The sequence below is a fragment of the Emys orbicularis genome, chromosome 23 (assembly GCF_028017835.1).
Source record: "Emys orbicularis isolate rEmyOrb1 chromosome 23, rEmyOrb1.hap1, whole genome shotgun sequence".
NCBI classification, from domain to species: domain Eukaryota; kingdom Metazoa; phylum Chordata; order Testudines; family Emydidae; genus Emys; species Emys orbicularis.
The window spans coordinates 18805970-18910399 of record NC_088705.1 but is presented as its reverse complement, the minus strand read 5'-3'; the positions used below and the strand labels follow the sequence as shown (position 1 = coordinate 18910399).

Below are 104430 nucleotides of genomic sequence, written 5' to 3'. Positions count from 1 at the left end.
ACAGGTTTGTTCAATGGCTTTCGCCTCCCCTGCTATAAAAATTGTTCCAGCACTCCGGGTGCTTGGGCCTTTCTGTGCTGACACTGCTGCTCTGCTTGGAGGGGTTTTGGTCTGTGAGCCCTGAGATGAGGAACTGGGTGCATTGGCTTAGCAGTGGTCCTGGCAACTCGGCCTGTCCAAACCAGACTGTCTCCACACTGTGTCTCCTTGGCTTGCGCTGCGCCTTGCTGTCTAGCCAAGGCCAAGCTCCGAGTGCCCTGGAATAGAGGCCAACCTGCCCCCTGCCAGGGCCAGCTGCAAACACTCTGGAGTAAAGACTGGGGCCCTTGCAAAGGGAGGGATTGGTAGCAGGGGAGGGATGTGTGTCTGGGGTTGCACATACACCAGCCCTCCATCTGCCTCTGGGCCCCCTAGCTCCACTCACCAGCCCCCCAACCTTCCCCTGGAAGGATACCCAAGACTCTCCTCCCAGCCAGGGCCCCGCCGGGTCTGCGCTGTGCATGGCCTGGCAGGGGGAGTGCGGGGTAGGGCTTAGAGCAGGGGGCTGCAAGTCAGCACGTCCAGCTTGTGCCCCTCACTCTGCCCCAGCATCCCTGTGGGAGCTTGAGTGAGTCACATCCCCGGGCTTGCCTGAGCCCAGCAAGCACTGGCCAGAGAGGCAGGCACTGCGGTGTGGGGCCCCCTTTTCCTGCCCAGAGGGACAGCTGGGCCCCTCTGCTTGGGAGCAGCAGAGGCAGTCACAGGGCCGGTGCAAGGAAGTTTCGCGCCCTAGGTGAAACTTCCACCTTGCGGCCCCCCCCCCCCCCGCCCTGCGACAGCTCCCCGCCCCCCCTCCACCCTGAGGCGCCCCCCCTGCAGCAGCTCCCCCCCTGCCCTGAGGCGCCTCCCCCTGCGGCAGCCCCCCCCCCCAGGGAGCTGTGCGGCAGCTCCCCACCCCAGCTCACTTCTGCTCCGCCTCCTCTCCGAGCACACCGCCCCCGCTCTAATTCTCCCCTCCCAGGCTTGCGGTGCCAAACAGCTGATTGGCGCTGCAAGCCTGGGAGGCGGGAGAAGTGGAGTGGTGACCGCGCGCTCGGGGAGGGGGCGTAGGAACGCTGTAAAAAAAATTGGGGGCACTGCTTTTTGGTGCCCCCAAATCTTGGTGCCCTAGGCAACCGCCTAGTTTGCCTTAATGGTAGCACCGGCCCTGGGCAATCATGTGAGGTCCCCTCACCCCAGAAGGGCTGATGAGGCTGTAGGGGCCCAGAATCTACCCCAGGAACTGGGGTGCCTCTGAGGGAGGGGGACAGGCCCCCGGCACCATTCCTCTCCAGCCGCACTCAGAGCATAACATCCCACACCTCCTTGCTGGATGTGCTGGCAACAGGGCTGCGCGGGAGCCTGGAACAGCAGGTAGCAGCGTCCCTCCCACGGGGAGGTCCTTAGAGCCTAGCCTGGGCGAGTGCTCAGACATGTAGGGCCTTCACTGTGCTGTAAATGGTAATGACCTCCAGTCGGGTTCATGGTGAGATGCTGTATCATGTCACAGTGCTTCCTCACTGAGTTCCTCATGCTCACCTGCTGCCTGGGCTACAGACAGGAGCAGTACAGAGAAGGGAAGGAAAAGCTGTCTGGACTGCCTGGACTCCCCTCTGCAGCATTCACTGCTCTGGGGATCCCTATAAGCCCAGCTCAGACACTTTTGTCCTAATTTTGCAGAACATCCAAGCCCCCTAACTCACTGCTGAGCCTGCTCCACGGACCGCGCAGCAGCCTCACCATGCTCCGTGCTCAGCATGACAAGGCACTGTGTGACCAGAGCTGTCTGTGGCAGGAGGTTTCACCACAGCTCTCAGCCTGCTCACGTCAATTTCCTTCTCTGCTGTGGTTGTAGCCTCCAGGTGATAGTGGAAGGCTTCAAAGACAACCATAGCCAGCCCAGAGCCTAGGAAATGCATCTCTGCCGCTCCCTGCTCAGCCACCCGCTGGGGAGCCTGCCCTGTCCCCTGGCCACGTCTGTGGCAACTGGGGTGTGGCAGGGACAGCAGAATGGTTGGGAAAAGGTCCCTGGCTGGGCGTCTCACCTGTGGTGAGGAGGAAGCCAGAGCAAAGGATGCAGGAAATTAGCCTCCATTCCTGTCACTATTTATATGCTGGGAGTGGCCAGGGTCCCTCTGCGCTGAGCACTGCATAAACATATCCATAGCTTAGCCCCAGCTCCCCTCCTCTCCTGTGATCCTCACAGCGCCCTCCGTCCTGGACGGCACTCTCTTTTAATCTCCACCCACAACTCCAGCGTTGGGCTCCCATGCTCCAACCGTCCCTCACTGCACTCCGGCCAGCACCATTGCCCTGAGGCTCCTGCAGGCAAAGCTCACGCTGGGCGGCTCCTGTGCACTTCTCAGGGCAGAGCTGAGAGCTGCGGATGTAGCACTAGGCCTTGTCTACACTATCAAGTTTTGTCGCCAAAACTGTCATTTGTCCACCCAAACAGTGAGTGCGTACACACTGCGAGGTGACTTTTGTTGGGAAAAATGCCCAGTTTTGGCAACAAAATACATCCACCCTCACAAGAGATTTACATCTTTTTCCTCTACATTTTTGTCGACAAAGTGCAAGTGTAGACACCACACTTGATTTCATCGCTTGAATTGGCCTCTAGGAGGTGTCCCACAATGCCTATCCTGACCACTCTGGTCAGCAGTTTGAACTCCACTGCCCTGCAGCCAGGGAAACAACCATCCGCCCCTCCCCCTTAGAAGCCACGGAAATTTTTGAAATTCCATTTCCTGTTTGCTCGGCGTGGAGAGCTCTCATTGCATCTTCCCAGGTGACCATGGCGGGTTATCGCAGCAAACGCTCTCCCGCTTGGACCGCTGCCGAGCTGCTGGATCTGCTCAGTATCTGGGGAGAGGAGGCAGTGCAGTCACAGCTGTGCTCCAGCTGTAGGAATTGGGATACCTCCGGGCAGATTTCTCGAGGCTTGTGCGAAAAGGGCTGTGATCAAGACACGCTGCAGTGCGGAGCGAAGACAAAGGAGCTGAGGAAGGCGTACCATAAGACCAGGGAGGCAAACTGTCGCTCAAGTGCTTCACCTACGACCTGCCGATTCTATAAGGAACTGGATGCTATCCTCGGTGGCTACCCCACCTCCATCGCCAAGATCCCCGTGGATACTTCGGAGGGCACAGAGGCAGCGGAAAGAGGACATAACCCGGAGGATGAAGTTATTGATGAAGAGGTGGAGTTAGATGAGGATGTGCAGCTCCCAGCGGGGTTGCTCGGTGGGGCAGGCGGCCAGGAACTGTTTTCCACTCCAGTAGTGTCTAGCCAGTCTCAGCAATTGCTCTTCATTGAACAAGCAGCAGGAGATGAGACCATCTGGTAAGTGGCTGTGGCTTGTGTAGTGCGGAGGTGGGTTCAGGGCATAGAAATGTGGGAGGCTGGTTGTGTTTCTGTGAGGTGGACGTTTCCCTGTGTAGCTAATCGGTACGGTGGAACAGGGTGTTGATGCACACCGAGATCTCACGGGAATCCTCCAAGAGATCTCCAGGAAAGTTTCCGGGAGGTACTCGACAATCTTCTGCCGAAGGTTCCATGGCAGAACAGCTTTGTTCCTTCCCCCATTGTAGGAAACTTTCCTGCGCCATTTGGCAATCACTTGTGCAGGGACCAAAGTGGCACATAGGCGAGCAGAATAGGGAGCAGGGTGGAAGCCACAAACATGGAGTAGATGTGCCCTCATTTCCCTGCTTACCCTTAGCAGTGAGATGTCTGCTAGCATTACCCCCGCCTGTGGAAAAATGTGGGAGTATTTTAGAATTTGTTCCCTAGAATGCAGCACCATGACAAAGAGTGTGTGCTTTTTTCCCCATGTGGAGCGCCCCCTCCCCCCTGCCAACACTCACCATGCTTTGGGTGTTTGCAGAGATGTGTGCCTGGCTAGGGTCAGTGAGAAAGTGATGGCAATGTTACAAAAGGTTCATTTAACTGAAATGTTTCAGTGCTGTGCGTGAACTTAATCCTGCTTCTGTGCATTGTCCCCTATGCTTCACCAGATGTGGCCTTGAGGAACACCCCACGCACCCCGGCCGAGCGTCTCCGCCAGATAAGGAAGCGCCCAAGACACAGCAAAGAAGACCTGTTCCGGGAGGTCCTGCAGTGCTCCAATGCAGAAAAAAGGGAATGCAAGGAGTGCCGGGAAGCCGAATGGCAGGACAGAAAAGAGAATCACGCATTTGTTAAGGACACAACTGAGCAGATGCTTAAAGTAATGGAGGAGCAAACGCAGATGCTGAAGTCCTTAATAGTGCTGCAGACTGAGCAGATCAGTGCTCGACCTCCACTGCAGCACATTCAGAACTCTTTTCCATGCCCCTCCAAACTCCACCCACACATTTCTTTCCATCTTCTATGACTTCTCAGTTTCCCCTTCACTCCACCCCCTCGGATAACTTTCACGATAGCTGGACCTACACACAGTTGTGAAAGTCTGTCCTTCACTGGTTCTTCTTTTCCCGGAAAGCATCTGAGTGTTTGAGTGTGCTGTTTCTTCTGCAATAAAAACAAAGTTTTATAATGGTAAATCATCTTTATTTTTTTCTACAAAGTGAGATTGCAGGCACTGCCAATACATACATTTTAATCACTTTATCACTGGAATATAAGGCCCCAAATGTCACCATTGCCCCCCAGGAAAACTACATGTAATGTAACATTGAAGCAACTCAGACAGAGATATCTGTTTCTGGTGCTCATTGTCAAAGTGCTGCCTCAAAGCCTCCCTGATTCGAATAGCTCCCCTCTGAGGTCCTCTGACAGCCCTGGTATCTGGCTGCTCAAAATCAGCAGCCAAGTTGTCTGCCTCAGCACTCCGCCCCTGAGCAAACCTTTCACCCTTAGCTTCACAGAGATAATGCAACATACAGCATGTGGCTATGACCATAGGAATATTATCCTCAGTGAGGTCCAACCTGGCATAAAGGCATCGCCAGCGTGTCTTTAATCTGACAAAGGCACATTCAACTGTCATCCGGCACCTACTGAGCCTGTTGTTGAACTGCTTCTTACTGCTGTCCAGGTGTCCCATATAAGGTTTCATGAACCATGGCTGTAAGGGGTACGCAGGGTTCCTCAGGATCACTATGGGCATTTCAAAATCCCCCACTGTAATCTTCTGGTTAGGAAATGAAGTCCCCGCTTGCAGCTTTCTGTAGAGGCCGGTGTTCCTGAAGATGCATGTGTCGTGCACTTCCCCAGACCAGTGAAACGCCCACAATGATCCACAAGCACCTGCAACACCATGGAGAAGTACCCCTTCCTACTGATGTACTCCGTTGCAAGGTGGGCTGGTGCCAAAATTGGAATATGTGTGCCATCTATCGCCCTTCCACGGTTAGGGAAACCCATTTCTGCAAAACCGTCCACTGTTTCACGCACATTTCCCAGAGTCATGGTCCTTTGTAGCAGGATGCGATTTATTGCCCTGCACACTTGCATTAACGCAGCCCCAACAGTTGACTTCCCCACTCCAAATTGATTCGTGACCGACCGGTAGCAGTCTGGATCGCCAGCTTCCACACAGCAATTGCCACATGCTTCTCTACCAAGAGGGCAGCTCTCATTCTGGTGTCCTTGCACTGCATGTCTGGGGCAAGCTCCGCACACAGTTCCAGGAAGGTGGCTTTCCACATCCGAAAGATCTGTAGCCACTGCTCATCATCCCACACCTGCATGACGATACGATCCCACCATTCAGTGCTTGTTTCCCGAACCCAAAAGCAACGGTCCACCCTATGCACCTGCTCTGTGAATGTCAAAAGCAATCTAAAGTTGCTCTTATCCATAACACACAGAATGTCGGGCGCCTGCGAGTCTTCTTCAGTTAGGAACTTCATGATTAATTTCACTGCTATCCACGATGTCTTCATGACAGTTAACAAAGCATAGGAGAGCAGTGTGGGATCCTTCCCTTCTCACAAAGATGCTGGGGTGCACAGCAAAGAAGGGCCATTGAAAAAATGCCACGAAAGAAAGCTGGAAGCCCGTGGAGTGCTGGGACAGAAAGCAATGCATCACGGGACATTTAGCACTGTCCCAAGATGCGCCGCGATCCGCTCCATTGTCCCACAACACCTAGCAACAGAAGGACTGTGGGATAGGTACCCACAGTGCATTGCTCACACTGTCAATCGATGGTGCCCCTACTGTGGATGCGATCTGCTGACAGAGGGAGCAAGTGTGAACATGAAATTGCGATTTTTATTATGACGACTTCTGGATGTCGACATCACTTTTGTCGACACAAATTGGTAGTGCAGATATAGCCTGAGTGTTTCCTGTTCCCCGCATCAGATGCTGTGTCCTGGAGGGGCTGGGGGAGCAGAAGGCCTGGTTGCCACAGTAATGGAGGTTATGTGTGTGAATAGCGCATGGCTGTGCTGTGGGGAGGGGGCTGTTACAGGCCAAGGGTGGCTCTGTCATGAACTAATGGAAGGACCTGCACTGGACATGGTGCAGGGAGTGGGACATGCAGGGCCGGTGCAAGGAAGTTTAGCACCCTAGGCAAAACTTCCACCTTGCGCCCCCCCCAGCTAACCCCGCCCCCCCCGTGGTAGCTAACCACCCCCACCCCACCAGAAGAGCCCCCCCGTGGCAGCCCCCCACCCGGGAAGCCTCCCCCCGCAGCAGCTACTCCCCTCTCTGCAGCTAACCCCGCCCGGGGAGCCCCCCCCCCCCCCGCAGCAGCTAACCCCGCCCGCCCGGGGAGCCCCTGCAGCAGCTAACCCCGCTCAGGGAGCCCGCCCCAGCTCACCTCCGCTCCGCCTCCTCCGCTGAGCGCGCTGGCGCCGCTCTAATTCTCCTCCTCTCCCAGGCTTGCGGCGCCGATTGGAGGAGAATTAGAGCGGGGGCTGTGTGCTCAGCGGAGGAGGCAGAGTGGAGGTGATCTGGGGTGGGGAGCGGTTCCCCTGTGCGCCCCCCCCATTACTGCGGGTGGCCCTCCCCGCACCCCCCCCGCCCCAGCTCACCTTCACTCCACCTCCTTGCCTGAGCCGCCTAGTTCGCCTAGTGGTTGCACCGGCCCTGGGGACATGTAGGTGCCGGCCAGGCCCAGCACCAGCCGAGCCAGCAGCTGCCCCAAGCGGGCACCATGTTGAGAAGCTAGCGCTCAGTACAATGAGCATGTGGAGAGCCTGGTGAAGGTGCCAGCCCTAAGTGGGAAGCACCCGGGGCACCTGCTTCTCGCATGTGAGTACCCGGAAATCTCAGGCCCTGAAAGCCAGTACCGGTGGTGCCAGGCCCACACTTGGAAGGGGCCCACAAAGGGTTAATCCAGCCTGGGCCACAGCCCAGCAATGTGAAGAGTCAGCAACTTCCCAGCACCAGCTGAAACACTCAGGAGCCTGGGGAGCGCAATGCGCAGGTGCAACAGGGATTGGGTGTTGCAGGTATGCTGGGAGTTGTAATTTGCACGCCGCTGTGTTCCGCTGGGGCCCTGGGACCTGCGTGGGCAGCTGCACTACTAGTCCCAGAGTGCCCCGCGCCATACTACCAGCCACCCCAGCTGAAGTGGGTGGAGCGGACCAAAAAGAATCCCAAGCAAGGAAATGGTCTGGTGCAGGGCGAGGATTCCCGGCACTAATCCCGCTGTGCCCTCCCTCCCCCTTGGGCCACGGATTGGGAGCTCCTGGCTCCCCCCACCCCTGAGTCTCCCCTGTTCTCCCAGGGGGGTGGGGAGCTGGGGGCAGCCGTGGTGTTGTGCAGCCCCCCAGCCACCGTGATGCCCGGAGGCTCCTGGGCACTGTCTCGACCCTGCACTTTAGGATGGGGTTGGTTGTCTGTGGTCCCTGGGAACGGGGGGTGGTGACAGCGGGGCTTGTCAGTGCTGGTTGCTGCGCCCCCTGCCAGTGGGGATGCCCAGAAACTGCCCACCTGCAATCCAGGGAGGGGAGGGGGTGCGGCATGGTTTGGGGGGGAAAGGAGAAGCAGGGTGTTAAGGTGGGAGTTGGTGTGGCAGGGGGCAGAGAGAGGGAGGGGAGAGTCTGCGTGGAAGTTGGCTGTGTGTGTATTTGGGGGGGGGATAGTAGAGGGAGGTGACAGCCCCAGGGGTGAAAGTGAGGGGGGGCTGAAGCAGGGAGATTGAGGAGAGCCTTTCTTTGAGGGTTAGTTGTGTGGGGTGGGGACAGTAGGAGGGACCGGGTGGGGGGTGGGGGAGCCCAGGTTGGGATAGGAGCTTGAGGCTGGATTGTGGTAGCCTTTGTGGTAAAGTGTGTGTCTCTCTCTCAGTGGCCCTTTCTCCCTGCAAAAGATGGGCACCAGCAATTTTCCTCCCCACACTCCGCCCCAAAGTTTTGTAAACATTATTGTACCAAAGTAGAAACTGCAGCTTTCAAAAAACTGTATTTACGAAACATAACTTTGGGTGGAGGAGATGGTGGTGGGGAGATGCAGGTGCAATGCCACTGACTGCCACATCCGGGCTTAATATGGCTCAGAAGTGTGCTAAGTAAGCACTTGTGTTCAGGGCCCCAAGCAGGCCCTGAGTGTTTAAACAAAAAAGACAAAACTAACAAACAACCCCCTTCAACACAAACCAAATTCAATGATATTCTGGGTACACTGATGTTAGCCCAGTTTGTTCTCTGTGGGCTGAATGGAGGTGTCAATCAAGTGTGGCTTCAAATATCTTTTGTTTTTGAATAAATGTTTTCATCCCCATCCCGGCAATACCACATTTACTATGGCATCAATGGCGCTATCACGCCAGGCCTACACTTGGAAGGGGCCCATCACAACCACATGGGGGCCCACAAATATGTTTGGCGCTGGGCCTACAAATGGTTAATCCGGCCCTGCTGAAAGCTGCTTGCCCAAGGGGCTGGGTGGCTGGTGGTTCTAGGGCACTGGGCAGCACTAACTCGCATTTGGCCCCTGGGGCTGGGAAGGTTTATGCAGCAATTTTGATTGTTAAATTCTGGCCGAGTGGCCTGCCTGGGACGGGCTGGTCCTGTGAGCGCCCTGGGGCCAGCTGCTTCCTGGGGCTGTTGGGAACACACAGGTGACAGCAGCAGCAGCTGACTCCAAACCCAGTGGGGCCCAGCAGCAAACCCTCCCATTCCCAGCCTCTCCGCCCATGGCAGGAGCCAGAGCTTTTGTCCAATCATCTTGTCTCTCCTAGCCAATGAGGGCAGCAGGTGAGTGTCACTGCAAGAGGGATGCGCCGATAGGGTGCTGCATGACCCTGCCCCACCCATCGGCTTTGCCTTCCCATCCTGTGGCAAAGACTGTCCCTTTGTTCTCTGTTCAGCGCCTAGCACAGTGGGGCCCTGGCCCAGGACTGGGGCTCTTAGGTGCTATAGTAACACTACCAATAAATAATACGTATCCAGCACAAAGTGCAAGACACACTGCTCTGGGGAGCTGGCTGCAGGGCGCCAGGTGAAGCCATTCCCAAAGAATCTCGGCTCAATCGCTTGTTGCAGAACATCCAACGCAGGTGCTCACCCTTCTGTCCATGCTGCACACCGTGTATGTGTCCAGACACCCTTCTGCCTCAGCTATACACCTCACCGGCTGCCCGCATGGCGCCGCCAGCGGGGCAGGGGCTGTGTTCAAGGGCTGTCAGGGGAGTATGGCAGTGCAAGAGTTAATGAAATACTGTAGAGTCCAAGGCCAAGTGTGAAACCCTCTGTGCTGGGGTTTCACAGCCAGGCCTGTCTCTGGGCTGCTCAGCCGGGCTGCAGTGACTCATAGCAAATGAGGAAGGAAGTGAGCATGTGTGCGCTCTTTAGGGATGTTACTTAGTGCCAGAGGGTGGGGAAGGCGCTACGGGAGCGTGGGCGAGCAGGACAAGCGCACAGGGCAGCTCCCAACACTGCCTGTGGGGGGCCAGGGCCAGGCCAGCACAAACCAAGCGCCCAGGCTGAACTGCTCTTTCCCAGCTGCCCCTGCAGCCAGCAGCGTCCAGCGCATGGCAGTCACTGCTGACCCGCCGGCAGGAGTAATCAAAACCCAGCACATGGGGCTGTTTCACTTCTCGTCAACAGACTAAGGAGGCCTGGCAGGGGTTAAACAATTTTTTTGGCATTTGTTTTACCTTGGCAGTATCAGTACCGTGGGCCCAGCTCCTCAAAGGAAACCAGTGAGAGTTAGGCACCTAAATCCCTGTGACTGTCCTTCCACTGTTTGCTGGAGGACCCTGGGTTTGCGATGAGCCCTAAGCCACAGTGGACAGGTGTTGTTCAGCCTCCAGCGACTGGTTCTTCAGCTCAGGTTGTAGCAGTGTCTGCTTCCAGGCCTGGAGGTTCCCCATTGAAGTCCTGGGGGCTGGCCCCGATGGGGGCTGTCACAACACCCCTTATTGGAGAAGGAGGGGATGGGTCCTTGAGCCAGGATGTGAATTAGCTGCTGGAATGAAAGGTGTTAATAAAACCAACCCAATGGGTTCAACCAGTCCGAGGCGAAGCCCCTTCTCCCTTTGATCTGCCCTCTTGGCTTGGGATGGCCCCAAAGAGCCTTCCAGCTTCAACAGCACCGGGACATCTAGGGTAAAGCACAGCAGACCCCAGCCCTTCTCCGGCCTCTTCCATGTCCTGCAGGAAGAAGCAGAACTGGCCCAATCCCTGCTTGCCCCCGCCCCCTCACCAGGCTGTCACCTTTAGGAGCATGTTCAGGCCATACTGAGGCCCAGGGCAGCCTGTGGTCACACAGCCATGGCTGGCTCCCTCCCCTTCCAACCAGGCCAGCTCCCTCCCCTGCCCCCAAGAGAACTGAGCACGCCCAGCCCTCCTCCCCTGCCTCTGGGAACTGAGCACTCCCAGCCACCCCTCCACTCCACCCCCCCCCCGCAGGTAGGGTTGCCAGGCGTCTGGTTTCTGCATGGCTCCCGGAAGCAGCAGCATGTCCCCCCTGCTGGCTCCTACACATAGGGGGCACATGCTGCCCCCGCCCCAAGCGCCAGCTCCCGGCCAATGGGAGCTGCAGGGGCGGTGCCTGCGGACGGGGCAGCGCACAGAGCCTCCTGGCAGCACCTCTGCATAGGAGCTGGAGGGGGGACATGCCGCTGCTTCTGGGAGCTGCTTGAGGTAAGAGCCATTTGGAGCCTGCACCCCTGCCCCCCTCCCACACCCCAACCCCCTGCCCCAGTCCTGATCCCCCTCCTGCCCTCTGAACCCCTTGGTCCCAGCCCAGAGCACCCTCCTGAACCCCAAACTCCCCAGCCCCACCCCAGAGTCTGCACCCCCAGCCGGAGCCCTCAACCCCCCCCCCCGACACACTGCAACTCCCTCCCCTAGCCCAGAGCCCCTCCCACACTCTGAACCTCTCATTTCTGGCCCCACTCCAGAACCCCCACCCCCAGCCCAGAGCCCATACCCCCTCCCACACCCCAACCCCTGCCTCAGCCCGGAGCCCGCTCCCATACTCTGAACCCCTCGGCTCCACCCCACAGACCAGAGCCTCCTCCTGCACCCCAAACCCCTCATCCCTGGTGTGACGTTATTGACATGAACTGGGACCATATGGATCATTGTTGCAACCAAGGTCCTGTAGTGGCACCAGATCTTGTATAAAGGGGGTCAGGTAAGGTGTCTAAGACAAGGTTGTGATGTGCTGGTTATGATTATGCTATCTGGGTGCATGTATCATTTTTGTATTTAAAGTTATGAATATTGGCTCTATAGTGTCTGTATTTCAAACGTGTGCTATGCTTCTGGATGATACCCCAGACAATTTGGCATCAGCTCTGCCTAGCCTGCTTGAAGGCCCATTAAGGACCATCAGCTATACAATTGACCCATTGAGAGAAGGCAGACACACCTTGTGACTCAGGCCTGGTCTACACTACCCGCCTGAATTGGCGGGTAGAAATCGACCTCTCGGGGATCGATTTATCGCGTCCCGTCAGGACGCGACAATCGATCCCCGAATCGACGCTCTTACTCCACCAGCGAAGGTGGGAGTAAGAGCCGTCGACGGGAAGCCGCGGAGGTCGATTTTGCAGTCGTCCTCACAGCGGGGTAAGGCGGCTGCGATACGTCGAATTCAGCTACGCTATTCGCGTAGCTGAATTTGCGTATCTTAAATCGACCCCCCCCGTAGTGTAGATGTAGCCTCAGTAAGGTATGCAGGAACATGCCTATGGACAGAACTCTAAGGTTTTTTCTTGCCATGTGCCCGAATGCTTGTCTTTGGAACAAAGAAAGAGAGGCCACATGACAAGAGACTATAAAAGGCTGCTGCAGCTCCTCCATCTTGTCTTCAATCCTGCTTCTTACCTCTGGAGGGACTTTGCTGCAAACTGAAGCTCTACACAAAGGACTGATGACCCATCCCAGCTGGGGATGTATTCCAGAGACTTGATTTGAACCTGCAGTTTATTCCATCATTGCTACAAGCCTGAACCAAGAACTTTGCCATTACTGTAGGTAATTGATTCCATTTAACCAATTCTAGCTCTCATCTATATCTTTTTCCTTTTATGAATAAACCTTTAAATTCTAAAGGATTGGCAACAGCGTGATTTGTGGGTAAGATCTGATTTGTATATTGACCTAGGTCTGGGGCTTGGTCCTTTGGGATCGGGAGAACCTTTTTTCTTTTATTGGGGTATTGGTTTTCATAACCATTCTTCCCCCTAACAAGTGGCACTGGTGGTGATACTGGGAAACTGGAGTGTCTAAAGGAATTGCTTGTGTGACTTGTGGTTAGCCAGTGGGGTGAGACCAAAGTCTTCACTGGCTGGCTGGTTTGGTTTGCCTTAGAGGTGGAAAAACTCCAGCCTTGGGCTGTAACTGCCCTGCTTTAAGCGATTTGTCCTGTATTGGCACTCTCCGTTGGGTCCTGCCAGAACCAGCATTGTTACACCTGGCTCCACCCCAGAGCCCGCATGCCCAGCCAGAGCCCTCACCCCCTCCCACATCCCAACCCCCTGAGCCAGCCCGGTGAAAATGAGTGAATGAGTGAGGGTGGGGAGAGTGAGCGACAGAGGGGAGGGATGGAGTGAGCGGGGGCAGGGACTCGGAGAAGGGGTGGAGCCTCAGAGGAGGGGCAGGGCGGGGGGCAGGGCAAGGGTGTTCAGTTTTGTTGAGTAGAAAGTTGGCAACCCTACCGGCAGGGAACTGAACACTCCCAGCTCTCCCCCAACCCCCCCCTCCCCCGTCCCCAAGAGAACTGAGCACTTCCAGCCCCCCCGTCCCATCCCCTGCCCCCAAGAACTGGGCACTCCCAGCCTTGCCCCAGGGAAGATCTCAGGACGGTGCCCCTTTGCGGCAGAGCTGTTGTGGGAGGAGCACTGCTGGAGGCCAGACAGGGAGGTTTGGGGAGGGACAGTGGGTGGGTATAACCAGCCTGGCCTGAGGTATTGGGCTGCTGAAGTTTCCAGATCACAGGCCCTGGTTCTAATGGGGGACTTCAATCACCCGGACATCTGCTGGGAGAGCAATACAGCAATGCACAGACAATCCAGGAAGTTTTTGGAGAGTGTTGGGGACAACTTCCTGGTGCAACTACTGGAGGAACCACCAGGGGCAGTTCTCCTCTTGACCAGCTGTTTACAAACATGGAAGAATTGGCAGGAGGAAGTAGAAGGGGGTGGCAACCTGGGCTAGGGTGACCAGACAGCAAGTGTGAAAAATTGGGACAGGGGGTGGGAGGCAATAGGTGCCTATAGAAGCAAAAGCCCAAATATCGGGACTGTCCCTATAAAATAGGGACATCTGGTCACCCTAACCTGGGCAGCAGTGACCATGAGATGGTTGAGTTCAGGATCCTGACAAAAGGAAGAAAGGAGGGTAGCAAAATACGGCTTTATCGGGAGAGGGCTTGGACCCTGGGCTCTTCCTGTGGCCCAGAGATCTGTCTGCAAATTCCTCAGGCTGTGCAGCCCATGGAGCACTGGCTGAGAGCCGGTTTGTCCTGGCCCCTGCTAAATGGGTTCCCTCTGCCCTCACATCTGAGTGTTTTCCATTACTCTGGGAATGCTGCACATCCCCTGCTCCCCGTCAGGGCTGCCCCATGCCCTGCTGTTCCCCCCTAATTGACACATGCCAGGGTGGGGTCATGTGTGGAACCTGCAGGAGTGTCCTGCAGAGTCAGCAGGTGGAGGTGGCAGCCACCCACTCAGCTCTTTTGCCCAGTGGAGGGCAGGGTCAGGTTGGTAGTTTGGTGCTTTGCCCTCCTGCCCCTGGAAGAACAGCAGTTTTCCCTTTTCCTGGTTGCAAAGCACAGCTCCAGCCCTCAGGACTTCAGAGCTTTGCCTACTGGTTACTGCTCATGCCTGGCCTTTCAGCTGGGCCCATGGATTTGCCAGCTTCATGCCAGTGTCCGTGCAGATGGCCAGGTCACTGCCTGCCTGGATGTTCTGCAGGGAAGAGCTTTCTCCAGCCATCACCCCTTGGCATCCCTCCAGCATCCTCCAGCAGGGGAGACATTTCGCCAGAAGCTGGGACTCCGGCGCCATACAGGAAGTGCTGCTGTGGGGTGAGCTGGCTCATCGTCAGTCTCTTTTCTGCTCACAGGTGAACTTCAAATATTGTAGCTGCTGCTGAGACCTCGAACATCGAGCTGGGGCTGGGTGAAAGGACAATGCCAGGCTCGGCTGAGCTGGCAACCAGAACAAGGCTGCGGGGTGGCCAAGATGGTGCCAAGGAGCCTGGGGTGCCCCCTCCCTCCAGTCGGGGCGGGGACACCCCCCATAGGCAGAGTTACTATTTCCACCACTGTCTCCTTCCCCTCCCCCCTCAGTTAATGAGACAGGAGAAAGAGGCTCTAGGATGTACCTGGTGTCTGCTCGAGGGGGGGGGGGGGGGGGATGATTCCCAGCAGGCCTGGAACAGGAACTAGCCCCTCATGGTGCAGAACAGAGCGTGAAGAGCTGTTTGTGGCCACCAACCACTGGAACTGCCGCATTTTCTGCAACAGCCAGCCTGCCTGTTCCTCAAAAGTCAGTGTCCGCCACGGGGCTGCAGGCTCCAGCCTAGACTGTTGCAGCAGAGCCGTAACTAGCTATTTTTGCGCCCGAGGCAAGAATATAAAATTGCGCTCCCACCCCCAGCGCCGCCCAGCCCCCCCGAAACACTCCCCCCCAGCGCCGCCCGCCCTGCGGAAACAAACCCTTCTTCCCCAGCGCTGCCCCGCTGAAACAGCTGTGGGCCGAAAAGGAAGGTTGGGGGGAGGGGGGAGGGGGGAGGGGCGAGAGGAAGAAATGGCACGCATAGGGTGACCAGATCACAGCAGTAAAATAGGACCCACCTCCTCCCTGCTCGGCCCCACCATCACACCCCTCTTCACCACCTACCCCCCGCTGGCCTGCTGCGTCCCTCCTAGTCAGTCCCCCACCCACCACTCGCCTCCTTTCACCTTCTCCCTCCCCTGCCAGAAACCCCCATGCCCACCCCTAGAACCCCTGCTGGCTCACTGCTCGCCTCTTTGCCCACCCTCCGCTTGCCCACCCGCTCGCCCCCTACTCACCGCTCGCTCCCTCGCCCCCCCCAAGTATAAAGCCTCATTCAAAGACCCAGGGGTCACTATATTACTGCACACAGCAGTCAATCAATGCAGTTGTAGATAAATCTCTGCATTATGCATTTTTGTATAAGGTAGTATAATTAAGGTAAAAGAAAAATGTCTTTTTGCTAGAAGTAGAATAAGATCTTCCCCCCACTTCGTAATCAATTGCCCTGTTGAATGAATGAGGTGTGAATGAGGAAGGTGTGGAAGGCAGCACCTCCAGACAGCTGCAACCCTTGGAGAGGGGCTGGGAGCCAGACCAAGGACAATAAAACTTGTCAAGTGGGCTGACTAGAGAAGAGCAGACATACTGACGGCCTAGGGGGTTAGAAGCAAGCACCTTCCTTTGGGAACACCCTCTTTGCAGCATTGGGACAACACCCAGCCCAGGCCTTGGCTACACTGGCGCTGTACAGCGCTGCAACTTGCTGCGCTCAGGGGTGTGAAAATGCCCCCCCCCCCCGAGCACAGCGAGTGCAGCGCTGTAAAGCGCCAGTGTAATCAGCGCCTGCAGCGCTGCAAGCTACTCCCCTTGGAGAGGTGGAGTACATACAGCGCTGCGAGAGCTCTCTCACAGTGCTGGCGGTGCGACTACACTCGCGTTTCACGGCAGCGCTGTGAATTCCCAAGTGTAGCCAAGGCCCCAGAGAAAAGCAGCAAAAAGGACCAACAGAGACAGTCCCAGATTTTGAACTTGGGAGATTTGCCACCCTCCAGCCACTGACTCGCCGCTCGCCTCCTCACCGCCCCCCCCCCCCAAGTATAAAGCCTCATTCAAAGACCCAGGGGGTCACTATATTAATGCACACAGCAGTCAATCAATGCAGTACCAAACATTAAAATACTGAAAATGGATGCCCCCCTCCAGCCACTGACTCGCCGCTCGCCTCCTCACCGCTCCCCCCAAGTATAAAGCCTCATTCAAAGACCAGGGGGGTCACTATATTAATGCACACAGCAGTCAATCAATGCAGTACCAAACATTAAAATACTGAAAATGGATGCCCCCCTCCATCCACCGACTCGCCGCTCGCCTCCTCACCCCCCCTCCAAGTATCAGGGGCGGCAGGTTTGTAGAAATTTTGATGGTGCCCAGAACGCTCAGAGCCCCCCCCCCCCCAAACTCTGCCCCACACCTGCCTAAGGTTCTGCGAGGGAGTTTGGGTGGGGGGAGGAGGTCTGGGGTGCAGGCCCTGGGTTGGGGCAGGGGATTGGGGTGTAGGATGGTTGAGAGGTTGGGCTCTGGGATGGAGTCTGGGGTGCAGGCTCTAGGATGGAGGCTGGGGCACAGGGTGGGGGTGCAGGATGGGTGGAGGGGTGCAGGCTCTGGGAGGGAGTGCGGAGGGCTGGGTGCAGGCTCTGGGAGGGAGTCTGGGGTGCAGGCTCTGGGATGGAGTTTGGGTGCTGGGTGCAGGCTCCAGGGTTCAGGATGGGTGGAGGGGTGCAGGCTCTGGGAGGGAGTGCGGAGGGCTGGGTGCAGGCTCTGGGAGGGAGTCTGGGTGCTGGGTGCAGGCTCCGGGCTGGGGCACAGGGTGGGGGTGCAGGATGGGTGGAGGGGTGCAGGCTCTGGGAGGGAGTGCGGAGGGCTGGGTGCAGGCTCTCGGAGGGAGTCTGGGGTGCAGGCTCTGGGATGGAGTTTGGGTGCTGGGTGCAGGCTCCGGGCTGGGGCACAGGGTGGGGGTTCAGGATGGGTGGAGGGGTGCAGGCTCTGGAAGGGAGTGCGGAGGGCTGGGAGCAGGCTCTCGGAGGGAGTCTGGGGTGCAGGCTCTGGGATGGAGTTTGGGTGCTGGGTGCAGGCTCCGGGCTGGGGCACAGGGTGGGGGTTCAGGATGGGTGGAGGGGTGCAGGCTCTGGGAGGGAGTGCGGAGGGCTGGGTGCAGGCTCTGGGAGGGAGACTGGGTGCTGGGTGCAGGCTCCGGGCTGGGGCACAGGGTGGGGGTTCAGGATGGGTGGAGGGGTGCAGGCTCTGGGAGGGAGTGCGGAGGGCTGGGTGCAGGCTCTCGGAGGGAGTCTGGGGTGCAGGCTCTGGGATGGAGTTTGGGTGCTGGGTGCAGGCTCCGGGCTGGGGCACAGGGTGGGGGTGCAGGATGGGTGGAGGGGTGCAGGCTCTCGGAGGGAGTCTGGGGTGCAGGCTCTGGGATGGAGTTTGGGTGCTGGGTGCAGGCTCCGGGCTGGGGCACAGGGTGGGGGTGCAGGATGGGTGGAGGGGTGCAGGCTCTGGGAGGGAGTGCGGAGGGCTGGGTGCAGGCTCTGGGAGGGAGTCTGGGGTGCAGGCTCTAGGATGGAGTCTGGGTGCTGGGTGCAGGCTCCGGGCTGGGGCACAGGGTGGGGGTGCAGGATGGGTGGAGGGGTGCAGGCTCTGGGAGGGAGTGCGGAGGGCTGGGTGCAGGCTCTGGGAGGGAGTCTGGGGTGCAGGCTCTGGGATGGAGTTTGGGTGCTGGGTGCAGGCTCCGGGCTGGGGCACAGGGTGGGGGTTCAGGATGGGTGGAGGGGTGCAGGCTCTGGGAGGGAGTGCGGAGGGCTGGGTGCAGGCTCTGGGAGGGAGTCTGGGTGCTGGGTGCAGGCTCCGGGCTGGGGCACAGGGTGGGGGTTCAGGATGGGTGGAGGGGTGCAGGCTCTGGGAGGGAGTGCGGAGGGCTGGGTGCAGGCTCTCGGAGGGAGTCTGGGGTGCAGGCTCTGGGATGGAGTTTGGGTGCTGGGTGCAGGCTCCGGGCTGGGGCACAGGGTGGGGGTGCAGGATGGGTGGAGGGGTGCAGGCTCTGGGAGGGAGTGCGGAGGGCTGGGTGCAGGCTCTCGGAGGGAGTCTGGGGTGCAGGCTCTGGGATGGAGTTTGGGTGCTGGGTGCAGGCTCCGGGCTGGGGCACAGGGTGGGGGTGCAGGATGGGTGGAGGGGTGCAGGCTCTGGGAGGGAGTGCGGAGGGCTGGGTGCAGGCTCTGGGAGGGAGTCTGGGGTGCAGGCTCTGGGAGGGAGTTTGGGTGCTGGGTGCAGGCTCCGGGCTGGGGCACAGGGTGGGGATGCAGGATGGGTGGAGGGGTGCAGGCTCTGGGAGGGAGTGCGGAGGGCTGGGTGCAGGCTCTGGGAGGGAGTCTGGGGTGCAGGCTCTGGGATGGAGTTTGGGTGCTGGGTGCAGGCTCTGGGCTGGGGCACAGGGTGGGGGTTCAGGATGGGTAGAGGGGTGCAGGCTCTCGGAGGGAGTCTGGGGTGCAGGCTCTGGGATGGAGTTTGGGTGCTGGGTGCAGGCTCCGGGCTGGGGCACAGGGTGGGGGTGCAGGATGGGTGGAGGGGTGCAGGCTCTGGGAGGGAGTGCGGAGGGCTGGGTGCAGGCTCTGGGAGGGAGTCTGGGGTGCAGGCTCTAGGATGGAGTCTGGGTGCTGGGTGCAGGCTCCGGGCTGGGGCACAGGGTGGGGGTGCAGGATGGGTGGAGGGGTGCAGGCTCTGGGAGGGAGTGCGGAGGGCTGGGTGCAGGCTCTGGGAGGGAGTCTGGGGTGCAGGCTCTGGGATGGAGTTTGGGTGCTGGGTGCAGGCTCCGGGCTGGGGCACAGGGTGGGGGTTCAGGATGGGTGGAGGGGTGCAGGCTCTGGGAGGGAGTGCGGAGGGCTGGGTGCAGGCTCTGGGAGGGAGTCTGGGTGCTGGGTGCAGGCTCCGGGCTGGGGCACAGGGTGGGGGTTCAGGATGGGTGGAGGGGTGCAGGCTCTGGGAGGGAGTGCGGAGGTCTGGGTGCAGGCTCTGGGAGGGAGTCTGGGGTGCAGGCTCTAGGATGGAGTCTGGGTGCTGGGTGCAGGCTCCGGGCTGGGGCACAGGGTGGGGGTGCAGGATGGGTGGAGGGGTGCAGGCTCTGGGAGGGAGTGCGGAGGGCTGGGTGCAGGCTCTCGGAGGGAGTCTGGGGTGCAGGCTCTGGGATGGAGTTTGGGTGCTGGGTGCAGGCTCCGGGCTGGGGCACAGAGTGGGGGTGCAGGATGGGTGGAGGGGTGCAGGCTCTGGGAGGGAGTGCGGAGGGCTGGGTGCAGGCTCTGGGAGGGAGTCTGGGGTGCAGGCTCTGGGATGGAGTTTGGGTGCTGGGTGCAGGCTCCGGGCTGGGGCACAGAGTGGGGGTGCAGGATGGGTGGAGGGGTGCAGGCTCTGGGAGGGAGTGCGGAGGGCTGGGTGCAGGCTCTGGGATGGAGTTTGGGTGCTGGGTGCAGGCTCCGGGCTGGGGCACAGAGTGGGGGTGCAGGATGGGTGGAGGGGTGCAGGCTCTGGGAGGGAGTGCGGAGGGCTGGGTGCAGGCTCTGGGAGGGAGTCTGGGGTGCAGGCTCTGGGATGGAGTTTGGGTGCAGGCTCCGGGCTGGGGCACAGAGTGGGGGTGCAGGATGGGTGGAGGGGTGCAGGCTCTGGGAGGGAGTGCGGAGGGCTGGGTGCAGGCTCTGGGAGGGAGTCTGGGGTGCAGGCTCTGGGATGGAGTTTGGGTGCTGGGTGCAGGCTCCGGGCTGGGGCACAGGGTGGGGGTTCAGGATGGGTGGAGGGGTGCAGGCTCTGGGAGGGAGTGCGGAGGGCTGGGTGCAGGCTCTGGGACAGAGTTTGGGGGCTGGAGAGGGGGTGTGAGCTCTGGGAGGGGGTGGTGGGTGCTGGGGGGGAGGGGACTGCCATTACATGTGGCTTCCTTCCTTCCTCCCCTGCTGCCTCTCGCCATAGCCTCACTGGGGATGGGGCTGCCCCTTGCCCAGTTTGCAGGAATGGTGGCTGGGGGGGGGGGGGGGGGGCGGATCACAGGGTCAGACAGTACACTCACCGAAGCCCCAGCAGCTGCTCAGGTGAGTGAGGTCCACTGGCTGCAGATGACCCTGTCTGTCTCCCACCGGAAGCCCCCTCAGCGTCTCCTCCAGGTGGGTGCTGGGGGAGGGGAGGGCTGCGAAGCACGTGTGTGCGTCCTCCCCCCACCCCCTGCTGACGTGCAGCAGCTGCCTCAGCCGGCTGCTCGGCTGCCTGCTGGCGTCCTGTTGCCAAGGCAGCAGCAGCTTTCCTTCCCGCAGGGACGCTCTGGGGCCTTTCTGCGCCCCTCAGCTTCAGGCGCCCGAGGCAAGTGCCTCACTCGCCTCACCCTTGTTACGGCCCTGCCGTGCGGGGCTACGGGAGCAGGGTCAGAGGAGACCCGGCACACACATTCCCATTGCACATCTTTCTGGGCTGAGGGATGGAGAAAGGACAGGTCTTCTCCCCCGGCCCCTGCCCGACTAGACAGTCCAATTCTGCTGCAGAGGGGGCTGGTGTGGCAGGGCCACCCCAGCATGTCAAGGGGTGGGTGACAGGTGAGGACATGGGGAAGTCAGGAAGGGGCCCGGGGATGGGCTGGGCAGAGCCTGGAGGGAGAGGGCAGGTGCCTGCCCGCCCATCTTGTAGCTGCCCAGCATGGTGAGCAACTCAGGAGCAGGTTTGCAGAAAGCAGAGCGAGATGCTGGAGCCTGAAACCCTGGGAGGTTGCTGGTTTTCCGGAGCTGGTGGTTGGCCTGCTGAGGGGGACAGGGCAGCTTCATGGACAGGGTTGGGCTTGAGGCACACACATGCTCAGCAAGTCAGTCAGCCAGCCAACAGCATGTACCCAAGGGCTTCTCCAGGGCTCACAGGAGCAAGGGAGAGGCTGGCTTTGGGGTGGCCCTAAACACAGCTGCCACCACTGTGTGAGCTGGCTAGGATCCTGCCCCTCTCCCTCCCACTCAGCCCCATGCTTTCCCAGGGCAGACAGATGAAAGTGGCAGCTGCTTTGCTCCTTACATTGCAACGTGCCAGCTCAGCGAGCAGCAAGAGCACTGCCAAAGGCCTTGGCTCAACACTGGCCCCTGCTGAACACACGGGTCTGTGCAGGCTGCCTTGGGAACCCTCCTGGTGAGGAAGTCCCTGGCTCCTTCTGACTGCTTTTGAAATATGAGCCCGTCTCTTCCTCTGCCAGACTGACACCCAGAGTTCCCCTTCCTTTGGTAGGCACCCCTCATACAACCATCTCCAACTTCCCCACTCCCGCTGCAGCCTGAATCCTCACTTCCCCGCTGTGTCCCCCTTTGATCTGGCTGACCTGCAAAGCCTCACACAGGCTTCCTCGAGCCACACCAGTGCCTCAGCCCGGGAGTGCTTTCTCCTTCCCTGCCCTGCGGCTGCAGGAGTGCGAGTTGCTCAGCCTTTGGACCAGCCTTTAAGGATTCCTAGCCAGAGATGCAATAGCAAAGGGCCATGTTTCCAAAGGAATCCAGGACAGGTTTCCAGGTGCTCGGCCTTTGCAATTGGGGCCTGCACCTTGGTGGTACTGAGCACACGCACCTGTTGCTTTAGCTGTAGAGCTATTCCTGGCTGCATTGCTGCCACTAGGGAGACAGCGCCCACATCCCTTCCCAAGCAGGAACAGTTCCTGGAAAGACAGGGTCTAAAAATGCAAGTATCAGATTGAGACTTGGCAGAACCACTTAGAGCAGCAGTCACCAAACCGCTCAGTGCATTGGGTGCACATTGACATTCAGAGCCCAAGTTGCACAATGGGAGCAGAGCGGTCTGGCCTCAGTTGTGAGCGCTGTCCCCTGCTTTGGGCACGTAGCCCATAAACTATTGGTCCTATGGCAATGAACACTCACAGGCTGGCCCATAGACTGCCTCTCGAAGGCAGCATTGTCCAGGCTTTTGGGAGCTGAGCCCCTTTCAGGAAAACAAAGATTCATTTGGACAGAGGGTCAGAAAATGGAGAAGGTCAAGTACTGTTTGAGGACAATCCGTGATTGACACCATTCTGCGCAACTGGGCGCAGGCCATGAGCACAAGGCATAGGAGGCGGGGTGGGAATCAGACTTACTCTACTTTTAGGGCAGAGCACAAGCCAGTCTGCTAAACTTAGGGCTTCCAATGACAAGGGCATTTTGCAGTGACAAAGACCTTCAAGATGCCACATGCAATGTAAACTCGCAACTGCAGCAGGGATCTAGGTTGGAAAGGAACACACTCAACTCCAAAATGACAAAATTTGCATTTAATTTACAATGTAGTAAAGGTTACAGGTAAAAAGCTAAACAGAAAGTGTGAAAAGGCCTATTACACAAATGTACAAACTTCTGTACAAAGCCCATGGGTTTCATGCCATCCCCTCCTTCCTGGCCCATCATAGCCACAGAGCTCTGAAATAATGAGAGCTTGTACAAACCCAATGAGGAGAAGAGCTTCAAACAACAAGCAGGAAAGTTCCCCTTCCCCAGGGAGATCTTGCAAAGAGTCACTTGTAAAATAAAGTCTGTTCAACTTTTACTTGCCCCAACTGGTCACATCCTAAAGAGTTGCCTTCATAACATAGATAGGCAGGAAAGAGAAAAATCCTACAGCCTGGGAAGAAGAACTAAAAATCTAGGGAGGAAGTCTGTAAGTGGACTTTGGAGGATTTGGAACAGGAACGACTAAGGAGGAACACAAGCCATTTAACATGACAACCTAAAACATGGTGTGTTACAATCATACCATGGAGAAATGGCACCAGGAAAAGCTCCAGCATCTAGTAGTTTGAGCCAGACATGGTGGAGAGGGGGAGGGAACCAGCCAGGCCATAAGGGACTTCAACCAATCCTGGCTGGGGTAGTTACTAGCTCATTTTTATACCACAAACATGATAGAATTTGTCATTCTGCAGAAGCAAAAATTACACTGATTTTGGAACATCTGTCCAAAGCAGTTCAAGGGTGTATGGCCAGATCTGATACATTACAGGGCAGCATAACTCTGAAGGCTGTCAGGTTTTGGCAACACTAATTTGCCAGGTAACTCCTCACAATGCATTACTAATGACCCGCCAGGGATGTTACATCATATTTTAGGGCACATATTCTGAAGGAATTCCCAAAAATAATATGGTGACTAATTAGATTAACTGTTTTAATCACACACTATAAAGACTCCTGAATAAGCCTAGGACAACGTAGCACTGCTTTCTCTATGTATTTACTTAAAGCAAAATACTGAATGAACGTAAAATTTCAATTTTAGAAACTAAAGATGAGGATTTGCAGGAGTATTCCCAGTCAAATTTCTCATTTTGTTCAACTGAAAGAAAAACAGAGGTCAAACCAGAGCGCTATGTACCCAAGCTCGGAAAACTGCTTTTGTTTAGATGAGGCAGGATTTTACATTCCAATGAGAAACTACCATCATTTCAGGAATCTGCTGCTTGTCTTTAACCCCTGCCCTCTGCTGTTAGCAGGGGAAAAAGGACAACATACAAAAGACTGCACATGGTTTTATTCTTTAATCATTAAAACCCATGTAGTTTGTATGTGACCAACCCATGGCTGTTGGCTGGCTAGCTGCTCCTAATCACAGACCCATGACACCTTGTATGCTCTCAAATCTTAAGGTGGTGGGTGGGTGGGTGTGTGTGTGTGTGTGTGTGTGTGTGTGTGTGTGTGTGTGTGTGTTTTCTTCAATAAAATAATTTAATTTCAGCTGAAAGATTAAAAACCATACTTTTGATTTTTTTAATGTCCCTGTTTGTGTTCTTTGTAACACCTTGAATATTAGAGCAGAAGGGTTTTTAAAAAGGAGTTCACACTAACCATTTCTTTGCTGTTTGCCTTTTGTGTTTAACAGAGGGTGATTAGTCAATTTCTACTTGTCAGTTTCACTTTTATTTCTTGTCCATTTCACCTCCAGCTTCTCAAGAGCTACCCAGATGCTGCAATGTTTCAGGTTGCAAGTACAAAGGAATGTTTACAGCCAAACTAAAAGCCTTTATGTGATTTTGTAATGGTAAAACAATAAAAGCCATTCCATTTATATTACATTTTGTAATGTTTTAAAGTTACACACAAAAGCCTGATTCAGTACTGAATTTAGGCCTGCCCTGGCACACTTACTCTTGAGGTAGTGCATACTGCCCTGAGCAGTCTACCTGGAGCAAGGTTACTCATCGTAGTCAGCACTACACCTAGTTGATGTGTTTGCAGGATCAGGCCATAAATTTGGGGGCTGAATTACTTGACAGTGTCCTTTTAACTTATGGAGCGTAATGGCCAAGGGAAAAGGCTGCTGGCCTTTGGATTCAAAAGGAGGTGGGAGAGGTGTTTTTTACAGACATATAAAAATGTTTTGAAGACAGATCTTTGAGGGACATTTCACTCCTCCAATCTTGATATTACATGTGGTTAGGACACAAACTTTAAAAGACGATACTGCACGGGAACAGTTTCTCAAGTTCATCGCTCCCACCCCCAAACAAAGCCCATCTCAGATCAGTAGAGAAGGGGTGGGCTTCTTGCCTGGCCAAGCCTCCTTTGCATATTTCTTCTTCTTCGGTTCATTCACAGCTTCAGGGTTAAAGACGGCAGGGTTGGGAGCAGGGTTCATGGTAACTGTCGATGGCACAACAGGAGTCAAGTCCACCTCTGGGGCAAGATTGGGGTAGGGCATTGGCAGGCCTCCAATGAGTGCTGTCCCATGAATGCCATGCGATTGGGAACCTGCCTCATTGTGAGTGGGAGGCAGGCCACCATACAATCCTCCACCGTAGGGGAAGTTCTGCATGCGCCGTGTTACAGACTCATCCATGCTCAGCGAGCCTGGGTTTTCCATCCGTTTCTTCTGCAATTGGAGGGAAGACAGAACTATTTAGTGAATGGTTCACAGCATGGAGGACCAGAACAAGAAGCCACTTTAAATGGATCCCAGCTAATTTTTTCACCTTCTCCTCACACACCACAAATGGTCACCATGCACACCACGCATAGCTTTGTCCTATATGAAGCAGTTACACAGACATGGACAGGTTATCCTCTTCCCCATCACCCCAGTTGGCTTTCCTTTGGGGCTGCCATTGAAGTCACTCCCAAAGCTCTCACTGATGCAGAGTGCAGGACAGACTGAGGGCATGTTTACATGACAAACTTAAGTCGACTTAAGTTAAGTCGAGACACAGCCACTGCAGTAATTAATTACGGTGGTTTTTCAGGTCCATCACTACCCTCCTTCTGTCAGTGGAGCACGTCCTCACCAGGAGCGCTTGCACCGACTAAACAGGGGCAGTGGGGGGGGGCTGAGAGCACAGTTTCTCAGTTCCAAGTGGAGCTCCCCGCTGGGAGCCTGGAGGGCAGCCCGGCCTCGGAGTGGAGAGTGCCCCCACCTGCCCTGGGGTGACAACCTGAGCTGTGAGCCAGGTGTGGGGTTCACAGCAGGGAACCTTCCAGCCTTTTTGTCAATTTCACAGCTCCAGCACTGACAAGAATGACAGCCAACAGCTGATGTAAGTAATGCGGTGTCTACAAGTAATGCGGTGTCTAGGGAGGTTGTGGAATCTCCATCTCTGGAGATATTTAAGAGTAGGTTAGATAAATGTCTATCAGGGATGGTCTAGACAGTATTTGGTCCTGCCATGCAGGCAGGGGACTGGACTCGATGACCTCTCGAGGTCCCTTCCAGTCCTAGAATCTATGAATCTACATGGACACTGTTGCCTTAACTACGCCGATGCCTCTCATGGACGTGGAGTTAATATGTTGGTGTAGTACGGCACTTACATCGGTGGGAGCAAGGCTGTAGTGTCCACACTGACATAATTCGGTTGACGTAAACTGCCTTACGTCAACCTAACTCTGTAGCATAGACCAGTCCTGAGAGCTGGAAGCATTAGGTAGGGTTTAGTTTATGGAATAGACTAAGCTTCCCATCTTTGCCTCCTGAGCTTGCTTGCCCGACCTGCATGTGTCCAGAAGGCATGGCTGAGTGGGCATGGTTTCTGAAGTTTATTTCTTTACCTGGATACAAATTGACAAACAGGGCTGTCTCTGGATTATGAGTGGCAGATTGTGTGTCTTGCTTTTGATCACCCAGGTCTTTTTACAGAGCAGTTATAATTAATTTAGAATGTAAGTAATCTTATGAGTAACTCAAAGTATTCCTTCCCATGCGCATTACTTCGTACTTGTCAATAAGATTTCATCTGCAATCACATTGTTAGGCTATTCTGAAGTTCCTCAGTCTTCTTTAGTCCTGAGTAGCTTACATAATGGTGCCATCTGAAGACTTGCCCACTTCATTGTTCCCTGCCTTCCCACTGAAAAAATGAATGTATCAAACCTCACCAGTCCTAATATGGAACTTTCTCTGACACCCACCGTTAACCTTTTCTTGTGTAGAAAACAGACCATTGATTCCTATTTGTTGTTTTCTGCCCCCTAGCCAGCTTCTAATCCAGTGGTGGGCAACCTATGGCCTGTCAGGGTAATCGGCTGTCAGGCTGCGAGACAGTGTTTACATTGACCATCCGCAGGCATGGCCGCCTGCAGCTCGCCATTTCCGGCCAATGGGAGCTGCGGGAAGCAGTGGCCAGAACATCCCTGCAGCCCACGGCGCTTCCCGCAGCTCCCATTGGCCGGGAACGGCGAACTGCAGCCACTGGGAGCTGCGGGCGGCCGTGCCTGCAGATGGTCAATGTAAACGCTGTCTCACGGCCTGACAGCCGATTACCCTGATGGGCTGCGTGCAGCCCATGGGCCACAGGTAGCCCACCACTGCTCTTATGTCTCTCACCACATAACACCAAAAAACACAGCCAATGAATTTTTAGAAAAGTATTTGGGACATTTCTATTGATCTTCAATTTTGTAAACGCTGCCTAAATTATGAACCTGAACAGACCAGCCAGTTTCCCTTTAATCCAGCTGAACACAAAAAGAAAAACACTGACAATTCCACCACCCTAAGGCACAATATTTAAGACAATAATTCACGCTACAGATTACAAATTACAGATGAAGATTTTTGATTAGATTTGGAAGTTAGTTTGTACCTTAACTGGGACCACTGCTGTCTGTACCATGTTTCTGAAGCGCCCAACTGAAGGGTCCACGTCCTCTGTAAGCATGAGAAGGATTAGGCTTTTAGTATGAAGGCTCCAAGAGAGGATGTACACTGCAGTGTGCACATGGCATGCAAGCGCCCCTCTATATGGAAGTGTCACATGGACCTTCCCTTCAGAAAGTTGCAGTTCAGGAGCTGTATGTGCACAGTAGAGAAACTAAGCTCCTTCATACTGCTGGGGCCATCTAGTGGCAGTGGGCTCCTAATTTATTCAGGCTGGGAAGAGCTGGAAGAATTGTTGACCCTTGGGGATGGGTGTGTTGATATTGCTTAGCTTACAGTTGTTCCAATGGTTAATTTACCCTACCCATCTTCCTTCCAGACTGACTTTGCCAAGCTTCAACTTCCAGACAAACAAATTCAAATTGGAAATAAGGAACCTGAACAACTCACGCTGGCTGATGCTTGAAGTGGGATGTAAAAGGTTAAATGGTTTAAGCATTAGGCTTACCGTTAACTGGAATTTAACGGTTAACCCCACCCCCCAGCTGCCCATGCAGATTAGCAGGGGAAATTCGAGCTGTGGATCCAAACTCCGGGCTGCCATCCCTGCAACTACCGGTGCTCAAAGCATCTAGGGCTAGATTTTCAAAAACACTCAGCTCCCATTTAGACACCAAAGTATGAGAGCTCAGCACGTATGGTGTTGAGCTGTTGAAAAACTGGTGCAACTGTGAGTTCTGAGCCGTTGGAAGTCTGGCCTCTACCGCCTCAGGGGCTCCGTCTGGGTGCTCAGCAAGTGGCTCAGGAGCTGTAGGCGTTGAGGGACCTTATGTACTCCTCTTCTCAGGAGACAACAACAGTACGGTTCAGCTGGAAAGTGTCTTGGAGGGCACATAACACCAATGTGGGGAAATGTGGGCACTTCTCTGAAGGGCCAGTCCCCAACTCAGATTTCTGTGTTTTCCAATTGACTGGCTTGCTGGCCATGGGAGGGGGGAGGACTCCAAATATGGGATATTAGCACGTAGGCTCTCAGAGGGATGGGGGCGAGGAGATGGAGGAGCAAGATACACATGCTCACCTGGATTAATGATCTCGTCATCGTCGCTGAACGTCACTCTGGAGTTCTTCCGTTTTCTCTTTGGTCTCTGAATATCCAAGTTCCCTTCCTCTATGGTGAGCGTGGAGATTCTCTTGTTGTGGGCTGTGTTAAACTCGGTCAGGTTCTAAGGACACAATCAGGGAGGAAATGGTCAGTGCAGCTATAACGCACGAAGCTGCCATCTGAGAGCTGTGAGAGTTAACAGCAGAGCACAGCACATGACTTAGCCCCAGCCTTAAACCTCAAGGAAAGAATGGGGCAGAAGTGCCAGCTGCACTTTCTCTGTCCCCCTCCTGGTCTGCCCTCCACTATCTGACTGCAGGTGATGGGGCTACAGCAGGCACTGTTTGTGAATAAGCACCAGGGCTGGGGAACTGCCAGCGACCTGGTGTGGGTCTGGCTGGGGTGGAAGAAAACGGCTGGGTGCCTGTCAGAAAAATCACTGGGCTGTTATACAAGAGGTGCTGGAAAGCAGCATGAAGGCAAGCCTATCCTAGTGGCATGAGATGGCTTGTGAGTGCCTGCCAGCAGCAGATACCCCTAAAACCATCTACTGCACCAGGGAAATGAGCCCCAAGGACACTCAAGCCAATGGTGGGGAGTGCTATCCAGTAAGAGGCACAATGCTTCGTGGTGCTCACATCAAGCTCGGTCTCCTCCTCTGGCAAGCCCAGTAAGCCCTTGAGCTCCTCATCATCACCGCCCATTTTTTCATCTCCTTTAACCGCAGATGGCAGTGTCTGCGGCTTCTCTCGCAGAGTATACGCCCGCGTAGAGGCACCAAATGAAACTGTGGAGTCAATGGGAATCTGTTGGGGTTTGTGAGGTTCCAAACGGATATGACCCAAGAACGTGCCATGTGCTGAGGAGAATATCAGAATGAAAAAACAGACTGTCACTGGGGAACTGGAACATTGCCGTAAGGTCAAAACCCATGGCTGGATATATACGTCATTGCAGTAACGCTATCACACGAACATCCCATGCAGGGGGCTCACTCCCAGACACCAAGGGGTCAGCACTCCCCTAATAACTCAAACAGAAATGACAAGCACACTTTGGTTTCAGGCTTCCTCTAACACTTCTAGCCACCCCCTTCTTGTATCCAGCTGCTTAGAACAGGCTGGAGCTCCCTTGAGTTCCAGATCCTGAGAAAGTGCCCTACACAATGGAGATGTAGCTTTAGAACTTGAAGTATTAAAAAAAGCTTATTATAGTTTTGAAGGGAAGGCCAAGTCCCTCTGGAACCTCACTGCCATGCTACCACTCTGATCCACTCCAGAGCCTGAAAACACTGTCACCAATCACTGAATGAGGGAGGGGCACTGAGTGACGCAAGGAGTCCCTCTATCCCCCCCCCCCCCCCCCAGCTTGCGTCAATCTCAGAATGAGCACGTTAGTTCATATCCCAGATGGCCATCGTTTCCCCACATGGCAAAATGTGACTGGAAAGGAATATAGCTCTGGGGATGTTCAAGAAGGTTTGAGCATTGGAAGTGTTACAAGTTCTCAGTCAATAAAAAGTTAACACAAACTCAATCCTCATGCATCAAAACATTCTTTCATACATCTTTAAAATCCAACCAGTCGAACTATCAAATCACCCTACACCCGCTCCCTGGTTAAATGCCAAGTTACTTACTGCTGTTAAGGTCTATGAGGAAAACCCTCTTAAGATGTTTGTGATACACCAAGGCAGCATGGACCCGAGAGCAGGACTGGTGATCAATGGTAAAATCGCACAGATCAGGGTTTCTCCCAAATAGATAATATTTCTTCTCATCAATGATCAGTTTCTGAGGTAGAATATTAAATAAATAACAGTATTACCTTATCAGATTCATACAATCTCCCAGATCTTCCTAAAAACATGGACTCTAGAACATGAAGCAAACAGATCAAAACCCATCACAATCACAGAAATCTTTAGCAAACTAGTAGAGAAAGGAAAGACTATGCACGACATAGGAAGTGACACATGGTCTCAGCATATTAAAATCTGTCGGAAAACATTTCAATGTTGTCTTGAACTGATCAAAGGAAATTCAAAGAAAGCTCTGCTTTATAAGATCAGAGCAACTGGAGATGGAAGACACCTATTGGGTCCTATCCAGTCCACCTCCCTGAGGCCAGTGCAAAACACAGTTTTGGAAGGGATAAAACACTATGCTTCAGGGCTTAAACCAATCTAACTATTAGGTATTGGGATGAGGCTGGGGGGTGGGGGGGTGGGGGAGGGAAAGAGATTACCCTACACGTGCCTACTGTGGGGTTTCTCACACCTTCCTGTGACGTATATGGTACTAGGCATGGTCAGAGACCGCATACTGGTTAGATGGACCTTGGGTCCAATGCAGAATGTCGAGTCCTATGTAGGATTGTGCCTACATTGTGTTCTCCAGAGCTTGCTTTGGCCTAGTTGGTTTCTCCAGTGTGTTTTCACCCACAATCAAATCCACTTATCAGCCCATTTCTTCTGTTACTCATCTTAGCTTTTCCTTCTTACTCTAGCTCTCCATACTTATTGTATAAACAAAGTCGTTTGCTTAAACTGGATTAAGGTTGGGCATGCATGACATCCCCTCTATGTAAACCCTAAAAAAGCAAGGTACCAAGTTATGAGACACTATGCCCTAATGCCAATAGAGTGTATTTCCATTGACAAGTGACACACTCAAAAGGAACTTCCTTCTGCCTGCAGATAGTAAGGAAACACTAGCCACCACCACATTAATCTTCCTCATGGCATAACAAAACCTTAATTAGAACTGCAGAAACATCAGCTGATATTCAGGGTTGACATATGTGCATCGGTTAAGTATGCGATGTGGCTTATGGGGAAAGTAATTTAGAGGATAAGGGTCTGGATGGATTAAGATTTAAACAAATACAGTGACTCACAAAGTCCCCATGCCCTTCTAAGTCATGGAACTTCAAAACCTCCAACTCAAACACTGGAAGACCAGGAAATACTCACTTAAGGTGCTGCTGCACACTACACAACTCTGCCTCTGTGTGGACGCATATAGGACCATTATAGCACCCTAGCCAACAAAAGCGGACATTTTCCCTGTGCCCATAGCACCAAGCTAGGGCTCCTATTCATACAGTCTGATGGAATGGGCAGTGGGCTGCATGGCAACATCACAGTGAATACAAATTCATAATTTGAAAAAAAAAAAAAGTTATTTAAATGATAAAATATAGTATTTTAAAATAATTTAAATTAAATAAAATTAAGCAGTACTTCTGTTGCCAAGTCTCAAATAACTTGGTGAAACTAAACTGGTGGAAGTCACTGGCTAAGCACCTGGAACCACAGTTGGCTGAAGTGATGAACAAGTTTTTGATGGCAGTAACCTCTTCTGTAGGTGCAAAGATTTTCTTCATTTCAGTTTATTCAACTAGTTCAGTTCAACGATTAGTCCTTTCAAAGTTAAGAAGCCAATTGGGAGTTGAAAAAGCAGGAAAGCTTGGTTTCCTCTTAAACCTAGTTTTTATTCGTAGATTGTAAGAGAATGAGATCTATTAATTCTAAAGTAATGAAGGACATGGAGTATTGTAATCAAGATACGAGAAGAAATTCTTCTGCTCTATGATTAGGCCTCAACTGGAGTACTGTGTCCAGTTCTGGGTGCCACACTTCAAGAAAGATGTGGACAAATCGGAGAAAGTCCAGAGAAGAGCAACAAAAATAATTAAAGGTCTAGAAAACATGACCTATGAGGGAAGATTGAAAAAATTGGGTTTGTTTAGTCTGGAGAAGAGAAGACTGAGAGGGGACATGATAACAATTTTCAAGTACATAAAAGGTTGTTACAAGGAGGAGCACGGAAAATTGTTCTTCTTAACCTCTGAAGATAGGACAAGAAGCAATGAGCTTAAATTGCAGCAAGGGTGGTTTAGGTTGGACATTAGGAAAAATGTCCTGTCAGAGTGGTTAAGCACTGGAATAAATTTCATAGAGATTTTTCTCAAGACCTCATATATTTTATCTGAGCATTTCTTAACAAGAAGCAGACAATATGGCTTTGCACTTTTAATTCTGAGGTCAGCTGCACCTTAATCATGGCAGGTTTTAGGATTCCCCAAACTTTTCACCCCAATGGATTTATTGCTTCTTCCAAAAGTGTCTTACTCACTAGATTCAGTTCCCCAGGTGGTTTTCCTGAATTCAATACCTTTCATAGAATATTAGGGTTGGAAGAGACCTCAGGAGGTCATCTAGTCCAATCCCCTGCTCAAAGCAGGGCCAACACCAACTAAATCATCCCAGCCAGGGCTTTGTCAAGCTGGGCCTTAAAAACCTCTAAGGATGGAGATTCCACCACCTCCCTAGGTAACCCATTCTAGTGCTTCACCACCCTCCTAGTGAAATAGTGTTTCCTAATATCCAACCTAGACCTCCCCCTCTGCAACTTGAGAACAAAAGCAATGGTCTGTCATCTGCCACCACTGAGAACAGCCTAGCTACATCCTCTTTGAAACCCCCCTTCAGGCAGTTGAAGGCTGCTATCAAATCCCCCCTCACTCTTCTCTTCTGCAGACTAAATAACCCCAGTTCCCTCAGCCTCTCCTCGTAAGTCATGTGCCCCAGCCCCCTAATCATTTTCATTGCCCTCCGCTGGACTATCTTCAGTTTGTCTACATCCCTTCTGTAATGGGGGGAATCAAAACTGGACAGAATACTCCAGGTGTGGCCTCACCAGTGCCGAACAGGGGGGGAAATAATCACTTCCCTCGATCTGCTGGCAATTCTCCTACTAATACAGCCCAATATGCCGTTGGCCTTCTTGGCAACAAGGGCACACTGCTGACTCATATCCAGCTTCTCGTCCACTGTAATCGCCAGGTCCTTTTCTGCAGAACTGCTGCTCAGCCAGTTGGTCCCCAGCCTGTAGCGGTGCATGGGATTCTTCCTTCCTAAGTGCAGGGCTCTGCACTTGTCCTTGTTGAACCTCATCAGATTTCTTTTGGCCCAATCCTCCAATTTGTCTAGTCACTCTGGACCCTATCCCTACCCTCCAGCGTATCTACCTCTCCCCCCAGCTTAGTGTCATCTGTGAACTTGCTGAGGGTGCAATTAATCCCATCATCCAGATAATTAATAAAGATGTTGAACAAAGCTTTGTGGAGCTGCATTTTATAATCCCATTTCTTATTATGGGACAGTCAAGGAGCTGGTGCTTCCTTGTACTAAGTTTCCCTTTTATTCTCACGTTCTCAACCAACTCCCTCCTACTGGGTGAGCAGAACCAGACATGGGTATTTAAATCCCTAGAAGCCACAGGATACTGTGCTCAAAGTACTGTAAGAACTGACCTAGGAATTTTTCATTCTTATTTCTAGTCCCAAGGAGAGTCAATGCAATTTCTCATTTACACCAGTACTAAGTGTAAGATGTTCGCATTCGGACTCCGACATTCACTTTGCACATAAGTCTCCTTCAACTTCAATTTGGCCAAATCCATCTTTGTAGCTGCTGCACCTTTGCTCATTTTTTATGCTTTTCTGTGTCTATTTCCCTTTCCCGAAATAAGCGAACAGAAAACAAAACCGTAACCCTTTGACTGTTTTCAGCCACCACACTTGAGTGTCACTTAAAATTGCTACCCCAGTGCTTAAAGTGCAAACTTCACTCAGAACGACAAGCTGTGCATATACCCTGCTCCTCGCTGCGCCACTGTGACATTCCCCAGGGTACAATCTGGACTGTTGAACAGAGGGGTCCCCGGAACTCTCTAGCCTGGGGTGCCTTTTACACTGCTTTACTGCCAGAGCAGCCACTCTTGGTCTGCTCATGAAGTTTTCAGTATGTAAATTCACTCCCAGCTAAACACATGAGCACTCTGACCAGTCACTCATGAATTACATATAGGGCAACACCCGCAAATTCTTTGTCCCAGTCTTGGTCCCCCAGAAATCTGCATCTTGTACTGTCCAGCACACTGCTCAACAATGCAAGCTCATAGAAAGTCCATCATTTCATCAAAGGAAAATGATAATGCGCCAACCTTGTTATCCCAAATGGAGTTTCTCCACACACTTTAATCCAAACACATACTGGTTAAAATAAACAAACTTATTAACTACAGAAAGATTTTAAGTGATAATGCATAAAAGTCAGGATTGGTTACAAAAGAAAATAAAAACACAAACTACTTCCTAAACTTTAACAAGCTAATAGAGTTTAAAGCAAGACTTTTTCACCACAAGTTATAATAGTTCACAGGCTGGATTTCCTTTCAGCCAGGGACCACTCCCCCAGTTCAGAGTCAGGTCTTCGTTGATATCATGAGTAGAGAGATAGGAGGAGAGCTGAGTTGGAGGTCTGTCTCTCTCTCTCTCATACCAGCCTCCCCTCTTTGAGGATCTCCCCCGACCCCCAATTGAGGTGTAGATGACACGTAGTCCCTCGTGGAGGTGAGGGCTGAAACATTCCTGAGACGCAATATAAATTTCATATTCACACCTTCCCCCTGCAGGAGAATGGCTGCTTAAGCAAGTGATAGCCCACTTGACTTTACTGATATCTGTCTGGGGGTACCAGTGTGTCTGTCTCTGAAAAATGGTTTGTGGATGTTACCCAGACTTAAAATATTTCAGTAACAAGCATACAGTAGAATCTCAACTTCACATAGTTTTCTACACATATTTCAATGGGATAATAATGTTCATCAGATTAAGAGTTTTCAAATGATACCTCAAGGCAAATTTTGTACAAAGTATATCATAATCTTGTAAAAGTGGTGACCACAATAGCATAGACTGTCACACCCCTCCTGTTGGCGTAGGTAGCATCTTCACTGAAGCGCTACAGTGGCGCCACTGCAGCATTTTAAGTGTAGACAAGCTTGAAACTCCTCTGTGCCTCTGAGTTATAACCCAGTGTGATCCTCTACACGCTGAGCTTAATACTTCATGGCTTGTTTTAATATTGCACTTCTCAGACCCAGCAATCACAAGATATATCTCAGAGCTCTACATGAGAGCTGGGATACAGATAGCTCGGTTAGTATCAAGTGCTTAGTAAATCTGTAAAGATTAGCAGTGGCTAGGTAAGAGAACACTAACTACAGAAAAACATGCAGAGCTTTTTGACTAGTCTAAACAGATGACCCTTAAAAAGGTCAGTCAACTTAAAGTCATGTGTTGGGAACAAACATTTCTTCACCTTTACCAATAACACTAGATTAGAAAAAGTGAAAATTTTTGAAATCCCCTTTGCCTGTCACTATCTTTGCTCTTTTTACAGCCCTATGAAGTTGACCAATGAAAATCAGTAAAGTCAGGTTCTTGATGTCACAACACATTCAGCCTTTACTCATGGTACAGCCAGATGTTTTACATACCAGTGAGTGTTGGAATATAGGCCCTGCAGGATGATTGAAAGATGAAGATTTTTCACCCTGAAGTTGATGGCTGTGCTATATGGCGTATGGAAGAAGGGCAGGATAGGTGATTACAAGACAAGAAAGAATCAGAGTAGCACTTCAGAATTCCAATGAGGGAATCACTTACTAAAGTGTTAAATATCTGCTATTTGACTATGGTCGTGCTCTGCACTATACAACACACACAAGACATAGTCCCTGTCCCAAGGAGCTTACATTCTAAACAGACAAAATATATTACAGACAATACTAGGTGATAGGAGATACATCAACGAAGTGCTTAAAATAAGCCTGAAGACTTACTAGGTTCTTTCACCACTCCACCCCCAAATTGGGTTGGTTATGTTGTGTAGTAGAAAAAGATTGTGAATTAAAACTGGACTGTGGCTTGGGAAGAATACAATTAAATAAGTTCCAGAACATGAATTGTTAAAAGGGAAGAGATGGTATTTTTGGTACCATAACCAAAATATGTATTTGACCTGCTGGTCCAATCTCCTGTGAGACAGGGGCAATATTCCCTTGCTGGCCAAAGATCCTGCAATATCGCACACTGCAAGCCAGTGAACAATGACTCCCAGCTCCTCGGGTTCGCTTCACCAGGCCTCAGATTCCTAATGCTCCAATTTCTTCCTTAGCAGCATTATTTTGGCTCCCCCTACTTTGTAACCTTTGGCTCCCTGAATGGTTTTGTTCCCACTGCTGAACTCTAGGCAAGTGAGAAGCATTACCTTTATTGTAAAAATATTACACGCAAACTATAGTAACAAACCCCTGCAATAAGCAGCTCAGAATCAGTTGAATACTACTTACTTTGCATTGGACATTTGGGCTCCCAAGGCATTAGTTAAATGAACTTCTGCTTACAAAACCAGGCTCCTGGAGCACTTCTGACAAGGAGGACTGCTGGTCAGAATCCGAGACCAGCTACACTAAAACCTTCAATAGCATATATACTTTTAGGGGATAGGCAGACAACTCTGACCCAATATTTAAGTTTGGTAAAATAAGGCTTTGCACAAAGCAACAGTTTTGGAAATAATTAAAAAAAAAAAAAGCAAGTGTGTTTTGTTTGGGATTTACCCACGTTCTAGAAAGATGAATTCAAACTCACCAGATGCAGAGAAGTGCTGCTAGGATGATAAGAGGAAGGGAGAACCTCTCTTATGAGGGACAAACAAGCCAAGTTCTTTTAAGCCTAGCAAAATGAAGGCTTAGAGGGAATAAGGTTGCTCTCTATAAATACATTGGAGAGAAAGGGTAAACACAAGGGATGGAGAAGAGCTCTCAAATTTAAAGGAGAATTCTGGCACAAACTGGCCATGAATACATTTAGGTTGGAAATTAGAAGAAGGTTTCTAACCATCAAAGGAGTCAGGTTCTGGAACAGCCTTTCAGTAGGAGTAGTGGGGGCAAACCACCTAACCAGTTTTAAGATGGAGCATGCTACATTTATTTACATGACTATATGAATGGCTACCTCTGAGAGCAAGGTCCCTTCCAGTCCTACGTTCCTAAACCCAATCACCATGCCACCATGTAGCTGAGGGATGCACAGCACAGCTTCCTGACTGGGACCCAGTGCATGTACACAATGGGGACTTTGCATTTCATTAAAATAAGTTACAAACATTAAGCCTGGCTAGCTGTGGTGAAAGGTTGGGGGCTGGATCACTGTTTATAATAAAAATAATATTAAAAAGAGTGTGTCGGGGGAAGAAAGGGTCACTTTGGGGCACACACAGAGAGGGAAGGGTCACTTTGGGGTGTACATGGAGGGGGAAGACTGGGAAATAAAGCAATGGAATTCAATTCCCCATCAACAGATGGGTTAAATCCCATCTCCTTCTGCATGCTTATTACATCTATTTTCATACCTCAATTAGTTTGTCTCCTTTGACTACATCCAGATGCAAGCCAGGAGGAGGTTTTCCTGCCCTGGAAAATAAGGAGAGAAATAAATATTGATGTGTAGTATTATCATTCTATCAACCCCAAACAAATCCAGGTTTAGTGTGAAAAGAAAAAAAAAAAAATAGTCCCACAAGTGTCCTGTATGTGAGGTCCCAGATTTGTTTTGCTTACAGACAAAAATCTCTCTCTGTACTTACCAAGTGATTCAGTTGCCACAGCACACTGAGGTTAGATGGGCTTGAAACACTCACCAGAAACCTGCTAGCCATCAAAGGAAATCAACCAGCAAGCGATACACAAAGATGAGGGGGATAGTGCTGCCATTAACAATTTCCTTGGATAATGCCAGGTGAGAAACGCAGCCAACTCCCAGCTTCTGGAACTGGAGAAGGGCTGGGGTTCCTAACAAGGGCTGTCCCTGCACCCTGCTTGGGGACTCCCATCTCTTGTATTAACTACTAGCTAGTAGATATCTGATAAACCTGAAGCCCCCTGCCTATCCCTTCAGCTACTAGAAGCGAGACAGTGGTTTCCCCCACTGCTGCATTTTAGAACCTCCTGATTGTTGGGGAAACAGTGAGGACACATCTCTTGTACATCTCTGGTACTCTACTCCTCCTCCACTAGAAATATCCCCATTGCTTGCTTCTGGTGCTGCTCAAACGTTCTACGCAACTACACCTCTACCTCGATATAATGTGACCCGATATAACACACGAATTCAGATATAACGTGGTAAAGCAGTGCTCCGGGGGGAGGGGGCGCACTCCGGTGGATCAAAGCAAGTTCGATATAACACGGTTTCACCTATTACGCGGTAAGATTTTTTGGCTCCCGAGGACAGCGTTATATCAAGGTAGAGGTGTACATGATTCTCAGCTACACGCTGCCCACCAATTTCTGAATAGCTGGAGTGTAAGAGACCAGAGTCTCTGCTACTGTTGGGAAGCTCTGTACAATAGCAGTGACACTGGAGCATTGCCTGTAGACTTGGGAAAGAAATTTGTAATTGAAGTTCACCTCATTGATTACCTGCAGAGGTCAATGTTTTGGGGATATGCTTCAGATTCAGAGCATGTGGAAAACAGTGTGTTGGGGGCTGTGCATGTGCCTTTCCAGATCTAAAATGTTTGAACAAAGGACACAGAAGAAATCACAGCCCTTATCCCTCATTTCCTTTCCTCCTCCAAAATTTAGCAGAAAATCTTTGTATCAAAGACCTCTCTCTGTATACAGTCTGACCAGCCACTACCGTAGCCTCCTAAAGACTCACTTCTGCTGTGATGCCTACAAAACACTGGCTGCTGCTCATAGCTAGGCAGATGAGAAGCTTTGATTGTCTTTTTCTACTCCTTCCTTCCCCTACTCTTTGCACTAACGTTACACTTCCTGCCATTCCTCATCCTCTTTCTACCTGTAAGTTTAAACAAACAAAAAAACTCCCAAACACACACAAGAAAACACATAGCTAACAAAATGGTGCCAATTCATTGTCTATGAATTTATTGCATGTTATATTTCCCTCCTCTACACTTGTACCTCAGGCTTTGTCTACACTACGCTTTCTTCATTAAAACTTTTGCCGCTCAGGGATGTGAAAAAAAAACAAACAATGACCGTTTTGACGACGAAAAGTGCCGGTGTGGACAGCGCTTTGTTGGCAGGAGCTGCTCTCCTGTCGATGAAGTTACTGCCCCTCATGGAGGGTGGTTTTATTTTGTCACCAGGCAAGCTCTCTCCTGGCAACAAAGAGTGGCTACACTGCTTACCTTACAATGGCGCAGCTGCAATAGCACAGCCATGCCATTGTAAGGTGTGCAGTGTAGACTTGGGCTTAGAATCTAAGGCTTTCAGTGCAGGAACCATCTCTTACCTATGTTTGTATAATGCGCAGCACAATGAGGCCCTATTCCTGGCTGGGGCCTTTCGGCACCACCAGAATAAAGGTGTTTATCGTTAACAGCAACATGTGGAAACCTTATGATTCTAGCAGAATCTGACACTCACTGGAAAAGGCTAGATCAGAACTCAGTAACTCAATCCAGGCTGCCTTGTTCAGGTTCCTAAGGAGACAAGGTGGGTGAGGTAATATCTTTTATTGGACCAACTTCTGCTGGTGAGAGAGACAAGCTTTTGAGCCCCAAAAGCTCTTCTTCAGGTCTGGGAAAGGTACCCCCAGCGTCACAGCTAACTGCAAGGTGGAACAGGTGGAAAGAGGGGGTTAGTGGGTTATGAAATTAAACTAAATAACTGGTAGACACTAAAAATCATGGTCTGAACAGAGACACTGGATTTATGGTTTAGTACAACAATCTAACCCACTAACACCCTCTTTTTGTTTTAAGACTGCAGAGTGTTAATGGGCAATATGTTTAGTTTAAGTAGCACAATCTGTTCCACCTTGCATTTAGCTGTGACTCTTGAGTACCTCTCCCAGACTTAAAGAAGAGTTCAGTGTGGCTCGAAAGCTTGTCTGTCTCACAAATAGAAGTTGGGCCAATAAAAGATGCGTCTCTTTCATATCCTGGGATTAACATGGTTATTCACGTAGCTGAAGTTGCATAACTTCGATCGATTCCCCCCCCCACCCCCCGGTGTAGACCAGGCCTGAGTGTGGGAAACTGCCAGCCCAAGCCCCAGGGTGGCAGGGCTCCGGCTGTCAGCCACCTGGGGCTCACAGCCAGAACCGTCTGATGTGAGCAACGCAGGGTCTACACTGACATTGTGTTGACCTAACTATATTGACCTAAGCACTATGCCTCTTGTGCAGGTTGGGTTATTAAGTCAGTGTAACAGGTGACTTACATCAGCAGGAGCAACACTGTAGTGTAGGCCAGGCCTGTCAGGCCATTTCTCATTTTCCTCTGTAGCAAAGAAGTCTAGCTGGAGCATGCCATTTGTACTGAATCATGTTTCTACTACTGAGACTGTTTGCTAGAATAGTGTCTTTTCCAGGAAGATGGCCAGCCAGGCTTCCCGATACAAATACACCACTCAAAGCAGAACTCTCTCTTTGCAAAAGAGGCATGGGAAAGCTCCCCTTGATGACTGATGTAGTATATCAGTGTGATGCTCTCCACCAGGATTTACACTGTTTTGAATGTGGGGAGGAAGTGACTTGAGGGTCAAGTGAATTTCTCTCCAAACTAGAATATTTATGGGAGGTCTGGTTTCCTTGATTTTCCACTGCTCTGAGACTTTCCAAACCCGTGCACAATTATTTCTGGTTGAACAAAAAGATACTTTCTTACAGGCATTCTTTGGAACTGTCCCCCCTGTTAAGAAGTCTTGTCCATCTTGGGCCATAATCATCACTGAGTGAATGCTGTCTAGCTGGGAAGAGTAGACCTGTCTTAGACATTGTTCTAGTAGTCTCAATCAGAGTCTAGCAAATGGATTGACAGGTGTAGGAGGTCATTAGCCCCAGAAACCTCAGATGGAACCATACGTTGTCTAAGTTGGGATATGGGTACTTTGTTTACTGCATCTCCTAAAACTTGCCTGGAAGAAGATAAGCAGTTGTCAATTTGAAATCAAAAACACCTCCTGTGGAAAGTAGAGTTGGGTTGAAGAACAGCTTTTTATTATCAGAGGGGTAGCTGTGTTAGTCTGAATCTGTAAAAAGCAACAGAGGGTCCTGTGGCACCTTTAAGACTAACAGAAGTATTGGGAGCATAAGCTTTCGTGGGTAAGAACCTCACTTCTTCAGATGCAAGACTTCTTGCATCTGAAGAAGTGAGCTTTTTATTGTTCATCTTGAGCTCCAATGAATACTTCCTCAAAGCACAATGCACCCCCTGTGGAGGTTGAGCCTTAAGTAGCCAGCCACCAAGACAGATAAGTGTTAATTTTTGGTATCTCAGATAAACAGATACTGCAGCAAGACTTCATAAACCCACTCAGAGCTGTAGCAAGACTGCAGAGAATGATCCTATTATAGCAGAGGTGGGCAAACTACGGCCCGCGGGCTACATCTGGCCTGCGGGCACCTGAGCTCCTGGCCTGGGAGGCTAGTCCCCAGCCCCTCCCCTGCTGTTCCCCCTCCCCCACAGCCTCAGCTCACTCGGGCACAATGCTTTGGGCAGTGGGGCTGTGAGCTCCTGAGGCAGCACAGCTGCAGAGCCCGGCCTGACCTGGTCTCTATGCTGCGCGGTGGCGGCAGCGTGGCCCGGCTCCAGCTGGGCGGTGCGGCTCTAGCACCACCAGCCACCGGTGCTCCAGGCAGCGCGGTAAGGAGGCACGGAGTGGGGGCGGGGGGGGGGGGGGGTTGGATAGAGGGCAGGGGAGTTCAGGGTGATTGTCAGGGGGCAGGAGTGTGGATAGGGGTTGGGGGAGGGAGGAGACAGGGGGTTGAATGGGGGCGGGGGGGCAGTCAGGAAGGAGAAGTGGATGGGGCGGCAGGGGGCAGGGGTTCCGGGGGCAGTCAGGGGACAGGGATGGTTGGATGGGGCAGGGGTCCCAGGAGGACCGTCAGGAATGAGAGGAGGGGTTGGATGGGGCGGTGGGAGTCCAGGGGACAGGGACCGGGGGGGTGTAGATAGGGCAGGAGCCCTGGAGGGGGGGGGGCAGATAGGAGGTGGGGGCCGGGCCACGATCCCCCTCCCCTAACCAGCCCTCCATACAATTTGCAGAACCTCATGTGGCCCTCAGGCCAAAAAGTTTGGCCGCCCCTGTATTATAATAATGGCTGTAGCTCACACAATCTTAAATTCTTCCTGAGGACAGGCTGAATGGGCATCTGGAAGTAAGAGTCTTGCTGAGAACTCTGAATCAATCCTACAATGTTTGGAGGAATTCTGGTGGCTTGGGCTCAACAGATGAAATCGAAATTTCAGATGCATCTGTTCAGAATTCAGATCTGGAATGGGATAGAGATTTCCTCGTTTTTGAACATGAAAGTCATGGGAATAAAATCCTTTCCACAGAACTTGTTGTAGGAAACACTGGATGAAATTTCATGGCCTGTGTTATGCATGCCAGATTAGATGACCATAATGGTCTCTTCTGGCCTTTACATCTATCAACGTACAGCTCCTAGTTGAAGACGTTCCTTTAGAACTGTTCTAAAAAGAGGATTCTTGAAGAAGGATGAAGTAGCAATTTCAATTGGATAGGGTTCTTTTGCTCCCATCAGGACTCATTTTCACTGTTAAGTAGTTGCCTCATTTTACACTGACACGCCTGGTGGGTGAAGAGATTCCTGTGTGTAGCCTGGCTTGGTTGGTTCAACCTGTAAAGCATTTTGGCATTCTCCATGAAGAAAACTCCTATTGCCAAAGCCCAGTGTGCTCCACGGTAAACTTGATTTAAATCATGAGGCTAGGCCTGTGGATTCTGTGATATTTCAGTGCAACAGAGTGAAGCGTTTACAACAGCATCAAAAATGAAATTTATGTTTGTATTGTATTTTCCTATAATTCAGTCAGTACAATATTCCTTGTTAACTTGATTGGTTCCATTTATTAATACTACCCTTGCATTTTCAATAGGCTTCAGGTTTCTGTACTGAAAATACATTACTGCACTGTAGCAGTCGGGGGAAGGCGTCAGGCTTGGCAACAGGGCAAGGCACAGTGCAAGTTTTCAGCATCTAGGGAGGCGGTTTGGGATTGTTGGATAAATACACTGGCTGGAAAGTGATCAGCAGTGAAATGGTTAAAAAGGACACCATCAATTGTAAAATCAGATTTCCATCTGAAATTTTTTTATCTAGAATTGTTAGAAGTAATCCCCAACATCACTCTAGCAAAGATTACTGATTTGTCTGTTTCACTGTTTGTTGCATTACTCATAAAACGTGGAGAGTTCATGTGGATTCTCTCAGGTTCAACAACAAGGTGTTTTTATCAGTATTAGCAGCAACAAAGCTGAAACTGAAACAGGAGAAGACAGGAGTGTGCGCACAGAGAAAGGTGACGGAAAGAGGTCTGAGCCCTAACATGTTTGAGGTTGGTGCTTTCAGGCCCAATCTAGAGACCTTTATAAACAGAACACAGAAATTCTCAAAAATTGAAGTGATGCTAATTATAGCATCACTGAATTATAGCATAGCTGAATTTTTTAACTGACTTTTAAAAAATTCAAGTTGACAGTATCCTTTTCACAATATTCAGATTGTCATCTTTAGGGTTGAGTGTTAACACACCATTAAGACAAATGGAACAGTTTACACTTCTCAGTGCTATTATTTGAGGTTAACAGTACATTGTTACCTTCGGAGAACTCTTTGCAACAATAAGGTCTTGTCTAGATTAGATATTTTAAAAAGTATTTTTAAAATGTGTTAGCTGTTAAAGATGTGGGCTGGACAAGTTTTATTTTAATGTGTTAATTTCAAATCAGGCCACTTATTTAGGTTTCTAAATGTGAATTTAGGAGCCTAAATTTAGCCACCTCTTTCATAAAATCTTGGCCTACATTACTATTATATACACATCCCAGTGCCTGGCTTGTAGGGCACGGTAGAATTTCCTGAACTCTGAAGGCATTCATCCTCTCAGATAACAAACACTGACTTCTCCACCAGTGAGAGCTTGACCTTGGTTCAAAGATACTTGTGAAGTGCAATTTGTATCTTTAAATGTTCTAGTTTACACCAAATTTTTATGTAGATCCTAGCAGTGCCTTGAGGCCCCAACTACCCGCTTCTCCAGACTTGCTTGCTGAAACCAACTATTCTCTTGCCATCTGCCTCCTGATGAACCAAAGTTTCAAGTCTTGTATCACACGTTATATTTCATACACAGATAATTGAGGTTCAACCTGCATGATATAAACGTCTCAGGGGTCACCTGAAACTTTTGGATAATGAAGGATTCAGATAGTTCAGGAACACTGTACAGCTGAAGCCTGCTCCTGCGAATCCTCTCCAGCCCAGGGAGGCATAACTGGAGGACAGTTTGCCATGTTCCCTCTGTATACATATGATTTACATACCCAGCTTTTATAAACCACCACTGTGCTTATGTCAGGACCTTGTGGTCCATGTTTCAGTTCAGAAGAAATTAAAACTAAGATTATGAACAAGAATTTATAAACAAACAGTAAAGCTTTTAAACAAAGCATGAAATTCTTAATCTTTACTGGAGATTGGTACTTCAAAAATCAGAAGAAAAAAAATAAAGTCCACCTGCAAGCAGGGCTCCTCCCCACAACTGGTTAAAACACAAACACCAATGGTGGAGCATGCCTGACACTTTCTACTACAAAGACACCATTTTGAGTTACTTATAACATGGCCAAACTTTAAACATTGGGGCTGAAATTTTCCATTCTGGGTGCCTGCTGCATGCTAAATTTTTTGAGAGAGTGTCAGTAAAAAGCTGTTTTCAAGAGAAAAGTTAGGCAAACCAACATTTTCCTGGTGCTTTCAGTGATTTAACTGAGAAGTTTTATCACCTGCATGCTTTGGAGGAGGAACTTGAAATTTGGCAGGGACGTTGCTCTTGTGTCAGAGATGCAGCTTTTGCTGTTCTAGTGTAAATCCAGCGAATTTGGACGAGTTAAAAGCCTCTGAAAAATTGCAGTTTGCACATGCTTCTGTAGAGGTTTGTTAAAAGCCAGCAGCATTCTTCCCTGAAGATTCTGTCTGCACCAAGTATGCACCATTCCCACACAGCTCCTGTGTGGTAACTGGACTGAGCATGCTCCATAAGGAAGGCATTTCCTACAATTGCTTCTCCCACCCACTGCAGGCTTCTATGATGCCAGGTATCAGAACTAAGAACACAGAGACACTGTCCCTCTTGTGCTCGCAATGCCATGGAGAAGGAGGAAGCAGTCTGACTAGAATGCAAAGAGGTGAGGAGTTTAGCGGAGCGAGTAGGTGTAGTCTGGGAACAACAGGAGTAAAGGGGACAGAAGCCAGGGACAGAAGATGATGTATAATGACTAGGGCACACTCCATTCCAGAACCTGGAAGTCCTCAGTTCCTTTCCAAGTCTCAACATTCCTATCCAGAAAATATCTGAGAATCCCACTGATAAAATGTGCATCTCTTCCTCCTCTAGTGGCTGGTCCACATAGAGCAGGGGTCGGCAACGTTCGGCACGCGGCTCGCCAGGGTAAGCACCCTGGCGGGCTGGGCCAGTTTTATTTACCTGCTGACGCGGCAGGTTCGGCCGATCGCGGCCCCCACTGGCCGCGGTTCGCCGTCCCGGGCCAATGGGGGCGGCGAGAAGCCGCGGCCAGCACATCGCTCGCCCGCGCCGCTTCTCGCTGCCCCCATTGGCCAGTGGGGGCCGCGATCGGCCGAACCTGCCGCGTCAGCAGGTATATAAAACTGGCCCGGCCCGCCAGGGTGCTTACCCTGGCGAGCTGCGTACCGAACGTTGCCGACCCCTGATATAGAGGATAAGAGACGACTACTACCACCAGATACTCAGTTCTCAAATTATAGAAGTTGGTGGCCTACAGGTCCCAATCCTGCCGATGACCCACATGATGGTCAATATAATTTCACCTGACCAATTTTTTTTTTTTTTTTTTAAGCCAGGATTTTACATTTAAAAACCTAAATTAAAAAGACACACAGGTTGCAAGCTCTCAAAAGTTAAAGTGCCAGAATGAAGGTTACACATACAACTTTAATAAAACCCATGTGTGTGTATGCATTATAAACCTTTAACATACTATTTATTCTGTCTCATTCTGTGCACATGACTAGGGCCCTACCAAATTCACTGTCCATTTTGGTCAATTTCAAGGCCATAGGATTTAAAAAAGTGTAAATTTCATGATTTCAGCTATTTAAATCTGAAATGTCATGGTGTTTGTAATTATAGGGGTCCTGACCCAAAAAGGAGTTGTGGGGGAGAATCGCAAGGTTATTGTAGGGGGGGTTGCTGAACTGCTACCCTTACTGCTGAGCTGCCGCCTGCAGAGCTGGCCCTGAGTCAGCAGACGCCGCTCTCCAGCCACCCAGCTCTAAAGTCAGCGCAGAAATAAGGGTGACAATACCACAACCTCCCTAAAATAACCTTGCGACCCCCCCCCCCCTCCTCCACAACTCCCTTTTGGGTCAGGATCCCAATTTGAGAAACACTAGTCTCCCCGTGAAATACGTATAGTATAGGGTAAAAGCACACACACAAGACCAGATTTCATAGTCCGTGATGCGTTTTTCATGACCATGAAATTGGGAGGGCCCTACACATGACGGATGGTGCTCAGGGAATGAATCATGGTTCTGTAGTGAATGAGACTGTCGCCTATAGGACCCCTACCTTGTTTATTGCAAATGGGAAGGTGTGTCGCAAAAGAGGCAGGGGATCGAAGGAAGAAAAAGAATGGTCTCCTGGTTAAGATGGTTGAATGACACTCTGGAGAATTGGATTCTACACTTGCCTGTGCCACACAGTTCCTATGTGATGCTTGGCAAGTCATTTAAAACTTTTCACAAGTGGTCACTAATTGGGTTTTTCATTTTCTGGGTGCCTGACTTGAGACATTTGGGGATGGATTTGCAGAAGTGCTGAGCACTCATGACTGCAAGTGAAGTCAATGATAGCTCTCTGCTTTGAGCATATGACGTGCTATAAATTTGTTAAGGACACTGAAACATCAGGCCCAAACCATCTGAATTTAAGTATCAGCTAATCATGGATGCCTAACAATTTTGGCCTTAATCTCCCTGTACTACACCCCTATTTTATAGGTGGAAAACTAACACCATCTTGCCTCACAGGAGTGTTCCTTAGTGTTTGTGAATCTCTCAGATACTATGACAACGAGAACGCTAGAAAAGCGCATAAGTAAATTAGTAGTTTTGTATTAAGTGCAAGGTTTACATGGTGTGCAGTAAATAAAGCATGGGACAATACAAAGGGATGAGACGGATAAAAAGCAATGTAGAACAGAGACATATTCGGTGAGCACTATCCACTGAATACCGCTGGGGTCTTGCGGAAGAAATAATAGGTGATCATGCCAGCAAAGACTTGATCACATGCATACAAACAAGGGTTGGAATTAGGCTACCACTGGCATCTCCTGATTTTTGAGTGCTTGACTTTGCCACTTCAATGTTTTTACTGTAGTTTTTCTCCTAGGGAATTTAAAGTTAGACCGAGCACAGAATTTGAATACATTGAAGAAAACAATCCTGCACTGTGCAAGGATGATGGTGTGGATGACCAAATAGGCCTTTGGTCTTGTTCTCTTTGAAGCTACAGATAGCAACCAAGCCCATAATACTTTCACATTCTACCTGTGCATTCCCTCTGACAGTCTCCCCCTCAGTATGGGGGGGGGGGGGGGGGGAAATCACAGCCAATTTCAAGTTAACAGGTTTCTCACACTTTTGAAGTGCATGTCAGGCTTTTGCTTACTCTGCTCCAATTCCCTATTTCACTAAAATCCTGGGGAAACATTTATGGAAAAAACACATAACACCATGTCTGAACCATGCTTGTTATCTCAGCAGCTACAGTAAATATAAAACAGAACTCAGATCTGAAGTTGCTATGAAAGACATTCATTCATCTGCACTTTGCACAAGTTTAAGTAGGTGAGCACCACTGCGTAACAATCACACTCCCAAAGTGTGCTGCTTCACTGTGCAGATTCATAATGCTTCCTAAACACCCCACCCAGTCTAAACACCCATGAGAAAAAAAGTGTTTATTAATCCTCATTTTACAGATAAGGAAACTGAGACAAGGGGAAGGAAAATAATTTGTCCCAAGCCACAGCAAGAATCAGTGGCAGACCCTGGATAGAACCCAGGAGTCCTGCTCTCATCCCAGCACACAAGCCATACCTCTGACTGATCAGACGTTTACACTCATTGAGGACACACACCGCATATCAAGTTCTGCACCTTGGCCAATAATTTGCTGAATGAGAGGTTCTGCCATACCACGGCCAAGCCACCAACCCCAGTGCACAGGTGCCAGCCCTGCCCCGCACCTCGCGTACCGTGCCAGTCCTACCCCCCACAGCCCTCCCAGCCGCGCTCACCAGCTTGGGCAGTCGAATAGCGACAGGCCGCCACAAGAATTCGCGTTCGCCGCCATCTTGTATATACCCCATTCAAGCGGGCCCGGGGCAGGCTGGGAATCAGGAGGACCGGCCGGGAGGCGATCCCGGCATGCACCGCGCGCCGCTCCCGTCATAGTGAGTGATTGGTTGGGGGCGGAGTGAGTGCCCGGGCTGAGGGGCGGGAGGGGGCGGAGTGTCAGTGCCCAGGATGGGGGGCGAGAGGGGGCAGAGTCTCCATGCCCGGGCTGAGGGGCGGGAGGGGGCGGAGTGTCAGTGCCCAGGATGAGGGGCGGGAGGGGGCGGAGTGTCAGTGCCCAGGATGGGGGGCGGGAGGGGGCAGAGTCTCCATGCCCGGGCTGAGGGGCGGGAGGGGGCGGAGTGTCAGTGCCCTGGCTGAGGGGCGGGAGGGGGCGGAGTGTCAGTGCCCAGGATGAGGGGCAGGAGGGGGCGGAGTCTCCATGCCCGGGCTGAGGGGCGGGAGGGGGCGGAGTGTCAGTGCCCAGGATGAGGGGCGGGAGGGGGCGGAGTGTCAGTGCCCAGGATGGGGGGCGGGAGGGGGCAGAGTCTCCATGCCCGGGCTGAGGGGCGGGAGGGGGCGGAGTGTCAGTGCCCAGGATGAGGGGCGGGAGGGGGCGGAGTGTCAGTGCCCAGGATGGGGGGCGGGAGGGGGCAGAGTCTCCATGCCCGGGCTGAGGGGCGGGAGGGGGCGGAGTGTCAGTGCCCGGGCTGAGGGGCGGGAGGGGGCGGAGTGTCAGTGCCCAGGATGAGGGGCAGGAGGGGGCGGAGTCTCCATGCCCGGGCTGAGGGGCGGGAGGGGGCGGAGTGTCAGTGCCCGGGCTGAGGGGCGGGAGGGGGCGGAGTGTCAGTGCCCAGGATGGGGGGCGGGAGGGGGCGGAGTCTCCATGCCCGGGCTGAGGGGCGGGAGGGGGCGGAGTGTCAGTGCCCGGGATGGGGGATCGGAGGGGGCGGAGAGTCCGTGCCCAGGCTGAGGGGCGGGAGGGGGCGGAGTGTCCGTACCGGGGCTGAGGGATTGCAGGGTGTGATGTTCCCCTGGTGTTATCTGGATCGGTGATCTGCTAGGTCACTCCAATCCTCAACTCTGGGAGCCAGCTTTATCCTGCTCTGCTGTGAGAACCACAGGCGCCGACTTCCCCTCTTTCCTGTGGGTGCTCGATCCCCCTCTTCCCCTGGCCGTGCCTCCACTCCACGCCTTCCAGGAGGCCCTGCCCCTGCCCTACCTCTTCCCACCACTGCCCCGCCCCCATTCCAACCCCTTCCCCAAAGTCCCCGCCCCAACTCCATTCCCTGCCCCTATTCCAACTCCTTCCCCAAGTCCCTGCCCCAGCCCCGCCTCCTCCACTGAGCACACCACGTTCCCGTCCCTCCCGGAGCATGCTAACGCTGCCAAATAGCTGTTTGGCTGCGGTCAGGCGGGAAGCGCTGGGAGGTAGGTGGAGAAGCAGGGATGCGGCCTGCTCAGAGAAGGAAGAGGTGGGGAGGTGAGGGGAGCTTGGCTGCCAGTGGGTGCAGAGCACCCACTAATTTTTCCCTGAGCACCCATGGAGTCAGCACCTATGGTGAGAACCCCCACTCCTGGGCTGTTCATGCACAGCCTTTAGCATGTAAGCTGCTCCTTGGATTGTGCAACCGAATGACACTAGCTAATATCTCTGGTCCCAGACACAACCTTAGGAACCTCCGTCTTGCAGTGTCCAGTTATGCCCACTGGACGCTACAAGCTTATATGAGTTCATCAATTTAACAAGGAAATTGATATGTACCAGGCTTGTTATCCCAAAGGGAGTCTCTGACACGCTTCAAACCAAACACACTGCTTCAGGTAGAACAAACGAACAAATTTATTAACTACAAAGATAGATTTTAAGTGATAAGTCAAAGCGCAACAAGTCAGATTTGGTCAAATGAAATAAAAGCAAAACGCATTCTAAGCTGACCTTAACACTTTCAGTGCCCTTACAAACTTAGATGCTTCTCACCACAGACTGGCTGGTTGCCCTTCAGCCAGGCTCTCCCCTTTGATCAGTGCTTTAGTCGCTTGGTGGTGATGTCTGTAGATCACAGAATCATAGAAGATTAGGGTTGGAAGAGAAATCTCAGGAGGTCATCTAGTCCAACCCCTGCTCAAAGCAGGACCAACACCAACTAAAACATCCCAGCCAGGGCTTTGTCAAGCCTGACCTTAAAAACCTCTAAGGATGGAGATTCCACCACCTCCCAAGGTAACCCATTCTAGTGCTTCATCACCCTCCTAGTGAAACAGTGTTTCCTAATATCCAACCTAGACCTCCCCCCCTGTAACTTGAGACCATTGCTCCTTGTTCTGTCATCTGCCACCACTGAGAAGAGCTGAGCTCCATCATCTTCGGAACCCCTCTTCAGGTAGTTGAAGGCTGCTATCAAATCCCCCTTCACTCTTCTCTTCTGCAGACTAAACAAGCCCAGTTCCCTCAGCCTCTCCTTGTAAGTTATGTGCCCCAGTCCCCTGATCATTTTTGTTGCCCTCCATGGGACTATCTCCAATTTGTCCACTTCCTTTCTGTAGTAGGGGGCCCAAAACTGAACGCAATATTCCAGATGTGGCCTCACCAGTTCCAAATAGAGGGGAACAATCATTTCCATCGATCTGCTGGCAATGCTCCTACTAATACAGCCCAATATGCCGTTGGCCTTCTTGGCAACAAGGGCACACTGCTGACTCATATGCAGCTTTTCGTCCACTGTAATCACCAGGTCCTTTTCTGCAGAACTGCCACTTAGCCAGTCAGTCCCCAGCCTGTAGCATGGGATTCTTCCTTCCTAAGTGCAGGACTCTGCACTTGTCCTTGTTGAACCTCATCAGATTTCTTTTGGCCCTATCCTCCAATTTGTCTAGGTCACTCTGGACTCTATCCCTACCCTCCAGTGTATCTACATCTCCCTCCACCTTAATGTCATCTGCAAACTTGCTGAGGGTGCAATCCATCCCATCATCCAGATTATTAATAAAGATGTTGAACAAAACCGGCCCTAGGACCAACCCCTGGGGCACGCCACTTGATACCGGCTGCCAATTAGACATCAAACCGTTGATCACTACCCATTGAGTCCGACAATCTAGCCAGATTTCTATCCAGATATATCATGTCCACTGCTTTCCCCATATCCACCCAGCCAGTTATCTCATCATAGAAGGCAATCAGGTTGGTCACGCATGACTTGCCCTTGGTGAATCCATGTGGACTGTTCCTGATCACCTTCCTCTCCTCTAAGTGCTTCAAAATGGTTTTCTTGAGGACCTTCTCCATGATTTTTCCAGGGACTGAGGTGAGGCTGACCGGTCTGTAGTTCCCCGGGTTCTCCTTCTTCCCTTTTTTAAAGATGGGCACTATATTTGCCTTTTTCCAATCGTTCTGGACCTCCCCCGATCGCCACGAGTTTTCAAAGATAATGGCCAATGGCTCTGCAATCACATCATCCAATTCCCTCAGCACCCTCGGATGTATTATATCTGGACCCATGGACTTGTGCATGTCCAGCTTTTCTAAATAGTCCTTAACCTGTTCTTTCACCACTGAGGACTGCTCACTTCTTCCCCATACTGTGTTGCCCAGGACACCATGATGCCGAGGACAGATGTAGGTGGAAAAGAGAGGAAGAGCATGGCAAACGTCTCTCCCTTTTATCATGTTCTTTCTTCCCTTTTGGCTTTGCCCTCCTTCAGAGTCAGGTGAGCATTACCTCATCGTAGTCCCAAACTGATCAAGGGAAGGGGGGTGACTCACTGGAGAGTCCAACAGATCCTTTGTTGCTGCCTAGGCCAGTGTCCTTTGTTCCTGTGAGGTTGGGCTGGGTTTGTCCCATACATGCCCTGATGAGGTGCGAACTGCCCCTCTGCTCTTGGAGAGTTTTTGCCTGAGCTTCTTTTAAGCCACAGGGATACATTTTCAGCCTCATAAAGATGTAAGCAGAGTCTGGATGAGCTCTCCCCTGACATCTAGTGGTGAGCTGTGGAAAACGACTTCAGAAGCTGATCTCGTTTGCATGGACACTCCCACCCTGCCTAGGTGCTTAGCATGATGGGATTGCTTGCCCAAATGATCACTTGTGGCTGGTGTTGGATCCCCAGTCTCCTTGTTATTGGGGCAGGAGTAATAAAGGGTTGTTATCCTTGTGTGAACCGAGGGCAGCAGAACTGTACCTGGCATACCCCCAATGGAGGGACTCACACTCAACTGAAGAGCACTCGCTAGGCAGGGGACAAGGGTTCCAAAGCCCAATGAGTTGAGAGAGGGTGGGGATAGGTACTTCTGGCTGGTGGTGTGGGCCCTGTTTAAGGGTCCTAGACACTATTTAGCCCTTACTCCCTTTATGGTATAATAAAAGAACTAATTTAGACAATTGGGAGTCTTGTTGCATGCTGCAGAGCTGAAATCACTGATACTTAGATCTAAGTATTAGACCAGGGGTAGGCAACTTATGGCACATGTGCCAAAGGCAGCACGTGAGCTGATTTTCAGTGGCACTCATGCTGCCCAGGTCCTGGTCCCCGGTCCGTGGGGTTCTGCATTTTAATTTAATTTTAAATGAAGCTTCTTAAACATTTTAAAAACCTTATTTACTTTACATACAACAATAGTTTTGTCATATATTATAGACTTTTAGAAAGAGACCTTCTAAAAATGTTAAAATGTATTACTGGCACATGAAACCTTAAATTAGAGTGAATAAATGAAGACTCGGCACCCCACTTCTGAAGGTTGCCGACCCCTGTATTAGACCTACTTTGGGACAGTGTCTCTATTGCACTGTGTGCACCAGCAGTGAGGCTCCCCTGCTAAGAGCTGAAATCACTGAGAGCTGTGCCGGGGGGGCTGAAGACATCTTGGTGAGTGGGCAGCTGGCAGAGAGGTGTGGCAAGGGGCTAGTATAGTAGGGTGGCTGGTGGAGAGGGCCAGAGCAGAGCTCCGCAGAGGCGTGGCAATTGGCTGTTGGGGTGATGAGCAAGTGCCCCAGCAGTGCAGTGTGTAAGGTGCCTCCTTACCGCTCCCCCCGCCTTCCACACAGGCTAGGAGATGAACTCTGGGGCTGCACTGGCCAAGGACAGCAACTCCTTACCACTAGGGTGACCAGATGTCCCGATAAAATTGGGACTGTCCCGATTTTGAGGAGTTTGTCCCGCATCCTGACCGAAGTACGGTCGGGACACCATTTGTCCCGATATTTGATAGTCTTCGGCGGCATTTCGGCGGCGGGTGCTTCTGTCTTTGGCAGCAAGGTTTATTACCCGCCGCCGAAATGCCGCAGAAGACTGTCAGCAACTGAAGGACCCTCCGCCGAATTGCCGCCAAAGACCCGGATGGGTGAGTGTAACAATTAAAAAGGCGCCCCCCCCCCGCGGCGGTCCCGATATTTTCCACTTAGCATCTGGTCACCCTACTTACCACTAGGGTGACCAGACAGCAAGTGTGAAAAATCAGGATGGGGGTGGGGGGGTAATAGGAACCTATATAAGAAAAAGACCCCAAAATCGGGACTGTCCCTATAAAATTGGGACATCTGGTCACCCTACTTACCGCTCCCCCCACCTTCCACACAGGCTGGGAGGTGAACTCTGGGGTTGCACTGGTCAAGGACAGCAACTGTGAGTGGGGTACAGAGAAGGGATGGGTACATTAAAGAGACTTTTGGGTAGCTGGACTCAAGACCCTGAGGGGAAAAGGACACTGCCCAACTTACTTTTGCTCATGGTTTGTGTTTATGAACCCTAGTTGCAGTGTTTTCCCAAATGAATGCTGAGTTAATTCCCTCCTTTTATTAAAAGCTTTTGCTACACTCAGACTCTGTGCTTGCGAGAGGGGAAGTATTGCCTCTTAGAGGCGCCCAGGGGGTGGTGTGTAATTGTCCCAGGTCACTGGTGGGGGCTCAAGCCGGTTTTGTGTTGTATTGTTGAAAAGGAACCGCTGGATACTGAACCGGGCCCTTGTTGCTGCTGCCTCCACCTGGCAGAAGGGTTACAACTATATACATGAAATTACAACCTATAACATTACTGTAACAATTACTATAACTTCACTATAACAACAATGTTCAGTGCGTCAGGAGCCTTCTGAAGATACCCAACATGACAAACTTTGCATTGGATACCACACAATCATTTTACAAGGATGCTGGGTGTTCCCCCGAGGTACAGAGCGTCTGTTTGCTTTTTTGCCTTTTGAAGTATCATTGATTGAGGTGGCACCGGCAATGCTCCTTCTAGATGCCTGTCTGGCTCACTTGGTCAGGATATGATTGCCAGATTTGGGGTTGAGAAGGAATTTCCCCCAGGGCTGACTGGTTGAGACGGGGGAGGTAGCCTAGCCCAGCAGCAGGCAGTGGGGTTGGCCTGCTGGAATTATCCCATCTCCTAGAACTGGAAGGGACCTTGAAAGGTCATCGAGTCCAGCCCCCTGCCTTCACTAGCAGGACCAAGTACTGATTTTGCCCCAGATCCCCAAGTGGCCCCCTCAAGGATTGAACTCACAACCCTGGGTTTAGCAGGCCAATGCTCAAACCACTGAGCTATCCCTCCCCCCCAAGATATGCCCAGAATCATCTGGGCATATCTTGACTAATCAATTCCTGTCATTGCAGGGGTTTGAGGCAGTGGTGGCATCTCAGTCTCTCTTGTTCTCTATTTGTAGCACATAATTTAGTCTCCTGAAGACAGAAATGCTTTAGTCTAACTGATGTGATTGGGCACTGAGTGAAAATTAATAGCTTGTGATATACAGGAAGACAGGCCAGATGATCTGTGGTCTCTTCTGGCCTTAAAATTCTACAAAACTGCAAATCATTCTAATTTAGTGTAAGTCTTAATCCTGCTCCAAGGGCCAAGTGCAGTTCTCGAGGAAAAAGTGACTGTAATGGCATCGTGGAGTTCCATGATGTGTTGCAGTGACTCCAGGTAATATTTGCTGAATTCACAAGCAAAAGGGTGATTTTCCCCCCTAACTACCAGCCTTTCAAGTTCAGCCTGGGTTCTTCCAAGTTCATCATTAATTCAAGGGGTGGTGTCTCTGATCACAAGCCAGTGGGACTATCCGTGGTTGGGAAGATGCTCAAGGCCTGTTTTTCACAACTGGGTACCCACTTCATACATGCATTTACTGCAGCTGTGTGCACAAATCAGTCCTTTCCATCCTGGTACCAGGAACTGTCAAGAGTTAAACTCAAGGGTTAGAAAGAACCCTCAGCTGGTCACACATGTACCTCAAGGTGCACAGTGCTACCCCTCATGACTACCTCTCTATCCATCTCTCACCAAGGCTCAGACTTTCCACCATAGCAGCAATTCCTCTCCCTTGTCCTGTTCTGCTTAAGGACTCACCACACTTTGTCAGTACTAACTCCACTGCTGCAGCCCTCAAAAAATTACCATCTCAACTGTCAGCCAACTTCATCCCAGTAGGCTCACCAGCCTGTCAGTCCCCTGTGCTGCCCGTTACCCCCCAAATCAAACCAACAGCTCTGATCTCACTGCTGCCCTTAACCAGCTTGTCCCATTTCTGCATGTGGCTCTCAGGGTAGACAGCTGAAGGGCAGAGTTCAGTTGAAGGTTTGCTGAACTGAAAACTATAATGACAGGTTTCAGAGTAGCAGCCGTGTTAGTCTGTATCCGCAAAAAGAACAGGAGTACTTGTGGCACCTTAGAGACTAATAAATTTGTTAGTCTCTAAGGTGCCACAAGTACTCCTGTTCTTTTTGTGAAAACTATAACTGACCCTGATTGCATAGCCCTGAAGGTAGGAATCAGCAACAAATATTTTAGGAACTGCCATACGGGACCAGGACAGGGGGCCTGCAACCCTGTTTCCTATACCAAATGCTTCTAATGGTGTTGATATCATGTAGCTGGATTTCTCTAAGGTACTAGATCTAGTACCATATGACATTTTGATTAAAAAAAACATGCATTATATGGACTTAACAGGGCACAGAGATGGATTAAAATCTGCATCATTGACTGATCTCAAAATGTAGTTAATAGGGAGATATCAGTGAGCTGGGCTGTTTCTAGCGGGGTCCCCCAGGGATAGGTTCTTGGTCTGATGGATGCTAGTTAATATTTTTTATCAACAACCTAGATGGTATAAAATCTGTGCTGGTAAAGACTGCAGATGAAACAAAGAATGGTGGGGTAGTAAACAATGAGGGTAGGTTACTGCTACACAGTGAGCTGACTCGGTTAAATGGTCACAGGCCAGCACAATGTGTTTTTAATATAGCCAAATCCAAGGGAGTACATTTGGGAACCACAAATACAAGCTATACCTACAGGAGGGAGATTGTATTGAAAAGCAGTGACTCAGAGAAGGGCGCAAGGGTTAGCATAGCTCATCACCATGAGCTCACAGTGCAGTGCTGAAGCAAAAAGGGCGACTGTGATCCTTGGATGGATAAACAGGACTATCAAATAGAAGTAGGGAGGAATCTAGCCTCTCCCCAGCACTGATAATACTGTGTCCAGTTCTGGTGTCCATGCTTCAAGGAGGATGTGGAGTGAGTTCAAAGGAGGGCCACAAAAATGATCCAGGAGCTGGAAAACAAGCCTTATGGTGTGAGGCTAAAGGAGTTCACTCTATTCAGCTTCTCGAGAGAAGGTTGTGAGGTACGTACACAGGGCCTGGAGATCTGACTGTGCCGGGCTTTTTGACTTTGCTGACAAAGGCATAACAAGACCCAATTGCTGGAAGTTGAAGTTAGACAAACTCAGCCTTAAAATAAAATGTCAATGTTTTTGCCAGGAGGGTGATTAAACATCAGAACAGCTTCCTGGGGAGGTGCTGGAGTCTTTCAATGTCACTGTTCACAATTTGACTGTTTGCACCTAGCACGACACTGATACCTGACATGAAGAACAAGAAGAGCCCTATATGGTTTTAAGCTGTCTTCTATTATCTGTAATCCTGTTGGCCAGTGCTAGTTCAATCATTCTTTTGGCTTTCCTGATCAGTTGCCTGCATTTTTTAGCTTGCAATTTATATTCACTGCCATTTACTTTCCCTTTTCCCCCATTATACATTTAAAAAATGTAAATACAATTTTATGCTTTATTGCTACTTCCACAGCTCCTTTTAACCAGGAAGGCTTTGCCCAGCCTAACTTTGTATGTGTCACAACCACAGCTGCAGCAGGGCTGATTCAGATCAGTCCCTAGGCTAAGGGGAGAGAGAGGGTATGTCTACACTACGAGGGTATTTCGATTTCACTTAAATCGAATATGTGGAATCGATATTGCAAAGTCGAACTTGTGTGTCCACACTAAGGACAGTAATTCGACTTTGTGAGTCCACACTAACGGGGAAAGCGTCGACATTGGAAGCGGTGCACTGTGGGCAGCTATCCCACAGTTCCCGCAGTCCCCGCTGCCCATTGGAATTCTGGGTCGAGCCGCCAATGCCTTCTGGGTAAAAAAAAAAGGGTCGAGGGTGCTTTTGGATAATTGTCGTCATCCGTCTGTCACTACCGCCCTCCCTCCCTCCCTGAAAGCGCCGGCGGGAAATCAGTTCGCGCACTTTTCGGGTCAGTGACAGCGCGGACACCACAGCACTGCGAGCATGGATCCCGCTGCGACCATCGCTGCAGTTGTGGCACTTGTCAACGCCTCGCAGGTTATCATCCACCTTTCCCAGAGGCAGATGCAGATGAACCAGGCGAGGCGGCTACGGCACCGCGGTGAGGGCCTGAACTCTGAGAGGGGCACAGACCTCTCACAAAGCATGGGACCCAGCTCCGAGGACATCACGGTGACAATGGGTCATCTGGATGTTATGGAACGGCGATTCTGGGCATGGGAAACAAGCACTGACTGGTGGGACCGCATAGTGCTGCAGGTCTGGGACGAATCCCAGTGGCTGCGAAACTTTCGCATGCGGAAGGGGACTTTCATGGAACTTTGTGAGTTGCTGTCCCCTGCCCTGAAGCGCAATGACACCCGGATGCGAGCAGCCCTGACTGTCCAGAAGCGAGTGGCCATAGCCCTCTGGAAGCTTGCAACGCCGGACAGCTACCGGTCTGTCGCGAACCAGTTTGGCGTGGGCAAATCTACCGTGGGGGTTGTTGTGATGCAAGTAGCCAACGCAATCGTCAAGGTACTGCTCTCAAAGGTAGTGACCCTGGGAAACGTGGAGGTCATCATAGATGGTTTCGCCGCGATGGGATTCCCAAACTGCGGTGGGGCTATAGATGGAACTCACATCCCTATCCTGGGACCGGACCACCAGGCCAGCCAGTACATCAACCGAAAGGGCTACTTTTCAATGGTGCTGCAAGCACTGGTGGACCATCGGGGACGTTTTACCAACATCAACGTCGGATGGCCGGGCAAGGTTCATGACGCTCGCGTCTTCAGGAACTCTGGTCTGTTTAGACGGCTGCAGGAAGGTATTTACTTCCCGGACCACAAAATAACTCTTGGGGATGTGGAGATGCCTACAGTGATCCTTGGGGACCCAGCCTACCCGCTAATGCCCTGGCTCATGAAGCCCTACACTGGCGCCCTGGACTCTGAAAAATAACTCTTCAACTACCGGCTGAGCAAGTGCAGAATGGTGGTGGAGTGTGCTTTTGGACGTCTCAAGGGGAGATGGAGAAGCTTACTCACTCGCTGTGATCTCAGCGAAACCAATATCCCCATTGTTATAGCTGCTTGCTGTGTGCTCCACAATCTGTGTGAGAGCAAGGGGGAGACCTTTATGGCGGGGTGGGAGGTTGAGGCAAATAGCCTGGCTGCTGATTACGCCCAGCCAGACAGCCGGGCGATTAGAAGAGCCCAGCGGGACGCGCTGTGCATCCGGGAGGCTTTGAAAGCCAGGTTCCACAGTGAGCAGGGTAACCAGTGACTTTTAAGTTTCTGTACAGAGAAGCTGAACCTGCCCCCGTTTCTTTACCCAGTTAAGGATGACTATCCTCTCCAGTTACAGACCCCCTCCACCCCCTTCCAAAATAATAAAATCAGTTTTACTTTTGTTATTGAACACCGTTGTCTTTAGTACTGTTTTCGCGGGAATCTTTGAAACCGGGGACGCAGACTGTGGTGGGGAGCGGGTGTAGTGTACTGATGCAAATGATCCTTCTAAACTCCAGGAATGACAGGATTCACAGTAGCGCACTGGTTGTTTCAACGGAGCCTGACAGCCCTCCTGAGTGGGACTGCGTGTATGTGGGGGCTATGTGACTTTATGGCAGGGGGAGGAGGGTTACAGATCCCCTGCTGCGTGGCTCTGTGATCCAGGACAAGGACCGCTGCATACGATCTGTAACTGCCCTCCCCCGCCACAAAGTCACAGAGCAACTAACCCCCCCCCCCCGCCCCCCACAGAACATGAAAACCACCTCCCAGACTGACCAGGGTAACTAGTCACTGCACTGTGTATGTGCCCTGCTGCTGGACCTGCCCCCGCCTCTGTAGCCTGCTAAAGGTGACTGTCCTGTCCAATTACCAAGCCCCTTCCCCCCCTGCAGACAGACTCTCCCTCAAAACAGCATGACTGAAACAGTAATGAACAGAAACGTATTTTTTATTAACAACCACACATGAAACTGGGGGGTGAAACTTGGACGGGGGCTTGGGTGAGGCGGCCAGGAAAGGACTTTTCAAATTTTGGGGAATGACAGCCTTCTGGTGCTTGAGCAGTCTGCAGGGGTGGAGTGAGAGTTTTCACGGACTCTTCCGCCCCTCCTTCTTTGGACTTTGGGCGAGGGGGGTATGGGACTTGGTGGCGGGGGAGTGCGGTTACTGATAGACTGCAGCGGGGCTCTGTCCTCCTGCCTCCGGTCCTGCAGAACATCAACAAGGCGCCGGAGCGTGTCCGTTTGCTCCCTCAGAAGTCCAAGCAGCGTTTGAGTCGCCTGCTGGTCTTCCTGCCGCCACCTCTCCTCACGTTCCATGTGTGTCCGGTGCATTTGGGACAAATTCTCCCTCCACTGGTTATGCTGTGCTGCCTGGGCTCAGGAGCAGCCCATAAGTTCAGAGAACATGTCCTCTCGCGTCTTCTTCTTCCTCCGCCTAATGTGCGCTAGCCTCTGGGAGTGTGATGCCAGGCTGGGTTGGGAGACAGTTGCAGATGTGGCTGTGGGAATGAGGAAAAGGCAGTGAATTCCTCCGAAAGATAAATGTAGTTGTGAATCAAGAACATAGTCTTTCTCTGTGAACAAGACCATGAACCACACCTATCACATGCGCACTCAGGACAAGGTCGAATTTTCGAACCTCGCCTTCAGTGCCTGGGCTTTTGCACTGCCAATCTGGGAACCGGGGCAGGACACGGTACTCTCTGTAGCAGGCAAACATGGTAAGCCGTAGACTTGTGGCAGATTAAAACTTTAGGAGTACCACTGGCCACCTTTCACATTGAAAGCACTGCCAGTCTGTGCTGCCAGCAATCGGCCAAGCAGGAACTCTGGCCCTGTCCCACCCCCTCGCGGATGTGCCAGGGAAAGATCCCTGGATGCTGGCCCTCTCCCGCCCCCACCGCGTGGCTGTAAACCAGCGGTCACAGTTCTGTAAAGGAACTTGTTGCAAGCAGTCCCAATACTAACAGTCCCCTACCTAATTCAAAGCAGGTTGTCATGAGCGACATTACTCTCATGAGGATCCCAGACACCGAGATCCAAAGGATGCTTCGAGAAAGCCTGCAGAGACCGGGGCCCTATGCCGCCATGCTATGCAAGGCACTGATATCAGAGTACCTGCTTGTCTCCTGGCGCGGGAACGTCTCGTACTTCGGAGGACCAAGTAAAGCCGCTCTCCTCAGGAACCTGATGAACAGGCTATCCCATTACTTGCAGGAGAGCTTTGTGGAGATGTCCGTGGAGGACTACTGCTCTATCCCCGGACATATAGTCCGGATTTTCATCTAGCTGCAGTAGCAGGGACTAAAGAGTGGAGCAGCTTGGGCAGCACAATCATGCACAACCGGACACTGTTTGATTTTTTTATAAATAGTTGTTACTGATTATTTAAGCGCCCAGGGGGAAGAAATCATGAATCACAGATTGTTATTAGTCTTAATATTCAAGTTTTGTAAAAAATAAAGGTTTATATGTTTAAAGCACTTACCGCTTGATCCTTCCCCTGAATCTGTGTCCAGGTTACATGCTGGGGAGGGTTGGTAGGGGATCTCTGTAAGGGTGATGAAGAGCTCCTGGCTGTCGGGGAAATCAGCTTGGTAAGCGCTGTCGACTGCCTCGTCCTCCTCATCTCCTTCCTCATCTTCCCCGTCCGCTAACATGTCCGAGGAACCGGCCGTGGACAATATCCCATCCTCAGAGTCCACGGTCAGTGGTGGGGTAGTGGTGGCGGCCGCACCAAGGATGGAATGCAGTGCCTCGTAGAAACGGGATGTGTGGGGCTGGGATCCGGAGCGTCCGTTTGCCTGTTTGGTCTTCTGATAGCCTTGTCTCAGCTCCTTGATTTTCACACGGCACTGCGTTGCATCCCGGCTGTATCCTCTCTCTGCCATGGCTTTAGAGATCTTCTCATAGATCTTTGCGTTCCGTCTTTTGGAGCGCAGCTCGGAAAGCACGGACTCATCGCCCCACACAGCGATGAGATCCAAGACTTCCCGATCAGTCCATGCTGGGGCCCTCTTTCTATTCTGAGATTGCATGGCCATCTCGGCTGGAGAGCTCTGCATCGTTGCCACTGCTGCTGAGCTCGCCACGCTGTCCAAACAGGAAATGAGATTCAAACTTCCCAGACAGGAAAAGGAATTCAAATTTTCCCGGGGCTTTTCCTGTGTGGCTGGTCAGAGCATCCGAGCTCGGACTGCTGTCCAGAGCGTCAACAGAGTGGTGCACTGTGGGATAGCTCCCGGAGCTATTACCGTCGATTTCCATCCACACCAAGCCTAATTCGATATGGCCATGTCTAATTTAGCGCTACTCCCCTCGTTGGGGAGGAGTACAGAAGTCGAATTTAAGAGCCCTCTATGTCGAACTAAATAGTCTCGTGGTGTGGACGGGTGCAGGGTTAATTCGATTTAACGGTGCTAAATTCGACATAAACGCCTAGTGTAGACCAGGCCAGAGACTGGTGGTGTGAACTAGACTCCCTGGCCTGCAGTGCCCTCCTTTCTATTTCCTCTCAACTCCTTGGCCCCACTCATCCCTCGAAGCAGCAAAGAACTACTCTACCTTCAGCCTCTGCTGGTGCTGCCGGTGGGCCACTCCTGCTTCTCTCCAGCAGGCAAAGGATGCGATCCCTTCTCAGGCAAGGGTCAGTCTTACTGTGGAGAGGCTATCATCCCTCAGTGGAACTGTGACCAGATCTCTTCTCCCCCCAGGACCCCCTATGGATCAAGTGACTCCTGAGGGGCTTTACAAGAAGTTTGGGCTCTGCCCTAAGGGTTCCAGGCCTGTGCTCAGGCCAGTGCCTGAATGTTTGGGGTGTGTGGGGGTTCACTACTCTAATGGGCAGATGTCAGGCTTGCCTGCATAGGTGGCAACTTGTGAGGTGAAAGATGATCAGGATTGCATGCCTGATTTAAGTCAGCCCTGCTGCCGTTCGGAGCCTTTTGGCTGTGCTGGATCCAGGAGGGCTGACATTGCTGGGCAAAGCTTTGCTGTAGAACAGGATTCAAAATGCCCTTTCAGCTCTTCCAGTCAGAGCTGGGCACACAGCAAAAGGGTGGGGGAGCTAACAGACCTGGGTTCTGCAGCTTACTTTGCAAGACACTGGTGATTATACAGTGCCATAACTTTATGCCCTGTTTTGCAAACAGGGTATGAGATATTGCCTGTGCTAAAGAGGAATTGTGGCAATTAGTCTCACTTCTGGGCTCTAAATCATCTAAACTACGGCTCTCAGCTTGGTTTCTGCCAATAGAATATTTTTAAGTGCTTCCCTTTTTCCTTCTGTTTTCCTGCAAGCCCAGTGAAACAACTCCCCCTTTTTACAATAGCAGAATCCAGTCCTGAGAAGCTGCCGCCTTAGCAGCCTCTTTCTCATGCAACCAAGCTGGAGAAGAGAGGACGCTTTCATTTTACACCAGCTGTTGTTAAAAACAAACTCAAAGGAAAACCTCTTGCTTCCAAGAGATCTTGACAATAAATGACTGTGACTGCAGGTGGATAGCAGGCAGCATGTAGATCAGGGGTCTCAAACTCAAATCACCACGAGGGCCACATGAGGACTGATACATTGGCCCGAGGGCCGCATCACTGAAACCTTTTCATACAGCGATACAAAAGTATAGTCAAAAATGAAAAAAAGAAAGAGTAATATAGTACGCTATAAAAAGTCAATGTATTAACTTTTTTAAAACTGTAATGCGAAGAGGGGTTTTAATAAAATATAAACACCTGTAACTATTCCTTATGTGGTCAGTAACACCGATGATGATCTACACCAGGGATCTCAAACACGCAGCCCTTGGGCCACATGCGGCCCGCAGAGTTATTTCCTGCGGCCCGCCATAGGCGCTGACTCTCTCCTGCACTGTGTAACCCTTTCCACCCTCCCAGTCACAGCGCAAAGTCGAGAGGGAAACTGAGGCTCGCCTAAGAATTATAAAAATGTTATAGAAAATTTCCACTTTGTCACACTGTCCAGCACCCCTAACAAAGAGACCCCTGGGCGATGGGGGGGACCTCTGGGTGCCCAGCATCCCTAACAGACACACCCCTGGGCGATGGGGGGAACCCTGGGTGCCCAGCACCTCGAACAGAGACCCCTGGGCGATGGTGCCCAGTGCCCCTAACAGTCTATCTGACAGGGCTCTCAAACACGCGGCCCTGCCCCGCCTCTTCCCACCCCTTCCCCGCCCCCATTCCAGCCCCTTCCCCAAAGTCCCTGCCCCAACTCCACCCCCTCCCTGCCCCTATTCCACCCCCTTCCCCAAATCCCCACCCTGCCTCTTCTCCGCCTCCTCCCCCCTCCCTCCTGGAAAGTCTTAAGTGTCGCCAAACAGCTGTTTGGCGGTGGGAAGTACAGGGAGATAGGCAGAGGAGCGGGGATGCAGCGCACTGGGGGGATGGGGGGCGGGGGGAGGGGAGCTTGGCTGCCGGTGGAGTCTGTGCCTATGGCAGGCCGCAGGAAATAACTCCGTGGGCTGCATGAGTTTTTACCCAGGAAAGCTTATGCCCAAATAAATGGGTTAGTCTTTAAGGTGCCACGGGACTCCTTGTTACACTTGGAAGACATACAATTGGCATTTGCAAATCCAGGATTGGACTCACTTCCCATGTGAGAAGCCATTAAAAAAAAAAAGAAAAAAAAAAATAAGAAAACCAGACAGACACATACCCATAACACATCTGTTATGAACGCTCATTTGTCGAAGCAACAGGAGAATCCAACAACCAACATTAACATGGCCTCCAGCACTCACTGTAAGCCATACTGGCCTACTTACTATAAACAGGCACAACTCAGCAAGTGTGCATGCTAGGAGGCGTATGAACCCTGTCTGGTTTGAGTACTTTTTCATTCAAATGGTGGGAGGCGGGGGAGGGGGAGGAGGAAGAGAGATAGAGAAAGCACTCCCATACTTATAACTCCCTATTTGAAATAAACAGGGCCTAGTCTATCTTAATCATATGTCTGAAGTTTGATTTTGATTTTTAACCAGTGAGTCTCTGGTTAAAAAGGCCTGCTGCCTTGCGAAGAAAAGGTATAAAAGTCAATGGAAAAGTCAGACTGAAAACTCAGAAGCCTGGTTCTTAGAGCAAGATTTAAAAACAAAACAACCTTGTCTCTCTCCATCCTGAGTAAGTGTAACAGACTAATTGCTGGAGCTGAGGAAGGTCAAACATGGTTAGTTTAAGAATAAAGACCACAAGCTGCTGCAATACTGTCTATGACTGGAGCATTAACATTACAGGCAAATAAAAAATTAATTCCCTGCAACTTAAACACCCACCTCATTAAAACCAAAATGGAAAGAGCTTGGAGACAAAAATAAATACATTTCTCTAGCACAGTGGTTCTCAAACTTTTGTACTGGTGACCCCTTTCAAATAGTAAGCATCTGAGTGTGACCCCCCCTTATAAATTAAAAACACTTTTTTATATATTTAACACCATTATAAATGCTGGATGCAAAGCAGGGTTTGGGGTGGAGGCTGACAGCTCACGACCCCCCATGTAATAACCTTGCGACCCCCGAGGGGTCCCGATCCCCAGTTTGAGAACCCCTGCTCTAGCGCTTGTTTCCTTTTCCTTCTGTGGTGGGGCCTGCTGTGTTTTTAATTAATGTTGTTTAAATACAACTTCCTTTTGCAAGCACTCTGCATATAGCCAGAGCAGGTGTTTGTGTGCAAGTGTTAAGAATGCTAACAGTGCTGTTATGTCATATTAACTGCTCCTGAGAAAGGAGTAAGCACACTGTAGATCCTATAAAATGGATTAAAAAGTGGAGAGGAGTAAATGTACCTGGGCTGTAGCATGGTACAGGCAAGCTAATGGCTCTAACAGGAGCGGGAGGGTTTTTTCCATTCCCTTGAAGGATAGCAAGTTGGTGGTAGAGGTTGGGCTATGCACCGCTTCTATTGTAGAATCTGTTCTCTCTGCACTGTTAGGCCTGGTCCACACTAACCCCCCCACTTCGAACTAAGGTACGCAAATTCAGCTACGTTAATAACGTAGCTGAATTCGAAGTACCTTAGTTCGAACTTACCGCGGGTCCAGACGTGGCAGGCAGGCTCCCCCGTCGATGCCGCGTACTCCTCTCGCCGAGCTGGAGTACCGGCGTCGACGGCGAGCACTTCCGGGATCGATTTATCGCGTCTAGACAAGACGCGATAAATCGATCCCAGAAGATCGATTGCTTATGGCCGGACCAGGAAGTAAGTGTAGACCTGCCCTTAGAAAGCAGTTTTTAAAAAGGAAAACTAGAGCCATCCATTGTCCCAGCACAGAATGGAAACCATGCAAGGATCACACTTGGGTTGGGTAGTAAGGAAGAGGCACATCACTGCAAATGGAACTGCAGCTACACTTACCCGTAGCTGGAGCATGAGAATGCGTTGCCTTTGCCTATTCGCTCTGGTGGGAGGTGAACTTCAGAACCTTCTAGAGCAGGGGTCCTCCCCACCCTTGCTAATGGAAGGAAGAGGTCATCTAGGAAAGCGAATAGGGTGGAATGGTACAGAGAAGAGACCACCTGTTCTAGGAAACAGTTATTAGGTGGCAGCTGAGCTCCTGTTTTCAGCCCTATCCCTTCACTTCAGAAATAGAGGCCCTGTGTTCCAACTGCCCCTGCTCCATTTGTTAAAAACTCAGGCTGGAGTTTAGGCTAGGAGTCAAAGGTGCATGGGAAGTAACTTCTGCCACAGTCCCATTGGTGAGAGCTTAGCAAGCAGAAGTCTCCAGGAAGATGGGCTGATAAGAACTGTTCTCCCAAAGAACAAAAACAGGGAGTTAAAACCAACAGGCAGAAGGCAACCAACCACAGAAAAAGGAAGCTTCAATACTGAACATTTAGTGCTACACAAGATGCACTTAAGTAGTAGCAAAGGCCACAGCTTTCTAGACTATTCTGAAACTGCAGCAACCCTGGCATATCCCCCAATGTGGAAACATACAGAGACCACTTTGTTTTCATACATGGGCCCACCACACTGAAGAGTTACTTCCCAATCATCAATACAGCACAGACAACCCACTGTCCACGGAGGAGGCAAAGTCTTGGATCGTTTAGTAGCAACACCTGATGATGTTAGAAGCAGCATGCACTGATGTCTCTTGCCCCTTAAAAGTCAGGATGGGATGAGCTCTCCAAAGTGTATTTAGACGACAGTGATGCTAGGCGAATCTTTCAATGTACATGATACAATCACAGAATCACAGAACTGGAAGGGACCTTGAGAGGTCATCTAGTCAAGTACCCTGCACTCAAGGCAGGACTATTATCTAGACAATGTTCAGTAAGAGGCCAAGTTCAGTTTACTTTTAACTGAAGTGTAACCAACAGAGTTTCAGCATGGAAATCGTGTACACCTCCACGTAAAGGTGAGTTATTGCTCACTTTACATTACCTTTAACTACACTACAGAAATGAACAGTGGAAATGCCACGAGCAAGAGTGGTTGGAATGAAGACAGCCTTCTACCCTACCTAGAGAGGTCAGCTTCAAGAAATAGGTTTTGCAGCTTTAGAGACTAAGTATCATTTTCTCCAGCACAAGGAGTTTGTTTACACTTCAAATTGTATGAGAAAGACGATTGATCAAAGACTTTTAAAAATGTTTATTGACAGTTATTGGATGGAATGATGGTGCAATAGTGCAAAAAATTGTGCAATTATGACAACACATTCCCTCTGCAGTTTTCACATTTAGTTTAGTATTTTAACTAAGACAGACATGGAATAAAGATTAAATACAAAATGGGCCAGTATGCTGCAGTTAACCACACAATGATGAGCTTTAGCTAGAATCTTATTTTTCCATCAGTGCATTTCAGTTCAGAACCACATTGAGGAATGGGGGTGGCAGGTAAGTGCTATCCAGCCCCATTACAGAACACTAAGTAGAACCAGAGATCTCTTCCATAGAAAGACTTAGTCAAGCAATACCCTCTGCCATTCTAAAACTACTATTGATTTACTAAACCAAATTTTTATCCCTTATGAACAGAAGATTAAGAGTATTAGATGTTCATAACTGGTATTTGTTCACAAAATGCATACCATCTGTTCTAGTACGAGTTCCACATTGCTAACTACTAACAGAGCTTTTCAAGGGTCATTTCTAAACAATTTAGTTTGGGTGAATGCAAACCAGAAAGTTCAATAAACCCTTGGGCTCAGTTTCCAACCTTGCATGGCTCTCATCACCATTATAAATGTGAAGTTGTCACATTAACTAGTTACAAACTAAATGTGTAGCTCCAGATTTTAGGGTTGCCTATGCCATAGGGCATGTTTCAATAGCCATTTTTTAATTCTACACAAGTGGTGGCAGTGCCGAGTGGGAAGATTTAAGTGTTTGATAACAGTAAGCCACCAGCTATAGTCTCACTAGGAAAGAATATATTGTTAGAGAACCTTATGTTAAATGCTGCATTGTCACCACAAACACTGATGTGAAAAAACCCACCACCAAACATTAATAAAAACTGTTACCATTATCTATAGACTAAAGTGATCAGTCACTGAGCCCACTAGTGGTTCCAACTTCAGCACTCATGCATTTTAATCCTTACCATTCAAAAATGTAATGGTAAAGTTTCTCTAGAAGAGTTAAGAGCTATGGCCACCTGGAGACTAATCAAACCATGGGGCAGATATTAGAGATTTTAGGAATTGGTGAGTCAAGGTAAAGTGAGAATCAGCACTGTGCACTCTTTGGAAGTAATTCCTATTTGCATCACTCCTACAAAGTATAACTATACATATAAACATGTTAGAAGAATTGTAGTGCCACTTGTCCAAAACAAGACATCTCCAATTACTGATCACATTCTTCAAGATACAGTTGGGACAGGGAGTAATCATAATACAATACAGAAAGCAAAAAAATACAAGATAGTTTAGTTACATAAAGCAATAGAATTTGTACATAAACTGATAAATACTGCTCTCCATTGGTCACTAATTCCAAGTAGTTATCTGCATGTTAGTTTCTAAATCTATTACTAGAGGACATTCTGGTTTGTGCTCCCTCAAGGTGGTCAATTCATTTCCAAGACTAGTCAGCCTGTTTTCCCAGGGGAAAACTCTGCAATGAAATTAGACTCCTTATGAGGACTTCATTTTGTTGCCTGCCAGATAACGAGTCCTAAGATTACAGAAGCCACAGCAAGGCCAAGAATCAGGATGCAGATCTTCTTACGAGATTTCTTCTAATGAAAGAAAAAGAACAAAAAATATTGACACTAAAACAGCAGATGACAGAAGACTCAATGAGTTTGGCTAATTACAGAGTTCTGGACAGGAGACAGCAGCGAAAGTAGAAGCACAGCACATCTATCCTGACTCAGGAGGAGAATGGAAAAAATTCCCAGAGAACAGATTACACTTTGTTTAAATCAGTGTGCTTTATGGACTCAAACCAAAAATGCTCAGGGTTAACAGCATAAAGAACTAGGAGGTGATGCAGTCAGAACACGGTTGGACTCAACTCCTGCTGCTGTCAAAAAAGAGTGAGCCGTACTTGAAGCTGGCTGAAACAATAGTGGAAAGCGAGCAAGCTTGCATTTTAAAATGCCTAGCAGACCATGCTATGATAGAACACACCGGCATGACTTGTACAGAAGTCATACCTCTCCCAGCTGTTAGGATTCTTTGAGGGCATCAACAAGGCATGATCAAAGAAAAACCAATTTACCTGTGTATTGCGCCTCCCCTTGTGTGCCTGAACTGGCTGTTACAAGAAGCTTCTTGGAACTATGCAAATGATATGTGGGTGAATTCATCAGCCACGATTTCTGCTCTTTGATGTAATGGCCTCTGCTCTCTGCATTGTACTCTATCCCCATCCTGACCTGGAGGCTTGTAATATACCCGGTCGTGAACACAGACGTGCAGCTGTTTTAAAGTTTACCCACTGCAGCCTTATAGAGTCTCACTTGCCTTGGGAAACCTCCTACTGTGTCTAGGTAAGTATGACCAATGCCTACAACGCATGCAGATTCTAAACTCTTATGTTGGAGAGTCCAGCCCTGGTGTTTGTGAAATTGTGAAGAAGTCCTAGGACACAATGATATCGCAAGCTGCTGGATGGCGAGAGCAGCTGCTATTCTGTTCTGTTGGAGTGGGAGCTCCAATACCTTAGTTCAGGTCGATAGCAAGCAGAGAAACGGCTACCGCCACTAGCATGGGCCCTTTTCCTTCCTCACAGCTGAAGCCAGGATCAGACCACTGCTGCTCTACTGCACTGTAGCCTCCTCTTACCCGTCTCCATATGTCTCCTCCCCTGAACCAAGCATGCCCAGTTCCTTAGCCATAGCCCTCTCTACACAAGGGAGCAGCTGAAGCAGAACCTTAGTCCTGCCACAGGCTCTTGAACTGCAAGCACGGCAGGCAGGAGGACAGGTGCATGCCATCAAGCCAACACTAGAGATCTAATCAAAGTGGCCAAAATGAGGGGCTTTGAAAAGTTGCTGAGAGAGATTTGGTAGGTCAGGAAAAAGAACTGATGACTGTTCAGGTGCAAGGGGGAAGAATGGATGAGTGGGTGGTGACCAAGTAGGCTGGGGGGAACTGAGCAGCAAATGGCAAGATGATGCAAGTTGAGGCATGTGGTGGGACACTATGTCAAGGAGTGGGTGGGAAAGAAATCATCTGTTAAGTATTTTGTGAATGGGGTTGTGTGTGTTGGTATCTATGTTAAGTATTGAGTAGTAAATTTTTGCCTGGGCTGGTAAACTCACAGATTTACTGTATCAGTCTGAAGATCAGCCTTGTAATGTTTCCACTGTAACACAATAACCTGCCTCTGCTAAGGAATGTTCTCCATTATCTTTTAATATCTGTTTTTTTTAAAAAATGCAGTACTGAAGACAAAACCCAGCAGCTACCTTCAGCTATTCTCCAGGTCTATGCACCCCACATTATATCCCCTGCATGATGGAGAAGGCTGAGTAGAGGGGTCTCAAAGGGAACCCATGGTTAATTTCTAGTATCTTATCGATAAGCCAAGTAGTACACGTGGCAGCATCTTTTCCTGGAGATGGTGTTCATTAGAAGAGTTAGTCCCACCTCAGCCCCTGCTAGTTTTGTGAGACTTGCCTGACTGGTTGCAGAAGTGGGTATGTTTGCCTTGTTCTGTGCAATATGGCGATAGCACCGGTCAATATGTATGACAGTGCAAAGCAAACAAAAGAGTTTACCTGATAATAAGCAGCTCTCTGTAACTGTTCACTGGCTCTTTCCACGTGCACTTCTGAACTTTCCACATTTGCTTCTATGCTATCTACACAAGTGTAAGGGGAGAGAACTCAAGTTATATTAAAAGCCAATTCAGAACTGCAGAATTAAAGCTTAACAGAATATGCTATCATATGGCATTTATATAGAATAGCTGCAATGGTTTAAATCAGCCACTCTCAGTTTTTCCATATACATTGAATTTAAAATGTGGACTAGGTGTAGAATAAAGCCAGATAAAAGAGAGGAGTTATATTTCAGAGCATCTGTTGTCCAAGTGTACTTACCAATCATGTCTCCTTGATCGTGAATCATCATAGCTAAATCCTTAAATATCTGATTGACATCCAAAATGTCTGCCTGAAGACAACAGTTTGACAAGTTACAAAAGGTATAGATTATATTTTTTCAAAGCTAGTTTCTTCTTTGCTTAAAGGTCCATCTCAGGAATACTGCCCAAGGCTTAACAGACTAAACACCCTCTATAAAAAAATTCCCATCCTACATGGATGTTGATTTTCAGTGGTTGTAATAACAGGTTTTTCTACCTCATGAGAGATGAAAGCTTTCAAGACTTATACACCAACTACAGCAGAGAGCAAGCTTCATGGGTATTCAGTGGTTGTCCCAGGGCACTAGTAATTAGCAGAGTGCGGGATTCATATGAACATTTTTATTAAGGCGTCACTCCTACCATCTTTGGAGCATCGCTGATGGGTGCTGGAGGGACCTGCACACAGCCCTCTTCAGCTAGGAGGTCACTCACCTAAGCATCAGCGTCTCTAGAAGGAGCTCTGGGCCTACTGAACTCCCAGCTCTCTTGATCCCTCCCCACAAATAGACGAGCCTAGAGCACATTACCTGGCCCTTTTATTTAGGTCAGGGCTGCGAATGATAGGCTCTAGAGCTCACCTCCAACTGCCTGATTGCCGTTTCCCTCTCTTTAATGAGTTCAAGGTCCTGTTCAGTTATTGCTACATCTTCTTCTTGAGACTGCATTTGATTCCAGTCTTCATTACTGCAGAAAGAACACAGACTAAGAGCCTGTTCCTCCTGAGCAGCAGATACTTCCACTCCCCATTCATGCCACAATGCCAGTGAATTATAGAAAGCTTCCCCCGGGGACAAAAAAACAAATCAGGAGTGGATTTAAACCTTTAGTACAAGTAGATAGATTCTGGTATTACAGTTGTACTTAGAGACAAATTGGACTAGTGATGACAGGTTACTGAAGGGATGAAGAGTGGGTTTTGCATAAGGATACTTCAAAATCTCAGTAAAGAAACTAAAAGTTGGTTTGTGTAGGATACTTTGTTCTAAGATGTAAGTGTTCCTTATGGCTATATACTGGGAAACTTTGTATTTCCTATTGTGTTTGGGGCTGTGTGTTGTTTATAGGGCACCCAAAGAACAAAAGGCACAGATGGAAGTCTTTATGGAAGGCAACCTGCAAGCATGTTGTTTTGAGTACTAGGCAGAGCATGCCATGCATGGGTCTGGGTTGAATGATACCTACTGGATGCATGGCACTGGAGGTCAAAATAAAGCCCATGGTATTTTAGTCCACTACCCAAGAACTGCCAATGAAAAAAACCCCCACCAGCAGAGATGTTAAAGCAAGCCAGTCGTCCCCACTCCCAAATCACCTGCATCCTGGAGAGACAGCATTAGTAATAGCACTGTGCAGGCTAGGCACTATTATGGACAAACCAGCAAGTGCAATACAAGACCCTGTTTTCACACATTTAGGATGAGGAGAGGTGTCCTCCTGCTTCTCCACTCAAGAGTAAATACTTTGGAAAGCTGTACCAAGATTCCATGTCCGAGTTAGTGCACAACCCTCCAGCAGTTTTCGCTAGCTAGTAAGTTTCAAGACCTCAGAGTGCCAAAATACATTAAGAGATGCTAATTATCTCTGGGAGGGCCAACAGCCAACATGTGAAGTAGCCTAGTTTTGAAATAGTTTAATGTTTGGAAGTTGTGTACCACCACAATAAGGTTTACAAACTAACTACATACGGAAATGTTTTATATGGTGTAGGAATTGGGTTTCCTGGACTCTATGCACCAAGTTCAGTGATAATGCTGCATTAATGTAGTTTCTTGTAGTAACGTGTTAATTACACAGAGATTGAAGTGATAAAATGCACCCCGGGAATGCAATGGGTAGTTGTTACCTATCAAACGAGACCAGCTGCTCCTCTTTGAGTCTCTCATCAGTCTGGAAGAGAGGAATGGCTCATTACTGTCACAAACTGCAGGCATCATGGACACAGCCAACCACAGCAAGGTAGGACTCTTACTATGTGGAGCTGAAGAGTTGTAACTTACTAGTGTGAGTACCTTTAAGATGCTTGCGTTACTTTGGTTTTTAGACATAAGCTACAGGGGCACTGCAAGTCAGAGGCCACTGAAAGAGGCCCCCTAAAAAGTCTGCTTAAGTCCTTTGTAATTGCTTGTCAATTCCTTTATCCACATACAATAAGTGTTTTGGTGCATTTACTTCTAAAGCCATCAGCTCATGGATTATGACAAACTTCAGCAAGGGAACAGAATTACGAATCAATATTCCAAGGGGATTAGACAAAGCAGGGGAGGAAGTGGGCAAGAGGGATTGAAAAAAATGCTTTGGTTGTCCATTTTATTAGGAATGCTTCTTAGTAATCACAGGGACTTACAAGAGACAGAGACCATATCACCAGAACAGGATTTAGCCAACCATGGATAGGAAGAAAATTGGAAATTGCACTGAGGAAGCAGTTGGACAAAGGGGGCTCAAGGGAAGGGGAAAAGGGAGATGGAGAGAGTGTCTGCCAAGAGGCAGCTCAAGGACGGACAAAATTTAAGAGGTCTTTTTAGAGAGCTATAGGCCAGTGTTGACAGTCTTATTGCGGGCCTACCAGCGGTGCTTTGGTTCCCCTCTCCACATATACCTGCACATGCCTGACTTTCCTCCTCCTCCTCCACTATTGTGAGCAGGCAAGGCACTGAGAGACTTTTGGCCTTCTGTGCTTCAGAATACAAAGAGCTAGTACACAGACACTGCTCAGTGACAGTGCAGACTGACAGTTCTGAAATCTTCAGCCATGCATACATATGAGCTGATCAATCTCAATAGTTCGGTGTCCACCTCCCACAAAATACAAACATGCACATTTTCATTTGTTCCTGGTTTGTCACAGAAGTCCAAATATTTGAGTGAAAGGTGCCTTTGTAATAAAGACTTCAGAGCTCGCTGAGCTCATTATACAACTCCTCTTAAAATACTTACCGAGAGACGAGAGCCAGCCCGTGCCCTGGCTACAGTCTCCTTCTCCTTCTCCGACACTCTTCTCTGCACTGCCTGGAAGTTATTTAAGGCCGCAGAGAAGTCATTCATTAAACGCTCCTTCTGCAATTTCTGTTGGCGCTAAAGAATTGAAATAAGATAACTAGTTATTCAAATATCTACTGACGAGACAATCCACAAAGCACGGAGCTTCAGGAGGCCCCTATCTCCAGTGTTCAGACAGATTACCCAGTCCAGCCCCTGCCAATGCCAGATCATTCCCTACCATGGGGTTCTCTAGTTTAGCTTTACATTTAGAGAGTGAGGAAACTTTCCTGCAGACACTTCCAGAATCTAGTACATTGCAACCCATTATTCCTAGTCATACCACATGGACTGCACTAAATAATCAGCCAGTCTCGGGTTAACAAGATTCAGATACCTGTAGGCCTAAGTCTCCTGCAGATCCCTCAGTAACTCATTTAGTCACGTTAGAAGAATTTAACCCCATCTTTTCCTGGCAAGTGAATCCTACAAAAGCTGGAGGATGGTCAGCGACTTTCTTCAAGTTCCCTCTACTTTGTCAATATTTCTTTTCATATGGAATAATGTGTTCCCTATATGATTACAACAGAGCTGTACATGGGGACTGACCTTCCTGTTCCATAAACTGCCTCTGTATGCAGCCCTGGGCCTGGTCCACTTAAAATTTAGGTCAGCATAGCTACTTCCTACATCATTCAGGAGTGTGAAAATTTCACATCATTAAGCACCATAGCTACACCGACTTAACCCCTGCTGCAGACGTGGCTAGGTTGATGGAAGAATGCTTCCGTTTATTTAGCGATCACTGTTCAGGGAGGTGGATTTAATACAGTGATGGAAAACCCTTCCGTCGCTGTAGGAAGTGTCCACACTTCAGCACCATAGCTGTGCTGCTGTTGCATCCATAGTGTAGACAAGCCCCTAGAGTGCTGCATTTTCCACAATACAAGATTGCATTTAGTTTGCGGTCTATTATCCCTTAATCTCGTGGGATTACTGCTTTCCTTCTCTTTGTTTCTGCTTGTTTTTCTCCAGATTTATTAGCTATATTTCCCTCCAAGGCAAGTCTCATTTTACTTTTTCCATATTTCTCATATTTGTTTAGTTTGGTTGATTTCTGTCCTCACTAGGGTTGAACTCTTCCCTTTTTTTGTATCATGTACTAGTTTAATTAAATGTGCCATGCACGCCCCTCTTCCAGATCATTAAGGATGTTAACTAAGATCAGGGCAGATTTGTGTGGTACCCACTATACAGGTTTCCTACAACTTGAGACAGTACTGTTTATTACCCAGTTTATGATCCTTCAGTCAGTTCTTATCCACATTTCAACATTCCCATTAAGCAAATATGAATAATTTTTCAAACAGTTTTATGAGAAGGCATTTGATGCAGTAGCATAATCCAATGAAGCCTGTTCAGATAGTTAAAAGTTGCAGTCCTTTCTTCTGGGAAGAATCTTGCCATACTGATTCAGGCTTTCATGAACTCTTGGCTGGGATGCTGAAAAGTAATTATTGGCACTTCCAGCAAGAGACATTCACATATTGCAACTATTACTCCATATGTAGGGCCCTACCAAATTGACAGTCCATTTTGGTCAATTTCACGGCGATAGGATTTTAAAAATAGTAAATTTCATGATTTCAGCTATTTAAGTCTGAAATTTCACCGTGTTGTTATTTTAAGGATCCTGACCCATAAAGAAGTTGTGGGGAGGGGATTGCAAAGTTGGGGGGGGGGGGGTTTGCGTTACTGCTACAATGGCGCAGCCTTCAGAGCCGGGCAGCTTGAGAGCGGCAGCTGCTGGCCAGGAGCCCAGCTCTGAAGACAGAGCACAGAGGTAAGGACAGCACGGTATGGTATTGCCACCCTTACTTCTGCGCTGCTGCCTGCAGAGCTGGGCCCTCAGTCAGCAGCCGCCGCTCTCTGGCTGCCCAGCTCTGAAGGCAGCAGTGCAGAAGTAAGGGTGTCATGGTATGGTATTGCCGCCCTTACTTCTGCACTGCTGCTGGCAGGGTGCTGCCTTCAGAGCTGGGTGCCCGGCCAACAGCCGCCACTCTCCAGCCACCCAGCTCCGAAAGCGCAGAAATAAGGGAGGCAATACTGCAGCCCCCCTAAAATAACTTGCAATCCCCCTGCAACTCCCTTTTGGGTCAGGACCCCCAATTTGAGAAACATTGGTCTCCCCCGTGAAATCTGTATAGTATAAGGTAAAAGCACACAAGTGACCAGATTTAATGGTGGGAGACCAGATTTCATGGGCTGTGATGTGTTTTTCATGGCTGTGAATTTGGTAGGGCCCTATCCATATGGCAGCATAACTTGTCAAGGACTTCTCGTCCACTAGAGGGAAACTGAATTGCACATGTTGAACGACTATACAGAGCATGGAATTTCAGTCTTACTTACAACTGGTATTTAAGCCTTTAAATTTAGGATCAGGTTGAGGCAACATCTGCTGCCCCCCATCTGCTGCTGCAGATCATCCCGTAATGGCATTTTGAAGAGGATGGCTGACAAGATTTTCCTTCATCGAGCACTCTTCCCATGGATATGCCTCAGCACATGAGCATCACCCTTTCAGTCAAGGCTCAAAACTGCATCCTTTATCACAAAATTCAGCAGGAGAGAGCTTGGGACTTATCTATTTAAGGTTTATATTTTGTTTACGCCAGGCCTGTCTCCTTAGTTCCCATGGAGATGTGTTACCTTTTGTTGTGTGTTAGACAGAATCATAGAATATCAGGGTTGGAAGGGACCTCAGGAGGTCATCTAGTCCAACCCCCTGCTCAAAGCAGGACCAATCCCCAACTAAATCATCCCAGCCAGGACTTTGTCAAGCCTGACCTTAAAAACCTCTAAGGAAGGAGATTCCACCACCTCCCTTGGTAACCCATTCCAGTGCTTCACCACCCTCCTAGTGAAAAAGTTTTTCCTAATATCCAACCTAAACCTTCCCTATTGCAACTTGAGAGCATTACTCCTTGTTCTGTCATCTGGTACCACTGAGAACAGTCTAGATCCATCCTCTTTGGAGCCCCCTTTCAGGTAGTTGAAAGCAGCTATCAAATTCCCCCCTCATTCTTCTCTTCTGCAAACTAAACAATCCCAGTTCCCTCAGCCTCTCCTCGTAAGTCATGTGCTCGAGGCCTTTGGGCAGGGAACCTCATAAGATGACTAGAGTTTCCCACTACCTTCCCATGGAAAGGCAAGGGCATTCAAATGCACATTAGAATTATAAAGAGACTTGATGTTGGCCAACAAATGCTCCACTATGCAGCATTTTGGTACAATTTTGCATTGCCTATAATTTAGCTTCTTCGCCACAGTCAGCTATCCCTTACAGCAAATAGCTTCTAAATGCCTTTTAAGATACTAAGTAACAGTTCTGAATACACAGCCCAATTATATTTTAATGCTATAGTGCTGCCATAATGCCAGGGGTGAGTGGGCGAAGGATAGAGCCACTATATAGCAATAGCGAGCCCCTTCTCCAAGCAGCTCTGCAGGTTTCTGGTAAGAAGCTGGAGAAATCTGGAGCTGGAACGGGCCTTCTGTTTCCTCTGGTTATGTCAGCTGGGAATGAGGAGTTTGGGGTGCAGGAGGGGGCTCAGGGCTAGGGTAGAGGGTTGGGGTGTAGGGGGTGAGGGCTCTGGCTGGGGGTGCAGGCTCTGGGGTGAGGCCCGGGATGAGGGGTTTGGGGTGCAGGCTGCCCCAGGGCTATGGTGGGGAGAGAGGACTCCCCCAGCTCTTTCTCCCCGCAGTAGCACCTGGGCTTGGGGGGAGGGGTGCCTCTCCCTGGCCGTGGCAGTTCCAGCAGGCCAGGGCCGGGGGAGGGGCTCCTCTCCCCTGCAGTTCTGGAGGGGCTGGGCTGGGGGACCTGCGCGGCCCTAAATAGCCTGTTGCACGGCCGCGCAGCTTACAGGGAACCTAGCTGTGGGCTGTAATACTTTGGTCTAATTTCCCTTGTCAGGTTTAATCTATGGATGCCCTCTGACATACTGCTATTTGAAGTGGTGGTACACTATGGCCAGGTCTACACTACCGCGGTAGTTCGACAGCTGGCAATCGAACTTCCGGGTTCGATTTATCGCGTCTGGTCTGGACGCGATAAATTGATCCCGGAAGCGCTCGCCGTCGACTGCGGTACTCCAGCTCGGCGAGAGGAGTACTGCGGAGTCGACGGGGAGCCTGCCTGCCGCGTGTGGACCGCGTCTGAATCGCGGTAAGTTCAAACTAAGGTATGTCGACTTCAGCTACGTTATTCACGTAGCTGAAGTTGCGTACCTTAGTTCGAATTTGGGGGTTAGTGTAGACCAGGCCTATGAGTGCACTGTGGAACTCCCATTGCACTGCAACAGTGTCCACATGGGATAGAAGTGTGCAGCAAGCTGGTGCGCTGTAGAGTCAGACCCTGGCTTGCTGTGCAGTAATGTCCATTGTGGGCAAGCTCTCAATGGCAGAGCCAGAATTAGAACTCGGAGGTTCCAGGATCATTCAGCCATGGTAAACCCATGAGACAGCTGCTGATCAGGATGCCAATGGATTAAAGACCCTCTTCGTTACAAGAAGACTTCCTAGTTTACACTACACCAAGAAGCCTGTCACATCACTGTGACAGAATGATCATAGATGCAGGTTGTGTTCCAATGTCTTTTGGGATACAGTCTCAGCACAGAAATCCATGCATGCCGAAAGTCAAACTTTGTGTTCTACAGACACAAGTGAGATGGGGCACTGAGAACTCCCTGGCTTCACTCACCATTTTAAAGCATCCCTATACAATTCTGTATCGGGGGTAGCCGTGTTAGTCTGTAGCCACAAAAACAACGAGGAGTCTGGTGGCACGTTAAAGACTAACGGATATATTTGGGCATAAGCTTTCGTGGGTAAAAAAACTCACTTCTTCAGGTGCTCTCTGCTCTCTTTAGACAGAGGCCACCCTATCAGATGACCTAGATTTGCTAGTTCATACTTGTCCTGTAATGACACAAGTTATTGTGTTTCTTTCTTAAGAAAATATTAGGATAATTTTTCTTCCTTTCCACTAAAGCTTCACCCCACAAACCTGTTCAGAAGCAGATAAGGGAAGTGGCAGAGATCCCAGCTCTTTTAGGTACTCGTTTGTCTCCTTGGCGAGCCGGTTTGCAGAATGCTGTAACTGTTGTCTAAAATAAAAATACAAGCTTATGTAGTTTCCTCTGAACTAATTTATTAGTATAGTTTCCAAACAATTAACATTTGTCACCGTACCACATAAGGGTTCCAAAATCATGCACATTTAAGTGGCACATTATGACAATTCAAATGATTACAGCTCTATGTTTACAACTGTCAGGTTATCCCAGGAAGTTCCACCTGCACTTATGGCACTAAATCAGGGGTCGGCAACCCACGGCACACGTGCCAAACACGGCACGCGAGCCGATTTTGAGTGGCATGCAGCTCCCTGCCGCGGTCCCGGCCCCCAGCCCCACTCAGCCCTCCCGCCCACCGCTCTCCCCTGTGGGGGCAGGAGGCAGAAGCTTGGTTCTGCGGCAGCCAAGCTTCCCCCCTCTCCCTCTTCTTCCCCCAGTGGTGCTTTCCTGCCCCTCCTCCTCTCCGTCCCTGCGCCAATCAGCTGATGGCCTTGGCGAGGGGGAGGGGGAGGAGCGGCAGCGTGCACACAGCTCTGTAGGGGATGCAGAGAGAGGTAGGGACGGAGCCTGGGGGAAGGGGGTGGAACAGGGCATATCCCTTCCAGCCCCCTGCCTTGAGCCGCTCAGGGCAGGGGGCTGGGAGCACCCCCACGAGCTGAGCACCCCAGCCTTCTGCCCTGCACCCCCCCAGCCCTCTGCCCTGATCTCTGAACCCCCCCACACACACCCCAGCCTTCTGCCCTGAACCCCCTCCCCCAGCCCTCTGCCCTGACCCCTGAAACACCCCCCCCCCCCCCAAGGTCTGGTGTCCCGGCCGCAGGCCCTGATCAGCCCTCTGCCGGCCTAGGTGAACAGAACCCCAGGCTGGCAGCGAGCTGAGCAGGCTGGTGGCGTAAGATCAGCATTTTAATTTAATTTTAAATGACGCTTCTTAAACATTTTGAAAACCTTGTTTACTTTACATACAATAGTTTACTTATATAATATAGACTTAGAGAAAGAGACCTTCTAAAAACGTTAAATGTATGACCGGCACGCGAAACCTTACATTAGAGTGACTAAATGAAGACTCGGCACCCCACTTCTGAAAGGTTGCCGACCCCTGCACTAAATAATCATAGAATGTCAGGGTTGGAAGGGACCTCAGGAGGTCATCTAGTCCAACCCCCTGCTCAAAGCAGGACCAATCCCCAGACAGGTTTTTGCCCCAGATCCCTAAGTGGCCCCCTCAAGGATTGAACTCACAGCCCTGGGTTTAGCAGCCAATGCGCAAACCACTGAGCTCGCCCTCCCCCCAGGAGTTCCCATGCCAAGAGGGAAGAGAATTCTTAAAGAGTCTGCAGAAGCTTATTAGTATCAGAATCAAATAACTAGAATAGTCTTTACCTGACGAGCCCCAAGGACCGTCTCCTCAGTAAGGAGCTGCAGGCGTTAAGACACTGCATAGCAGACAGCACCTTCCTTTGCTCAAGGTGACAGGAGGAACTGACTTCTAACTTTTGCATTAGGGTGCATTTGTAGCTTCAGTTTGCACATATTTTGTTGACATGTTACTTAAAGGGGACACAACCTAGCTACATTAAAAATAGTATTTAAGGTCGTTTCAGGTTCTACATCTGCTCTAGACCCCCTACCAAACCTTGTGGTTCAGCGGTCACTAAGATGTTTCTTTCCTCCTTATTGCTGTAAGGCAGCGGTTCTCAGCCAGGGGTCCAAGGCCCCCTGGGGGGCTGGGAGCAGGTTTTAGGGGGGCCACCAAGCAGGGCCAGCATTAGCCTCACTGGGGCCCAGGGCAGAAAGCCGAAGCCCTGCTGCATAGGGTTGAAGCCCAGGCCCTGAGCCCTGCCACCTGAGGCTGAAGCCGAAATCTGAGCAATGTAGCTTTGTGGGGGCTCCTATGGCATGAGGACCCCCAGGCAAGTGGCCTGCTTGCTACCCCCTAACCAGGGCCGGCTCTAGGTTTTTTGCCGTCCCAAGCAAAAAAAATTTTGGCTGCCCCCCGGCCCAGCCCTGGGCTCCTCGCTGCACCCCCCTGCCGCCCCAGCCCTGGGCTCTCCCCCCCCGACCCACACCCCCCTGCCGCCCCAGCCCTGGGCTCTCACCCCCCGCACCCGCACCCCCCCTGCCGCCCCAGCCCTGGGCTCCTTCCTATCCCCCCACCATTGCCCCACACACACACCTCCTGCCGCCCCAGCCCTGGGCTCTCCCCCCCACATGCACCCTCCTTCTGCCGCAGCCCTGGGTCACTGGTAACTCGCTCCCAGGGCAGGTCACTCAGCAGGAATTTTAGATGTGCACAGAACACAGACAGGATTGGTTCCCATACGGTTACAGAACTGCAGTAAAGTGGAACAATTTTCAGCTTGTGAGATTGGAGGATAGCTGGATGCATATTATAAGGCTGTCCTACATAAATGAGGAAAAGTTCAGGTGCCTTTATTATTCTTTTGTTCCACTCTTTCTTTCTATGGGGAATTTGGCAATGCAATATCACTGTCTTCCTTTTAAACAAACAAACAAAAAAAAAGCAATGGCTGTTGAAAATAGCAATTCCAGTCCTAATAACCACTGGGAAGCATTTCTTGCTCAATTTTATCCTACTTTTTCTACAGCAAGTTACAGTGGATCAGTATATTTGATTTGGGAGAAATGAAGTAACAGCCGCCCAAACTGAGCTTGAGCACTCCTGAATTTTGAGGTGTTCAAATCTGGAAGGCAGGTGCTGGGGGGGGGGGGAGGGGGGGGCCTGTGGCTCCGCAGGGGAGCACGGCAGCATGTATGCAGCAGCGTGTCTGGCGCTGCGTGAAGCCAGACACGCTGGTCTGAGTGGCACGGTAAGGGGGCTGGGGGGTTGGAGAAGGGGTAGGGGGTTCCATGGGGGCAGTCAAGAGACAGGGAGCAGGGGGGGTTGGATGGGGCGGAGGTTCAGGGGGGGCAGTCAGGGACAGGGAGAAGGGGGGGTTAGATCGGTCGGGGGTTAGATGGGTCAGGGGTTCAGGGGGGGCAGTCAGGGGACAGGCAGCAGTTGGATAGGCATGGGAGTCCCAGGGGTTTGTCAGGGGACAGGTAGGGGGTGGGGTTCTAGGGGGGAAGTTGGGGGGGTCTCAGGAGGGGGCAGTTGGGGACAAGGAGAAGGGAGGCTTAGATAGGGGGTGGGGTCCCGGGAGGGGGCAATCAGGGGACAAGGACCAGTGGGGCTTAGATAGGGGGTGGGATCCTGGGGGGCAGTTAGGGGCAGGGGTCCCGGGAGGGGGTGATCAGGGGACAGGGAGCAGGGGGGGTTGGATGGGTTGGGGTTTCTGTGGGGGGTAGTCGGAGGGAGTGGATGGTAGCAGGGTGGGGCTACCCTCCCTCCCCATGAAGTGTTCTATTTTTTGAAAGTTAAAATATGGTATCCCTACTCACAGTGCAGCTCTCCATTCATAGCAGGCTGCAGCATGAGGTCTCAGCTTCCTCACTCCCTCCCCCTCTTTCCTGTTGGTAGTGGCCAAGGGAATGCTGGGAAATGTAGTTCTTTCCCTGCTCCAGGGCTGGCTCTATAGGCAGGGAGCTAACCAAGGAACTACAGCTCCCAGGGCCCCCTGTTGGTTCTCAGCTCCCATGCTGGACCCCTGCCGCCCCTGCAAATGGGCTGCCCCAAGCACGTGCTTGCTTTGCTGGTGCCTAGAGCCGCCCCTGCCCTTAATGCCAGCCCTGGCTTTTATACACAGAAACCCCATTATTGTGGCGCAAGTGGGCCGTGGAATTTTTATAGCATTTTGGGAGGGGGTCTCAGAAAGAAAAAGGTTGAGAACCCCTGCAGTAAGGGACACAAAAAAGCTGGGGAAATGGCACACATCATAAAACAGCAAGAATGAGAATATCAAGTGCACAGAACAGCTGCTTATTCAAATCTTTCCACTAGTCATCTAAGGAAAACATTTTTAGACAGAAGTGTAATTCTTTAAATGCTGACTGGGTCCCAATTTTTGCTTAGTGGTTTTGCTTTCATTTTGGTGACCATGAACAATGATTGCCATGCCCATCGTAACGTGACACACATAAGCCATGGCAATTGGGGGGGGGGGGGGGGGGGGGAGGGGAAGAGAGAGAAAAGAAAATTGGCTCTTCAGTTAGTGGTTACACTGGGTGCGCCTATGAATACTATTGTCCCAGCAAGTTAGGATGGTCCCAGAATGCTTTGCTATAAGAAGTCATGATCTTCTATAATAGACAGCCAACCATAACCTATGAAAAGTCCTTAGTTGCACAAACACAGTTCTGCTTTAGCATACCCAGACAATTCACCACTGGAAACTCTACATATCATTAGTATGCCAAGCATATGATCTACATTAAATTCCTGTTACAAAGTTTCCAGACACCTTGTTGTAATTTGTAGTGTTTTCTGCCCTAGGAAGGAGGATTTGGAAGGAATTAACTAATTAACTAACCAAGAGTGCTATCACTGCATAGATTAAGCTTCCTACGAGTTTCACTCTCCTGCCACATGCACACAGAACATAGTGGTGGGTCAGAGCATAAGATGGGAAAAGGAAGGAAAGGGATACAAAAATAAGCACTAGGCAATAAGTTCATTGCGTGCCCATAAGACACCAAGAAGAAAGCTATCAACCATATAGCCCAATGGATGTACAGGACTAAGCAGTCAGGTTTAGTAGAGTTTGTGTTGCCTCATTGCATATTCTAGCCCACAGCAGGTAAACTATAGTGATGCTTGAGAAGTTAATTTGATGGTTGTGTTGACTCTGATTTCCCTGCATTTTTCTACCAATACACTTGGAAGTGTCACCCTAGAATGCACTATTTGTTAAGTACCAATAATCCCTTCAAGTGAAAGCTGAGGGTTTTTCTATAACAGAACTACACTAACTGGAAACTAGATTCATTAGACTGCCACCAATGATTAGTTATTTAATCCAGCCATTAAATCCAGATCAAATCAACTAAGATCTAGTTGAAGCACTCAAGCATTAGCAGCTGTGTCCTGCTTACATTCTGAAAAAGTTTAGAATGTTCTGCACTTCATATGGAATGTTATAAACATGTTCGATAGCCACCCAGGTGTCTATTAAACATAGCAGCCCTCAGATTTGTACTGAGCAGCTCGGAATGACAAAACAGAGACTACAGGAAGAGAGGGGGCTCCCTTTTATAAGTAGGAACCTTGTCACTGGAAATGGAAATCCCATCCTGTAACAGATTTCATCTGACAAATTTTTCATCCCCAAAAGAGAAAGTCAAAACCATCAGATTTTTCATGGGAAGGGATTTCCAGAAAATTCTGTTCGGGGAGAGCCAAACCAGAAGCTTTTGGTTTGCTGGCTGGCCACCCAGAAGACTCTTTGCCTACAGGTAGAAACTGAAACTGACTAAAGCCTTCCAGGCAGGCAGCCAGGGAGCCTTCATTTAGATTTGGACGCAACATGGAAGGTGGCAGTTATGGGTTATAAGCTCTCACTTGACTGGCGTAGAGGAGGGCGCCACAGGTCACCTTCAATGGTAGGAGGAATCACTGTGTTCTATTGGTCAGCCACTGCCCGCCACAAAGCCGGCAGACCCCGGACAGTCAAGTGCTGACCCGCCATGGTCTGTCCGCCTCCTGGGGTGCGTGGGGCTAAACCAAAAGTTGAAATCCAGATTGAAACCTTGCACCTGACAAAAATAAGAAACCAAGAACTTTCCAACTTGGAAACTGGAATGTCAGGACCACTTGTCCGGGATTGACCAATGATGACCTACAATACACAAACAGCATACAGAAGTCAGCTTTGATAGACCGTGAGCTGTACACACTCAATGTTGACATTGCAGCATTTCAGGAAACAAGACTTGCAGATAATGGTTCTGTCAAGAGACCCATTATACCTTATTTTGGCAAGGTAAAAGCAGTGAAGAAAATCGTCTGCACGGTGTTGGTTTCGCTGTGAGAAACAAGTAGGTAAAGCTCCTAGAAACATCCATTGGGAAGTCAGAGCGTATCATCTCACTTAAACTTCAGATGACCATCGGCTCTGTGACCATCATTAGTGCCTATGCACCAACACTCAAATCTAACCCCAAGGAGAAGGATACATTTTACGACTCTTTGCATCAAGTCATCAAAAGAATACCATCAACTGAGCAACTTTTCCTCCTTGCTGACTTTAATGCAAGAGTTGGTGCAGACAACAACTCATGGCCAGATTGCCTAGGACATTTTGGCATTGGCAAGATGAATGAGAATGGCCAACGACGTCTTGAATTCTGCGCCCAAAACAAATGTGCATTTCCAATTCATATTTTACAGGAAAAGAGTGCCACAAAGTGTCATGGCGACATCCACGATCAGGCCACAGGCACCAATTAGACCTTGTTATTGTCAGGAGGAAAGACCTACCCTTAGTGCAGAACACTCGCACGTTCCACAGCGCTGATTGTGACACTGACCACTCCTTGATTATTAGCAAAGTGAAGATTACAGCCGAGAAACAACATAGAGCAAAACCTAGGAGCAAGCCCCAAATCAATGCTATTAACACTGAAAACCACAGGAAATGCCAGGAGTTTGTGAAGACTTTTGAACTTTGCGTGAATCATAGAATATCTGGGTTGGAAGGGACCTCAGGAGATCATCTAGTCCAACCCCCTGCTCAAAGCAAGACCAATCCCCAGACAGATTTATGCCCCAGATCCCTAAGTGGCCCTCTCAAGGATTGAACTCACAACCCTGGGTTTAGCAAGCCAATGCTCAAACCACTGAGCTATTCCTCCCCCCTTAAAAAAAAAAAATGCATGGGAAGTCATTACCGGAGAAGGCAGAGGAATTTTGGGAAGATTTAAGAACAATAATCCATGAAGTATATAAAAGGTTGTTACAAGGAGGAGGGAGAAAAATTGTTCTTCTTAATCCCTGAGGATAGGACAAGAAGCAATGGGCTTAAGTTGCAGCAAGGGCAGTTTAGGTTGGACATTAGGAAAATCTTTCTAACTGTCAGAGTGGTTAAGCACTGGAATAAATTGCCTAGGGAGGTTGTGGAATCTCCATCATTGGGGATTTTTAAGACCAGGTTGGACAAACACCTGTCAGGGATAGTGTAGATAATACTTAGTCCTGTCTTGAGTGCAGGGGATTGGACTAGATGACCTCTCAGCCCTTCCAGTTCTATGATTCTATGAAACAGCTTTAGCTACATTTGGGGGACAGAGACCATCAAAAAAGGTCTGGTTTGAAGAAAATGAAGCAGAACTATTACCTCTCATCAACATTAAGAACACAGCCTCTATCTGGAACACAACAAGAAATCAACAAAGTACCAAAGTGAGACTTTGACATGCAAAAACCGAGGTACAGCGTGCAAGCAGACATTGTACAAATCATTACTGGATCAAGGTCTGTGAAGAGACAGACAGCCTCAGACACAGGAAACCTCACAGTCACGTATGACGGCCTGAAGAAAGCTCTAGGTCCCACTGTCAACAAGGTTGCCCCTCTCAAATCACACAGCAGTGAAATCATTATAGATAAAAGCAAGCAGTTGTCTTGTCGGGTTGAACACTATTCAGAGCTATATGCACAAGAAAGAAACATCACTAGCGAATCACTAGACCAAATGCCAACTCTACAGGTCATGCCAGAACTAAATGTGGAGCCCACTGTAGAAGTGGGCAAGTGGCAAGGCTCCTGGAAAATATGGCATCCCAGCGGAAATCCTCAAGTGTGGGAAAGACAGCCTATTACCATATCTTCATCAGCTGCTACTTAAATGCTGGAAAGAGGGTGAAGTACCACAAGAGTTGCGCGATGCAAACATCATCACTTTGTATAAAAATAAAGGCGAAAAGGGCAATTGCAACAACTACAGGGGTATCTTGCTACTAAGCGCAGCAGGAAAAGCTTTTGCAAAAGTCATCTTAGTGCACTTACAACAACTGGCGAATTGTGTCTACCCTTAATCATAGTGTGGATTCAGGGCTGGAAGATCAACTATAGACAAGTATCAGGGGGTAGCCGTGTTAGTCTGTATCTACAAAAACAACAAGGAGTCTGGTGGCACCTTAAAGACTAACAGATTTATTTGGGCATAAGCTTTCGTGGGTAAAACTATAGACATGATATTTTCTCTTTGTCAACGCCAAGAAAAGTGCAAAAAGCAAAACTGACCATTGTACATCACTTTTGTGGACCTAACCAAAGCATTCGACAGTCAGCAGAGCAGGTCTATTTGCAATACTAGAAAAGACAGGATGCCCACCAACCCTGTTAAGTCATACATTCATTCCACAACAACATGAGAGCAACTGTCCAGTTTGACAGGTCCACTTCGGACAGCTCTGAGATGAAAAGTGGAGTAAAGCAAGGATATGTTCTTGCCTCTACACTCTTTTGAATCTTCTTCCCGGTACTCTTGAACTGTGCGTTTAAGAACATGAAAGATGGAGTGCATCTCCACACAAGATCAGATGGGAAACTCTTCAACCTATCCCAACTTAAGTCAAACACCAAAGTCAAAAAGGTGCTAATCAGGGAACTTCTATTCGCTGATGATGCTGCCCTCATAGCTCACAATAAAGATCTACTACAAGAACTCATGGACTACATTTGAAGTGCCTGTCAGGCATTTGCTCTCACTATTAGCATCAAGAAAATGGTTGTATTAGAATAGGTGGGTTCCACAAGATCCTTCAATTATCCTACATGCAAACCAGCTAGTAATCGTCCAAAAGTTCAGCTATTTAGGTTCTACAGTGACCACCAACCTCTCACTGGATGAAGAGCTAAATGTTCGCATTGCAAAGGCTGCCACCACCTTTAGCAGACTGACTAAAAGAGCCTGGAACAACTCAAAAATGACCATCAAGACCAAAATGCTAGTGTACCAAGCTTGCATCCTCAGCACTCTCATGTATGGTGGGGAAACATGGATAACTTATGCTCATCAGGAGAAAAGGTTAAATAGTTTCCAACTACGTTGTTTACACCGTATACTCAACACCAAATGGCAGGATAAAGTCACCAATGCAGAGGTTCTTCAAAAGGCAAATTTACCAAGTGTGACAGCCCTGCTCAAGCAAAGATGTCTGCGCTGGCTAGGCCCTCTGAGTAGCTTGGAAGACGGATGCATACCCAAGGACATGCTATACAGGGAGCTATCGGAGGGAACAAGAACAACAGGACGTCCCAAGTTTCGCTATAAAGACACATGCAAGCGAGATATGAAGGAATTTGGAATTGATCCTGACCAATGGGAAATCTTGGCAAGTGATCGTAACAAGTGGCGCCATTGTCTTCATCAGGGTATCAAAGTCCATGCAGAAGCTGGTTCCTACAGCTTGAAGAGAAAAGAGCTCAGAGGAGGAAGCAAGCAGCTCCCAACCCAGATACATACATTTGCAATAACTGCCAAAAATCATGCAAATCTCGGATTGTCCAATTCAGTCATATGAGACATTGCAAACCATCTACATCATAGGCTGCAATTCCCAGAGTCTCTCGTAGACGAAAGGTTGCCAACAAGCCTTACCCAAGAGATTTCTTTGCACTGGAGTAAACCCAATGCAAATAAATTGGATATTTCTTTTCAAAGAATCTGTAACATGAGATTCTATGGCCATTTAGCTCACCTCTGGGTGTCAATGCAAGATTCTTCACTGCACATTTTCTAGATTTGATCAACTCTAATTTTAATGTCCAGAGAAACTGAGCTTCTTCCATTTCCTTTGGGAGATCATTCCATCATCAGGAGACCTCACAGTTGGGAAGGTTTTCATTTGATTTTTCCTTTTAATAATTTTCTCTTATTACTCCTAAGTTATTTCTCTACCACTCTGCTGCTTACACCCTTCAATTATTTGTATGCTTGTGTACAACTGTAGTCATTGCTTAGGACATGTCTACACTACAGAGTTTTGTCGACAAAAGTTATGCCGCTTTAATTAAACCACTGTTGCATGTCCACACTATGCTCCTTGCGTTGGCAGAGCACAGGCATACTAGCAGCTCTTGCATCGACACAGAGAGCAGTGCACTGCGGGTAGCTATCCCACTGTGCAACTGGCCGCAGGGTGCTTTGGGAAGGGTTTTCAATGCCTCATAGGGCAGGCACAGCGTCACATGATGCAGATTTCTTAATCCCATTGTTCCATGGGCATCCTACTAGATTGCCAGCTGCTTTTCAACTGAAATGGGGGGTGGGGAGGGGAGAAGGGGAGGGCATGTGTGGGGCGTGTGTGTGTAGAGACAGAGACAGACTGTTTTGGGGGAGTATATGAGAGTGGGGGAGGAGTGTGTATGTGAGAGAGACAGAGTGCGTGTTGGGGGAAGAGTGAGTGTGTCAGCATGCTGTCTCTAAATTCAGACAGCAACCGGAAGCATCCAGTCCTGAGGCAGGGAAAGGGAGATGTCTCCAACATCAGCCTCCATCCCCAGCTCTGCACAGCACAGCAGTCTCCCTCCCATCCCCTGCAGCAGCAGTCTGCCTGCCGCTGTGTTCCCAGTGCAGGGGAGAGCAGGATTCCACATTAACGATTTGCTCTTTGCTACCAGAATGGAGCAGCACATTCAGCTGTCAGAACTTCCCGGAGCTTTGAAAGGGGAAGGGCGTATGCCTTTGTAGCTGGAATCCAGGGCAGCCAAGTTCCTAACAATGAGCAGAGCGATCACGGTGGGTATTGTGGGATACTCGGGGAGGCCAGTTATGGCGACAGAATGAACAGCTGCAGCTACACTGACACTTTGTCATTTTAAATTTGCTGCAAAAAGCGTTATGCCTCTTGTCGAGGTGGTTTTATTTTGTCGCAAAACAGGAGAGTTTTGCCGACAAAACTAGCTTTGCAATGTGTTTTGTGTAGTGTAGACCAGGCCTTAGACAATCTATGTGTAATTGCCTTAGGTCGGACCTTCCAGACCCTTTGAGAATGTTGGTGGTTCTATCTGAACTCCCTGCGGTTTGTCATCCAGTGGTGTAGTCTTCTCTACAGTGTTTAAAGTTACATTAGGCATTTTGATTGCCATAACTTATTGCTGCTGATCATTCTCTTGCCTAGTCTTTTGGCATTACAGGTTTTTCTCCCCCTTCAGAATATTATCTTCTCATTATTTCTCCTAATTTAGGATCCAAGAATTTTGTTAGTGTGACATTTACTCTCTCTTCTAAATCATAAGTGAAGCTTAAAATAGTATCAGCTACATCACAGATCCTGCTCTAACCTGCAGAAGCCTGAACACAGCTTGATACATGGCTGTTAATCCCCCTTGTTTATGACCCTTCAACCAGTTTTTGATCCACATGACAGTGTCCATAGCAAGCAGATATTAATGGCTTTTGACTCCAGTACAACTACCAAATTCCCTTCATCCACCAACTTAGCCTTTTTGAGAGAACTAGAGTCATGTTTATGCCCTGCCACACCACACATACTCCCCCTCTACTGCCACCCTCCCACCCTGCAGAGTTTTGCTCAGGATACTGCTCACTAACCAGAAGAGACCCAGTCTATTTCCATCATATACATGCACACTTACGTGTTTGTTCAGGTAATACTTACAGGTTTTCCTGCAATTTGCTGGAGTCCTGTTTGGTTCCAAGCTGGCTCATCAAATTCTTTATCTGAGAAGCTGAGGAAAAGAGTTTACAATGGCTTGGTGATTTGCAAGGCAAGACCATTTTAAAACAACACAGACTCCTTGCTTATTTTTCTTGAAGTTCCCCTTCTAGCTGCATTACCATCTCTCCCACAGAAATGTTGCTATCAAAGTTTTGTTGAAGTAAGGCTTGCCCACCACTTTAAGATGTACCTGTACCTGTTGTCTCAATCTAGATGAAATAAATGGGCCGAAGATGTTAACATAACCCAGTCATTGTCCAACATTAAATAGTGTTAAACAAGGTCTGCTTAGTACCATAGCTAATACTATTAAAAACATTTTAACCTTTTATTAAAGATAAAGAAAAGAAGGAAAATCAGTGAAAGCATTTGAAAAGTAAAATATTAAATAAGGCCTCCATTTTAACAACATCCTGTTTCCGTTTCCCTTTAGCTGGAGAGGGTTTTAGCCCCCCCAGATTGAGTCTCTTTGAGGTGTCAGATGGCAATAACTGTCCTTTTAGGGAAGAGAGAAGATAGTTGAGAGGGGCTGGAGTTGTTATTGCTGCTGTTAAAGTTCAATCCCATTTCATCTCAGGTGGCACTGGAATTCAGCAGGAGCTGGTAGAAGTGGCCAAATGCTTCACTTTTGCACATTGAGAACACTCTTTATTGAAAATAACTTCCAGGCTAAATTTCTAAGCAGGCAAAAGTTACAGACCAATTGTCAAAACATACCTTACCCTAAATGCTTTTTATGTTAGACCAAGTGAGGGTGTTTGAAGTAGTCTGGTCATTGATTTGTAGAGTGCTTACAAGGGACTAGAGTTTTACTAAAGGGTTTAATAAAATAGAGGTGCACCACCAATTTAGAAAGTCACATTTATGAGTTTACCTGTTGATACAAACATCTAGTATTGCTATAAGAGAGAGGAAAGTTATTTCTCCAATTTGTTTAGTTTAGACCAGTGGTTTTCAAACTTATTTGATCGGGCCCTCCTTCTTTGCCTCTGTTGTAGTTTCCGTACCCCTCCCCCCCAAGTACATATACTACCCCCAGCTCTGAAGGCAGACCGGAGAGCAGCAGCTGCTGACAAGGCACCCAGCTCTGAACACAGAGCACAGAAGTTAGGTTGGAAAAGTGATATTTGTCAATATCACTTTTCACACCAGACTTGGTGCCCCATTGCCACCCTTACTTCTGCGCTGCTGCTGCCATCCCAGGGCTGAGAGCTCATCATGTCCAGGTGAGGGATTGTGGGGAGGGAAGGAGAGCCTGAGCCCAGGTGGCAGGGCTCCAGCTGTCCCCTTTATCCCCGCCTCCCAGGTGTGCACGACCCTTCTGCACGAGGCCCAGCCACCAGGGCTGACAGCCAGAACTCAAAAAAGCACACAGTTCGCGCCTCCCTTGACACATTCCCACGCCTCCTGGGAAGCCTGCTCCATAGTTTGAGAACCGCTGCTTTAGACAAAAAGTACTTTCAATAGTCAGTTTCATTATAGTCAATTTTTCCTGTGTGTGTTCGTGAAAGACAGCAAGAGGGAAGAGAAACGGTTACAAATACAAAAACATGGTTGTGAAGTTGCTGACGCTGTGAGGGACTCAGAGGCAGGTGCACAAGACTACTTTAGCCCTTTTTTTTTTTTTTTTTTTTATATAAACGGAGTAGTTTAAGTTCATGGTATACCTCTAAGCACTGTGGAGAACCTCAAGTAGCTACCCTTACCTACTACACCCAGCTCCAGCCCCCAGAACGCCAGTTCTGGAGCTGAACAACAGGAGTTGTTCATGATTTCTTAGCAAGCAGTGTAAAAATCTGAATGAACTTACAGGACAGATATTGCCTTTATAAAGCTGGCCTAAAGAAGAGTTTGAATTGGAGATTTAGTCAGTAAAGTGATCTGTTCCATGCAGAGTTCCCCAGCACAGTTTTTTGCCTGTGATGTTACCAACAATACATGCTCTTCATCAGTGGAAGCAGGAGACAGCAGCTACCGACTTTGGAGGAGTATGAAGGTATCTTTGCATTTCTGGTACTCCAGTTACTGGAGCGTTCTACTTGAGCTTTTAGAATATATTGTAGTTGCAGGTCATCTTTGAAAACTAGTGTCGCATTGGGAAGGAGGAAGAATCTTAGAAGATGTACATGAACAATCTGCATTTAAGTGGGCAGAACACGATTCTTCAAGTCTAGTTCTTCTTGTTGACTATTTCAGTTACAATCTTGTTACAGTGGGATTAGAATGCCACTGTTTTATCTTTTGAGAACATTGAGAGTCAGAATGGGGAGTGACAAGTGAATCAATTCCATCATACCAGAAGAACATTAGGTCCAGTCTACACAAAGAAGTTGCACTATTTAACTAAAACTGTAAATAAATTTAGTTTAGTTGGTGTGACTTCTTCATTTAGATTGTGTCTTGGATCAAGTCACTTATGTTGGATTTGCTCATGAGCCATACTGGAGTGTATTTAAACTATACTGATTTGCATTTAACAATGTCTTTTAATGTAATGCCTAACAGCACATATAGTACAATGTGGCTTTATGGAATAATTAAATGCTGGAACTCAGAACCTTGCCTGGGTAGCATGTTGATTTTCTGGAAGTTCTATTAGTTCTCACAGTACACAGTTGTGTAGTGAACTCCCCATGCACTAAATTCCCCTACCCGAAGGAGCCAAGTATCACAGATTTCATGCCAGAACAACTCTTGTAATGGGTCAGAAGTCTAACATCTTCTAGAGAATCAAAGAATCATAGAACTGGAAGGGACCTTGAGAGGTCATCTAGTCCAGTCCCCTGCACTCAAGGCAGGACTAAGTATTATCTAGACCATCCCTGACAGGTGTTTGTCCAACCTGCTCTTAAAAATCCCCAATGATGGAGATTCCACAACCTCCCTAGACAATTTATTCCAGTGCATAACCACTCTGACAGTTAGAAAGTTTTTCCTAATGTCCAACCTAAACCACCCTTGCTGCAATTTAAGCCCATTGCTTCCTGTCCTATCCTCAGAGGTTAAGAAGAACAATTTTTCTCCCTCCACTTTGTAAAAACCTTTTATGTACTTGAAAACTGTTATGTCCCTTCTCAGTCTTCTCTTCTCCAGACTAAACAAACCCAATTTTTTCCAATCTTCCCTCATAGGTCATGTTTTCTAGACCTTTAATAATTTTTGTTGCTCTTCACTGGACTTTCTCCAATTTTTCAACATCTTTCCTGAAATGTGGCACCCAGAACTGCACACAATACTCCAGTTGAGGCCTAATCAGTGTGGAGTACAGGGGAAGAATTATTTCTCGTATCTTGCTTACAATATTCCTGCTAATACATCCCAGAATGTTTGCTTTTTTTGCAACAGCATTACACTGTTAACTCTCATTTAGCTTGTGATCCACTATGACCCCCAGATCCCTTTCCGCAGTACTCCTTCCTAGGCAGTCATTTCCCATTTTGTATGTGTGCAACTGATTGTTCCTTCCTAAGTGGAATACTTGGCATTTGTCCTTATTGAATTTCATCCTATTTACTTCAGACCATTTCTCCAGTTTGTCCAGATCATTTTGAATTTTAATCCTATCCTCCAAAACACTTGCAACCCCTCCCAGCTTGGTATTGTCCGCAAACTTTATAAGTGTACCCTCTATGCCATTATCTAAATCACTGATGAAGATATTGAACAGAACCGGACCCAGAACCGATCCCTGCGGGACCCCACTCGTTATGCCCTTCCAGCATGACTGTGAACCACTGATAACTATTCTCTGGGAACGATTTTCCAACCAGTTATGCACCCACCTTATAGTAGCTCCATCTAGGTTGTATTTCCCTAGTTTGTTTATGAGAAGGTCATGCGAAACAGTATCAAAAGCTTTAATAAAGTCAAGATATACCACATGTACCGCTTCTCCCCCTATCCACAAGCTTGTTACCCAGTCAAAGAAAACTATCAGGTTGGTTTGACACAATTTGTTCTTGACAAATCCATGCTGACTGTTATTCATCACCTTATTTTCTTCTAGGTGTTTGCAAATTGATTTCTTAATTATTTGCTCCATTATCTTTCTTGGTACAGAAGTTAAGCCGACTGGTCTGTAATTCCCTGGGTTGTCCTTAGAAGTAAAGCTCAAAATAGTCTTAAAAGTGACAGAAAGCTTTCAGATAGTACTCTATGCACAGATGATCGAAGCCAAGAAAGGTGATGAATGTAGTATCTTCTGTTTAAAACCCACATAAATGGGGGAAATTGATTACAATGAAATTTACTACTGAAAGCACCTTTTGTCTAAAGTAACCAAAATGGAAAAGTAACTTCTCAGTCTGTTACAGTAATATTAGGCATTTGTATCAATAGATAAACTCAAGTTGATGGTGCCCCTTTATTTTATTAAGGCCTTTGATAAAACACATATTCCTTGACTATTTTGAGAAACTCTTGTGCTAGTCCCACACCTCATGTGCTGCTCTGTGTTGGCACTAGTCAGGTGTAATGATCTAATAAGGGGCATAGCAGCAGGAGAATTCTGTTCTGTTTCACCCAACTGGTCATGAAAAGAATTAAAGCAACGCAACACAAGAGAAGAGACAGACAGGTGAATGGGTGGGCAAGAGAACATGAAAAACCACACTATTTTTGTCTTATAGATATGAAGCCTTCACTGTCTCATGGGAGGAAGAGAAGCAGACATCGCAATGGAGGGAAGTCAGGGGCTGATGAAGAGAACTTCCAGGAAAACAAGTCCCTTGGAAAGTAAGGAATGGACTAGCTCAGGGGTAGGCAACCTATAGCACGCGTGCTGAAGGCGGCACGCGAGCTGATTTTCGGCGGCACTCACACTGCCCGGGTCCTGGCCACCGCTCTGGGGGGTTCTGCATTTTAATTTAATTTAAAATGCGTAAGAAGCTTCATTTAAAAAACCCTTATTTACTTTACATACAACACTAGTTTAGTTATATATTATAGACTTAGAAAGAGACCTTCTAAAAATGTTAAAATGTATTACTGGCATGCGAAACCTTAAATCAGAGTGAATAAATGGAAGACTTGGCACACCACTTCTGAAAGGTTGCTGACCCCTGCTCGTGTTAAGCCAGAGGGCCACCATACTGTCAAGGGATGACTAGCTGTTGCAGCAACATGGATGGGTGCGTCTGGCAAAGCAGGTTGATGAACATGGCCAATTACAAGGGAGCTGCTGTGGTTGATTGACCTCCTTCCCCGGCTGTGTTCAGTTACTTCAGGTCACTTAGATACCTGCTGACGTTTTTAGATTTTAGAAATTCCATATAACTCTTCCAAGAGATCAGTAGAACCTCTCCTGCAGACAACCAACTGCCTAGTAAGAAATACGTGATTCCAATTAGTTATCTACTTTGGAATTTCAATGAGTAGCTTGCCATCATTCATTATTTTCTATACTGGGAAAGAGGTGAAGAGAAACTGCAGTGCAAAGACAGACTACAGAAAAGGATGGAGAAGAAATTCAAGGGAGCTAGAGAGGCCAACGGTTTGGGTGCAGTATGAAGCAGCAGCGGGGTGAAAGCTGTGAGAACAGTTACTGACGGGGGGGGGGGGCAGAACTCGAAGGTGATGCCACAGCCATGGGGGAGGCAGGGAAGGGGCGTGTCAGGCACAGCAGGGGCAGGAATGTCAGCAGCAGGGTTTCGTGTGGCTCGGAAGGGGCTGGTCAAAGCCCGGGGCCCTGGGGAGGCGAGGGGGGCAGAGCTGTCAGCGCGGGGCGGGGCGGGCCAGGCCCTGGGCCGGCAGGAGGGAAGGAGCCGGGGCAGGGGCAGGGCTCAGGCTGAGAGGGACGCGGGCAGGCCGGCGGCAGGAGGAGGCTAGGAGTCGCGGAGGTGGAGGGGCGGCCGGGAGGCGAGAGCGAGGAAGGGCCGGGCCGGGCCGCGCCGCGCCGCACTCACTGTACTGAGCGATGCGCTGCACGTTAGCGCTGCAGGTCTGGATGATGCCGCTGAAGTCCCGGGGCGGAGGCTGCCCCTGGGGCCCCCCGGGCCGGCACGCGTCCAACGGGCCGTAGGACATGGCGAAGCCAGGCTGGGGCAAAGCGGTCCGGGTCAGGGCAGCCGGGAGCTCAGCTGAACTGGGCAGAGCACCGCCTCACCAACTGCGCGTGCGCCCTGGCACCCGGCACAAGGGACAGGCCGGCGCATGCGCACTCACTGCCTCGTCTCAGCGGTGGGCGGGAGGGTACTTGGGCGCCATGGTTACGGGGACACGGGGTCTGTGGGTCCCGAGACTTGTCCTGCCGGGAGCCCAAGGGCCGCGCCGCTCACAGGGGCCCAGCCCGGAGCTGGCCAGCCAGGCACTGGGCGCCCCGCCAGAGCCTGCGCGGTGACGGTCCGGGCCCTGCCTCGCCTGGGCATCCTAGAGCGGCGCTGGGCTGCAGGGGCCTCGGGGGCTGGGCAGCGGAACAGCACTGGCCAGTGGCTACCTGTGCAGCCCGCCCCTTTGGAAGGGTTTGGGGTTCAACTGCGCCAGCCCTTCAGTGCCCACAGCACTGACCCTTTGCAGGTGGCAAAGAAGGAAGAGGACACCCAGGACATCGATACCGAGCGGTCTGGGTCACTTGGTAAGCTGGCCGCAATCCAGCAGTGTGCGCTTGAATATTGCTGAATGGACATGTCTACATTTGGGAACAAAGAATGTCAGCCATGGTTACAGGGGGGGGATTCCATCCTGGGACACCGGACTCTGAAAAAATGTGGGGGTCATGGTGGCTAATCAGCTGGACATGAGCTCCCAGGGTGATGCTCTGGCCAGAAGGGCTAATGTGATCTTTGGATGCATAAACAGGAATCTCACATAGGAGTAGAGAGGTTATTGCAGCTTGTATTTGGCACTGGTGCATAGGTGGCAGGTGACTCTTGTGTTTGGGGAGGCCGGGTGCGAGCACTGGAAGCTCCCTAGAATTGGGGGGCCCCATCCCCACTCAGCCTCCTCCCCTGAGGTCCCGCCCGCACTCCATCCCAAGGTCCTGCCCACACTCAGCCACTTCCCCCGAGGCCCTGCTGCAGCCCAGCCTCTTCCTGCTCCCCCATCTCTTCCCCGACTCCCCTACTGCCTGCCCACCACTCACTCCTCTCTGCCCCCACACCTACCGTTTGCTCCTTTCTGCCTCCTCCTGCCTTATGGGTGAGTGACAGGAGGAGGGGGCAGAGAGGAGCGGGTGAGTGGAGCCTCAGGCAGGGAAGAGGCAGAGTGAGGGCGGGGTTTCAGGGGGAAGAGGCGCAGTGCAGGTGGGGACTCAGGGCGGAGCTACGGTCTGGGTGCTGGTGACCCCCCCTCCCCCACACTTTTCGGGAGCTTCTGGTGGCAGCACTCCAAAGACAGCTGGCCGTCACATGTCCAAAGGCAGGTGCATCACATCCGGCATTTTTTGCCCTATTTGGAGAGGCTTAGCCTCCCCAAATCTCTTATGCCCACTGCCCATGCACTGGTGTAACTGCTACTGGAATACTGCTGTGACGGGTTGGATCACAGAAACCCCCTTGGGAACTGCCACCTGATGTGCTGAGACTACCTTTAAGCCTGTTTTCCCTGGCAGCTTGGGACTTCAGTGCCCTGCCTGGTTTGAGCCAGACACGCTTGCCTGCTACAAGCACAGACCCAGGTCTGAACCATGTTCCCCAAAAGCTGCAGGCTTAACTGAAAACAGCTTAAGAAGTGTTCCTGTCTCCAACACTCAGGTACTCCAATGGGGTCCAAACCCCAAATAAATCCGTTTTACCCCATATAAAGGATAAACTCATAAATTGTTCGTCCTCTATAACACTGAGAGAGATGCACAGCTATTTGCCCCCCCAGGTATTAATACATACTCTGGGTTAATTAATAAGTAAAAAATGATTTTATTAAATACAAAAAGTAGGATTTAAGTGGTTCCAAGTAATAACAGATAGAACAAAGTGAATTGCCAAGCAAAATAAAATAAAACATGCAAGTCTAAGCCTAATACAGTAAGAAAGTGATTACAGATGAAATCTCACCTCAGAGATGTTCCAGTAAGCTTCTTTTACAGACTAGCCTCCTTCTAGTCTGGGTCCAGCAATCACTCACACCCCTGTGGTTACTGTCCTTTGTTCTGTTTTCTTTCAGGTATCCTTTGAGGGTGGAGAGGCTATCTCTTGAGCCAGCTGAAGACAAAATGGAGGGGTCTCCCAGGGCTTTATATAGTTTCTCTCTTGTGGGTGGAAATTCCTCCCTCCCCCTGTGTAGAATGCCCTCTACAAGATGGAGTTTGGGAGTCACCTGGGCAAGTTACATGTCCATGCATGACTTAGTTCTCTACAGGAACATTCCCAGGAAAGCTCAGATGTGGACTGGCGTCTATCAAAGTCTATTGTCAGCTTAAGTGTTTCTTGATTGGGCACTTACAGAGAGTAGTCTTTTCTCAAGAAGCTGACCAAATGCTTCACTGAGGCTACTTAAAATCAAACAAATACACAGCCAATATTCATAACTTTGAATACAAGAATGATACATGCATACAAATAGGATGAATATATTCAGTAGATCATAACCTTTGCAGAGATATGTTAGGTGGCATATGTAGCATAAAACATATTCCAGTTATGTCATATTTACATTCATAAGCATATTTCCATAAAGCATTATGGAATGCAATGTCACAACTGTGTCCAGTTCTGGTGTCCACAATTCAAAAAGCATATTGATAAATTGTAGACGGGTCAGAGAAGAACCACAAGAATGATTAAAGGATTGGAAAACACGCCTTATAGTGATAGATTCAAGTAGCTCAATCTATGTAGCTTAACAATAAGGTTAAGGCGTGACTTGTTTACAGTTTGAGTACTTACACGGGGAACAAATATTTGATAACAGGCTTTTCAATCTAGCACACAAAGGTATAACACAATCCAATGGCTGGAAGCTGAAGCTAGACAAATTCAGACTGGAAATAAAGCTTAATTTTTAACAGTGAGGGTAATAAATCATTGGAACAACTTAACAAGGGTCATGGTGGATTCTCCATCACTGACAATATTTAAGTTAAGATTGGCTGTTTTTCTGAAAGATCTGCTCTTGGAATTATTTTTGGGAAATTCTATGGTTTTTGGTATACAAGAAGTCAGACTAGGTTATCACAACAGTCACTTTTGGCCTTGGAATCTATGACTCCATGAATAGGACCCTATCAAATTCATGGTCCATTTTGGTCAATTTCACGGTCATAGGCTTTTAAAAATTGCAAATTTCATTATTTCAGATATTTAAATCTAAAATTTCATGGTGTTGTAACTGTAGGGGTCATGACCCAAAAAGGACTGTGGGGAGGGTCACAAGTTTATTGTAGGGGAGTTGTGTTTATTATATGGAGATATACCTATCTCACAGAACTGGAAGGGACCCCAAAAGGTCATTGAGTCCAGCCCCCTGCCTTCACTAGCAGGACCAAGTACTGATTTTGCCCCAGATCCCTAAGTGGTCCCCTTAGGGATTGGACTCACAACCCTGGGTTTAGCAGGCCAATGCTCAAACCACTGAGCTATCCCTCCCCCCTTATTCTTGCCATCCTTATTCCTGTGCTGCTGCCTTCAGAGCTGGGACCTCGGCCAGCAGCTGCCACTCTCCAGCCGCCCAGCTCTGAAGGCAGCAGTGCAGAAGTAAGGGTGGCATGGTATGGTATTGCCACCCTTACTTCTGTGCTGCTGCTGGCGGGGCACTGCCTTTGGAGCTGGGCACCTGGCCAGCAGCTGCTGCTCTCTGGCCACCCAGCTGAAGTGAAGGCAGTGCAGAAGTAAGGGTGGCAATACTGTGACCCCTTACAATAACCTTGTGACCCCCCTACACCCCCATTTTGGGTCGGGACCCCCAGTTTGAGAAACGTTGGTCTCCCCTGTGAAATCTGTATAGTATAGATAAAAGTACACAAAAGACCAGATTTCATGATCTGTGACGCGTTTTTCACAGCTGTGAATTTGGTAGGGCCCTATCCATGAATAAATACATGTTATTGTGAGTTCCCTCTTGCTGTTTAATGCTGTTAAATAGCACCTGGAAACAGATACATTTTTATATTGGCCCATGAGGAAATTCAGTTTTGGATGGAGTTGAGCAATTTAAATCAAGGTGATTTAAATAATTGATTCTTTAAAAAAAAATCATAGATTCACTGAGGCAGGACCAAGTAAACCTAGACCATCCCTGACAGATGTTTGTCCAATCTGTTGTTAATAACCTCCAACGATGGGGATTCCACAGCCTCCCTTGGAAGCCTATTCCAATGCTTAACTACCCTTATAGTTGGAAAGTTTTTCCTAATATCTAACCTAAATCTTCCTTGCTGCAGATTAAGCCCATTACTTCTTGTCCTACCTCCACTGGACATAGAGAATAATTGATCACTGTCCTTTTTATAACAGCCCTTAACATATTTGAAGATTATTATCAGGTTCACCCTCAGTCTTTTTTTCTCAAGACTAAAAACATGCCCAGTTTTTTTTAAACTTTCCTCAGCGGTCAGGCTTCCTAAACCCTTTATCATTTTTGTTGCTCTCCTCTGGACTCACTCCAATTTATACACGTTTCCTAAAGCGTGGCACACAGAACTGGACATAGTACTCCAGCTGAGGCCACATCTGTGCTGAGTAGAGTGGGAGAATTGCCTCCCGTGTCTTACATATGACACTCTTGTTAATATACCCCCGAGTGATATTAGCCTTTTTCACAACTGTATCACATTGCTGACTCATATTCAATTTGTGATCCATTTTAACCCCCAGATCCTTTTCAGCAGTACTACTGCCTATCCAGTTATTCCCCATTTGGTAGCTGTGCACTTGATTTTTCCTTCCTAAGTGTAATACTTTGCACTAATCTTTATTGAATTTCATCTTGTTGATTTCAGACCAAATCTCTAATTTATTAAGGTCATTTTGAATTTTAATCCTGTCATCCAAAGTGCTCTCACCCCTCCCAGCTCAGTGTCAGCCACAAATTTTGTAAGCACACCCTCCACTCCATTATTTTTAAAATCATGATTTTTATCTGCTCTGGTTTTCAATTTACCTCTCTTTGTCCAGTTAGAAATATATTGGTAACTTTCAATAGCATAAAAGAGTAAGTTATGTACCCAGTTTTCCCACTCATTAAAAAAACATTTGAACAATATTTTAAAGAAAGGACATCCAATATTTGAAGAAAATCATATTTTCAATTTATTCAGAAAGTTTGAATTAAGGTAATATGAGTAACAATTAATTTGTATATAAGAGATATTATCAAACCATCATTACTAATATACACTATTGAGACAACTCAGTGTGTGTATTTATTTGAGAAATGGCTTGTGAGACGACAATAATACTTTACTATTTACAGGTGTATGTCTCGAACGGTAGATACAAAATCCTAGTAAATGTGTAGTACAGGACTTCAGACAAGGCCACAGACCTGCAAACAAGCATGTGCATGCTTAACTTTAAGTGCATGAATAGTCCCATTTTAGTCAGTGGGGCTGCTCCTATGCTTCAAGCTCAGTGCATATGTAGATATTTGCAGGATCATGCCCAAAGTTGTTAAAACACACTTCTTTGAGAACAGAAGCCATATACAATGTCTTTGTGAATAAAGTGGGTGTTGGTAGGTGCAGTGTAGCTGGACAGTACAGAGAAATTTCCCAGACAGATCAACAGCTATTCGCGTAGCTGAAGTTGCGTATCTTAAGTCGACCCCCCCCCCCGTAGTGTAGACCTAGCCTATATTATTATCTGTTTTACAGTTCCCGAAAGTATGGTGGATACTTTACAGAACATCTAGAAGGCATGATCTTGGCCCCAAAAAGCTTACAGTAAAGAATGACATAACATGATAAATGGATGCAATACAAACAAATTATGTAGGGTGACCAAATGTCCCGATTTTATAGGGACAGTCCCGATTTTTGGGTCTTTTTCTTATATAGGCTCCTATTACCCCCCATCCCCCATCCCGATTTTTCACATTTGCTATCTGGTCACCCTAAATGATGTAAAGCTGTAGTGTCACTGTGGCTGGTAAATGAGACTAAAAGGGAGAGAGGTCTTTTCACAATAAATTGGCAAACTAAATGAGATTAAAAAAGTACAAGATACGCTTTCCTTTGCCACTTGACAGCAAGGTGACACGACAATCAAGTCAGCTGTCTTGACATAAACAGATTTAAAATTTCAAAAGATCTAAAATGAGAGTGGAATTATTTGACTGGGATTGAGATGTATGGTATGTCCTGTGTTAGCTGCTCTTCTGAAAGGACTTCAGTTTCGGTATGGTACCTGCATTGTTGATAAATCCACACATTCCCTCCCGTCCCATGAAGGATAATGACTTTCTTGTCTGGCAGAAAAAAGACCTTTTTGTTCTCTTTTGTCAAGTCTCAGCTCTGAAGAGGTGACAGACAGACAGTCACTTGGAGACAGACTTGGCTTTATTGTATAAATTTCCAGCATTGATAATTTACACTTCACGTTGCTTGGCTGAGAAGGAGCAGCTCTTCTCTGGATGCTTTTGTGCCCCTGAGATTTGTACTTTTGAGGAAGATTGATAAAAGATGTTAGTTGCAAAGATAGGGAAGTGTATGGATTATGAGGGTCCCATGGCACACATTGTCTGTGTTCACCATAGGGGACAAGAGAGGCACATAGCTCGGGTTTGGTGACACCTGCATTTGTCCAGCGCAAATAAAATGATCTTCTAGCATGAGCTGGAATAGCCAGTGGTTCCAAAAGATTTTTATGCTGTGGGCCATTTCTTATGACAGGATCTTATATATCACCTCCCCTTCCAACTTCCCAGTCCTGATCCTACACCTCCCTGTAGCAAAAATAGGACTTGGTTATATTAGAAAAAGTAATATTAAGACACTACT

General features: G+C 49.2%; 2 protein-coding genes and 1 non-coding gene across 3 annotated transcripts; all 3 read right to left on the bottom strand.

Moving 5' to 3' along the window:
* Window positions 1–24632: 24632 nt before the first annotated feature.
* Window positions 24633–48744, bottom strand: PPP1R8 (protein phosphatase 1 regulatory subunit 8). The gene is made up of 7 exons (XM_065421708.1): window positions 48650–48744; window positions 37654–37714; window positions 30025–30178; window positions 29024–29244; window positions 28362–28506; window positions 27267–27331; window positions 24633–25063 (listed from the first exon to the last, which is right to left on the bottom strand). Exons 1-7 carry the CDS (start codon window positions 48703–48705, stop codon window positions 24710–24712), a joined length of 1056 nt encoding a protein of 351 aa, XP_065277780.1. The 5' UTR covers window positions 48706–48744; the 3' UTR covers window positions 24633–24709.
* On the bottom strand, window positions 35246–35410 carry LOC135893958 (small Cajal body-specific RNA 1). The gene has a single exon (XR_010562352.1). It is a non-coding gene; the product is annotated as a small Cajal body-specific RNA 1 (non-coding RNA).
* Window positions 48745–67887: 19143 nt separating the features above from the next.
* On the bottom strand, window positions 67888–97586 carry STX12 (syntaxin 12). Its single transcript, XM_065421722.1, has 9 exons — window positions 97466–97586; window positions 91503–91572; window positions 79907–80006; window positions 74794–74931; window positions 73700–73743; window positions 72435–72540; window positions 71810–71882; window positions 71486–71568; window positions 67888–69496 (listed from the first exon to the last, which is right to left on the bottom strand). Exons 1-9 carry the CDS (start codon window positions 97584–97586, stop codon window positions 69404–69406), a joined length of 828 nt encoding a protein of 275 aa, XP_065277794.1. The 3' UTR covers window positions 67888–69403.
* Between the last annotated feature and the right edge of the window lie 6844 nt (window positions 97587–104430).

Bases quoted from the DNA above. Each gene is read 5' to 3' on its own strand.
- STX12 (XM_065421722.1), bottom strand. From the start codon at position 97,586: ATGTCCTACGGCCCGTTGGACGCGTGCCGGCCCGGGGGGCCCCAGGGG. The intron at 71,883-72,434 runs GTGAGCTCTAGA...TGTTGTCTTCAG, and splicing joins CGGCAATCAGGCAGTTGGAG to GCAGACATTTTGGATGTCAA. The intron at 71,569-71,809 runs GTAAGTACACTT...ACACTTGTGTAG, and splicing joins CGATCAAGGAGACATGATTG to ATAGCATAGAAGCAAATGTG.
- PPP1R8 (XM_065421708.1), bottom strand. From the start codon at position 48,705: ATGGCGGCGAACGCGAATTCTTGTGGCGGCCTGTCGCTATTCGACTGC. The intron at 28,507-29,023 runs GTGAGCACCACG...TTGTGTCCTTAG, and splicing joins AGGAGGAGACCGAGCTTGAT to AACCTGACCGAGTTTAACAC. The intron at 27,332-28,361 runs GTGAGCATGTGT...TCATGCTTACAG, and splicing joins TGACGAGATCATTAATCCAG to AGGACGTGGACCCTTCAGTT.